Source organism: Procambarus clarkii, chromosome 3 (genome assembly GCF_040958095.1).
Source record: "Procambarus clarkii isolate CNS0578487 chromosome 3, FALCON_Pclarkii_2.0, whole genome shotgun sequence".
NCBI classification, from domain to species: domain Eukaryota; kingdom Metazoa; phylum Arthropoda; class Malacostraca; order Decapoda; family Cambaridae; genus Procambarus; species Procambarus clarkii.
This window is the reverse complement of record NC_091152.1, coordinates 61,281,481-61,425,659: the sequence shown is the minus strand read 5'-3', so window position 1 is coordinate 61,425,659 and position 144,179 is coordinate 61,281,481.

The window sequence follows — 144,179 nt, the reverse complement described above, 5'->3', positions numbered from 1 at the left end:
CAGTGGTGTTGGAGGGATGAAGATGCTGGACCAGTGGTGTGGGAGGATGAAGATGCTGGACCAGTGGTGTGGGAGGGATGAAGATGCTGGACCAGTGGTGTGGGAGGATGAAGATGCTGGACCAGTGGTGTGGGAGGATGAAGATGCTGGACCAGTGGTGTCGGGAGGATGATGATGCTGGACCAGTGGTGTGGGAGGATGAAGATGCTGGACCAGTGGTGTGGGAGGATGAGATGCTGGACCAGTGGTGTTGGGAGGATGTTGCTGGACCAGTGGTGTTGGAGGGATGAAGATGCTGGACCAGTGGTGTGGAGGATGAAGATGCTGGACCAGTGGTGTTGGAGGATGAAGATGTTGGACCAGTGGTGTTGGAGGATGAAGATGCTGGACCAGTGGTGTTGGAGGGATGAAGATGCTGGAACCAGTGGTGTGGGAGGATGAGATGCTGGACCAGTGGTGTGGGAGGATGTAAGATGCTGGACCAGTGGTGTTGGAGGGATGAAGATGCTGGACCAGTGGTGTGGAGGATGAAGATGCTTGGACCAGTGGTGTTGGAGGATGAAGATGCTGGACCAGTGGTGTGGGAGGATGAAGATGCTGGACCAGTGGTGTGGGAGGATGAAGATGCTGGACCAGTGGTGTTGGAGGATGAAGATGCTGGACCAGTGGTGTTGGAGGGATGAAGATGCTGGACCAGTGGTGTGGGAGGATGAAGATGCTGGACCAGTGGTGTTGGAGGGATGAAGATGCTGGACCAGTGGTGTGGGAGGGATGAAGATGCTGGACCAGTGGTGTTGGAGGATGAAGATGCTGGACCAGTGGTGTGGGAGGATGAAGATGCTGGACCAGTGGTGTGGGAGGATGAAGATGCTGGACCAGTGGTGTGGGAGGGATGATGATGCTGGACCAGTGGTGTGGGAGGATGAAGATGCTGGACCAGTGGTGTGGAGGGATGAGGATGCTGGACCAGTGGTGTGGGAGGAATGAAGATGCTGGACCAGTGGTGTGGAGGGATGAAGATGCTGGACCAGTGGTGTGGGAGGATGAAGATGCTGGACCAGTGGTGTGGGAGGATGAAGATGCTGGACCAGTGGTGTTGGAGGGATGAAGATGCTGGACCAGTGGTGTTGGAGGGATGAAGATGCTGGACCAGTGGTGTGGGAGGATGAAGATGGTGGACCAGTGGTGTAGGAGGATGAAGATGCTGGACCAGTGGTGTGGGAGGGATGAAGATGCTGGACCAGTGGTGTGGGAGGGATGAAGATGCTGGACCAGTGGTGTGGGAGGAATGAAGATGCTGGACCAGTGGTGTGGGAGGATGAAGATGCTGGACCAGTGGTGCTGGAGGATGATAGATGCTGGACCAGTGGTGTGGGAAGGAATGAAGATGCTGGACCAGTGGTGTTGGAGGGATGAAGATGCTGGACCAGTGGTGTGGGAGGGATGAAGATGCTGGACCAGTGGTGTTGGAGGATGAAGATGTTGGACCAGTGATGTTGGAAGATGAAGATGCTGAACCAGTGGTGTGGGAGGATGAAGATGCTGGACCAGTGGTGTTGGAGGGATGAAGATGCTGGACCAGTGGTGTGGGAGGATGAAGATGCTGGACCAGTGGTGTTGGAGGGATGAACATGCTGGACCAGTGGTGTGGGAGGATGAAGATGCTGGACCAGTGGTGTGGGAGGGATGAAGATGCTGGACCAGTGGTGTGGGAGGAATGAAGATGCTGGACCAGTGGTGTGGGAGGATGAAGATGCTGGACCAGTGGTGCGGGAGGATGATGATGCTGGACCAGTGGTGTGGGAGGATGAAGATGCTGGACCAGTGGTGTGGGAGGATGTTGCTGGACCAGTGGTGTTGGAGATGTTGCTGGACCAGTGGTGTTGGAGGGATGAAGATACTGGACCAGTGGTGTGGGAGGATGAAGATGCTGGACCAGTGGTGTTGGAGGATGAAGATGTTGGACCAGTGGTGTTGGAGGATGAAGATGCTGGACCCGTGGTGTTGGAGGGATGAAGATGCTGGACCAGTGGTGTGGGAGATGTTGCTGGACCAGTGGTGTGGGAGATGTTGCTGGACCAGTGGTGTTGGAGATATGCAGATGCTGGACCAGTGGTGTGGGAGGATGAAGATGTTGGACCAGTGGTGTTGGAGGATGAAGATGCTGGACCAGTGGTGGGGAGGTTGAAGATGCTGGACCAGTGGTGTTGGAGGATGAAGATGTTGGACCAGTGGTGTTGGAGGATGAAGATTGTTGGACCAGTGGTGTTGGAGGGATGAAGATGCTGGACCAGTGGTGTGGGAGGATGAAGATGCTGGACCAGTGGTGTTGGAAGGATGAAGACGCTGGACCAGTGGTGTAGGAGGATGAAGATGCTGGACCAGTGGTGTAGGAGGATGAAGATGCTGGACCAGTGGTGTGGGAGGATGAAGATGCTGGACCAGTGGTGTGGGAGGATGAAGATGCTGGACCAGTGGTGTGGGAGGATGAAGATGCTGGACCAGTGGTGTGGGAGGATGAAGATGCTGGACCAGTGGTGCGGGAGGATGATGATGCTGGACCAGTGGTGTGGGAGGAATAGAAGATGCTGGACCAGTGGTGTTGGAGGGATGAAGATGCTGGACCAGTGGTGTGGGAGGGATGAAGATGCTGGACCAGTGGTGTTGGAGGATGAAGATGTTGGACCAGTGATGTTGGAAGGATGAAGATGCTGGAACCAGTGGTGTGGGAGGATGAAGATGCTGGACCAGTGGTGTTGGAGGGATGAAGATGCTGGACCAGTGGTGTGGGAGGATGAAGATGCTGGACCAGTGGTGTTGGAGGGATGAAGATGCTGGACCAGTGGTGTGGGAGGATGAAGATGCTGGACCAGTGGTGTGGGAGGATGAAGATGCTGGACCAGTGGTGTGGGAGGAATGAAGATGCTGGGCCAGTGGTGTGTGAGGATGAAGATGCTGGACCAGTGGTGCGGGAGGATGATGATGCTGGACCAGTGGTGTGGGAGGATGAAGATGCTGGACCAGTGGGTGTGGGAGGATGTTGCTGGACCAGTGGTGTTGGGAGATGTTGCTGGACCAGTGGTGTTGGAGGGATGAAGATGCTGGACCAGTGGTGTGGAGGATGAAGATGCTGGACCAGTGGTGTTGGAGGATGAAGATGTTGGACCAGTGGTGTTGGAGGATGAAGATGCTGGACCAGTGGTGTTGGAGGGATGAAGATGCTGGACCAGTGGTGTGGGAGATGTTGCTGGACCAGTGGTGTGGGAGATGTTGCTGGACCAGTGGTGTTGGAGGGATGCAGATGCTGGACCAGTGGTGTGGGAGGATGAAGATGTTGGACCAGTGGTGTTGGAGGATGAAGATGCTGGACCAGTGGTGTGGGAGGAATGAGGATGCTGGACCAGTGGTGTGGGAGGAGTGAAGATGCTGGACCAGTGGTGTTGGAGGAATGAAGATGCTGGACCAGTGGTGTTGGAGGGATGAGGATGCTGGACCAGTGGCTGTGGGAGGGAATGAAGATGCTTGGACCAGTGGTGTTGGAGGATGAAGATGCTGGACCAGTGGTGTGGGAGGGATGAAGATGCTGGACCAGTGGTGTTGGAAGGATGAGGATGCTGGACCAGTGGTGTGGGAGGAGTGAAGATGCTGGACCAGTGGTGTTGGAGGAATGAAGATGCTGGACCAGTGGTGTTGGAGGGATGAGGATGCTGGACCAGTGGTGTGGGAGGAATGAAGATGCTGGACCAGAGGTGTTGGAGGGATGAGGATGCTGGACCAGTGGTGTGGGAGGAATGAAGATGCTGGACCAGTGGTGTTGGAGGGATGAAGATGCTGGACCAGTGGTGTGGGAGATGAAGATGCTGGACCAGTGGGGTGGGAGGATGAAGATGCTGGACCAGTGGTGTTGGAGGGATGAAGATGCTGGACCAGTGGTGTGGGAGGATGAAGATGCTGGACCAGTGGTGTGGGAGGATGAAGATGGTGGACCAGTGGTGTAGGAGGATGAAGATGCTGGACCAGTGGTGTGGGTGGATGAAGATGCTGGACCAGTGGTGTGGGAGGGATGAAGATGCTGGACCAGTGGTGTGGGAGGAATGAAGATGCTGGACCAGTGGTGTGGGAGGATGAAGATGCTGGACCAGTGGTGGGGAGGATGATGATGCTGGACCAGTGGTGTGGGAGGAATGAAGATGCTGGACCAGTGGTGTTGGAGGGATGAAGATGCTGGACCAGTGGTGTGGGAGGGATGAGATGCTGGACCAGTGTGTTGGAGGATGAAGATGTTGGAACCAGTGATGTTGGAAGATGAAGATGCTGAACCAGTGGTGTGGGAGGATGAAGATGCTGGACCAGTGGTGTTGGAGGGATGAAGATGCTGGACCAGTGGTGTGGGAGGATGAAGATGCTGGACCAGTGGTGTTGGAGGGATGAAGATGCTGGACCAGTGGTGTGGGAGGATGAAGATGCTGGACCAGTGGGTGTGGGAGGATGAAGATGCTGGACCAGTGGTGCGGGAGGATGATGATGCTGGACCAGTGGTGTGGGAGGATGAAGATGCTGGACCAGTGGTGTGGGAGGATGTTGCTGGACCAGTGGTGTTTGAGATGTTGCTGGACCAGTGGTGTGGAGGGATGAAGATGCTAGACCAGTGGTGTGGGAGGATGAAGATGCTGGACCAGTGGTGTTGGAGGATGAAGATGTTGGACCAGTGGTGTTAGGAGGATGAAGATGCTGGACCCGTGGTGTTGGAGGGATGAAGATGCTGGACCAGTGGTGTGGGAGATGTTGCTGGACCAGTGGTGTGGGAGATGTTGCTGGACCAGTGGTGTTGGAGGGATGCAGATGCTGGACCAGTGGTGTGGGAGGATGAAGATGCTGGACCAGTGGTGTTGGAGGATGAAGATGTTGGCCCAGTAGTGTTGGAGGGATGAAGATGCTGGACCAGTGGTGTGGGAGGATGAAGATGCTGGACCAGTGGTGTTGGAAGGATGAAGATGCTGGACCAGTGGTGTAGGAGGATGAAGATGCTGGACCAGTGGTGTAGGAGGATGAAGATGCTGGACCAGTGGTGTAGGAGGATGAAGATGCTGGACCAGTGGTGTGTGGGGAGGATGAAGATGCTGGACCAGTGGTGTGGGAGATGTTGCTGGACCAGTAGTGTGGGAGATGTTGCTGGACCAGTGGTGTTGGAGGGATGCAGATGCTGGACCAGTGGTGTGGGAGGATGAAGATGTTGGACCAGTGGTGTTGGAGGATGAAGATGCGGGACCAGTGGTGTGGGAGGATGAAGATGCTGGACCAGTGGTGTTGGAGGATGAAGATGTTGGACCAGTGGTGTTGGAGAATGAAGATGTTGGACCAGTGGTGTTGGAGGGATGAAGATGCTGGACCAGTGGTGTGGGAGGATGAAGATGTTGGACCAGTGGTGTTGGAGGATGAAGATGCGGGACCAGTGGTGTGGGAGGATGAAGATGCTTGACCAGTGGTGTTGGAGGATGACGATGTTGGACCAGTGGTGTTGGAGGATGAAGATGTTGGACCAGTGGTGTTGGAGGGATGAAGATGCTGGACCAGTGGTGTGGGAGGATGAAGATGCTGGACCAGTGGTGTTGGAGGGATGAAGATGCTGGACCAGTGGTGTAGTAGGATGAAGATGCTGGACCAGTGGTGTAGAAGGATGAAGATGCTGGACCAGTGGTGTGGGAGGATGAAGATGCTGGACCAGTGGTGTGGGAGATGTTGCTGGACCAGTGGTGTGGGAGATGTTGCTGGACCAGTGGTGTTGGAGGGATGCAGATGCTGGACCAGTGGTGTGGGAGGATGAAGATGTTGGACCAGTGGTGTTGGAGAAAGAAGATGCTGGACCAGTGGTGTGGGAGGATGAAGATGCTGGACCAGTGGTGTTGGAGGATGAGATGTTGGACCAGTGGGTTGGAGGATGAAGATGCTGGACCAGTGGTGTTGGAGGGATGAAGATGCTGGACCAGTGGTGTGGGAGGATGAAGATGCTGGACCAGTGGTGTTGGAGGGATGAAGATGCTGGACCAGTGGTGTAGGAGGATGAAGATGCTGGACCAGTGGTGTAGGAGGATGAAGATGCTGGACCAGTGGTGTGGGAGGATGAAGATGCTGGACCAGTGGTGTGGGAGGGATGAAGATGCTGGACCAGTGGTGTGGGAGGAATGAAGATGCTGGACCAGTGGTGCGGGAGGATGAAATTGCTGGACCAGTGGTGCGGGAGGATGATGATGCTGGACCAGTGGTGTGGGAGGAATGAAGATGCTGGACCAGTGGTTGTTGGAGGGATGAAGATGCTGGACCAGTGGGTGGGAGGGATGAAGATGCTGGACCAGTGGTGTTGGAGGATGAAGATGTTAGACCAGTGATGTTGGAAGATGAAGATGCTGAACCAGTGGTGTGGGAGGATGAAGATTGCTGGACCAGTGGTGTTGGAGGGATGAAGATGCTGGACCAGTGGTGTGGGAGGATGAAGATGCTGGACCAGTGGTGTTGGAGGGATGAAGATGCTGGACCAGTGGTGTGGAGGATGAAGATGCTGGGCCAGTGGTGTTGGAGGGATGAAGATGCTGGACCAGTGGTGTGGGAGGATGAAGATGCTGGACCAGTGGTGTGGGAGGGATGAAGATGCTGGACCAGTGGTGTGGGAGGAATGAAGATGGTGGCCAGTGGTGTGGGAGATGAAGATGCTGGACAGTGTTGCGGGAGGATGATGATGCTGGACCAGTGGTGTGGGAGGATGAAGATGCTGGACCAGTGGTGTGGGAGGATGTTGCTGACCAGTGGTGTTGGAGATGTTGCTGGACCAGTGGTGTTGGAGGGATGAAGATGCTGGACCAGTGGTGTGGGAGGATGAAGATGCTGGACCAGTGGTGTTGGAGGATGAAGATGTTGGACAGTGGTGTTGGAGGATGAAGATGCTGGACAGTGGTGTTGGAGGGATGAAAATGCTGGACCAGTGGTGTGGGAGATGTTGCTGGACAGTGGTGTGGAGAGATGTTGGCTGGACCAGTGGTGTTGGAGGGATGTGCAGATGCTGGACAGTGGTGTAGGGAAGGATGAAGATGTTGGGACCAGTGGTGTTGAGAGATGAAGATGCTGGCACGCAGTGGTGTGGGAGGAATGAGGATGCTTGGACCCAGTGGTGTGGGAGGAGTGAAGATGCTGGACCAGTGGTGTTGGAGGATATGAAGAGCTGGACCAGTGGTGGTGTTGGAGGGATGAGGATGCTGGACCATTGGTGTGGGAGGATTGAAGATGCTGGACCAGTGGTGTTGGAGGGATAAGATGCTGGACCTAGTGTGTGGGAGGGATGAAGATGCTGGACCAGTGGTGTTGGAAGGAATAGGATGCTGGACCAGTGGTGTGGGAGGAGTGAAGATGCTGGACCAGTGTGTTGGAGGAATGAAGATGCTGCAACCAGTGGTGTTGGAGGGGATGAAGGATGCTGGACCAGTGGGTGTGGAGGAATGAAGATGCTGGACCAGAGGTGTTGGAGGGATGAGGATGCTGGGACCAGTGGTGTGGGAGGAATGAAGATGCTGGACCAGTGGTGTTGGAGGGATGAAGATGCTGGACCAGTGGTGTGGGAAGGATGAAGATGCTGGACCAGTGGGTGTGTGGGAGGATGAAGATGCTGGACTCATGGTGTTGGAGGGATGAAGATGCTGGACCAGTGGTGTGGGAGGATGAAGATGCTGGACCAGTGGTGTGGGAGGATGAAGATGGTGGACCAGTGGTGTAGGAGGATGAAGATGCTGGACCAGTGGTGTGGGTGGATGAAAGATGCTGGACCAGTGGTGTGGGAGGGATGAAGGATGACTGGACCAGTGGTGTGGGAGGAATGAAGATGCTGGAGCCAGTGTGGTGGGAGGATGAAGATGCTGGACCAGTGGTGCGGGGAGGATGATGATGCTGGACCAGTGGTGTGGGAGGAATGAAGAATGCTGGACCAGTGGTGTGGGAGGATGAAGATAGCGGGAACCAGTGGTGTGGGAGGATGAAGATGCTGGACCAGTGGTGTTGGAGGATGAAGATGTTGGACCATGTGGTGTTGGAGATGAAGATGCTGGACCAGTGGTGTGGGAGGATGAAGATGCTGGACCAGTGGTGTGGGAGGATGAAGAATGCTGGACCGTGGTGTGGGAGGATGAAGATGCTGGACCAGTGGTGTGAAGGATGAAGATGCTGGACCATGGTGTAGGGAGGATGAAGATGCTGGACAGTGGTGTGGGAGGGATGAAGATGCTGGACCAGTGGTGTGGGAGGGATGAAGATGCTGGACCAGTGGTGTTGGAGGAATGAAGATGCTGGGACCAGTGGTGTGGGAGGATGAAGATGCGTGGATCCAGTGGTGTAGGGAGGATGATGATGCTGACCAGTGGTGTGGGAGGAATGAAGATGCTGGACGCAGTGGTGTTGGAGGGATGAAGATGCTGGACCAGTGGTGTGGGAGGGATGAAGAATGCTGGACCAGTGGGTGTATGGAGGATGAAGATGTTGGACCAGTGATGTTGGAAGATGAAGATGCTGGAACCAGTGGTGTGGGAGGATGAAGATGCTGGACCAGTGGTGTTGGAGGGGATGAAGATGCTGGACCAGTGGTGTGGGAGGATGAAGATGCTGGACCAGTGGTGTTGGAGGGATGAAGATGCTGGACCAGTGGTGTGGGAGGATGAAGATGCTGGACCAGTGGTGTGGGAGGGATTGAAGATGCTGGACCAGTGGTGTGGGAGGGAATGAAGATGCTGGACCAGTGGTGACGGGAGGGGATGATGATGATGCTGGACCAGTGGTGTGGGAGGATGAAGATGCTGGACCAGTGGGTGTGGGAGGATGTTGCTGGACCAGTGGTGTTGGAGATGTTGCTGGACCAGTGGGTGTTGGAGGGATGAAGATGCTGGACCAGTGGTGTGGAGGATGAAGATGCTGAACCAGTGGTGTTGGAGGATGAAGATGTTGGACCAGTGGTGTTGGAGGATGAAGAATGCTGGACCCGTGGTGTTGGAGGGATGAAGATGCTGGACCAGTGGTGTGGGAAGATGTTGCTGGACCAGTGGTGTGGGAGATGTTGCTGGACCAGTGGTGTTGGAGGGATGCAGATGCTGGACCAGTGGTGTGGGAGGATGAAGATGTTGGACCAGTGGTGTTGGAGGATGAAGATGCTGGACTAGTGGTGTGGGAGGATGAAGATGCTGGACCAGTGGTGTTGGAGGATGAAGATGTTGGACCGTGGTGTTGGAGGATGAAGATTTGGACCAGTGTGTTGGAGGGATGAAGATGCTGGACCAGTGGTGTGGGAGGATGAAGATGCTGGACCAGTGTGTTGGAGGGATGAAGATGCTGGACCAGTGGTGTAGGAGGATGAAGATGCTGGACCAGTGGTGTAGGAGGATGAAGATGCTGGACCAGTGGTGTGGGAGGATGAAGATGCTGGACCAGTGGTGTGGAGGGATGAAGATGCTGGACCATGGTGTGGGAGGAATGAAGATGCTGGACCAGTGGTGCGGGTAAGATGAAGATGCTGTTACCAGTGGTGCGGGAGGATGATGATGCTGGACCAGTGGTGTGGGATGGAATGAAGATGCTGGACCAGTGGTGTTGGAGGATGAAGATGCTGGACCAGGTGGTGTGGGAGGGATGAAGATGCTGGACCAGTGGTGTTGGAGGATGAGATGTTGGACCAGTGATGTTGGAAGATGAAGATGCTGAACCAGTGGTGTGGGAGGATGAAGATGCTGGACCAGTGGTGTTGGAGGGATGAAGATGCTTGGACCAGTGGTGTGGGAGGATGAAGATGCTGGACCAGTGGTGTTGGAGGGATGAAGATGCTGGACCCAGTGGTGTGGGAGGATGAAGGATGCTGACCAGTGGTGTGGGAGGGATGAAGATGCGGACCAGTGGTGTGGGAGGAATGAAGATACTGGACCAGTGGTGTGGAGGATGAGATGCTGGACCAGTGGTGCGAAGAGGATGATGATGCTGGACCAGTGGTGTGGGAGGATGAAGATGCTGGACCAGTGGTGGTGGGAGGATGTTGCTGGACCAGTGGTGTTGGAGATGTTGCTGGACCAGTGGTGTTGGAGGGATGAAGATGCTGGACCAGTGGTGTGGAGGATGAAGATGCTGGACCAGTGGTGTTGGAGGATGAAATGTTGGACCAGTGGTGTTGGAGGATGAAGATGCTGGACCCGTGGTGTTGGAGGGATGAAGATGCTGGACCAGTGGTGTGGGAGATGTTGCTGGACCAGTGGTGTGGGAGATGTTGCTGGACCAGTGGTGTTGGAGGATGCAGATGCTGGACCAGTGGTGTGGAGGATGAAGATGTTGGGACCAATGTGTTGGAGGATGAAGATGCTGGACCAGTGGTGTGGGAGGATGAAGATGCTGGACCAGTGGTGTTGGAGGATGAAGATGTTGGACCAGTGGTGTTGGAGGATGAAGATGTTGGACCAGTGGTGTTGGAGGGATGAAGATGCTGGACCAGTGGTGGGGGAGGATGAAGATGCTGGACCAGTGGTGTTGGAGGGATGAAGATGCTGGACCAGTGGTGTAGGATGATGAAGATGCTGGACCAGTGGTGTAGGAGGATGAAGATGCTGGACCAGTGGTGTGGGAGGATGAAGATGCTGGACCAGTGGTGTGGGAGGGATGAACATGCTGGACCAGTGGTGTGGGAGGAATGAAGATGCTGGACCAGTGGTGCGGGAAGATGAAGATGCTGGACCAGTGGTGCGGGAGGATGATGATGCTGGACCAGTGGTGTGGGAGGAATGAGATGCTGGACAGTGGTGTTGGAGGGATGAGATGCTGGACCAGTGGTGTGGGAGGGATGAAGATGCTGGACCAGTGGTGTTGGAGGATGAAGATGTTGGACCAGTGATGTTGGAAGATGAAGATGCTGAACCAGTGGTGTGGGAGGATGAAGATGCTGGACCAGTGGTGTTGGAGGGATGAAGATGCTGGACCAGTGGTGTGGGAGGATGAAGATGCTGGACCAGTGGTGTTGGAGGGATGAAGATGCTGGACCAGTGGTGTGGGGAGGATGAAGATGCTGGACCAGTGGTGGTGGGAGGGCTGAAGATGCTGGACCAGTGGTGTGGGAGGAATGAAGAATGCCTGACCAGTGGTGTGGGAGGATGAAGATGCTGGACCAGTGGTGCGGGAGGGATGATGATGCTGACCAGTGGTGTGGGAGGATGAAGATGCTCTGGACCAGTGGTGTGGGAGGATGTTGCTGGACCAGTGGTTGTTGGAGATGTTGCTGGACCAGTGGTGTTGGAGGGATGAAGATGCTGGACCAGTGGTGTGGGAGGATGAAGATGCTGGACCAGTGGTGTTGGAGGATGAAGATGTTGGACCAGTGGTGTTGGAGGATGAAGATGCTGGACCAGAGGTGTTGGAGGGATGAAGATGCTGGACCAGTGGTGTGGGAGATGTTACTGGACCGTAGTGTGGGAGATGTTGCTGGACCAGTGGGTTTGGAGGGATGCAGATGCTGGACCAGTGGTGTGGGAGGATGAAGATGTTGGACAGTGGTGTTGGAGGATGAAGATGCTGGACCAGTGTGTGGGGAGATGAAGATGCTGGACCAGTGGTGTTGGAGGATGAAGATGTTGGACCAGTGGTGTTGGAGGATAAAGATGCTGGACCAGTGGTGTTGGAGGGATGAAGATGCTGGACGAGTGGTGTGGGAGGATGAAGATGCTGGACCAGTGGTGTGGGAGGAATGAAGATGCTGGACCAGTGGTGTGGGAGGATGAAGATGCTGGACCAGTGTGTGGGAGGAATGAAGATGCTGGACCAGTGGTGTTGGAGGGATGAAGATGCTGGACCAGTGGTGTGGAAGGAATGAGGATGCTGGACCAGTGGTGTTGGAGGGATGAAGATGTTGGACCAGTGTGTGGGAGGAATGAAGATGCTGGACCAGTGGTGTTGGAGGGATGAAGATGCTGGACCAGTGGTGTGGGAGGGATGAAGATGCTGGACCAGTGGTGTTGGAGGATGAAGATGCTTGGACCAGTGTGTGGGGAGGATGATAGATGCTGGACCAGTGGTGTGGGAGGATGAAGATGCTGGACCGAGTGGGTTGGAGGGATGAAGATGCTGGACCAGTGGTGTGGGAGGGATGAAGATGCTGGACCAGTGGTGATTGGAGGGAATGAAGATGTGGACCAGTGGTGTGGGAGGATGAAGATGCTGGAACCAGTGGTGTGGGAGGATGAAGATGCTGGACCAGTGGTGTGGGAGGAATGAAGATGCTGGACCAGTGGTGTTGGGAGGATGAAGATGCTGGACCAGTGGTGTGGAGGATGAGATGCTGGACCAGTGGTGTGGGAGGATGAAGATGCTGGACCAGTGGTGTGGGAGGATAGATTGCTGGACCAGTGGTGTGGGAGGATGAGATTGCTGGACCAGTGGTGTGGGAGGGATGAAGATGCTGGACCAGTGGTGTGGGAGGGATTGAAGATGCTGGACCAGTGGTGTTGGAGGATGAAGATGCTGGACGCAGTGGTGTTGGAGGATGAAGATGCTGGACCAGTGGTGTTGGAGGGATGAAGATGCTGGACCAGTGGTGTGGAGGGATGAAGATGCTGGACCAGTGGTGTTGGAGATGTGGCTGGACCAGTGGTGTTGGAGGATGACGATGCTGGACCAGTGGTGTGGGAGGATGGAGATGGATTGGACCAGTGGTGTTGGAGGATGAAGAATGCTGGACCAGTGGTGTGGGAGGATGAAGGGATGCTGGGACCAGTGGTGTGGGGGAGATGAAGATGCTGGACCAGTGGTGTGGGAGGATGATATGCTGGACACAGTGGTGTTGGAGGGTGATGATGCTGGACCAGTGGTGGTGGGAGGATGAAGATGCTGGACCAGTGGTGTTGGAGGATGAAGATGCTGGACCAGTGGTGTGGAGGATGAAGATGCTGGACCAGTGTGTGGGAGGATGAAGAGTGCTGGACCAGTGGTGTTGGAGGATGAAGATGCTGGACCAGTGGTGTGGGAGGATGAAGATGCTGGACCAGTGGTGTGGAGGGATGAAGATGCTGGACCAGTGGTGTAGGGAGGATGAAGATGCTGGACCAGTGGTGTGGGATGGAATGAAGATGCTGGACCAGTGGTGTGGGAGGGATGAAGATGCTGGACCAGTGGTGGTGGGAGGAATGAAGATGCTGGACCAGTGGTGTGGGAGGATGAAGATGCTGGACCAGTGGTGTGGGAGGATGATGATGCTGGACCAGTGGTGTGGGAGGAATGAAGATGCTGGACCAGTGGTGTTGGGAGGGAATGAAGATGCTGGACCAGTGGTGTGGGAGGGATGAAGATGCTGGACCAGTGGTGTGGGAGGATGAAGATGCTGGACCAGTGAGTGTGGGAAGGATGAAGATGCTGGAACCAGTGGTGTGGGGAGGATGAAGATGCTGGACCAGTGGTGTGGGAGGATGAAGATGCTGGACCAGTGGTGTGGGAGGGATGAAGATGCTGGACCAGTGGTGTTGGAGGGATGAAGATGCTGGACCAGTGGTGTGGGAGGATGAAGATGCTGGACCAGTGGTGTGGGACTGATGAAGATGCTGGACCAGTGGTGTGGGAGGAATGAAGATAGCTGGACCAGTGGTGTGGGAGGATGAAGATGCTGGACCAGTGGTGCGGGAGGATGAAGATGCTGGACCATGGTGTGGGAGGATGAAGATGCTGGATCAGTGGTGTGGGAGGATGTATGCTGGACGCAGTGGTGTAGGAGGATGATTGCTGGACCAGTGTGTTGGGCAGGGATGAAGATGCTGGACCAGTGGTGTGGGAGGATGAAGATGCTGGACCAGTGGTGTTGGAGGATGAAGATGTTGGACCAGTGGTGTTGGAGGATGAAGATGCTGGACCCGTGGTGTGGAGGAGGATGACAGATGCTGGACCAGTGGTGTGGGAGATGATTGCTGGACCAGTGGTGTGGGAGATGTTGCTGGACCAGTGGTGTTGGAGGGATGCAGATGCTGGACCAGTGTGTGGGAGGATGAAGATGTTGGACCAGTGGTGTTGGAGGATGTTGCTGGACCAGTGGTGTTGGAGGGATGCAAGATGCTGGACCAGTGGTGTGGAGGATGAAGATGTTTGGACCAGTGGTGTTGGAGGATGAAGATGCTGGACCAGTGGTGTAGGGAGGATGAAGATGCTGGACCAGTGGTGTTGGAGGATGAAGATGTTGGACCAGTGGTGTTGGAGGATGAAGATGTTGGACCAGTGGTGTTGGAGGGATGAAGATGCTGGACCAGTGGTGTGGGAGGATGAAGATGCTGGACCAGTGGTGTTGGAGGGATGAAGATGCTTGACCAGTGGTGTAGGAGGATGAAGATGCTGGACCAGTGGTGTAGGAGGATGAATGATGCTGGCCCAGTGGTGTGGGAGGATGAAGATGCTGGACCAGTGGTGTGGGAGGGATGAAGATGCTGGACCAGTGGTGTGGGAGGAATGAAGATGCTGGACCAGTGGTGCGGGAAGATGAAGATGCTGGACCAGTGGTGCGGGAGGATGATGATGCTGGACCAGTGGTGTGGGAGGAATGAAGATGCTGGACCAGTGGTGTTGGAGGGATGAAGATGCTGGACCAGTGGTGTGGAGGGATGAAGATGCTGGACCAGTGGTAGTGGGAGGATGAAGATGTTGGACCAGTGATGTTGGAGAATGAAGATGCTGGAACCAGTGGTGTGGGAGGATGAGATGCTGGACCAGTGGTGTTGGAGGGATGAAGATGCTGGACCAGTGGTGTGGGAGGATGAAGATGCTGGACCAGTGGTGTTGGAGGGATGAAGATGCTGGACCAGTGGTGTGGGAGGATGAAGATGCTGGACCAGTGGTGTGGGAGGGATGAAGATGCTGGACCAGTGGTGTGGGAGGGAATGAAGATGCTGGACCAGTGGTGTGGGAGGATGAAGATGCTGGACCAGTGTGTGGGAGGATGAATGATGCTGGGACCAGTGGTGTGGGAGATGAAGATGCTGGACCAGTGGTGTGGGAGGATGAAGATGCTGGACCAGTGGTGTTGGAGGATGAAGATGCTGGACCAGTGGTGTTGGAGGGATGAAGATGCTTGGACCAGTGGTGTTGGAGATGTTGCTGGACCAGTGGTGTTGGGAGGGATGAAGATGCTGGACCAGTGGTGTGGGAGGATGAAGATGCTGGACCAGTGTGTTGGAGGATGAAGATGTTGGACCAGTGGTGTTGGAGGATGAAGATGCTGGACCAGTGGGTGTTGGAGGGATGAAGATGCTGGACCAGTGGTGTGGGAGATGTTGCTGGACCAGTGGTGTGGGAGATGTTGCTGGACCAGTGGTGTTGGAGGGATGCAGATGCTGGACCAGTGGTGTGGGAGGATGAAGATGTTGGACCAGTGGTGTTGGAGGATGAAGATGCTGGACCAGTGGTGTGGGAGGATGAAGATGCTGGACCAGTGGTGTTGGAGGATGAAGATGTTGGACCAGTGGTGTTGGAGGATGAAGATGCTGGACCAGTGGTGTTGGAGGGATGAAGATGCTGGACCGAGTGGTGTGGGAGGATGAAGGATGCTGGACCAGTGGTGTGGGAGGAATGAATGCTGGACCAGTGGTGTGGGAGGATGAAGATGCTGGACCAGTGGTGTGGGAGGAATGAAGATGCTGGACCAGTGGTGTTGGAGGGATGAAGATGCTGGACCAGTGGTGTGGAAGGAATGAGGATGCTGGACCAGTGGTGTTGGAGGGATGAAGATGTTGGACCAGTGGTGTGGGAGGAATGAAGATGCTGGACCAGTGGTGTTGGAGGGATGAAGATGCTGGACCAGTGGTGTGGGACGATGAAGATGCTGGACCAGTGGTGTGGGAGGATGAAGATGCTGGACCAGTTTTGTGGGAGGATGAAGATGCTGGACCAGTGGTGTGGGAGGAATGAAGATGCTGGACCAGTGGTGTTGGAGGGATGAAGATGCTGGACCAGTGGTGTGAGAGGATGAAGATGCTGGACCAGTGGTGTGGGAGGATGAAGATGCTGGACCAGTGGTGTGGGAGGAATGAAGATGCTAGACCAGTGGTGTTCGAGGGATGAAGATGCTGGACCAGTGGTGTGGGAGGATGAAGATGCTGGACCAGTGGTGTGGGAGGATGAAGATGCTGGACCAGTGGTGTGGGAGAGATGAAGATGCTGGACCAGTGGTGTGGGAGGATGAAGATGCTGGACCAGTGGTGTGGGAGGAAGAAGATGCTGGACCAGTGGTGTGGGAGGGATGAAGATGCTGGACCAGTGGTGTGGGAGGATGAAGATGCTGGACCAGTGGTGTGGGAGGATGAAGATGCTGGACCAGTGGTGTGGGAGGATGAAGATGCTGGACCAGTGGTGTGGGAGGATGAAAATGCTGGACCAGTGGTGTGGGAGGTTGAAGATGCTGGAACAGTGGTGTGGGAGGATGAAGATGCTGGACCAGTGGTGTGGGAGGATGAAGATGCTGGACCAGTGGTGTGGGAGGATGAAAATGCTGGACCAGTGGTGCGGGAGGATGATGATGCTGGACCAGTGGTGTGGGAGGATGAAGATGCTGGACCAGTGGTGTGGGAGGATGAAGATGCTGGACCAGTGGTGTTGGGAGGATGAAGATGCTGGACCAGTGGTGTGGGAGGATGAGATGCTGGACCAGTGGTGTTGGAGGATGAATTGCTGGACCAGTGGTGTTGGAGGGATGAAGATGCTGGACCAGTGGTGTGGGAGGATGAAGATGCTGGACCAGTGGTGTTGGAGGATGAAGATGTTGGACCAGTGGTGTTGGAGGATGAAGATGCTGGACCAGTGGTGTTGGAGGGATGAAGATGCTGGACCAGTGGTGTGGGAGATGTTGCTGGACCAGTGGTGTGGGAGGATGTTGCTGGACCAGTGGTGTTGGAGGGATGAAGATGCTGGACCAGTGGTGTGGGAGGATGAAGATGTTGGACCAGTGGTGTTGGAGGATGAAGATGCTGGACCAGTGGTGTGGGAGGATGAAGATGCTGGACCAGTGGTGTGGGAGGATGAAGATGTTGGACCAGTGGTGTTGGAGGATGAAGATGCTGGACCAGTGGTGTGGAGGGATGAAGATGCTGGACGAGTGGTGTGGGAGGATGAAGATGCTGGACCAGTGGTGTGGAGGAATGAAGATGCTGGACCAGTGGTGGGGAGGATGAAGATGCTGGACCAGTGGTGTGGGAGGAATGAAGATGCTGGACCAGTGGTGTTGGAGGGATGAAGATGCTGGACCAGTGGTGTGGAAGGAATGAGGATGCTGGACCAGTGGTGTTGGAGGGATGAAGATGTTGGACGTGGTGTGGGAGGAATGAAGATGCTGGACCAGTGGTGTTGGAGGGATGAAGATGCGGACCAGTGGTGTGGGACGATGAAGATGCTGGACCAGTGGTGTGGGAGGATGAAGATGCTGGACCAGTTTGTGGGAGGATGAAGATGCTGGACCAGTGTGTGGGAGGAATGAAGATGCTGGACCAGTGGTGTTGGAGGGATGAAGATGCTGGACCAGTGTGTGAGAGGATGAAGATGCTGGACCAGTGGTGTGGGAGGATGAAGATGCTGGACCAGTGGTGTTGGAGGGATGAAGATGCTGTGACCAGTGGTTGTTGGGAAGGGATGAAGATGGCTGGACCGATTGGTGTGGGAGGAATGACAGGATGCTGGACCAGTGGTGTGGGAGGAATGGAAGATGCGCTAGACCAGTGGTGTCGGAGGATGAAGATGCTGGACCAGTGGTGTGGGACGGAATGAAGATGCTGGACCAAGTGGTGTGGAGGATGATAGATGCTGGACCAGTGGTGTGGAAGGAGATGAAGATGATGCTGGACCAGTTGGTGTGTTGGAGGGATGAAGATGCTTGACCAATTGTGTGTGGAGGAATGAAGATGCTGGACCAGTGGCTGTTGGAGGGATGAAGATGCTGGAACCGTGGTGTGGGACGGCTGAAGATGCTGGACCAGTGTTGTGGGAGGGATGAAGATGCTTGGGACCAGTGTCTTGTGGTGAGGATGAAGATGCTGTGGACCAGTGGTGTCGGGAGGAATGGACATGAATTTTTGATGCTGGACCAGTGGTGTTGGAGGTATGAAGATGCTGGAACACCAGTGGTGTGAGAGGATGAAGATGCTGGACCAGTGGTTGTGGGAGGATGAAGATGCTGGACCAGTTGTGTGGGAGAGATGAAGATGCTGGACCAGTGGTTGTGGAGGATGAAGATGCTGGACCAGTGATGTTGGGAGGATGAAGATGCTGGACCAGTGGTGTGGGAGGATGAAGATGCTGGACCAGTGGTGTTGGGAGGGATGAAGATGCTGGACCAGTGGTGTGGGAGGATGAAGATGCTGGACCAGTGGTGTGGGAGGATTGAAGATGCTGGACCAGTGGTGTGGGAGGGATGAAGATGCTGGACCAGTGGTGTGGGAGGATGAAGATGCTGGACCAGTGGTGTGGGAGGATGAAAATGCTGGACCAGTGGTGCGGGAGGATGATGATGCTGGACCAGTGGTGTGGGAGGATGAAGATGCTGGACCAGTGGTGTTGGAGGATGAAGATGTTGGACCAGTGGTGTTGGAGGATGAAGATGCTGGACCAGTGGTGTTGGAGGGATGAAGATGCTGGACCAGTGGTGTTGGAGATGTTGCTGGACCAGTGGTGTTGGAGGGATGAAGATGCTGGACCAGTGGTGTGGGAGGATGAAGATGCTGGACCAGTGGTGTTGGAGGATGAAGATGTTGGACCAGTGGTGTTGGAGGATGAAGATGCTGGACCAGTGGTGTTGGAGGGATGAAGATGCTGGACCAGTGGTGTGGGAGATGTTGCTGGACCAGTGGTGTGGGAGATGTTGCTGGACCAGTGGTGTTGGAGGGATGCAGATGCTGGACCAGTGGTGTGGGAGGATGAAGATGTTGGACCAGTGGTGTTGGAGGATGAAGATGCTGGACCAGTGGTGTGGGAGGATGAAGATGCTGGACCAGTGGTGTTGGAGGATGAAGATGTTGGACCAGTGGTGTTGGAGGATGAAGATGCTGGACCAGTGGTGTTGGAGGGATGAAGATGCTGGACGAGTGGTGTGGGAGGATGAAGATGCTGGACCAGTGGTGTGGGAGGAATGAAGATGCTGGACCAGTGGTGTGGGAGGATGAAGATGCTGGACCAGTGGTGTGGGAGGAATGAAGATGCTGGACCAGTGGTGTTGGAGGGATGAAGATGCTGGACCAGTGGTGTGGAAGGAATGAGGATGCTGGACCAGTGGTGTTGGAGGGATGAAGATGTTGGACCAGTGGTGTGGGAGGAATGAAGATGCTGGACCAGTGGTGTTGGAGGGATGAAGATGCTGGACCAGTGGTGTGGGAGGATGAAGATGCTGGACCAGTGGTGTGGGAGGATGAAGATGCTGGACCAGTGGTGTGGGAGGATGAAGATGCTGGACCAGTGGTGTGGGAGGAATGAAGATGCTGGACCAGTGGTGTTGGAGGGATGAAGATGCTGGACCAGTGGTGTGAGAGGATGAAGATGCTGGACCAGTGGTGTGGGAGGATGAAGATGCTGGACCAGTGGTGTGGGAGGAATGAAGATGCTAGGACCAGTGGTGTTCGGAGGGATGAAGATGCTGGACCAGTGGTGTGGGAGGATGAAGATGCTGGACCAGTGGTGTGGGAGGATGAAGATGCTGGACCAGTGGTGTGGGAGAGATGAAGATGCTGGACCAGTGGTGTGGGAGGATGAAGATGCTGGACCAGTGGTGTGGGAGGAAGAAGATGCTGGACCAGTGGTGTGGGAGGATGAAGATGCTGGACCAGTGGTGTGGGAGGTATGAAGATGCTGGAACCAGTGGTGTGGGAGTATGAAGATGCCTGGACCAGTGGTGTGGGTGAGGATGAAGATGCTGGACCATTGGTGTGGGAGGAATGAAGATGCTGGACCAGTAGTGTGGGAGGATGAATGATGCTGGACCAGTGGTGCTGGGAGGATGAATGATGCTGGACCAGTGGTGCTGGAGGATGAATGATGTTGGACCAGTGGATGTTGGGAGGATGAAGATGCTGGACCAGTGGTGTGGAGGATGATTGCTGGACCAGTGGTGTTGGAGATGTTGCTGGACCAGTGGTGTAGGAGGGATGAAGATGCTGGACCAGTGGTGTGGGAGGATGAAGATGCTGGACCAGTGGTGTTGGAGGATGAAGATGTTGGACCAGTGGTGTTGGAGGATGAAGATTCTGGACCAGTGGTGTTGGAGGGATGAAGATGCTGGACCAGTGGTGTGGGAGATGTTGCTGGACCAGTGGTGTGGGAGATGTTGCTGGACCAGTGGTGTTGGAGGGATGCAGATGCTGGACCAGTGGTGTGGGAGGATGAAGATGTTGGACCAGTGGTGTTGGAGGATGAAGATGCTGGACCAGTGGTGTGGGAGGATGAAGATGCTGGACCAGTGGTGTTGGAGGATGAAGATGTTGGACCAGTGGTGTTGGAGGATGAAGATGCTGGACCAGTGGTGTTGGAGGGATGAAGATGCTGGACCAGTGGTGTGGGAGGATGAAGATGCTGGACCAGTGGTGTGGGAGGAATGAAGATGCTGGACCAGTGGTGTGGGAGGATGAAGATGCTGGACCAGTGGTGTGGGAGGAATGAAGATGCTGGACCAGTGGTGTTGGAGGGATGAAGATGCTGGACCATTGGTGTGGAAGGAATGAGGATGCTGGACCAGTGGTGTTGGAGGGATGAAGATGTTGGACCAGTGGTGTGGGAGGAATGAAGATGCTGGACCAGTGGTGTTGGAGGGATGAAGATGCTGGACCAGTGGTGTGGGAGGATGAAGATGCTGGACCAGTGGTGTGGGAGGATGAAGATGCTGGACCAGTGGTGTGGGAGGATGAAGATGCTGGACCAGTGGTGTGGGAGGAATGAAGATGCTGGACCAGTGGTGTTGGAGGGATGAAGATGCTGGACCAGTGATGTGGGAGGATGAAGATGCTGGACCAATGGTGTGGGAGGATGAAGATGCTGGACCAGTGGCGTGGGAGGAATGAAGATGCTGGACCAGTGGTGTTGGAGGGATGAAGATGCTGGACCAGTGGTGTGGGAGGATGAAGATGCTGGACCAGTGGTGTGGGAGGATGAAGATGCTGGACCAGTGGTGTGGGAGAGATGAAGATGCTGGACCAATGGTGTGGGAGGATGAAGATGCTGGACCAGTGGTGTGGGAGGAAGAAGATGCTGGACCAGTGGTGTGGGAGGGATGAAGATGCTGGACCAGTGGTGTGGGAGGATGAAGATACTGGACCAGTGGTGTGGGAGGATGAAGATGCTGGACCAGTGGTGTGGGAGGATGAAGATGCTGGACCAGTGGTGTAGGAGGATGAAGATGCTGGACCAGTGGTGTGGGAGGATGAAGATGCTGGACCAGTGGTTTGGGAGGATGAAGATGCTGGACCAGTGGTGTGGGAGGATGAAGATGCTGGAACAGTGGTGTGGGAGGATGAAGATGCTGGACCAGTGGTGTGGGAGGATGAAGATGCTGGACCAGTGGTGTGGGAGAGATGATGATGCTGGACCAGTGGTGTGGGAGGATGAAGATGCTGGACCAGTGGTGTGGGAGGATGAAGATGCTGGACCAGTGGTGTGGGAGGATGAAGATGCTGGACCAGTGGTGTGGGAGAGATGAAGATGCTGGACCAGAGGTGTGGGAGGATGAAGATGCTGGACCAGTGGTGTGGGAGAGATGAAGATGCTGGACCAGTGGTGTGGGAGGATGAAGATGCTGGACCAGTGGTGTTGGAGGATGAAGATGCTGGACCAGTGGTGTGGGAGGATGAAGATGCTGGACCAGTGGTGTGGGAGGATGAAGATGCTGGACCAGTGGTGTGGGAGGATGAAGATGCTGGACCAGTGGTGTTGGAGGATGAAGATGCTGGACCAGTGGTGTTGGAGGATGAAGATGCTGGACCAGTGGTGTGGGAGGATGAAGATGCTGGACCAGTGGTGTGGGAGGATGAAGATGCTGGACCAGTGGTGTGGGAGGATGAAGATGCTGGACCAGTGGTGTGGGAGAGATGAAGATGCTGGACCAGAGGTGTGGGAGGATGAAGATGCTGGACCAGTGGTGTGGGAGAGATGAAGATGCTGGACCAGTGGTGTGGGAGGATGAAGATGCTGGACCAGTGGTGTTGGAGGATGAAGATGCTGGACCAGTGGTGTGGGAGGATGAAGATGCTGGACCAGTGGTGTGGGAGGATGAAGATGCTGGACCAGTGGTGTGGGAGGATGAAGATGCTGGACCAGTGGTGTTGGAGGATGAAGATGCTAGACCAGTGGTGTTGGAGGATGAAGATGTTGGACCAGTGGTGTGGGAGGATGAAGATGCTCCTCTACATGTGTTTTTCCTATATGTGCTTCTCCGCCAAGATGTGTTTCAACGGAAGAGTCATACTCACTTGAGCGCGGGGTTCTGTTCGAAATAATTAAAAGGAATTCTGGTAAGTAATCCCTTCAGTGCCTGTCAAGGGACAGTACTAACTGACAATGTCGGGACCTGAAGTAATTTCGAACGAGAAATATTTAAACATATAAGAAGGCTTATCACTTGTTGAGGATGATCTCCGAGCTCTGCTGAATATGCTGATAATATTCTTGGAGCTCTGCTGAATATGCTGATAATATTCTTGGAGCTCTGCTGAATATGCTGATAATATTCTTGGTGCTCTGCTGAATATGCTGATAATATTCTTGGAGCTCTGCTGAATATGCTGATAATATTCTTGGAGCTCTGCTGAATATGCTGATAATATTCTTGGAGCTCTGCTGAATATGCTGATAATATTCTTGGAGCTCTGCTGAATATGCTGATAATATTCTTGGAGCTCTGCTGAATATGCTGATAATATTCTTGGAGCTCTGCTGAATATGTTGATAATATTCTTGGAGCTCTGCTGAATATGCTGATAATATTCTTGGAGCTCTGCTGAATATGCTGATAATATTCTTTGAGCTCTGCTGAATATGCTGATAATATTCTTTGAGCTCTGCTGAATATGCTGATAATATTCTTGGTGCTCTGCTGAATATGCTGATAATATTCTTGGAGCTCTGCTGAATATGCTGATAATATTCTTGGTGCTCTGCTGAATATGCTGATAATATTCTTGGTGCTCTGCTGAATATGCTAATAATATTCTTGGAGCTCTGCTGAATATGCTGATAATATTCTTGGAGCTCTGCTGAATATGCTGATAATATTCTTGGTGCTCTGCTGAATATGCTGATAATATTCTTGGAGCTCTGCTGAATATGCTGATAATATTCTTGGAGCTCTGCTGAATATGCTGATAATATTCTTGGTGCTCTGCTGAATATGCTGATAATATTCTTGGAGCTCTGCTGAATAAGCTGAGAATGTTCTCGGAGCTCTGCTCAATAAGCTGAGAATGTTTAGATCTCTGCTGAACGAGCTGAGGATGTTCTCAGATCTCTACTTAACAAGGAGATATATAATATAATCGTCAAATACATTTACATTTAAACCAGCAGGAATACCAACATAATACTCAAATATTTATGTATACCCCATGTATACTTTTGTATACTCCAGTAATACATGAGTATTCCCTCAGGGGCCATGAAGCCCAGGAGCCCTTGGACCATCTGTTCTGTGTCAAGATTCAAGAGATCTATTACACTATTGAAGGATTCCTTCCCTCTTGTCTCTTTCCTCAGTGGAAATATATTGGCATGTGTCGTATCTAAAAATTTAATCAATATTATGATTAATTTATCTTATTACTCCTAAACACAATCTTTGTGAAAGAAACATATGAAATTTATGTGCCTAGTGTCATAATATAGTTATTAAAAATAAATAAGTACGCTTAATTGTATAATTTAACATTTGTAAGAAATTACAAAAAATATATTTATATTTGTATCCTTCAACGCCTCTAACATAACCAGGATCTCCAGTACTATATTCAGATATTCGAGTCAAGAAATTATATATTTGAACTCGTAGAATAAATATTGGGTTGTAGGATTTGCTGGATGAGGAGGAAACAGAAATAGAGTCAATCCGTTACAACTCACAACAGTATTTGTAAAATAGGTCAAACAACCCGAGAAATCATTAGATATGATGGTATTTTGATCATCAATGGTACTCCAATCTTCCGTCGTCTGTACCTCCTGATGGTTCACTCATTGTCACTGATGTCACAATCGGTACCACCACCATCTCCAACAGCCAGTACCACCACCATCTCCCACAATCAGTACCACCACCATCTCCCACAATCAGTACCACCACCATCTCCCACAACCAGTACCACCACCATCTCCCACAACCAGTACCACCACCATCTCCCACAACCATTACCACCACCATCTCCCACAACCATTACCACCACCATCTCCCACAACCATTACCACCACCATCTCCCACAACTGGTTGCTGTCAACAAAATACTCACCACCACCAACCTCTATCATCAACCCAGCCATCAATCATGCCCGCCTCTCATCATGCATAGTTGCATGACCATAATGACTGATCATGCCAGCTCATGACACCAGCCGTGACACCAACAACCTTGCCGTAGCAGAGTCCACATGACACGCTGCTTCCCTCCTCGCCTCACACCTATATATCTAGTCATGACCCCAAATGGCATCGTAAACACCTCAGATATTATGTCTATTTGTCCTACAGCCGTAAAATATTCCGCTCCGGGAGACCAACTCGGGGAGCCGTGACATGAACAACGCGACTCACGCCTCTGGCAAGCAGTAATATCGTTGTGACGTCACTCATCACGTGGCAACGTCATGAGTGATGTGTGTCTATTCACGAAGGTCGCCGTGAGTAAACATTCCTTTATACAGGACTAGAAGGTCTAAGGTGCGTTTAATCCCATTCACAACGTCCAGATAATTACTCCCAAGGTCAAACAGGCTACGGACCTCATACCAAGGTATTGAAAGGACTCATTCAGGCAAAAAAAATGTTATTGAGGAATGACCCATTAATGGCTGCAAGATTCCTTCAAATGAAAGACCCCAAACATGCTAGGAAGACCCTATACAGATCTGGAAGACCCCATACTGGTCTCAAAGACCCCACAAAGGTGAATAAGACCCCCCATACAGGTCAGGAAGACCCCATGCATACGTGGAAGGTCCCCATCGAGGTGTACCGGACAGGGCCGGAGCTGTTTGTGATATAAGCCCAAACAGCCAAATGGGTCCTACCATATAGTCAGTGTGACTATTCAAAAGCTAAACATACATGTAAACTCCTATCATAAATATAAATGATTAATTTATGAAAAATATATCATGCATAGTTTTGCAGAATACATTAAAGCCATATATTCCAATACTCATATATGATATAATTGCCTTTCCCAGAAAATAACAGCGTATATAAAAACAGGCAAAAGCTTGTGATAGCTTTTAGTAAAATATTACTTCGTACAGGAATATATTGGCACAATATTTATCATAGTTATAATGGGCTTAATGTAGACTTTTCCTGAGCAATACCTGGAGGCCAGTGGTCATGGAAGTTGTTATTCCCTTAAACTTCTGTCCCTCCCATAAGGCACGGCCAGAGTTGATTACGCCAGATTGCCTGCTTGTTTAGCATTTATTATGCAAGAGTGTATGCTTTCTTAGCATTGATAACGCAATATTGCGTGCTGGCTTAGCACTGATTACGCAAGATTGCGTGCTGGCTTAGCACTGATTACGCAAGATTGCGTGCTGGCTTAGCACTGATTACGCAAGAATGCGTGCTGGCTTAGCACTGATTACGCAAGATTGCGTGCTGGCTTAGCACTGATTACGCAAGATTGCGTGCTGGCTTAGCATTGATTACGCAAGATTGCATGCTGGCTTAGCATTGATTACGCAAGAGTGCGTGCTGGCTTAGCATTGATTACGCAAGAGTGCGTGCAGGCTTAGCATTGACTACGCAGGAGTGCGTGCTGGCTTAGCATTGATTACACAAGAGTGTATGCTGGCTTAGCAATGATTACCTAGTGTTCGTTAGGATGAATGTAACTCCTGGGCCACCGCTGTTATAGCAGTCTATCGCAAGAGAAGACTATTATATATCATTTTCATTGTATTCATCAAATTGTGTAATAACCAGATTTTAGTTCAAGGGTCGAGCGCCAGCTCCCAAGATCTGACTTAAAATTCGGTTTAGTTTTTTGACCTTTTTAGCTAGTGGATGTTTTTTTCATTGGCACATTTTTGTCGATTACGATTCACCAGCGATGAGAGCAAAGTTTCTCTTATTAGTCAAGTAGCAGAGTTCTCCTTCTTGTCTGTTATAAGTCTGATTGACGGACGTCTCAATTCATATTGTTGCCCTATGAAAATCTCTTGATCGAACTTGAAGAGAAAATAAGCTAGAGAGAACTGAGGCTGCAATATACCAGTTGTATCACGATCCAAATCACTGATGTCTCATGATTATCGCCTTAAACAAGGTCTGGCTAACCCCATTCCCGCAGGATATTGGGTGTCCTTCACAGCTGTGATACGACTCGAAAGCTTTACTGATATCAGCAGTATAAGCGAAAATACCAGTGCGAAATCGTAACAGCACATCATGTAGCCTTTGAGTTAGGCTAGGTCCTGTTTGGAGACATTCATTTAAAGACACACTGCTTGGCTTCACTTTAGCACTACAGTTGAAGACAATACGGATAGGTGTTGTCAATGAATCTTTCACCACAGCGTGATGAGGTAAATAATGACCTAATTTCCGGTCATCGTTATCAACAACCTCGATAAATTTACTGTTGAGTTGTAGTTGGATTAGTTGATACATGTTCAGTTTGTCTGGCTGCTTTTGTAGTCGTGTTAATTGCGACTGCAATTGGGAGGCTGCCATAAAATAATTAACTGGAAGTTGTGGATGATTCAACTTCCATGGGAGTCTTACCCAGTATTGTTTATCTTTATAAGAGAACTGTATCCAGATATTGCTGGTAAGTCCACATATCATCAGGGCTTGGTTGTTCAGGGATAATACCTAAAGTGTCTAAATCCCACAGACGATGTACAGGTGGATCAGACTCAATGTCTTCAGATATTTCTCTGAAATTTAGGGGTGACTGTTCTAAGCCTAGTCACGCCACCATTATATTGTTAGACTGTTGGTTTGTTGACGCTGGATTTTGTCGGAAAAGCACCGGTCCAGTAAGCAACTTGCCTCCAGCAGATGACAACAAATTCATTCCGTGTTGTCTGGTGCATACAGTTATAAATTTATAATAATGATCCGCGCCGATAAGTATTCCAACATCAGTGAGGCAGTCAGAATTTATTTTGTAATCTGCTAGCCTCATGCGGTTTCGTTTAAGATATTTCGCAGTGCGAGCTAATCCTGTGACCTGCAGGTCTGTAGGAAGTTTATCTACTACTACTGCTTGTATTGGACTAATGGAAGATCCAAGTCTCACTAATACCTTAACCACTTGGTATTCACGAGGTCCACTATTAGTCAAGAAACTAGAAATATTTAACCTCACACTTTTGGCAGGTTTTAATTTTAACTGCTCTACTAACTGTTGTGTAATGAAGGTTTTCTGTGATCCTTGATCAAAAAGACCTCTAGTGTTAACTCTAGATCTCCTGTTTATTAGTCTAAGTTGAGCTGTATGCAGAGTGGTATTATTGTCTGACTCAGTAGCAAGTACATATATTTCTTGATGCACCTTGCAATATTGAACTGTGGTAGAATTCGTGGAATTCTCCCCAGTTGTCATGGACTGGGTAGAAGTTTTTCTACGTAAGGCGTAGTGATGAACACCTTGGTTGCATTTACTGCATGAACATAGTTGCACTACACATTTTTTGGGATCATGAGAGCCCATGCACTTGTGTATTTCTTGTAACCGTTTAATCCTAGTATTATAAGTAGGATAAACAGAGCATTGGTAGGTGGTATGTCCTTGATTACAAAACAGACACCTTCTTTCTTTAGTTGACTTGGTCTCTTTAGCAGACAAGTCATTGGTTATCTCAGAAGGAGAAACCGAATAAGTACCTACATTACCACTTAGCACTGATTACGCAAGATTGCGTGCTGGCTTAGCATTGATTACGCAAGATTGCATGCTGGCTTAGCATTGATTACGCAAGAGTGCGTGCTGGCTTAGCATTGATTACGCAAGAGTGCGTGCAGGCTTAGCATTGACTACGCAGGAGTGCGTGCTGGCTTAGCATTGATTACACAAGAGTGTATGCTGGCTTAGCAATGATTACCTAGTGTTCGTTAGGATGAATGTAACTCCTGGGCCACCGCTGTTATAGCAGTCTATCGCAAGAGAAGACTATTATATATCATTTTCATTGTATTCATCAAATTGTGTAATAACCAGATTTTAGTTCAAGGGTCGAGCGCCAGCTCCCAAGATCTGACTTAAAATTCGGTTTAGTTTTTTGACCTTTTTAGCTAGTGGATGTTTTTTTCATTGGCACATTTTTGTCGATTACGATTCACCAGCGATGAGAGCAAAGTTTCTCTTATTAGTCAAGTAGCAGAGTTCTCCTTCTTGTCTGTTATAAGTCTGATTGACGGACGTCTCAATTCATATTGTTGCCCTATGAAAATCTCTTGATCGAACTTGAAGAGAAAATAAGCTAGAGAGAACTGAGGCTGAAATATACCAGTTGTATCACGATCCAAATCACTGATGTCTCATGATTATCGCCTTAAACAAGGTCTGGCTAACCCCATTCCCGCAGGATATTGGGTGTCCTTCACAGCTGTGATACGACTCGTGGTGGCGGCGTCTCCCAATACTCCTTTCTCCTCCCCCACACAACACCCGCCTGATCGACTCCATCACAACACAACGGAATCGCGTGCCAGGAAATTTCACGCGAAATGAAAAGCTTTTCTGCCGGCGAAATTGATTAGATTATTAATCTCAATTTTTGTTTTTACTTAGGATGAATATTTGGAAATAATATAGAATGAAACAAAGGTGTTTTGTGGTGTTGTGATGTAAGGGCAAGAGAGAAATATATCCATCCCTAGAGCTATTAAACAAAAACACACAAGCGTATACACACACACACACACACACACACACACACACACACACACACACACACACACACACACACACACACACACACACACACACACACACACACACACACACACACACACACACACACACACACACACACACACACACACACACACACACACACACGCACGCACGCACGCACACACACAGACACATACACACACACACACACACACACACACACACACACACACACACACACACACACACACACACACACACACACACACACACACACACACACACACACACACACACACACACACACACACACACACACACACACACACACACACACACACACTGCACACAAGGGGACACAGGTGGAAACTGAGTGCCCAAATGAGCCACAGAGATATTAGAAAGAACTTTTTTAGTGTCAGAGTGGTTGACAAGTGGAATGCATTAGGGGGTGATGTGGTGGAGGCTGACTCCATACACAGTTTCAAGTGTAGATATGACAGAGCCCGATAGGCTCAGGAATCTGTACACCTGTTGATTGACGGTTGAGAGGCGGGACCAAAGAGCCAGAGCTCAACCCCCGCAAACACAACTAGGTGAGTACAACTAGGTGAGTACACACATTTACGTATCATTTACGTATGTGGGAGTGGAGTCCCACAGGGCTCTGTACTTGGACCTATCCTGTTTCTGATATACGTAAATGATCTCCCAGAGGGTATAGACTCATTCCTCTCAATGTTTGCTGACGACGGCAAAATTATGAGAAGGATTAAGACAGAGGAGGACAGCTTGAGGCTTCAAGAAGACCTGGACAAGCTGCAGGAATGGTCGAACAAATGGCTGTTAGAGTTTAATCCAAGCAAATGTAATGTAATGAAGATAGGGGTAGGAAGCAGGAGACCAGATACAAGGTATCACTTGGGAGATGAAATACTTCAAGAGTCCGAGAGAGAGAAAGACCTGGGGGTTGATATCACGCCAGATCTGTCCCCTGATGCTCATATGAAGAGGATAACAGCAGCAGCATATGCCAGGTTGGCTAACATAAGAACGGCCTTTAGAAACTTGTGTAAGGAATCTTTCAGAACATTATATACCACATATGTCAGACCAATCCTGGAGTATGCGGCACCAGCATGGAGTCCATATCTAGTCAAGCATAAGACTAAAATGGAAAAGGTTCAAAGGTTTGCCACCAGACTAGTACTCGAGCTGAGAGGTATGAGCTACGAGGAGAGACTACAGGAATTAAACCTCACTTCGTTGGAAGACAGAAGAGTTAGGGGGGACATGATCACCACATTCAAGATCCTCAATTGACAGGGTTGATAAAGACAGGCTGTTTAACACAAAGAGCACACGCACTAGGGGACACAGGTGGAAACTGAGTGCCCAAATGAGCCACAGAGATATTAGAAAGAACTTTTTTAGTGTCAGAGTGGTTGACAAATGGAATGCATTAGGAAGTGATGTGGTGGAGGCTGACTCCATACACAGTTTCAAGTGTAGATATGATAGAGCCCAATAGGCTCAGGAACCTGTACACCTGTTTATTGACAGTTGAGAGGCGGGACCAAAGAGCCAGAGCTCAACCCCCGCAAGCACAACTTGGTGAGTACAACTAGGTGAGTACACACACACGAAGAACTCAAGGTGTGTGAAGAACTCAACAAGAGATTCCAGGAAGTCTTCACAATAGAACAAGGAGAAGTCCCTGCACTAAATGAGGGGGAGGCAAACCAAGCAACTTTGGAGGAATTTGACCTCACCAGTGATAAGGTCAAAAGGTGTCTGCTGGAGCTGGATGTGACAAAGGCTGTTGGGCCTGATAGAATCTCACCATGGATACTAAAGGAAGGTGCAGAAGCACTAAGTGTGCCACTCTCTATGGTGTATAACAGGTCACTGGAAACAGGAGACTTACCAGAAAGTTGGAAGACAGCTAACGTGGTCCCAATATACAAAAAGGGTGACAGGCAGGAGGCACTGAATTACAGGCCAGTTTTCTTAACTTGTATACCATGCAAGGTGATGGAGAAGATCGTGAGGAAAAAGTTCGTAGAGCATCTGGAGGGAAATAACTTTGTAACACACCACCAACATGGGTTCAGAGATGGTACATCGTGCCTCACAGGTTTAATAGAATTTTATGACCAGGCAACGAAAATTAGGCAGGAAAGAGAAGGGTGAGCCGACTGCATTTTCCTGGATGGCCAAAAAGCCTTTGACACAGTACCCCATAAAAGGCTGTTAAAAAAGTTGGAGCAACAGGCAGGAGTAAAAGGGAAGGTGCTCCAGTGGATAAAGGAGTACTTAAGCAACAGGAAACAGCGAGTAACGGTGAGGGGGGAGACATCAGAGTGGCGAGATGTCACCAGTGGAGTCCTACAGGGTTCAGTACTTGGACCCATCCTGTTTCTAATATATGTGAACGATCTTCCAGAGGGTATTGTGGGACATTTGGGGCTTGACTCTATTTATTTAATTATTAAAGTAATGAAATCAATTACGAAGGACCACCCTCTTTTATAGTAAAGAGGGAAACTAATAAAATGAAATCATTTGAAATTCCTAGAGGAACCAGTAACTATGGATAAATACTAGAAAATATAATCACTTGAAAAATTAATGGGCTGTATATATAATTTAATTGAATCAAAGCCTCAAACACCTACATTGGGGGGTTATTGCTTGAACTTCATATATGTCTAGGAACTAGTGTGGTTCGTACACCAGTTCATTATGTAATAACCTAATCCTATGACCAATTAGAGAATCAATAGAGAATTTGTCACCAATAAGAACATAGATTATGAATATCAGAAATTAATGATTATAATAAACACGTGTTAAATCCAGTGCACAGCGATCAATAGTAATAATTCAATACAGATAATTTGAATAATGGAATACGGAAAAGGGTCTTAGCTTGAAGACGTTTTCCAAGATATCAGTCATGAATCATCCTCGGAATCTCCAGAATTCTTCATGGAACACTGGGAGATGAATAACACAGGAAAGTAACAGCTGGAGGAAATCTTCACACGCAAGCTGTAAATCAAGATATATTACATAGCACCATATTAGGCTGCTAAATATCTATATTCAAGAAATTGGAAATGGAGAGTGGAAAATTATACTAACATGTGTTTCATTTATGTCGCTCGGCGTGACGACAAGCTACCCTGCTGTAAACTATCTCTAATGATGCATCAAAAGGGAATAAGTATACTTAGCTAATAGGGCACTGTATAAGTTGAAGCTTGCCGAAGCTCGCGTCCTATGCTCTAGCGTCGCAATGGCGAACATGTGGCGTCTACACGCGCTCTCGGTAGCGTCTCCTCGATTAATGGCATCTCCCCTGCCCACGCTCCGCGTCCCGCATTTGCTACACAAATTATTTACTGCGAATAATATTATTTCTCGCAGTTGCGACTAAAATGCTTGGAAAATGACGGGTTTATAATTCAGGGGAGTTAAATATTATTATTTGCTCGTTTTCCGATGGTAAACTAGCAATGGAGATGAATTTAATTCTCTCCATGGCATTCACGCGTGACGTTAAATTTATTACCAGATAACAGTTGTAACTAGAAACGCTCAATTTGGCATTATTTGGGAGTCAGGTTATCGGTAAATAATTATCACACAGAACACTGTTGTTTTTAGAGAATCAAACTCAATTCTCTGACACACTGGATATAAATGTGTTTATTTTGGTAGAATCTGACGCAATACTGGTGTCTGGTTACGTAAGAATTCTAGCATTATTGTACAGATACAATTATTAGTTCATGTGAACTCTACGGTTGGTTAATTTTAGTTACTACAGACATTAGTAGATTTTAGTAATAATTAATAATAATACAACTGTATTGTATTAGTGTTGGAAATTTCCAACATAACTCCGGGGGGAGATTTATCGGGTCGCAGTGTAATGTTGAGTACTGACATACCCATCCCGAAGTTGGTATTAATATTAGTATGTTAGTATGTTAGTACACACATAACGGATGTCCCGTATTTGTCAAGGACATACAAGAAACTTAAGTCTTGCAGATTTCATGTTAAATGGAACATGTTATTATGAATTACCTAAAGCTAATAACTAAGAAAGCTTACAATAAACTCTCAGATACTCTAGACAAATAATGTTATTTACAGCCTATACAACAATTAAGAATTTAAATCCCACAATTCAAATAACAGAGAATCTACTGTGATGAGAATGTCCTGGGTCATAGTGACTTGTAATGATTTGTTACTTGACATCACACCACAGTATCATCATGGCTACTTAAATTGGATGTAAATGGATTTGCTCTTAGTCAGAGCTGTAATAGGCTTGCAGTTTCCGCTTGCATTGTTGAGCAGCAGCTCTAGTGGGGCGGTTGCTCGGTGGATCAGAACTACTGTCCTCAGAAACTACTGGGGAAGCTGGTTCTGGCAGACACTCTCGTTCTGCTAATTCGAGAGGTACCAACTTCTCTAAAGTTTTTAGGGTAGTGTTGCCTCGGCATAAAACTTTCACTACTCTCAGGATACCTTGATGATCTGGATGAATGGCAACAATTTTGCCTATGGGCCACTCTGTCCTTGGTCCATCACTGTCGACTAATACTAGGTCCCCTGGTTTAAGTTGTACTTTATTATAAGGACTCGAAGCTCCGTAGTGGTACTCTCGTAGAGCTGTGAGGTACTCTCGCGTCCACACCTCATTCCACCTGTCAATGACTCTTGAGAGATGCTGGTAACTTTCTACCAAGTCACTTCTTGTCACATGTGAAGGGTCTACGGGGTCCTCTTCGGCTAAAGGTATGAGAGGACTCAGCAGACCTCCATGTATCAAGTGTGAGGGACTCAGAGGTTCTCTCTGTGAGAACTCATCGGACAGGTATGTTAATGGGCGGTTATTGACTCGCGCCTCGATTTCCACAACAATTGTTTGGAGTTCGGGGTAACTTATTTTCTGTCTGTGTAAGGTTTTTCTTAAACACTTCTTGACAGTGCCTATCATTCGCTCGTAGAACCCACATTGCCAAGGGGCTCTTGGAGCTATAAATTTCCATTGACATTGTCGTCTCTGCAGGACTGACTGTACCTCTGGATGATTCCAGACTTCTCGCAGACAGGCTTCTCCTGCCACAAAATTGGAACCATTGTCCGATATCATGAGCTTGGGACAAGATCTGCGAGCTGCAAATCTGCGGAAGGCTTCGATGAAGGCTTCAGCACTCATATCTGAAGTCACTTCTAAATGTACGCCTCTGGTAATAGCACACGTAAAGAGGCAAATGTAAGCTTTCACTGGTATCTTATCTGGGTTGCCAGTGAGAAGCAAGGCTCCTGGTAATCAACACCAGTGGTTTCAAAAGGACGAAGATGAACCACTCTTTCTTCTGGAAGTGGTGGAGGTCCTGGGTAAGAACATACTCTAGCATCGTATCTTTTGCAGATTATACAGAATTTAATAATTGACTTGACTGTCTGACGACCTTGAGGAAGCCAGTATTTCTGTCTGAGGTCGGTGAGAGTATCTAACACTCCACCATGTAAAGTACCATATTGATGGTGATGTAAAACTAGAAGTTTGGTAATGATGTGGTGAAGTGGTAGAAGAATTGGATTCTTTGTGTCCAGATCAATTTTCGCATGAAGCAAACGTTCTCCACACTTTAGTATATTATGAGTGTTGGCATCATACCAGATACCTAGAGACTTAGTTAATTTATCTGGAAGATTTTCATATTCGCTTCCATATGTCTCTTGTTGTGCACGTTTGATCCAGTAGAGGATAGGATTGGGAAACTTATGTCGAATTCCTATCTTAGCAAGAAAGTCAAACACATGTGCGGTCACTCTTAATAACTTACTTAAGTTAGAATAATTGTGAGGATCAATGGCTAAGATTCGCTGAGGTTCTGGTTCTTTCATGGGAGTGGTGATATTGGTTACTATGACTTGTGGCTTTTGTTTGGGCCACTGACCACCAACAAGCCATGAAGGTCCATTGAACCACAGCGAAGACTTGATAAGTTGTTTTAGTGTTAATCCTCGATATAAATAGTCTGCAGGATTGTCCTTAGTAGGAACATGTCTGAATTTATACCCAGCAGATAACTCATGAATTTCCCTAACACGATTACTGACGTAGGGAGTCTTATTATTGTTGTTTCTTACCCATTGTAAGACTGCCTCATTGTCTGACCACACGACAATCTCACCAAAGTGGATATTATTGAGTGTCTTAGTCAAGCAATGAGCCAATCTTACTCCCACCAGCAATGCAGTCAACTCCATTTGAGGTAAAGATCTCTTCTTAATGGGAGCAACTCTTGCTTTAGATGTGAGCAAAATTGATTGTGCACTATTAACTAAGTAGGCTACAGCACCATACGCTTTGCCAGAGGCATCGCAGAAAATGTGCAGATTTGTGGGCAAGTTTGGTCCTGAAGCATTACGAGGAAATTTCAAAACACCTAACTGATTAAAATCCGTTGAGAATATCTGCCATTTAGCTTGTAACTCACTTGGTAACGGATCATCCCATCCCATATGTTTCTGCCAGCACTCCTGCATTAGGAGTTTGCCCCTTATTAATATAGGACTAAGTAAGCCTAAAGGGTCAAATGGTTGACTGACAAACGAGAGCAATGTTCTCATGGTAAGGGCTGAGTTATCGGTTTGTACTGACTTGACATTCATCTTGTCAGTACTTGTGTTCCATTCCACGCCTAGAACCTTTAATTGATTAGGTACCTGATAACCTGGAAATTCTTTCTCGATTACCTGGTTTAGTGATTCATTATTTGAGGCCCATGACTGTAGTGGCATATTGGCTCCTAATAGCTCACGGTTAGCCTCATGGTAGATTTCTACCAACTTGGTTTGATCATTAGTAGTTCCCTGGAAATTGTCAACATACAAGTTGTCACTAATGTCTGCCTTATAAGGGCTATTTGACTTCCTCAAATGTGTGTCTAATGTTGCTTGCAATAGAAATGGGGAAGACGTCGCTCCGAATAATACTGAGGCAAAACGATATGTGATGATATCACTGTTAGGATCCAGTGGGTCCTTAATCCAGAGAAACTTAGTGTAATTACGATCCTCCTACTGCAAACCTACTCGGAGGAAAGCTTTACTGATATCAGCAGTATAAGCGAAAATACCAGTGCGAAATCGTAACAGCACATCATGTAGCCTTTGAGTTAGGCTAGGTCCTGTTTGGAGACATTCATTTAAAGACACACTGCTTGGCTTCACTTTAGCACTACAGTTGAAGACAATACGGATAGGTGTTGTCAATGAATCTTTCACCACAGCGTGATGAGGTAAATAATGACCTAATTTCCGGTCATCGTTATCAACAACCTCGATAAATTTACTGTTGAGTTGTAGTTGGATTAGTTGATACATGTTCAGTTTGTCTGGCTGCTTTTGTAGTCATGTTAATTGCGACTGCAATTGGGAGGCTGCCATAAAATAATTAACTGGAAGTTGTGGATGATTCAACTTCCATGGGAGTCTTACCCAGTACTGTTTATCTTTATAAGAGAACTGTATCCAGATATTGCTGGTAAGTCCACATATCATCAGGGCTTGGTTGTTCAGGGATAATACCTAAAGTGTCTAAATCCCACAGACGATGTACAGGTGGATCAGACTCAATGTCTTCAGATATTTCTCTGAAATTTAGGGGTGACTGTTCTAAGCCTAGTCACGCCACCATTATATTGTTAGACTGTTGGTTTGTTGACGCTGGATTTTGTCGGAAAAGCACCGGTCCAGTAAGCAACTTGCCTCCAGCAGATGACAACAAATTCATTCCGTGTTGTCTGGTGCATACAGTTATAAATTTATAATAATGATCCGCGCCGATAAGTATTCCAACATCAGTGAGGCAGTCAGAATTTATTTTGTAATCTGCTAGCCTCATGCGGTTTCGTTTAAGATATTTCGCAGTGCGAGCTAATCCTGTGACCTGCAGGTCTGTAGGAAGTTTATCTACTACTACTGCTTGTATTGGACTAATGGAAGATCCAAGTCTCACTAATACCTTAACCACTTGGTATTCACGAGGTCCACTATTAGTCAAGAAACTAGAAATATTTAACCTCACACTTTTGGCAGGTTTTAATTTTAACTGCTCTACTAACTGTTGTGTAATGAAGGTTTTCTGTGATCCTTGATCAAAAAGACCTCTAGTGTTAACTCTAGATCTCCTGTTTATTAGTCTAAGTTGAGCTGTATGCAGAGTGGTATTATTGTCTGACTCAGTAGCAAGTACATATATTTCTTGATGCACCTTGCAATATTGAACTGTGGTAGAATTCGTGGAATTCTCCCCAGTTGTCATGGACTGGGTAGAAGTTTTTCTACGTAAGGCGTAGTGATGTACACCTTGGTTGCATTTACTGCATGAACATAGTTGCACTACACATTTTTTGGGATCATGAGAGCCCATGCACTTGTGTATTTCTTGTAACCGTTTAATCCTAGTATTATAAGTAGGATAAACAGAGCATTGGTAGGTGGTATGTCCTTGATTACAAAACAGACACCTTCTTTCTTTAGTTGACTTGGTCTCTTTAGCAGACAAGTCATTGGTTATCTCAGAAGGAGAAACCGAATAAGTACCTACATTACCACTTAGCACTGATTACGCAAGATTGCGTGCTGGCTTAGCATTGATTACGCAAGATTGCATGCTGGCTTAGCATTGATTACGCAAGAGTGCGTGCTGGCTTAGCATTGATTACGCAAGAGTGCGTGCAGGCTTAGCATTGACTACGCAGGAGTGCGTGCTGGCTTAGCATTGATTACACAAGAGTGTATGCTGGCTTAGCAATGATTACCTAGTGTTCGTTAGGATGAATGTAACTCCTGGGCCACCGCTGTTATAGCAGTCTATCGCAAGAGAAGACTATTATATATCATTTTCATTGTATTCATCAAATTGTGTAATAACCAGATTTTAGTTCAAGGGTCGAGCGCCAGCTCCCAAGATCTGACTTAAAATTCGGTTTAGTTTTTTGACCTTTTTAGCTAGTGGATGTTTTTTTCATTGGCACATTTTTGTCGATTACGATTCACCAGCGATGAGAGCAAAGTTTCTCTTATTAGTCAAGTAGCAGAGTTCTCCTTCTTGTCTGTTATAAGTCTGATTGACGGACGTCTCAATTCATATTGTTGCCCTATGAAAATCTCTTGATCGAACTTGAAGAGAAAATAAGCTAGAGAGAACTGAGGCTGCAATATACCAGTTGTATCGCGATCCAAATCACTGATGTCTCATGATTATCTCCTTAAACAAGGTCTGGCTAACCCCATTCCCGCAGGATATTGGGTGTCCTTCACAGCTGTGATACGACTCGTGGTGGCGGCGTCTCCCAATACTCCTTTCTCCTCCCCCACACAACACCCGCCTGATCGACTCCATCACAACACAACGGAATCGCGTGCCAGGAAATTTCACGCGAAATGAAAAGCTTTTCTGCCGGCGAAATTGATTAGATTATTAATCTCAATTTTTGTTTTTGCTTAGGATGAATATTTGGAAATAATATAGAATGAAACAAAGGTGTTTTGTGGTGTTGTGATGTAAGGGCAAGAGAGAAATATATCCATCCCTAGAGCTATTAAACAAGAACACACAAGCGTATACACACACACACACACACACACACACACACACACACACACACACACACACACACACACACACACACACACAAACACACACACACACACACACACACACACACACACACACACACACACACACACACACACGCACGCACGCACGCACACACACAGACACATACACACACACACACACACACACACACACACACACACACACACACACACACACACACACACACACACACACACACACACACTGCACACAAGGGGACACAGGTGGAAACTGAGTGCCCAAATGAGCCACAGAGATATTAGAAAGAACTTTTTTAGTGTCAGAGTGGTTGACAAGTGGAATGCATTAGGGGGTGATGTGGTGGAGGCTGACTCCATACACAGTTTCAAGTGTAGATATGACAGAGCCCGATAGGCTCAGGAATCTGTACACCTGTTGATTGACGGTTGAGAGGCGGGACCAAAGAGCCAGAGCTCAACCCCCGCAAACACAACTAGGTGAGTACAACTAGGTGAGTACACACATTTACGTATCATTTACGTATGTGGGAGTGGAGTCCCACAGGGCTCTGTACTTGGACCTATCCTGTTTCTGATATACGTAAATGATCTCCCAGAGGGTATAGACTCATTCCTCTCAATGTTTGCTGACGACGGCAAAATTATGAGAAGGATTAAGACAGAGGAGGACAGCTTGAGGCTTCAAGAAGACCTGGACAAGCTGCAGGAATGGTCGAACAAATGGCTGTTAGAGTTTAATCCAAGCAAATGTAATGTAATGAAGATAGGGGTAGGAAGCAGGAGACCAGATACAAGGTATCACTTGGGAGATGAAATACTTCAAGAGTCCGAGAGAGAGAAAGACCTGGGGGTTGATATCACGCCAGATCTGTCCCCTGATGCTCATATGAAGAGGATAACAGCAGCAGCATATGCCAGGTTGGCTAACATAAGAACGGCCTTTAGAAACTTGTGTAAGGAATCTTTCAGAACATTATATACCACATAAGTCAGACCAATCCTGGAGTATGCGGCACCAGCATGGAGTCCATATCTAGTCAAGCATAAGACTAAAATGGAAAAGGTTCAAAGGTTTGCCACCAGACTAGTACTCGAGCTGAGAGGTATGAGCTACGAGGAGAGACTACAGGAATTAAACCTCACTTCGTTGGAAGACAGAAGAGTTAGGGGGGACATGATCACCACATTCAAGATCCTCAATTGACAGGGTTGATAAAGACAGGCTGTTTAACACAAAGAGCACACGCACTAGGGGACACAGGTGGAAACTGAGTGCCCAAATGAGCCACAGAGATATTAGAAAGAACTTTTTTAGTGTCAGAGTGGTTGACAAATGGAATGCATTAGGAAGTGATGTGGTGGAGGCTGACTCCATACACAGTTTCAAGTGTAGATATGATAGAGCCCAATAGGCTCAGGAACCTGTACACCTGTTTATTGACAGTTGAGAGGCGGGACCAAAGAGCCAGAGCTCAACCCCCGCAAGCACAACTTGGTGAGTACAACTAGGTGAGTACACACACACGAAGAACTCAAGGTGTGTGAAGAACTCAACAAGAGATTCCAGGAAGTCTTCACAATAGAACAAGGAGAAGTCCCTGCACTAAATGAGGGGGAGGCAAACCAAGCAACTTTGGAGGAATTTGACCTCACCAGTGATAAGGTCAAAAGGTGTCTGCTGGAGCTGGATGTGACAAAGGCTGTTGGGCCTGATAGAATCTCACCATGGATACTAAAGGAAGGTGCAGAAGCACTAAGTGTGCCACTCTCTATGGTGTATAACAGGTCACTGGAAACAGGAGACTTACCAGAAAGTTGGAAGACAGCTAACGTGGTCCCAATATACAAAAAGGGTGACAGGCAGGAGGCACTGAATTACAGGCCAGTTTTCTTAACTTGTATACCATGCAAGGTGATGGAGAAGATCGTGAGGAAAAAGTTCGTAGAGCATCTGGAGGGAAATAACTTTGTAACACACCACCAACATGGGTTCAGAGATGGTACATCGTGCCTCACAGGTTTAATAGAATTTTATGACCAGGCAACGAAAATTAGGCAGGAAAGAGAAGGGTGAGCCGACTGCATTTTCCTGGATGGCCAAAAAGCCTTTGACACAGTACCCCATAAAAGGCTGTTAAAAAAGTTGGAGCAACAGGCAGGAGTAAAAGGGAAGGTGCTCCAGTGGATAAAGGAGTACTTAAGCAACAGGAAACAGCGAGTAACGGTGAGGGGGGAGACATCAGAGTGGCGAGATGTCACCAGTGGAGTCCTACAGGGCTCAGTACTTGGACCCATCCTGTTTCTAATATATGTGAACGATCTTCCAGAGGGTATTGTGGGACATTTGGGGCTTGACTCTATTTATTTAATTATTAAAGTAATGAAATCAATTACGAAGGACCACCCTCTTTTATAGTAAAGAGGGAAACTAATAAAATGAAATCATTTGAAATTCCTAGAGGAACCAGTAACTATGGATAAATACTAGAAAATATAATCACTTGAAAAATTAATGGGCTGTATATATAATTTAATTGAATCAAAGCCTCAAACACCTACATTGGGGGGTTATTGCTTGAACTTCATATATGTCTAGGAACTAGTGTGGTTCGTACACCAGTTCATTATGTAATAACCTAATCCTATGACCAATTAGAGAATCAATAGAGAATTTGTCACCAATAAGAACATAGATTATGAATATCAGAAATTAATGATTATAATAAACACGTGTTAAATCCAGTGCACAGCGATCAATAGTAATAATTCAATACAGATAATTTGAATAATGGAATACGGAAAAGGGTCTTAGCTTGAAGACGTTTTCCAAGATATCAGTCATGAATCATCCTCGGAATCTCCAGAATTCTTCATGGAACACTGGGAGATGAATAACACAGGAAAGTAACAGCTGGAGGAAATCTTCACACGCAAGCTGTAAATCAAGATATATTACATAGCACCATATTAGGCTGCTAAATATCTATATTCAAGAAATTGGAAATGGAGAGTGGAAAATTATACTAACATGTGTTTCATTTATGTCGCTCGGCGTGACGACAAGCTACCCTGCTGTAAACTATCTCTAATGATGCATCAAAAGGGAATAAGTATACTTAGCTAATAGGGCACTGTATAAGTTGAAGCTTGCCGAAGCTCGCGTCCTATGCTCTAGCGTCGCAATGGCGAACATGTGGCGTCTACACGCGCTCTCGGTAGCGTCTCCTCGATTAATGGCATCTCCCCTGCCCACGCTCCGCGTCCCGCATTTGCTACACAAATTATTTACTGCGAATAATATTATTTCTCGCAGTTGCGACTAAAATGCTTGGAAAATGACGGGTTTATAATTCAGGGGAGTTAAATATTATTATTTGCTCGTTTTCCGATGGTAAACTAGCAATGGAGATGAATTTAATTCTCTCCATGGCATTCACGCGTGACGTTAAATTTATTACCAGATAACAGTTGTAACTAGAAACGCTCAATTTGGCATTATTTGGGAGTCAGGTTATCGGTAAATAATTATCACACAGAACACTGTTGTTTTTAGAGAATCAAACTCAATTCTCTGACACACTGGATATAAATGTGTTTATTTTGGTAGAATCTGACGCAATACTGGTGTCTGGTTACGTAAGAATTCTAGCATTATTGTAGATACAATTATTAGTTCATGTGAACTCTACGGTTGGTTAATTTTAGTTACTACAGACATTAGTAGATTTTAGTAATAATTAATAATAATACAACTGTATTGTATTAGTGTTGGAAATTTCCAACATAACTCCGGGGGGAGATTTATCGGGTCGCAGTGTAATGTTGAGTACTGACATACCCATCCCGAAGTTGGTATTAATATTAGTATGTTAGTATGTTAGTACACACATAACGGATGTCCCGTATTTGTCAAGGACATACAAGAAACTTAAGTCTTGCAGATTTCATGTTAAATGGAACATGTTATTATGAATTACCTAAAGCTAATAACTAAGAAAGCTTACAATAAACTCTCAGATACTCTAGACAAATAATGTTATTTACAGCCTATACAACAATTAAGAATTTAAATCCCACAATTCAAATAACAGAGAATCTACTGTGATGAGAATGTCCTGGGTCATAGTGACTTGTAATGATTTGTTACTTGACATCACACCACAGTATCATCATGGCTACTTAAATTGGATGTAAATGGATTTGCTCTTAGTCAGAGCTGTAATAGGCTTGCAGTTTCCGCTTGCATTGTTGAGCAGCAGCTCTAGTGGGGCGGTTGCTCGGTGGATCAGAACTACTGTCCTCGGAAACTACTGGGGAAGCTGGTTCTGGCAGACACTCTCGTTCTGCTAATTCGAGAGGTACCAACTTCTCTAAAGTTTTTAGGGTAGTGTTGCCTCGGCATAAAACTTTCACTACTCTCAGGATACCTTGATGATCTGGATGAATGGCAACAATTTTGCCTATGGGCCACTCTGTCCTTGGTCCATCACTGTCGACTAATACTAGGTCCCCTGGTTTAAGTTGTACTTTATTATAAGGACTCGAAGCTCCGTAGTGGTACTCTCGTAGAGCTGTGAGGTACTCTCGCGTCCACACCTCATTCCACCTGTCAATGACTCTTGAGAGATGCTGGTAACTTTCTACCAAGTCACTTCTTGTCACATGTGAAGGGTCTACGGGGTCCTCTTCAGCTAAAGGTATGAGAGGACTCAGCAGACCTCCATGTATCAAGTGTGAGGGACTCAGAGGTTCTCTCTGTGAGAACTCATCGGACAGGTATGTTAATGGGCGGTTATTGACTCGCGCCTCGATTTCCACAACAATTGTTTGGAGTTCGGGGTAACTTATTTTCTGTCTGTGTAAGGTTTTTCTTAAACACTTCTTGACAGTGCCTATCATTCGCTCGTAGAACCCACATTGCCAAGGGGCTCTTGGAGCTATAAATTTCCATTGACATTGTCGTCTCTGCAGGACTGACTGTACCTCTGGATGATTCCAGACTTCTCGCAGACAGGCTTCTCCTGCCACAAAATTGGAACCATTGTCCGATATCATGAGCTTGGGACAAGATCTGCGAGCTGCAAATCTGCGGAAGGCTTCGATGAAGGCTTCAGCACTCATATCTGAAGTCACTTCTAAATGTACGCCTCTGGTAATAGCACACGTAAAGAGGCAAATGTAAGCTTTCACTGGTATCTTATCTGGGTTGCCAGTGAGAAGCAAGGCTCCTGTGTAATCAACACCAGTGGTTTCAAAAGGACGAAGATGAACCACTCTTTCTTCTGGAAGTGGTGGAGGTCCTGGGTAAGAACATACTCTAGCATCGTATCTTTTGCAGATTATACAGAATTTAATAATTGACTTGACTGTCTGACGACCTTGAGGAAGCCAGTATTTCTGTCTGAGGTCGGTGAGAGTATCTAACACTCCACCATGTAAAGTACCATATTGATGGTGATGTAAAACTAGAAGTTTGGTAATGATGTGGTGAAGTGGTAGAAGAATTGGATTCTTTGTGTCCAGATCAATTTTCGCATGAAGCAAACGTTCTCCACACTTTAGTATATTATGAGTGTTGGCATCATACCAGATACCTAGAGACTTAGTTAATTTATCTGGAAGATTTTCATATTCGCTTCCATATGTCTCTTGTTGTGCACGTTTGATCCAGTAGAGGATAGGATTGGGAAACTTATGTCGAATTCCTATCTTAGCAAGAAAGTCAAACACATGTGCGGTCACTCTTAATAACTTACTTAAGTTAGAATAATTGTGAGGATCAATGGCTAAGATTCGCTGAGGTTCTGGTTCTTTCATGGGAGTGGTGATATTGGTTACTATGACTTGTGGCTTTTGTTTGGGCCACTGACCACCAACAAGCCATGAAGGTCCATTGAACCACAGCGAAGACTTGATAAGTTGTTTTAGTGTTAATCCTCGATATAAATAGTCTGCAGGATTGTCCTTAGTAGGAACATGTCTGAATTTATACCCAGCAGATAACTCATGAATTTCCCTAACACGATTACTGACGTAGGGAGTCTTATTATTGTTGTTTCTTACCCATTGTAAGACTGCCTCATTGTCTGACCACACGACAATCTCACCAAAGTGGATATTATTGAGTGTCTTAGTCAAGCAATGAGCCAATCTTACTCCCACCAGCAATGCAGTCAACTCCATTTGAGGTAAAGATCTCTTCTTAATGGGAGCAACTCTTGCTTTAGATGTGAGCAAAATTGATTGTGCACTATTAACTAAGTAGGCTACAGCACCATACGTCGCAGAAAATGTGCAGATTTGTGGGCAAGTTTGGTCCTGAAGCATTACGAGGAAATTTCAAAACACCTAACTGATTAAAATCCGTTGAGAATATCTGCCATTTAGCTTGTAACTCACTTGGTAACGGATCATCCCATCCCATATGTTTCTGCCAGCACTCCTGCATTAGGAGTTTGCCCCTTATTAATATAGGACTAAGTAAGCCTAAAGGGTCAAATGGTTGACTGACAAACGAGAGCAATGTTCTCATGGTAAGGGCTGAGTTATCGGTTTGTACTGACTTGACATTCATCTTGTCAGTACTTGTGTTCCATTCCACGCCTAGAACCTTTAATTGATTAGGTACCTGATAACCTGGAAATTCTTTCTCGATTACCTGGTTTAGTGATTCATTATTTGAGGCCCATGACTGTAGTGGCATATTGGCTCCTAATAGCTCACGGTTAGCCTCATGGTAGATTTCTACCAACTTGGTTTGATCATTAGTAGTTCCCTGGAAATTGTCAACATACAAGTTGTCACTAATGTCTGCCTTATAAGGGCTATTTGACTTCCTCAAATGTGTGTCTAATGTTGCTTGCAATAGAAATGGGGAAGACGTCGCTCCGAATAATACTGAGGCAAAACGATATGTGATGATATCACTGTTAGGATCCAGTGGGTCCTTAATCCAGAGAAACTTAGTGTAATTACGATCCTCCTACTGCAAACCTACTCGGAGGAAAGCTTTACTGATATCAGCAGTATAAGCGAAAATACCAGTGCGAAATCGTAACAGCACATCATGTAGCCTTTGAGTTAGGCTAGGTCCTGTTTGGAGACATTCATTTAAAGACACACTGCTTGGCTTCACTTTAGCACTACAGTTGAAGACAATATGGATAGGTGTTGTCAATGAATCTTTCACCACAGCGTGATGAGGTAAATAATGACCTAATTTCCGGTCATCGTTATCAACAACCTCGATAAATTTACTGTTGAGTTGTAGTTGGATTAGTTGATACATGTTCAGTTTGTCTGGCTGCTTTTGTAGTCATGTTAATTGCGACTGCAATTGGGAGGCTGCCATAAAATAATTAACTGGAAGTTGTGGATGATTCAACTTCCATGGGAGTCTTACCCAGTATTGTTTATCTTTATAAGAGAACTGTATCCAGATATTGCTGGTAAGTCCACATATCATCAGGGCTTGGTTGTTCAGGGATAATACCTAAAGTGTCTAAATCCCACAGACGATGTACAGGTGGATCAGACTCAATGTCTTCAGATATTTCTCTGAAATTTAGGGGTGACTGTTCTAAGCCTAGTCACGCCACCATTATATTGTTAGACTGTTGGTTTGTTGACGCTGGATTTTGTCGGAAAAGCACCGGTCCAGTAAGCAACTTGCCTCCAGCAGATGACAACAAATTCATTCCGTGTTGTCTGGTGCATACAGTTATAAATTTATAATAATGATCCGCGCCGATAAGTATTCCAACATCAGTGAGGCAGTCAGAATTTATTTTGTAATCTGCTAGCCTCATGCGGTTTCGTTTAAGATATTTCGCAGTGCGAGCTAATCCTGTGACCTGCAGGTCTGTAGGAAGTTTATCTACTACTACTGCTTGTATTGGACTAATGGAAGATCCAAGTCTCACTAATACCTTAACCACTTGGTATTCACGAGGTCCACTATTAGTCAAGAAACTAGAAATATTTAACCTCACACTTTTGGCAGGTTTTAATTTTAACTGCTCTACTAACTGTTGTGTAATGAAGGTTTTCTGTGATCCTTGATCAAAAAGACCTCTAGTGTTAACTCTAGATCTCCTGCTTATTAGTCTAAGTTGAGCTGTATGCAGAGTGGTATTATTGTCTGACTCAGTAGCAAGTACATATATTTCTTGATGCACCTTGCAATATTGAACTGTGGTAGAATTCGTGGAATTCTCCCCAGTTGTCATGGACTGGGTAGAAGTTTTTCTACGTAAGGCGTAGTGATGTACACCTTGGTTGCATTTACTGCATGAACATAGTTGCACTACACATTTTTTGGGATCATGAGAGCCCATGCACTTGTGTATTTCTTGTAACCGTTTAATCCTAGTATTATAAGTAGGATAAACAGAGCATTGGTAGGTGGTATGTCCTTGATTACAAAACAGACACCTTCTTTCTTTAGTTGACTTGGTCTCTTTAGCAGACAAGTCATTGGTTATCTCAGAAGGAGAAACCGAATAAGTACCTACATTACCACTCCTTTTTCCAGTGGATGGAGCAGTCCTAGATTTAAATTTATTAGACTTATTTAAAGTCATTTTTGGTTTGACTGAAGTGTCAATATGAGCTGAGTTACGATGGGAGTTAGTAGAGAAATTTGAAACATTCTCCCCATCTTGGTTGGCTCTTTGTCTTTTGACTAAGGTATGTAGACCTTCTGTGGTTTCTTTCAAAGTCAAAAAGGTCTTATTGTACATCGTACACAATTTATCTAAGGTTTCTCTTGGCAATTTTCGCCTAACAACTACTTTGGTCGTCCATTCAGCTGACTGAATTTGGACTTTAAGGCTTAAGGCTTTGAGTAAAGACTAACTCTAGTCTGAAAGTTTGGAGAGAATCTGTGGAATTATTAGCAGAGGGTAAATCTAGCAATTTTTGAACTAAGACAGTAATTGTTCTCTCCGTGTTATCGTAGTTGGTTTTGAGCAATTGAACAGCTAGGGTGTAACCATCACTGGCCAGTGTTATATTAGAGATTACTTTCAAGGCTTCATTTCGTAACAAACCTTGTAAATAAGTGAATTTGGTTGTTTGAGGAATGTTAACTTTAGAGTCTACTGCATCTACGAATTTACTCCAGAAATCATCCCAACTTTCGTTCTCATTACCAGAGAATGTGGGTATATTGATTTGAGGTAATTTGACCTCAGGATCTGTACGTGCAGCAGAAGCTACTGTCAATTTGTTTTTAGCAATTTGCTTCTTAAAGGGTAGAAGCTTAACCTGTATATCTTCTTCATACTGGTCTAAGTCATTTATAGCATCCTCAAGTTCACTACTATCTACAGAAGTTGAGTGAAGTTCTGTCAAATGCAGAGTCATGTGTTGCTTAATATGGGCAAATTTGCTTTCAGCAACTTGTAGTAAATCTTCTAATTCAAAGTAGTCAACAGTTGACTGTTGTGACAGATTTTGGCATTTATTAATCTGTCGGGTCAAATGACCTTTCAGACCGATAAGGGTCCTTTTCATTTTGGTAGCCGTTTCCATTTTGTTGGGTAAAGGCTGGTTTGTCAGCAAATATTTGTTACTGAGATAACTGGGATATTGACTCATTCAGTGGAGTTCAATATCAATGAGAATAGCCTAATATACTTGAATAGACTATAATTTTACCTACCTAACAAGAAATAGCTATTTTGAGCAGTGCTCGAACTTCACCATTAACTTTCGTCCGGTTAGCTCTTCTATATCACCATTAGATGTAATGGTGACCATCCAGCAATACTCAAAATAGGCACACACAAATTAATGAGCACAAAAATGAAATAATATGGAGACACTCCAATCAGAGTTATCTCAAAGTTTAACCCCACCCTTGATAGGGTCAGCACAAATGGTATAATACATACACTACTGACTAGCTTAAGTCTAGTCGTGATAATTCCTACCTAAGAAACTACAAATTTATTTAGTCTGGGCCAGTACCAAATTCAGCACAATCACAGCCTAAATTCTACCTAATAAGATTGGTAAAGATTATTGTGGTGCAGTAAGGTGAATATAATTGTGCTGTATTTTTTGTTTTTTTGTTTTTATAGTTTATAAGTGTGCACTTGCACATACAAGTGAAAATAGTTATGTACAGTTAAGTTTGGCTTGTTAGCCACAGCCGTTTGTGATAATTGATTGTGTTGATCAATTTGTCAACCACATGCAACCTAGACTCACCTGACAGGTGTACACCATCTCTGGCCAGGTTTTGTCTATAAAGTCTTGCTGTAAATTGGATATAAGTGGCATCCAATCTCACTCGTTTTTTCAGCCTGAAATTTATGTACTTAGCAGCTCTCTGGTAGCATTCTGGTGTTACTCCCCAACGATTATCTTGACTTGGTTGGCGAGGTTCCACTAACGTGAATACTACCGAATTACTGATGAGCTTAAAAGAAGAAATTATGGCTTTAAGGTGCTTGATCACCTCAGCTGGATGACGAGTGGGATGGATGTCATTACCACCTAAGTATATAATAGTTAGATGGTGACGCCACTCTAACGCAGGTGTTAGTGTGGAATTGGTTTAAAAGTTATGAGCTGTTGCTCCTGGTGACCTAAAGATTCTTACTTCAGTATGAGGGATAGGTCTAAGTGTTGTGGGTAATTGACTGTGTCCCTCGAGTGCTACCTTATACATGAGGTGAAAGTAGCAATGAATTGGTGTGACTTAGACTAACTTATGTGTTACGCGGTTGGTAGACACAATTAATTAAATGGTTAGTCTACATTACATCACACAGGGATTAGTTATTACTAATTAGTATTTATAATTATAATTTTATGTTTATCCGGTTCGATAAGGACCATAATGTGGGACATTTGGGGCTTGACTCTATTTATTTAATTATTAAAGTAATGAAATCAATTACGAAGGACCACCCGCTTCTATAGTAAAGAGGGAAACTAATAAAATGTGATCATTTGAAATTCCTAGAGGAACCAGTAACTATGGATAAATACTAGAAAATATAATCACTTGAAAAATTAATGGGCTGTATACATAATTTAATTGAATCAAAGCCTCAAACACCTATATTGGGGGGTTATTGCTAGAACTACATATATGTCTAGGAACTAGTGTGGTTCGTACACCAGTTCATTATGTAATAACCTAATCCTATGACCAATTAGAGAATCAATAGAGAATTTGTCACCAATAAGAACAGATTATGAATATCAGAAATTAATGATTATAATAAACACGTGTTAAATCCAGTGCACAGCGATCAATAGTAATAATTGAATACAGATAATTTGAATAATGGAATACGGAAAAGGGTCTTCGCTTGAAGACGTTTTCCAAGATATCAGTCATGAATCATCCTCGGAATCTCCGGAATTCTTCAAGGAACACTGGGAGATGAATAACACAGGAAAGTAACAGCTGGAGGAAATCTTCACACGCAAGCTGTAAATCAAGATATATTACATAGCACCATATTAGGCTGCTAAATATCTATATTCAAGAAATTGGAAATGGAGAGTGGAAAATTATACTAACATGTGTTTTATTTATGTCGCTCGGTGTGACGACAAGCTACCCTGCTGTAAACTATCTCTAATGATGCATCAAAAGGGAATAAGCATACTTAGCTAATAGGGCACTGTATAAGTTGAAGCTTGCCGAAGCTCGCGTCCTAGGCTCTAGCGTCGCAATGGCGAACACGTGGCGTTTAGCTTGGCCTAGATGTCGACGCGCTTGTCTGGCCGGTCCCGATGGATTACACGGAACAATTGACAAGTTCCGGGCTGAATGTCAAGTTAATTCTTGTTGACGATTCACCACGATGTATCCTAGGACACTGACACCAAACGAGTTGCTCAATTCCGCATTTAGTCTTCATACCGCACTTTGGCGACTTTCCTCTCACACCGATGCCTCCACACGCGCTCTTGGTAGCGTCTCCTCGATTAATGGCGTCTCCCCTGCCCACGCTCCGCGTCCCGCATTTGCCACACAAATTATTTACTGCGAATAATATTATTTCTCGCAGTTGCGACTAAAATGCTTGGAAAATGACGGGTTTATAATTCAGGGGAGTTAAATATTATTATTTGCTCGTTTTACGATGGTAAACTAGCAATGGAGATGAATTTAATTCTCTCCATGGCATTCACGCGTGACGTTAAATTTATTACCAGATAACAGTTGTAACTAGAAACGCTCAATTTGGCATTATTTGGGAGTCAGGTTATCGATAAATAATTATCACACAGAACACTGTTGTTTTTAGAGAATCAAACTCAATTCTCTGACACACTGGATATAAATGTGTTTATTTTGGTAGAATCTGACGCAATACTGGTGTCTGGTTACGTAAGAATTCTAGCATTATTGTACAGATACAATTATTAGTTCATGTGAACTCTACGGTTGGTTAATTTTAGTTACTACAGTGATTAGTAGATTTTAGTAATAATTAATAACAATACAACTATATTGTATTAGTGTTGTAAATTTCCAACAGGTATAGACTCATTCCTCTCGATGTTTGCTGATGATGCAAAAATTATGAGAAGAATCAAGACGGATGAAGATAGACAGAGACTACTAGATGACCTGGATAAACTGGAGGAATGGTCTAGAAAATGGCTGCTAAAGTTCAACTCAGGAATGTGTAAGGTGATGAAATTAGGCGAAGGGAGCAGGAGGCTGAATACAAGGTATCTTCTGGGAGGGGAAATCCTGCAAGAGTCAAATAGAGAGAAGGATCTGGGGGTTGATATCACACCGAACCTGTCCCCAGAGGCCCACATCAAAAGAATATCATCAGTGGTATATGCTAGACTGGCCAACATAAGAACTGCCTTCAGAAACTTGTGTAAGGAATCTTTTAGAACCCTGTATACCACTTATGTAAGACCAATCCTGGAGTATGCAGCTCCAGCCTGGAGTCCATACCTAGTTAAATACAAGACAAAGTTAGAGAAGATTCAGCGGTATACCACCAGGCTCATCCCAGAACTGAGAGGTTTGAGCTACGAGGAAAGGCTAAAGGAGCTGAACCTCACATCCCTGGAAAACAGAAGAGTAGGGGGAGACATGATAACCACCTACAAAATTCCTAGGGGAATTGACAGGGCGGACAAAGACAAACTCTTCAGCACGGGTGGGACACGAACAAGGGGACAGAGGTGGAAACTTAGTACGGAGATGAGCCACAGAGACGTTAGAAAGAATTTTTTCAGTGTCAGAGTAGTTAATAAATGGAATGCATTAAGTAGTGATGTGGTGGAGGCTGACTCCATACACAGTTTCAAATGTAGATATGATAGAGCCCAGTAGGCTCTGGAATCTGTACACCAGTTGATTGACAGTTGAGAGGCGGGACCAAAGAGCCAAAGCTCAACCCCCGCAAGCACAATTAGCTGAGTACAATTAGGTGAGTACACAAAATAGATTGTATGTGATTTGCCTTGTAGATTTGGAAAACGGCTAACGTTTTCCCAATATTCAAGAAGGGGGATAGACATGAAGTACTGAACTACAGGCTAGTGTCCCTAACCTGCATACCATGCAAGCAGATGGAGAAGATTGTGCGAAAAAAGCTAATGGAACATCTGGAGCAGAAGAACTTTGTATCACAAAATCAACATGGGTTCAGGGATGGCAGATCATGCCTCAAAGGTTTGATTGAATTCTATGACTAGGCAACAAAAATCAGGCAAGAAAGAAAAGAGTGGGCAGACTTCAAAGAGCCAGAGCTCAACCCCCGCAAGCACAATTAGGTGAGCACAATTAGGTGAGTACACACACATACACACACACACACACACACACACACACACACACACACACACACACACAGCTACCAGCTGGTGCTTGGTAGCCTCGTGGATAACGCGCAAGACTCGAAATTCTGTGGCGTGGGTTCGATTCCCGCACCAGGCAGAAACAAATGGGCAAAGTTTCTTTCACCCTGAATGCCCCTGTTACCTAACAGTAAACAGGTACCTGGGAGCTAGTCAGCTGTTATGGGCTGCTTCTTGGGGTGTGTGTGTGTTTGTGTGGCGTGGAAAAAAAAAGTAGTTAGTAAACAGTCAGTTGAGAGGCGGGCCGAAAGAGCAAAGCTCAACCACCACAAACACAACTAGGTGAATACACACACACACACACACCTGAGGGGGAAGTGGGGAACCCCCAACCAGCACCCCAGCAACCCCAGAGGAGAGGACAACACCCCCATCTTCCTATAGAATCCCCCGCCTTACCCTGAGCTCTCCCTGTCCTCATTAAAATGCTCATTCAACCCTCCCTGTCCCCCCCCTCCCTCACCCCATACCCTCCCTGTCCCCACTTTCCTTGACCCTCCACCCCTCGCCCCAGAATCTGCTGAGACCCTGTTAACCATCTCACAATTCCCTCCCCAACCACTGATTTCCCTGCCCCCCCCCCACCCTTAGGCTCCCCTGCATTTCCCAACCCCTCCCTCCTCTCCACCACATACCTCCTACTCCCCCATCCCATTCCATAATTGACCCCAACATCAGATCCTCTCAGCCACACACCCCACACCATCCCAGCTCCCCCCCCCTGTACCAGATCCTCTCAACCCCCCCCTCACACCCCAGGTCCCCCAGGTCCTCCTACCTAGGTCCTCCCCAGACACCCCTTGTCCCCCAACTCCAGTGGGATCAACAGAAACTGAGGGTGGACAGAAAAGAGTCAGCTTCAATGTAATGTACTCAAACATAGTTACGATCACAAGCAAGCAAGTGAACTTAGGGAAGGAGCTCAAGAAATTGCTGCATCAGGAGAAAAACAATAGTGAACAAACAGGTAATGAACCTGAGGATTAGGACAGACAGATTCAGATTTAACGAAAAGGAAGTGTGTGAAGAACTCAATTAGAAATTCCTGGAGGTCTTCACAGAAGAGCAAGAAGTCCCAGAGATAAGAGAGGGAATATCTAACCAGACACCACTAGAGCAGTTTGTGATTACCAGTGGGGAGGTGAGGAAGCAACCGCTAGATGTGGATGTGACAAAGGCTCTAGGCCCAGATGGAATCTCACCATACATACTAAAGAAAAGAGCAGAAGCTCTGTGCTTGCCACTCTCCATGGTGTACAATAAATCACTGGTAACAGGTGAACTGCCAAGAATTAGGAAGACGGCCAATGTAGTCCCAATTTACAAGAAGGGTGATAGGCAGGAGGCACTGAACTACAGGCTAGTGTCCCTAACTTGCATACAATGAAAGGTGATGGAGAAGACTGTGCGAAAAAAAACTAGTATTCACGTAGTTGTATTCACCTAGCTGTGCTTGCCGCGGTTGACCTCTGGCTGCTTCGGTGCGCTTCTGAACTGTCAATCAATCAACTGGAATTTTTTCACATACACACACGTTCCCAGGAAGCAGCTTGTAACAGCTGTCTAACTCCCAGGTACCTATTTAATTCTTGGCGAACAGTGCATCAGAGTGAAAGAAACTCTGCCCATTATGTTACCGTCATCGCCAGGGATTGATCCGCGGTCCTTAGGATTACGAATACCGGGCTCTGTCCACTCAGCTACCAGGCCTCTATCTGGAGCGAAAGAACGTTGTACACAACAGCAGCATGGGTTCATGGATGGCAAGTCATGACTCACAGGATTAATTGAATTTCTATGACCAGGCAACACAAATCAGGCAAGACAGAGAGGGCTAGGCAGACTGCATATTTCTGGATTGCCAGAAAACCTTTGACATAGTACCACATAAGAGACTAGTGCATAAGCTGTAGATGCAGGCAAGAGTGAAAGGGAAGGTACTCCACTAAATAAGGGAGTACCTAATCAACAGAAGACAGCGAGTCACAGTGAGGGGTGAGGTCTCCGAGTGGCGAGGCGTCACCAGTTGAGTCCCTTAGGGATCAGTCCTTGGACCTATACTGTTTCAGATATATGTAAATGATCTCCCATAGGGAACAGACTCGTTCCTCTCTATATTTGATAATGATGCAAAAATTATGAGGAGGATTAAGACATAAGAAGATAGTATAAAGCTACAAGATGACCTAGACACACTGAAGGCATGATCCAACAAATGGCTACTGAAATTCAACCCAAGTAAATAAATGTAAGGTGATGAAACTAGGCGGAGGATATAGGAGGCCAGACACCGGAGACCAAATGGGAGATGAAGTCCTTCATGAAACGGACAGAGATAAAGATCTACGAGTGGATATCACACCAAACATGTCTCCTGAAACCCTACTTAAAAAAATAACATCAACGGCGTATGCAAGGCTGGCTAACATCAGAACATCCTTCTGGAACCAGTGTAAGGAATCCTTCAGAATCTTGTACACCACATATGTAAGACCAATCCTGGAGTATTCGGCCCCAGCATGGAGCCTGTACCTTGTCAAGCACAAGACGAATCTGGAAAAGTGCTACTTTATTAGATGTATGCCACTAGGCTAGTCCCGGAACTAAGAGGCATGAGTTATGAGGAAAGGCTGTGTGAACTGTACCTCACGTCGCTGGAAGACAGGAGAGCTCGGGGAAATGTGATCACCACATACCAAATTTTCAGGGGTATTGACCGGGGTAGACCAGGATGAATTATTTAACACGGGTGGTACACGCACAAGGAGAGACACAGGTGGAAGCTGAGTACCCAAATGAGCCACAGAGACATTAGAAATAACTTTCAGTGTCAGAGTAGTTAGTAAATGTAATGCACTAGAAAGTGATGTGGTGGAGACTGACTCCATACACTGTTTCAAGTGTAGATATGATATAGCCCAGTAGGCTCAGGAACATGTACACCAGTTGATTGACGGCGAGGCGAGACCAAAGAGCTGAAGCTCAACCCCCGCAAGCACAACTAGGTGAGTACACACACACACGCGCGCACACGTACATACACCACACACACACACACACACACACACACACACACACACACACACACACACACACACACACACACACACACACACACACACACACACACACACACACACACACAACTCTCTCTCTACAAGACAACTCTAGATGCAACTAAAGCAGTTGGACCAGACAAAGTATCACCGTGGATACTAAAAGAAGCAGCACAGGCCCTCAGCGTGCCTCTGGCAATGATCTTTAATGAGTCACTTATGTCAGGAGAATTGCCCAGTTGCTGGAAGAAGGCAAATGTCGTGCCGATCTTCAAGAAAGGAGATAGGGAGGAGGCACTTAACTACAGACCTGTATCACTGACAAGCATCCCCTGTAAAATACTGGAAAGAATAATTAGGCTACGACTGGTTGCACACCTGGAGAACATTAGGTTTGTGAACAAACATCAACATGGGTTCTGGACAGGGAAATCGTGCCTAACAAACCTTCTGGAATTCTATGATAAAATAACGAGGATAAGACAGGACAGAGATGGTTGGGCAGACTGCATATTTCTGGACTGCCAAAAAGCCTTTGATACAGTACCGCACATGAGACTGCTGTTCAAGCTCGAGAGGCAGGCGGGGGTGGGGGGAAAGGTCCTAGAATGGATAAGGAACTACCTAACAGGAAGGAGCCAAACAGTTACGGTAAGGGGCGAGAAGTCGGAATGGCGAACAGTAACAAGTGGAGTACCACAAGGATCGGTGCTGGGACCAATTCTATTTCTAGTATATGTTAACGACATGTTTACAGGCGTAGAGTCCTACATGTCGATGTTTGCGGATGATGCAAAGTTGATGAGAAGAGTTGTGACAGATGAGGATTGCAGGATCCTCCAAGAGGACCTGAACAGATTGCAGAGATGGTCAGAGAAATGGCTACTAGAATTCAACACGAGCAAATGTAAAGTTATGGAAATGGGACTAGGAGATAGGAGACCAAAGGGACAGTACACAATGAAGGGGAACAGCCTACCTGTAACGACGCGTGAAAGAGACCTGGGGGTGGACGTAACACCTAATCTATCTCCTGAGGCACATATTAATAGGATAACGACAGCAGCGTACTCTACACTGGCAAAAGTTAGAACATCATTCAGAAACCTAAGTAAGGAGGCATTTAGGGCGCTTTACACTGCCTACGTAAGGCCAGTCTTAGAGTATGCCGCCTCATCATGGAGTCCCCATCTGAAGAAGCATATAATGAAACTGGAAAAGGTTCAGAGGTTTGCAACGAGACTCGTCCCAGAGCTACGAGGGATGGGGTATGAAGAGCGCCTGAGGGAACTGTGCCTTACGACACTAGAAAGAAGAAGGGAGAGGGGGGACATGATAGAAACGTATAAGATACTCAGAGGAATTGACAGAGTGGACATAGACGAAATGTTCACACGGAATAGTAACAGAACGAGAGGACATGGATGGAAGCTTGAAACTCAGATGAGTCACAGAGATGTTAGGAAGTTTTCTTTTAGCGTGAGAGTAGTGGGGAAATGGAATGCACTTCAGGAACAGGTTGTGGAAGCAAATACTATTCATAATTTTAAAACCAGGTATGATAGGGAAATGGGACAGGAGTCATTGCTGTAAACAACCGATGCTCGAAAGGCGGGATCCAAGAGTCAATGCTCGATCCTGCAAGCACATATAGGTGAGTACATATAGGTGAGTACACACACACACACACACACACACACACACACACCAAGGACCCTGGTGGCTGAGTGAACAGCGCTCGGTACTTGTAATCTTAGGATCCGGAGATCGATCCCCGGCGATGGTGGAAAAAATAGGCAGATTTTTAGGTTTTCTAAAAAAAAAAGTTGAGTGATTGACAATTAAGAGAGGCCCTAAAGATCCAGAGGTCAATCCCCGCAAGTAGAACTAGGTGAATAGAGCTAGGTGAATACACACACACACACGTACGTGTGTGTGTACTCACCTAGTTGTACTCACCTGGTTGTGCTTGCGGGGGTTGAGCTCTGGCTCTTTGGTCCCGCCTCTCAACTGTCAATCAACAGGTGTACAGGTTCCTGAGCCTATTGGGCTCTATCATATCTACACTTGAAACTGTGTATGGAGTCAGCCTCCACCACATCACTTCCTAATGCATTCCATTTGTCAACCACTCTGACACTAAAAAAGTTCTTTCTAATATCTCAGTGGCTCATTTGGGCACTCAGTTTCCACATGTGTCCCCTAGTGCGTGTTCCCCTTGTGTTAAACAGCCTGTCTTTATCAACCCTGTCGATTCCCTTGAGGATCTTCAATGTGGTGATCATGTCCCCCCTAACTCTTCTGTTTTCCAACGAAGTGAGGTTTAATTCCCGTAGTCTCTCCTCGTAACTCATACCTCTCAGCTCGGGTACTAGTCTGGTGGCAAACCTTTGAACCTTTTCCATTTTAGTCTTATGCTTGACTAGATAGGGACTCCATGCTGGTGCCGCATACTCCAGGATTGGTCTGACATATGTGGTATATTATGTTCTGAAAGATTCCTTACACAAGTTTCTAAAGGCCGTTCTTATGTTAGCCAACCTGGCATATGCTGCTGCTGTTATCCTCTTGATATGAGCTTCAGGAGACAGGTCTGGCGTGATATCAACCCCCAGGTCTTTCTCTCTCTCTGACTCTTGAAGTATTTCATCTCCCAAGTGATACTTTGTATCTGGTCTCCTGCTTCCTACCCCTGTATTCATTACATTACATTTGCTTGGATTAAACTCTAACAGCCATTTGTTCGACCATTCCTGCAGCTTGTCCAGGTCTTCTTGAAGCCTCAAGCTGTCCTCCTATGTCTTAATCCTTCTCATAATTTTGGCGTCGTCAGCAAACGTTGAGAGGAATGAGTCAATACCCTCTGGGAGATCATTTACGTATATCAGAAACAGGATAGGTCCAAGTACAGAGCCCTGTGGGACTCCACTGGTGACTTCACGCCAGTCTGAGGTCTCACCCCTCACTGTAACTCTCTGCTTCCTATTGTTTAGGTACTCCCTTATCCACTGGAGCGCCCTACCAGTTACTCCTGCCTGTTTCTCCAGCTTATGCATCAACCTTTTATGGGGTACTGTGTCAAAGGCTTTCCGACAGTCCAAAAAAATGCAGTTCGCCAACCCTTCTCTTTCTTGTTTAATCTTTGTCACCTGATCGTAGAATTCTATCAAGCCTGTAAGGCAAGATTTACCCTCCCTGAACCCATGTTGATGGGTTGTCACGAAGTCTCTTCTCTCCAGATGTGTTACTAGGTTTTTCCTCACAATCTTCTCCATCACCTTGCATGGTATACAAGTTAAAGACACTGGCCTGTAGTTCAGTGCCTCTTGTCTGTCACCCTTTTATAAATATTGGTACTACATTAGCAGTCTTCCATATTTCTGGTAGGTCTCCCGTTTCCAGTGACCTACTATACACTATGGATGAGTGGTAGGCAAAGTGCCCCTACACACTCTTTCAATACCCATGGTGAGATTCCATCCGGCCCAACAGCTTTTCTCACATCCAGCTCCAATAGGTGCTTCTTGACCTCATCTCTTGAAATTTCGAACCTATCCAAGGTTACGTGTCCTATTACCTATCCAAGGTACGTGAGAACCTATCACACGTATGTGTACTCACCTAATTGTACTCACCTAATTGTGCTTGCGGGGGTTGAGCTCTGGCTCTTTGGTCCCGCCTCTCAACCGTCAATCAACTGGTGTACAGATTCCTGAGCCTATTGAGCTCTATCATATCTACATTTGAAACTGTGAATGGAGTCAGCCTCCACCACATCACTTCCTAATGCATTCCATTTGCTAACTACTCTGACACTGAAAAAGTTCTTTCTAACGTCTCTGTGGCTCATTTGGGTACTCAGCTTCCACCTGTGTCCCCTTGTTCGCGTCCCACCAGTGTTGAAAAGTTCGTCCTTGTTTACCCGGTCGATTCCCCTGAGGATTTTGTAGGTTGTGATCATGTCCCCCCTTACTCTTCTGTCTTCCAGTGTCGTGAGGTGCATTTCCCGCAGCCTTTCCTCATAACTCATGCCTCTTAGTTCTGGGACTAGTCTAGTAGCATACCTTTGGACTTTTTCCAGCTTCGTCTTGTGCTTGACAAGGTACGGGCTCCATGCTGGGGCCGCATACTCCAGGATTGGTCTTACATATGTGGTGTACAAGATTCTGAATGATTCCTTACACAGGTTCCTGAACGCCGTTCTGATGTTAGCCAGCCTCGCATATGCCGCAGACGTTATTCTCTTTATGTGGGCTTCAGGAGACAGGTTTGGTGTGATATCAACTCCTAGATCTTTCTCTCTGTCTGTTTCATTAAGTACTTCATCTCCTATTCTGTATCCTGTGCCTGGCCTCCTGTTTCCACTGCCTAGTTTCATTACTTTGCATTTACTCGGGTTGAACTTCAACAGCCATTTGTTGGACCATTCACTCAGTCTATCCAAGTCATCTTGTAGCCTCCTACTATCATCCTCTGTTTCAATCCTCCTCATAATTTTTGCATCGTCGGCAAACATTGAGAGGAACGAATCTATACCCTCTGGGAGATCATTTACATATACCAGAAACAGTATAGGTCCAAGGACTGACCCCTGCGGGACTCCACTTGTGACGTCTCGCCAATCTGAGACCTCACCCCTCACACAGACTCGTTGTCTCCTGTTGCTTAGGTATTCCTCTATCCACCGGAGTACCTTCCCTCTCACTCCAGCCTGCATCTCCAACTTTCGCACTAGCCTCTTGTGTGGCACTGTATCAAAGGCTTTCTGACAATCCAAAAATATGCAGTCTGCCCACCCTTCTCTTTCTTGCCTTATTTTTGTTGCCTGGTCGTAGAATTCAAGTAACCCTGTGAGGCAGGACCTGCCATCCCTGAACCCATGTTGATGCTGTGTTACAAAGTTCCTTCGCTCCAGATGCTCCACTAGTTTTTTTCGCACAATCTTCTCCATCAGCTTGCATGGTATGCAGGTTAGGGACACTGGCCTGTAGTTCAGTGCCTCCTGTCTATCCCCTTTCTTGTATATCGGGACTACGTTAGCTGCTTTCCAAGTATCTGGCAGTTCCCCTGTTGCCAGTGATTTGTTATACACTATGGAGAGTGGTAGGCTCAGTTCTCTTGCTCCTTCCTTTAGAACCCAAGGGGAGATTCCATCTGGGCCTATAGCCTTCGTCACGTCCAACTCTAGTAAACACTTCCTTACTTCCCCACTGGTAATCTCAAACTCTTCCAGTGGTTCCTGGTTAGCTATTCCCTCACTTACCTCTGGAATTTCTCCTTGTTCTAAGGTGAAGACCTCCTGGAATTTCTTATTCAATTCCTCACACACTTCCTTGTCATTTGTAGTGAATCCTTCCGCCCCTATCCTTAATCTCATAACCTGTTCCTTTACTGTTGTTTTTCTCCTAATGTGGCTATGCAACAATTTAGGCTGAGTCTTTGCCTTGCTTGCGATGTCATTTTCGTATTGTCTTTCTGCCTCTCTTCTCATCCTGACATATTCATTCCTGGCATTCTGGTATCTTTCTCTGCTCTCCAGTGTCCTGTTATTCCTATAGTTTCTCCATGCCCTTTTACTTTGCTGCTTAGCTAGCCTACATCTTTGATTAAACCATGGGTTTCTCATCTTCATTTCTCTGTTTTCCTTTTGGACTGGGACAAACTTGTTTGCTGCGTCCTTGCACTTCTGCGTGATGTAATCCATCATATCTTGGGCCGTCTTTCCCCTGAGCTCTGTTTCCCATGCTATATCTGTTAGGAATTTTCTTATCCCCTCATAGTTTCCCTTTCGGTATGCTAACCTTTTGGTTTCGGTATCCCTCCTCGAGTTCAATAACCCTTCTTCAATCAAGTACTCAAACACCAGTACACTGTGGTCGCTCATTCCTACTGGGTCCTCAAAACCGATTTCTCTTATGTCGGAGTCGTTCAGAGTGAAGACTAGGTCGAGTCTCGCTGGTTCGTCATTGCCTCTCATCCTTGTGGGTTCTCCGACATGCTGCGTTAAAAAGTTGCTTGTCACCACCTCCAATAGTTTGGCTCTCCACGTATCCTCGCCTCCATGCGGTTCCTTGTTCTCCCAGTCAATCTTTCCGTGATTGAAGTCGCCCATGATGAGCAGGTGGGATCTATTTCTACAGGCAGCAGAGGCTGCCCTCTCAATTATAGTGTTAACTGCCTTGTTGTTGTTTTCATACTCTTGACTGGGTCTCCTGTCATTTGGTGGAGGGTTGTATATTACTGCTACTACTATTCTTGGTCCTCCCATTGTTATGGTGCCTGCTATGTAGTCTCTGAACTCCTCACAGCCCGGGATGGCCATCTCCTTAAAACTCCATTCCCTTCTCATGAGTAGGGCCACTCCGCCTCCTCCTCTACCTTCCCTCTCTTTCCTTATTACTGTATACTCCTGGGGAAACACGGCATTCGTTATGATTCCAGAGAGTTTTGTTTCAGTGAGTCCGATTACATCTGGGTTAACTTCTTGTGCTCTTTCCCTTAGTTCACTTGTCTTGCTTGTGATCCCATCTATGTTCGAGTACATCACCCTGAAACTGACTCTCTTCTGCTTCTTTTCTGGGGGGGACCTTTGGTATCTGGGGTGAGTGGGAGCTGGGGGGACCTGGCACGGGGGGATTGGTGGTGGGGGAGAGGGGGAGGGTACAGGGGGTGGATAAGAGGGGGAGGGTACAGGGGGTGGATAAGAGGGGGAGGGTACAGGGGGTGGATAAGAGGGGGAGGGTACAGGGGGTGGGTAAGAGAGGGAGGGTTGGGGAAGCATGGGGGGAGGAGAGGCTGTGGGGGATAGGGGAGATGGGGGGGCTTGGGGGGAGAGAAAAGGGTGGAGGGCTTGGGGGGCGTGGGGGAAAAGGGAGGGCTGAGGTGGGTGAGGAAGAGGGGAGGGTTTAGGGGAGTGGGGGAGAGGGGAAGACTTTGGTGGGGTGGGGGAGAGTGGGGGGCTTAGGGGGGAGGGGGGGAAGGGAGGGCATGGGGGTGGGAGAGACGGGAAGGCATGTGGGAGAAGGGAGGGCATGGGGGATGGGGGAGAAGGGAGGTCCTGGGGAGAGGGGTGAGGGGGAGAAGGGGGGTGAGTGGGGGGAGGGGGGTGGGTGGGGGGAGGGTGCCCTAGGTGGGTACTTAGTGGGGGGCTGACAGGGGATGGGGCAGGTTGGGTGTCTGTTGGGTAGAATTTGGGGGTGGTGCCCCAATCCCTGTGGCTGTTGCACTGTTTGAGGAGGGTTCTCCACTTCCCTCTGGGATTGTAGGGTTCTGGGTTGTGGTACTCTGATTTCCTTCTCTCTCCCTGCGCTCCTTCCTCGCGTCTGCTGTCCGTATTCTCTCTTCCCTTGTCATATCCCTCTGCAGGAATATTTTCTTGAACTTCTCTACACCTTTTAGACAACACTTCCTTGCTAGCAGTTCCTCTTTCGCGATTTCGCTCATGAAAACCACCTTTATCATTCGGTCTCTGTCCTTGTTGTACTTTCCAAGCCTGAAAACCTTTTCAACATTTCGCTCAGCTCCCTCCATCCTTACCTCTTTAAGGATCTCTTTAATCATGTTTTTGTCCTTGTCTCTCCGCTCCTTTGGTCTGGTCCCTGTTTGTTCTTCAATGCCTGCTACTACTACTGCTCTATTTCTCTCTATCAGCCGGCTAGTACATCTAGCTGGTACATCTGGCTGGTGTGTGTGTGTGTGTGTGTGTGTGTGTGTGTGTGTGTGTGTGTGTGTGTGTGTGTGTGTGTGCGCACATTTAACCTTGCTACAGTGCTCATCAATCTGGGTAATGGGTCTCCCATATATTTTTATCAGCTGCAATAATTTGCCAATATGAAAATGAAATAAAAATGTATTTTTTTATGAACTGCTTTAACTTTCCGTTTGACAACAATTGGTATGTGATTGTTGTTATGTATTAAACAATTACCACTTTTATCAGCAGAGTTGACACAAAGTTGTATAATCCTGCCAGCAATGTTGTCCTGCAACAGTTGGCCAGGATATTTATTGTCCCATTGTCCCAGACACCAAACCTCTTAGGCTTATCCAGGTCTCTCTTAGGCCTACGACTGACCATCCTCAGGATGCAGACCACAACAGTCTCCTGACTCCCTGGCATCCATTTACCACAAAGTGAACATTGGCAGCAGATAAAAGAAAATGTTCTCAAGCGTCTCCGTTCGGCCAAGGAAATCGAGATCAGAACCAAGATTCACTGTGTGTTATCAATTCCTTAAGCAGCAGTGTTATGAAGACCAGTATGCAAGATGCAACAAGGAGTTGATTGGTCGTAGTTAGCAATATTGATCTAGTACACCTTCGTCTCGCTTGATATTACTAGTGTTCTTGCCTTGACCAATCAGAGAGAAGGTAATATTATTCATCATAATGTTTAGCTAATGATATTGACGGCACAGCCAGGGAACTGACCAATCGCGTCCGTTCGTCCAGAGAGTGACGATGTTATGGTGGCCCCAGAGTGTCTGAACACAGGCGATACATAACTGTATCATTGTTGGCACATAACTGTACCATTGTTGACACATAACTGTACCATTGTTGACACATAACTGTACCATTGTTGACACATAACTGTACCATTGTTGACACATAACTATACCATTGTTGACACATAACTGTACCATTGTTGACACATAACTGTACAATTGTTGACACATAACTATACCATTGTTGACACATAACTGTACCACTGTTGACACATAACTGTACCATTGTTGACACATAACTGTACCATTGTTGACACATAACTGTATCATTGTTGGCACATAACTGTACCATTGTTGACACATAACTGTACCATTGTTGACACATAACTGTACCATTGTTGACACATAACTGTACCATTGTTGACACATAACTGTACCATTGTTGACACATAACTATACCATTGTTGACACATAACTATACCATTGTTGGCACATAACTGTACCATTGTTGACACATAACTGTACAATTGTTGACACATAACTGTACCATTGTTGACACATAACTGTACCATTGTTGACACATAACTGTACCATTGTTGACACATAACTGTACCACTGTTGACACATAACTGTACCATTATTGACACATAACTGTACCATTGTTGACACATAACTGTACCACTGTTGACACATAACTGTACCATTGTTGACACATAACTGTACCACTGTTGACACATCACTGTACCATTGTTGACACATCACTGTACCATTGTTGACACATAACTGTACCATTGTTGACACATAACTGTACCATTGTTGACACATAACTGTACCATTGTTGACACATAACTATACCATTGTTGACACATAACTGTACCATTGTTGACACATAACTGTACCATTGTTGACACATAACTATACCATTGTTGACACATAACTGTACCATTGTTGGCACATAACTGTACCATTGTTGACACATAACTGTACCATTGTTGACACATAACTGTACCATTGTTGACACATAACTATACCATTGTTGACACATACCTATACCATTGTTGACACATAACTGTACCATTGTTGACACATAACTGTACCAATGTTGACACATAACTATACCATTGTTGACACATAATTGTACCATTGTTGACACATAACTGTACCATTGTTGACACATAACTATACCATTGTTGACACATAACTGTACCATTGTTGACACATAACTGTACCATTGTTGACACATAACTATACTACTGTTGACACATACGTTATATTCTTTGCAATATGGTCACAATAACGTCTATATATCTGCACTTCAGGTGCCATATTTGACGTTAAGTGTTATATATGAATTTATTTGTAATCACCGATGATCCTTACAAGGCTGCTTGATCTGATTGGTCCTCTCCTCACACCTAATTTGGTATTATTTTCTTATACGCTTCTTTATTCTTCAAGCTTCCTGCACCACTCTACATAACGTGAAGCTTCCTGCACCACTCTACATAACATGAAGCTTCCTGCACCACTTTACATAACGTAAAGCTTCCTGCACCACTCTACATAACATGAAGCTTCCTGCACCCCTCTACATAACGTGAAGCTTCCTGCACCACTCTACATAACATGAAGCTTCCTGCACCACTCTACATAACATGACGCTTCCTGCACCACTCTACATAACATGAAGCTTCCTGCACCACTCTACATAACATGAAGCTTCCTGCACCACTCTACATAACGTGAAGCTTCCTGCACCACTCTACATAACATGAAGCTTCCTGCACCACTCTACATAACATGAAGCTTCCTACACCACTCTACATAACGTGAAGCTTCCTGCACCACTCTACATAACATGAAGCTTCCTGCACCACTCTACATAACGTGAAGCTTCCTGCACCACTCTACATAACATGAAGCTTCCTGCACCACTCTACATAACGTGAAGCTTCCTGCACCACTCTACATAACATGAAGCTTCCTGCACCACTCTACATAACATGAAGCTTCCTGCACCACTCTACATAACATGAAGCTTCCTGCACCACTCTACATAACATGAAGCTTCCTGCACCACTCTACATAACGTGAAGCTTCCTGCACCACTCTACATAACGTGAAGCTTCCTGCACCACTCTACATAACATGAAGCTTCCTGCACCACTCTACATAACATGAAGCTTCCTTCACCACTCTACATAACATGAAGCTTCCTGCACCACTCTACATAACGTGAAGCTTCCTGCACCACTCTACATAACATGAAGCTTCCTGCACCACTCTACATAACATGAAGCTTCCTGCACCACTCTACATAACATGAAGCTTCCTGCACCACTCTACATAACGTGAAGCTTCCTGCACCACTCTACATAACGTGAAGCTTCCTGCACCACTCTACATAACGTGAAGGGTTGAGAACATTGTGGGGATCTCTGACAAGGAACGTAGACCACTAGTGTACATCTACAGTTTACTTGACAGTCATGTTAGAAAATTGGTTTGAATAAATTGTTGCAAAAGACATTCATTTACAATTTAAAATCCCTGAAGTAATGAAGGACTCGCAACACGGAGTTACGAAGACAAGGTGGAGTGTCTCAATTAACTCTCATTCTTATCCTTCTCGGAAGATTTCCTTGTGTCTCATTGTGTTCTCCCCGAGAGAAGTGTCATAACTAGTGACTCTGCTATCATGTGATGACCTCTTCCTGCACCATCCTGGGGGATTCGTCGTCTTATTATGGGTTTTCTCCTCAGATTTGTGTATGGGTCCGTGTGCGAGGTGGATCACTGCCACTGTGCCGCCCTCTCTCTGCCCTTATATATCAATGTTGTTATGATATCTGTGTGCTCCATGTTATTACCTAACCCTTCACATGTCCTTCCCATATCAGTACCATTCTCCTGACTATTTTTGTCATTTTCTTCTTGTAAGAAATCCCCCCCCCCCCATGGTGGTGGAAGAAACGCGGGGAACAAAATTAGTGGACGTTAAACAGGAATTTCCTAACACAACATGTGAAGGAAGACAAGGGAAAGAGAGGGATTACACCAAGCCAATTAAACCTTATTTTTGCCCAGAACGAGGAACACATTACGAATATGGAACATGAAATACCACTAGGAGCCAGTGACCATTGTGTCCTAGTGTTTGACCACATGATCGGGTTTAAAATTGTGACCACGGGGCAAGAGGTCTGTGAAAGGAGAGTAGACTATAAGAAAAGGGACTACAGGAGGATCAGAGAATATCTGGGAGACGTGCAGTGGGAGGAAGAACTAAGAAGAAAAATATTTCAAGATATGATGGACTTAGTCAAGTGGAAATGCAAGGAGGGCGAAGAGAATTTTATACCAACAGTAAAATAAAAAAGTTGGAGGGAATATAAAAACCCATCGTTTATTAAACAGTGCCAGGAAGCAAAAATGAGAAGCAGGAGAAAGTGGAGAATGTACAGAGGAAATATGACAGTGGACAAACGACAGGACAAAGGACAGGGGACAATAGGATCAGATGCAAAAGAGCTAGGAATGAATACATTAACTTAAGGAGAGTATCGGAAAGAAATTATGAAATCGATATTAAAATGAAAGCGAAAAAGCTACTTTAATTACTACAAAGTAAAATAAGAAGGAAAATGTCGGTGAACGACCAAGTGACAAGACTCTGGAAAACAGACAAGGCATATACTGAAAGAGACAAGGAAATCTGCGAGGCACTGAATGCCAGTTTCCATAGGGTGTTCACAATAGAGCCTTATTAGCTCCCATTGTTAGAAGGGAGATGACCCAAGATGAGAGACTAACGGATATAGAAGTGACAGCAGAGGAAGTACTGAAAAAGCTAACATTGGATGAAACTAGAGCAGTTGGACCAGACAAGGTATCACCGTGGATACTAAAAGAGGCAGCGCAGGCCCTCAGCGTGACTCTAGCAAGGATCTTTAAAGAGACACTTATGTCGGGAGAATTGTCCAGCTGGTGGATGAAGGCAAATGTGGCACCAATTTTCAAAAAAGGAGACAGAGAAGAGGTACTTAACTACAGACCAGCATCACTGACAAGCATTCCCCTATAAAGAACTTAAAAGAATAATTAGGTTAAGACTAGTCACACACCTAGAGAACAGAACATTAGGTATGTAAACAAACACCAACATGGGTTCAGAGAAAGGAAATCATGCCTAACAAACTTCGGGAATTCTATGATAAAGTAACAAGAATAAGGCAGGACAGGAAAGGATCGGCAGACTGTATATTCTTGGACTGTCAAAAAGCCTTTGACACAGTACCACACAGGACACTGCTATTCAAACTTGAGAGACAGGCGGGAGAAAGTGTAAAAGCCCTAGCATGGGTAAGGAACTACCTAACAGGAAGGAGCCAGAGAGTAACGGTAAGGGACGAGACGTCGAACTGGTGAACAGTAACGAGTAGAGTACCTCAAGGATCGGTGCTGGGACCAGTTCTATTTCTAATATACGTGAACGACACGTCAACAGGAGTCGAGCCCTATATGTCGATGTTCGTGGATGACGCAAAACTAATGAGAAGAGTTGTGACAGATGACGATTGTAGGATCCTGCAATAGGACTTGTAGAAGCTGCAGAGATGGTCAGAGAAATGGCTACTGAAGTTCAACACGAGCAAGTGTAAAGTTCTGGAAATGGGACTAAGTGACAAGAGACCAAAGGGTCAGTACACAATGAAGGGAAACCTACCTTCCTGTGACGTTTCGAGAAAGAGACCTGGGAGTGGACGCAACCAAAAATCTATCTCCTGAAGCACATATAGATAGGAAAATGACAGCAGCGTACTCTTTGCTAGCAAAGGTTAGAACGTCATTCAGAAACCTAAGTGATTAAACTTTTAGGGCGCTTTACGCTGCCTACGTGAGACCAGTCTTAGAGTATGCCGCCTCATCATGGAGTTCCCACCTAAAGAAACACATAAGGATCTGGAAAAGGTTAGTCCCGGAGTTGCATGGGATGGGATATGAAGAGCGATTGAAGGAATTGAACCTGATGACGTTAGAAAAAAAGGAGGGAGCGGGAAGATATGATAGCAACGTACAAAATAATGAGGGGATTGACAGGGTGGAAATAAACGAAATGTTCACACGGAATACTAGCAAATCAAGGGGACATGGGTGGAAGCTGGAAACTCAGATGAGTCACAGATGTTAGGAAGTTTTCTTTTAGCGTCAGAGTATTGGAATAATGAAATGAACCAAAAGAGCTCATTGTGGAAGCAAACTATTTATAGCTTTAAAACTAGTTATGATAGAGAAGTAGGACGGGAGTCATTGTTTTAAACAACCTGCGGAAAGAAAGGCGGGGTCAAAGAGCCAACGACTCGATCCTGCAGGCACAAATAGGTGAGTACACACACACACACAAATAATAAAGTGTGTCAACGACTCAATAAAAGTTCCCCATAAAGTTTAATGATAGAACCGCCGCTGTCCCGAGATCTGTCACTTCCACCACAACCTACTGAAGACTGATCAAAGAGCAGTAACACCAGAGGCAGTAACACAAGAGGCAGTAACACCAGAGGCAGTAACACCAGAGGCAGTAACACCAGAGACAGTAACACCAGAGGCAGTAACACCAGAGGCAGTAGCACCAGAGGCAGTAGCACCAGAGGCAGTAGCACCAGAGGCAGTAGCACCAGAGGCAGTAACACCAGAGGCAGTAACACCAGAGGCAGTAACACCAGAGGCAGTAACACTAGAGGCAGTAGCACCAGAGGCAGTAGCACCAGAGGCAGTAACACCAGAGGCAGTAGCACCAGAGGCAGTAACACCAGAGGCAGTAACACCAGAGGCAGTAACACAGAGGCAGTAACACCAGAGGCAGTAACACCAGAGGCAGTAACACCAGAGGCAGTAGCACCAGAGGCAGTAACACCAGAGGAAGTAACACCAGAGGCAGTAACACCAGAGGCAGTAACACAAAGACAGTAACACCAGAGGCAGTAGCACCAGAGGCAGTAACACCAGAGGAAGTAACACCAGAGGCAGTAACACCAGAGGCAGTAACACCAGAGGCGCTAGCACCAGAGGCAGTAGCACCAGAGGCAGTAACACCAGAGGCAGTAACACCAGAGGCAGTAACACAGAGGGAGTAGCACCAGAGGCAGTAACACCAGAGGCAGTAACACCAGAGGCACTAGCACCAGAGGCAGTAGCACCAGAGGCAGTAACACCAGAGGCAGTAACACCAGAGGCAGTAACACGAAAGGAAGTAACACCAGAGGCAGTAACACCAGAGGCAGTAACACCAGAGGCAGTAACACCAGAGGAAGTAACACCAGAGGCAGTAACACCAGAGGCAGTAACACCAAAGGAAGTAACACCAGAGGCAGTAACACCAGAGGCAGTAACACCAGAGGAAGTAACACCAGAGGCAGTAACACCAGAGGAAGTAACACCAGAGGAAGTAACACCAGAGGAAGTAACACGCGAGGCAGTAACACCAGAGGCAGTAACACCAGAGGCAGTAACACCAGAGGAAGTAACACCAGAGGCAGTAACACCAGAGACAGTAACACCAGAGGCAGTAACACCAGAGGCAGTAACACCAGAGGCAGTAACACCAGAGGCAGTAACACCAGAGGCAGTAACACAGAGGGAGTAGCACCAGAGGCAGTAACACCAGAGGCAGTAACACCAGAGGCACTAGCACCAGAGGCAGTAGCACCAGAGGCAGTAACACCAGAGGCAGTAACACCAGAGGCAGTAACACGAAAGGAAGTAACACCAGAGGCAGTAACACCAGAGGCAGTAACACCAGAGGCAGTAACACCAGAGGCAGTAACACGAAAGGAAGTAACACCAGAGGCAGTAACACCAGAGGCAGTAACACCAGAGGCAGTAACACCAGAGGAAGTAACACCAGAGGCAGTAACACCAGAGGCAGTAACACCAAAGGAAGTAACACCAGAGGCAGTAACACCAGAGGCAGTAACACCAGAGGAAGTAACACCAGAGGCAGTAACACCAGAGGAAGTAACACCAGAGGAAGTAACACCAGAGGAAGTAACACCCGAGGCAGTAACACCAGAGGCAGTAACACCAGAGGCAGTAACACCAGAGGAAGTAACACCAGAGGCAGTAACACCAGAGACAGTAACACCAGAGGCAGTAACACCAGAGGCAGTAACACCAGAGGAAGTAAAACCAGAGGCAGTAACACCAGAGACAGTAACACTAGAGGCAGTAACACGAGAGGCAGTAACACCAGAGGAAGGAACACCAGAGGCAGTAACACCAGAGGCAGTAACACCAGAGGCAGTAACACCAGAGGCAGTAACACCAGAGGAAGTAACACCCGAGGCAGTAACACCAGAGGAAGTAACACCAGAGGAAGTAACACCAGAGGCAGTAACACCAGAGGAAGTAACACCAGAGGCAGTAACACCAGAGGAAGTAACACCCGAGGCAGTAACACCAGGGGAAGTAACACCAGAGGCAGTAACACCAGAGGCAGTTACCCCAGAGGAAGTAGCACCAGAGGAAGTAACACCCGAGGCAGTAACACCAGAGGAAGTAACACCAGAGGCAGTAACACCCGAGGCAGTAACACCAGAGGAAGTAACACCAGAGGCAGAAACACCAGAGGCAGTAACCCCAGAGGAAGTAGCACCAGAGGCAGTAACACCAGAGGCAGTAACACCAGAGGCAGTAACACCAGAGGCAGTAACCCCAGAGGAAGTACCACCAGAGGCAGTAACACCAGAGGCAGTAACACCAGAGGCAGTAACACCAGAGGCAGTAACACCAGAGGCAGTAACCACAGAGGAAGTAGCACCAGAGGCAGTAACACCAGAGGCAGTAACACCAGAGGCAGTAACACCAGAGGCAGTAACCCCAGAGGAAGTAGCACCAGAGGCAGTAACACCAGAGGCAGTAACCCCAGAGGAAGTAGCACCAGAGGCAGTAACACCAGAGGCAGTAACACCAGAGGCAGTAACACCAGAGGCAGTAACACCAGAGGCAGTAACCCCAGAGGAAGTAGCACCAGAGGCAGTAACACCAGAGGCAGTAACACCAGAGGCAGTAACACCAGAGGCAGTAACCCCAGAGGAAGTAGCACCAGAGGCAGTAACACCAGAGGCAGTAACACCAGAGGCAGTAACCACAGAGGAAGTAGCACCAGAGGCAGTAACACCAGAGGCAGTAACACCAGAGGCAGTAACACCAGAGGCAGTAACCACAGAGGAAGTAGCACCAGAGGCAGTAACACCAGAGGCAGTAACACCAGAGGCAGTAACACCAGAGGCAGTAACCCCAGAGGAAGTAGCACCAGAGGCAGTAACACCAGAGGCAGTAACCCCAGAGGAAGTAGCACCAGAGGCAGTAACACCAGAGGCAGTAACACCAGAGGCAGTAACACCAGAGGCAGTAACACCAGAGGCAGTAACACCAGAGGCAGTAACCCCAGAGGAAGTAGCACCAGAGGCAGTAACACCAGAGGCAGTAACACCAGAGGCAGTAACACCAGAGGCAGTAACACCAGAGGCAGTAACCCCAGAGGAAGTAGCACCAGAGGCAGTAACACCAGAAGCAGTAACACCAGAGGCAGTAACCCCAGAGGAAGTAGCACCAGAGGCAGTAACACCAGAGGCAGTAACACCAGAGGCAGTAACACCAGAGGCAGTAACCCCAGAGGAAGTAGCACCAGAGGCAGTAACACCAGAGGCAGTAACACCAGAGGCAGTAACACCAGAGGCAGTAACACCAGAGGCAGTAACCCCAGAGGAAGTAGCACCAGAGGCAGTAACACCAGAGGCAGTAGCACCAGAGGCAGTAGCACCAGAGGCAGTAGCACCAGAGGCAGTAACACCAGAGGCAGTAACACCAGAGGCAGGAACACCAGAGGCAGTAGCACCAGAGGAAGTAGCACCAGAGGCAGTAACACCAGAGGCAGTAGCACCAGAGGCAGTAACACCAGAGGCAGTAACACCAGAGGCAGTAGCACCAGAGGCAGTAACACCAGAGGAAGTAACACCAGAGGCAGTAACACCAGAGGCAGTAGCACCAGAGGCAGTAACACCAGAGGCTGTAACAACAGAGGCAGTAACACCAGAGGCAGTAACACAGAGGTAGTAACACCAGAGGCAGTAGCACCAGAGGCAGTAACACCAGAGAAAGTAACACCAGAGGCAGTAACACCAGAGGCAGTAACACCAGAGGCAGTAACACCAGTGGCAGTAACACAGAGGCAGTAACACCAGAGGCAGTAGCACCAGAGGCAGTAACACCAGAGAAAGTAACACCAGAGGCAGTAACACCAGAGGCAGTAACACAGAGGCAGTAACACCAGAGGCAGTAGCACCAGAGGCAGTAACATAAGATGAAGTAACACCAGAGGCAGTAACACCAGAGGCAGTAACACCAGTGGCAGTAACACCAGAGGCAGTAACCCCAGAGGAAGTAGCACCCGAGGCAGTAACACCAGAGGCAGTAACCCCAGAGGAAGTAGCACCAGAGGCAGTAACACCAGAGGCAGTAACACCAGAGGCAGTAACACCAGAGGCAGTAACACCAGAGGCAGTAACACCAGAGGCAGTAACCCCAGAGGAAGTAGCACCAGAGGCAGTAACACCAGAGGCAGTAACACCAGAGGCAGTAACACCAGAGGCAGTAACCCCAGAGGAAGTAGCACCAGAGGCAGTAACACCAGAGGCAGTAACACCAGAGGCAGTAACCACAGAGGAAGTAGCACCAGAGGCAGTAACACCAGAGGCAGTAACACCAGAGGCAGTAACACCAGAGGCAGTAACACCAGAGGCAGTAACCACAGAGGAAGTAGCACCAGAGGCAGTAACACCAGAGGCAGTAACACCAGAGGCAGTAACACCAGAGGCAGTAACCCCAGAGGAAGTAGCACCAGAGGCAGTAACACCAGAGGCAGTAACCCCAGAGGAAGTAGCACCAGAGGCAGTAACACCAGAGGCAGTAACACCAGAGGCAGTAACACCAGAGGCAGTAACACCAGAGGCAGTAACACCAGAGGCAGTAACCCCAGAGGAAGTAGCACCAGAGGCAGTAACACCAGAGGCAGTAACACCAGAGGCAGTAACACCAGAGGCAGTAACACCAGAGGCAGTAACCCCAGAGGAAGTAGCACCAGAGGCAGTAACACCAGAGGCAGTAACACCAGAGGCAGTAACCCCAGAGGAAGTAGCACCAGAGGCAGTAACACCAGAGGCAGTAACACCAGAGGCAGTAACACCAGAGGCAGTAACCCCAGAGGAAGTAGCACCAGAGGCAGTAACACCAGAGGCAGTAACACCAGAGGCAGTAACACCAGAGGCAGTAACACCAGAGGCAGTAACCCCAGAGGAAGTAGCACCAGAGGCAGTAACACCAGAGGCAGTAGCACCAGAGGCAGTAGCACCAGAGGCAGTAGCACCAGAGGCAGTAACACCAGAGGCAGTAACACCAGAGGCAGGAACACCAGAGGCAGTAGCACCAGAGGAAGTAGCACCAGAGGCAGTAACACCAGAGGCAGTAGCACCAGAGGCAGTAACACCAGAGGCAGTAACACCAGAGGCAGTAGCACCAGAGGCAGTAACACCAGAGGAAGTAACACCAGAGGCAGTAACACCAGAGGCAGTAGCACCAGAGGCAGTAACACCAGAGGCTGTAACAACAGAGGCAGTAACACCAGAGGCAGTAACACAGAGGTAGTAACACCAGAGGCAGTAGCACCAGAGGCAGTAACACCAGAGAAAGTAACACCAGAGGCAGTAACACCAGAGGCAGTAACACCAGAGGCAGTAACACCAGAGGCAGTAACACAGAGGCAGTAACACCAGAGGCAGTGGCACCAGAGGCAGTAACACCAGAGGAAGTAACACCAGAGGCAGTAACACCAGAGGCAGTAACACAGAGGCAGTAACACCAGAGGCAGTAGCACCAGAGGCAGTAACACCAGAGGAAGTAACACCAGAGGCAGTAACACCAGAGGCAGTAACACCAGTGGCAGTAACACCAGAGGCACTAGCACCAGAGGCAGTAGCACCAGAGGCAATAACACCAGAGGAAGTAACACCAGAGGCAGTAACACCAGAGGCAGTAACACCAGTGGCAGTAACACCAGAGGCACTAGCACCAGAGGCACTAGCACCAGAGGCAGTAGCACCAGAGGCAGTAACACCAGAGGCAGTAACACAGAGGCAGTAGCACCAGAGGCAGTAACACCAGAGGCAGTAACACCAGAGGCAGTAACACCAGAGGCAGTAACACCAGAGGCAGTAACACCAGAGGAAGTAACACCAGAGGCAGTAACACCAAAGGAAGTAACACCAGAGGCAGTAACACCAGAGGAAGTAACACGAGAGGCAGTAACACCAGAGGCAGTAACACCAGAGGAAGTAACACCAGAGGCAGTAACACCACAGGAAGTAACACCAGAGGCAGTAACACCAGAGGAAGTAACACCAGAGGCAGTAACACCAGAGGAAGTAACACCAGAGGCAGTAACACCAGAGGCAGTAACACCAGAGGAAGTAACACCAGAGGCAGTAACACCAGAGGAAGTAACACCAGAGGAAGTAACACCCGAGGCAGTAACACCAGAGGCAGTAACACCAGAGGCAGTAACACCAGAGGAAGTAACACCAGAGGCAGTAACACCAGAGACAGTAACACCAGAGGCAGTAACACCAGAGGCAGTAACACCAAAAGGAAGTAACACCAGAGGCAGTAACACCAGAGACTGTAAAACTAGAGGCAGTAACACGAGAGGCAGTAACACCAGAGGCAGTAACACCAGAGGAAGTAACACCCAAGGCAGTAACACCAGAGGAAGTAACACCAGAGGAAGTAACACCAGAGGCAGTAGCACCAGAGGAAGTAACACCAGAGGCAGTAACACCAGAGGAAGTAACACCAGAGGAAGTAACACCAGAGGCAGTAACACCAGAGGCAGTAACACCAGAGGCAGTAACACCAGAGGCAGTAACACCAGAGGAAGTAACACCCGAGGCAGTAACACCAGAGGAAATAACACCAGAGGAAGTAACACCAGAGGCAGTAACACCAGAGGCAGTAACACCAGAGGCAGTAACACCAGAGGCAGTAACACCAGAGGAAGTAACACCCGAGGCAGTAACACCAGAGGAAGTAACACCAGAGGAAGTAACACCAGAGGCAGTAGCACCAGTTGAAGTAACACCAGAGGCAGTAACACCAGAGGAAGTAACACCAGAGGCAGTAACACCAGAGGCAGTAACACCAGAGGCAGTAACACCAGAGGCAGTAACACCAGAGAAAGTAACACCCGAGGCAGTAAAAACAGAGGCAGTAACACCAGAGGCAGTAACACCAGAGGCAGTAACACCAGAGGAAGTAACACCCGAGGCAGTAACAACAGAGGAAGTAACACCAGAGGAAGTAACACCAGAGGCAGTAGCACCAGAGGAAGTAACACCAGAGGCAGTAACACCAGAGGAAGTAACACCCGAGGCAGTAACACCAGAGGAAGTAACACCAGAGGCAGTAACACCAGAGGCAGTAACACCAGAGGCAGTAACACCAGTGGCAGTAACACCAGAGGCAGTAACACCAGAGGCAGTAACACCAGAGGCAGTAACCCCAGAGGAAGTAGCACCAGAGGAAGTAACACCCGAGGCAGTAACACCAGAGGAAGTAACACCAGAGGCAGTAACACCAGAGGAAGTAACACCCGAGGCAGTAACACCAGAGGAAGTAACACCAGAGGCAGTAACACCAGAGGCAGTAACCCCAGAGAAAGTAGCACCAGAGGCAGTAACACCAGAGGCAGTAACACCAGAGGCTGTAACACCAGAGGCAGTAACCCCAGAGGAAGTAGCACCAGAGGCAGTAACACCAGAGGCAGTAACACCAGAGGCAGTAACACCAGAGGCAGTAACACCAGAGGCAGTAACCCCAGAGGAAGTAGCACCAGAGGCAGTAACACCAGAGGCAGTAACACCAGAGGCAGTAACACCAGAGGCAGTAACCCCAGAGGAAGTAACACCAGAGGCAGTAACACCAGAGGCAGTAACACCAGAGGCAGTAACACCAGAGGCAGTAACACCAGAGGCAGTAACCCCAGAGGAAGTAGCACCAGAGGCAGTAACACCAGAGGCAGTAACACCAGAGGCAGTAACACCAGAGGCAGTAACCCCAGAGGAAGTAGCACCAGAGGCAGTAACACCATAGGCAGTAACACCAGAGGCAGTAACCCCAGAGGAAGTAGCACCAGAGGCAGTAACACCAGAGGCAGTAACACCAGAGGCAGTAACACCAGAGGCAGTAACACCAGAGGCAGTAACACCAGAGGCAGTAACCCCAGAGGAAGTAGCACCAGAGGCAGTAACACCAGAGGCAGTAAAACCAGAGGCAGTAACACCAGAGGCAGTATCCCCAGAGGAAGTAGCACCAGAGGCAGTAACACCAGAGGCAGTAACCCCAGAGGAAGTAGCACCAGAGGCAGTAACACCAGAGGCAGTAACACCAGAGGCAGTAACTCCAGAGGCAGTAACCCCAGAGGAAGTAGCACCAGAGGCAGTAACACCAGAGGCAGTAACCCCAGAGGAAGTAGCACCAGAGGCAGTAACACCAGAGGCAGTAACACCAGAGGCAGTAACAACAGAGGCAGTAACACCAGAGGCAGTAACCCCAGAGGAAGTAGCACCAGAGGCAGTAACACCAGAGGCAGTAACACCAGAGGCAGTAACACCAGAGGCAGTAACCCCAGAGGAAGTAGCACCAGAGGCAGTAACACCAGAGGCAGTAACACCAGAGGCAGTAACACCAGAGGTAGTAACCCCAGAGGAAGTAGCACCAGAGGCAGTAACACCAGAGGCAGTAACCCCAGAGGAAGTAGCACCAGAGGCAGTAACACCAGAGGCAGTAACACCAGAGGCAGTAACACCAGAGGAAGTAGCACCAGAGGAAGTAGCACCAGGGCGAGTATCATAAAACACAGTTTTTTTAGTGGTGATACAGCTCTCAAAATCAACAGTTTAACACAAACAGAATTTCTCGTCTGCAAGATAAACTACCTGTAAGTATAACATTAAGAATATGAGCACACATTAAATAATATATTTTATATGTGACAAAGGTACAATATGAGCAGACTTTCTAGTATAACGTCATATCTGCTGTTAGCATAAATGAAGAGTCGGCGTATGTCTGGTACACGAGGCTTATACATTATTCAAGTACGACACCTGAACCATGATGCTCAAGTTTATTACACAAGTTTGTGGCCCCCTTGAGGCATCATGTCCTCTTTAATGATCTCTTGGTGCATCATGTCCTCTTTAATGATCTCTTGGGGCATCATGTCCTCTTTAATGATCTCTTGGTGCATCATGTCCTCTTTAATGATCTCTTGGGGCATCATGTCCTCTTTAATGATCTCTTGGGGCATCATGTCCTCTTTAATGATCTCTTGGGGCATCATGTCCTCTTTAATGATCTCTTGGTGCATCATGTCCTCTTTAATGATCTCTTGGGGCATCATGTCCTCTTTAATGATCTCTTGGGGCATCATGTCCTCTTTAATGATCTCTTGGTGCATCATGTCCTCTTTAATGATCTCTTGGTGCATCATGTCCTCTTTAATGATCTCTTGGGGCATCATGTCCTCTTTAATGATCTCTTGGGGCATCATGTCCTCTTTAATGATCTCTTGGTGCATCATGTCCTCTTTAATGATCTCTTGGTGCATCATGTTCTCTTTAATGATCTCTTGGTGCATCATGTCCTCTTTAATGATCTCTTGGTGCATCATGTCCTCTTTAAAGATCTCTTGGGACATCATGTCCTCTTTAATGATCTCTTGGGGAATCATGTCCTCTTTAATGATCTCTTGGTGCATCATGTCCTCTTTAATGATCTCTTGGGGCATCATGTCCTCTTTAATGATCTCTTGGTGCATCATGTCCTCTTTAATGATCTCTTGGGGCATCATGTCGTCTTTAATGATCTCTTGTGGCATCATGTCCTCTTTAATGATCTCTTGGTGCATCATGTCCTCTTTAATGATATCTTGGGGCATCATGTCCTCTTTAATGATCTCTTGGGGCATCATGTACTCTTTAATGATCTCTTGGGGCATCATGTCCTCTTTAATGATCTCTTGGGGCATCATGTCCTCTTTAATGATCTCTTGGGGCATTCTCCATGACCTTCATCACTGTGGTGCTGAACGGTCCAGCTTCATCTCTGTGGTACTGACAGGACCAGCTTCATCTCTGTGGTACTGAACGGTCCAGCTTCATCTCTGTGGTACTGAACGGTCCAGCTTCATCTCTGTGGTACTGAACGGTCCAGCTTCATCTCTGTGGTACTGAACGGTCCAGCTTCATCTCTGTGGTACTGAACGGTCCAGCTTCATCTCTGTGGTACTGAACGGTCCAGCTTCATCTCTGTGGTACTGAACGGTCCAGCTTCATCTCTGTGGTACTGAACGGTCCAGCTTCATCTCGGTGGTACTGAACGGTCCAGCTTCATCTCTGTGGTACTGAACGGTCCAGCTTCATCTCTGTTGTGCTGAACGGTCCAGCTTCATCAATGTGGTACTGAACGGACCAGCTTCATCACTGTGGTCTGAACGGTCCAGCTTCATCTCTGTGGTACTGAACGGACCAGCTTCCTCTCTGTGGTACTGAACGGTCCAGCTTCATCACTGTTGTCTGAACGGTCCAGCTTCATCTCTGTGGTACTGAACGGACCAGCTTCATCACTGTGGTCTGAACGGTCCAGCTTCATCTCTGTGGTACTGAACGGTCCAGCTTCATCTCTGTGGTACTGAACGGTCCAGCTTCATCACTGTGGTCTGAACGGTCCAGCTTCATCTGTGTTGTACTGAACGGTCCAGCTTTATCTCTGTGGTACTGAACGGTCCAGCTTCATCCCTGTGGTACTGTACGGACCAGCTTCATCACTGTGGTCAGAACGGTCCAGCTTCATCACTGTGGTACTGAACGGTCCAGCTTCATCTCTGTGGTACTGAACGCCCCAGCTACATCTCTGTGGTGCTGAACGGTCCAGCTTCATCACTGTGGTGCTGATCGGACCAGCTTCATCTCTGTGGTACTGAACGGACCAGCTTCATCTCTGTGGTACTGAACGGACCAGCTTCATCTCTGTGGTACTGAACGGACCAGCTTCATCACTGTGGTGCTGAACGGTCCAGCTTCATCTCAGTGGTACTGAACGGACCAGCTTCATCACTGTGGTACTGAACGGACCAGCTTCATCACTGTGGTGCTGAACGGTCCAGCTTCATCTCTGTGGTACTGAACGGACCAGCTTCATCTCTGTTTTACTGAATGGTCCAGCTTCATCTCTGTGGTACTGAACGGTCCAGCTTCATCTCTGTAGTATTGCACGTACCAGCTTCATCTCTGTGGTACTGAACGGACCAGCGTCATCTCTGTGGTACTGAACGGACCAGCTTCATCTCTGTGGTGCTGCACGGACCAGCTTCATCTCTGTGGTGCTGCACGGTCCAGCTTCATCTCTGTGGTGCTGCACGGACCAGCTTCATCTCTGTGGTACTGAACGGACCAGCTTCATCTCTGTGGTACTGAACGCCCCAGCTACATCTCTGTGGTGCTGCACGGACCAGCTTCATCTCTGTGGTACTGAACGGTCCAGCTTCATCTCTGTGGTACTTAACGGACCCGCTACATCACTGTGGTACTGAACGGACTAGCTTCATCTCTGTGGTACTGAACGGACCAGCTTCATCACTGTGGTACTGAACGGACTAGCTTCGTCTCTGTGGTACTGAACGGACCAGCTTCATCACTGTGGTACTGAACGGACCAGCTTCATCACTCTGGTACTGAACGAACCAGCTTCCTCACTGTGGTCTGAACGGTCCAGCTTCATCACTGTGGTACTGAACGGTCCAGTTTCATCACTGTAGAACTGAACGGACCAGCTTCATCTCTGTGGTACTGAACGGACAAGCTTCATCTCTGTGGTACTAAACGGACCAGCTTCATCACTGTGGTACTGAACGGACCAGCTTCATCACTGTGGTACTGAACGGACCAGCTTCATCTCTGTGGTACTGAACAGACAAGCTTCATCTCTGTGGTACTAAACGGACCAGCTTCATCACTGTGGTACTGAACGGACCAGCTTCATCACTGTGGTACTAAACGGACCAGCTTCATCACTGTGGTACTGAACGGACCAGCTTCATCACTGTGGTACTGAACGGACCAGCTTCATCTCTGTGGTACTGAACAGACAAGCTTCATCTCTGTGGTACTAAACGGACCAGCTTCATCACTGTGGTACTGAACGGACCAGCTTCATCTCTGTGGTACTGAACAGACAAGCTTCATCTCTGTGGTACTAAACGGTCCAGCTGCATCACTGTTGTACTGAACGGTCCAGCTTCATCACTGTGGTACTGAACGGACCAGCTTCATCACTGTGGTAATGAACGGTCCAGCTTCATCACTGTGGTACTGAACGGTCCAGCTTCATCACTGTGGTACTGAACGGTCCAGCTTCATCACTGTGGTACTGAACGGACCAGCTTCATCACTGTCGTACTGAACGGTCCAGCTTCATCACTGTAGAACTGAACGGACCAGCTTCATCACTGTGGTACTGAACGGTCCAGCTTCATCGCTGTTGTACTGAACGGACCAGCTTCATCACTGTGGTACTGAACGGACCAGCGTCATCACTGTATTACTGAACGGACCAGCTTCATCACTGTGGTACTGAACGGTCCAGCTTCATCATTGTGGTACTGAACGGACCAGCTTCATCACTGTGGTACTGAACGGTCCAGCTTCATCGCTGTGGTACTGAACGGACGGGCTTCATCACTGTGGTACTGAACGGTCCAGCTTCATGACTGTGGTACTGAACGGTCCAGCTTCATCACTGTATTACTGAACGGACCAGCTTCATCACTGTGGTACTGAACGGTCCAGCTTCATCACTGTGGTACTGAACGGACCAGCTTCATCACTGTATTACTGAACGGACCAGCTTCATCTCTGTGGTACTGAACGGTCCAGCTTCATCACTGTATTACTGAACGGACCAGCTTCACCACTGTGGTACTGAACGGTCCAGCTTCATCACTGTGGTACTGAACGGACCAGCTTCATCACTGTATTACTGAACGGACCAGCTTCATCTCTGTGGTACTGAACGGACAAGCTTCATCTCTGTGGTACTGAACGGACAAGCTTCATCTCTGTGGTACTGAACGGACCAGCTTCATCTCTATGGTACTGAACGGACCAGCTTCATCACTGTATTACTGAACGGTCCAGCTTCATCTCTGTGGTATTGAACGGACCAGCTTCTTCACTGTGGTACTGAACGGACCAACTTCATCTCTGTGGTACTGAACGGACCAGCTTCATCTCTGTGGTACTGAACGGTCCAGCTTCATCACTGTATTACTGAACGGTCCAGCTTCATCTCTGTGGTGCTGAACGGACCAGCTTCATCACTGTGGTACTGAACGGACCAACTTCATCTCTGTGGTACTGAATGGACCAGCTTCATCTCTGTGGTACTGAACGGACCAGCTTTATCTCTGTGGTACTGAACGGACCAGCTTCATCACTGTGGTACTGAATGGACCAGCTTCATCTCTGTGGTACTGAACGGACCAGCATCATCTCTATGGTACTGAACGGACCAGCTTCATCACTGTATTACTGAACGGTCCAGCTTCATCTCTGTGGTATTGAACGGACCAGCTTCATCACTGTGGCACTGAACGGACCAACTTCATCTCTGTGGTACTGAACGGACCAGCTTCATCTCTGTGGTACTGAACGGTCCAGCTTCATCACTGTGGTACTGAACGGACCAGCTTCATCTCTGGTAATGAACGGACCAGCTTCATCTGTGGTACTGAACGGACCAGCTTCATCTCTGCGGTACTGAACGGACCAGCTTCATCTCTGTGGTACTGAACGGTCCAGCTTCATCTCTGTGGTGCTGAACGGACCAGCTTCATCTCTGTGGTACTGAACGGTCCAGCTTCATCTCTGTGGTACTGAACGGACCAGCTTCATCTCTGTGGTGCTGAACGGACCAGCTTCATCTCTGTGGTACTGAACGGACCAGCTTCATCTCTGTGGTACTGAACGGTCCAGCTTCATCTCTGTGGTACTGAACGGTCCAGCTTCATCTCTGTGGTGCTGAACGGACCAGCTTCATCTCTGTGGTACTGAACGGACCAGCTTCGTCTCTGTGGTAATGAACGGATCAGCTTCATCACTGTGGTACTGAACGAACCAGCTTCATCTCTGGTAATGAACGGACCAGCTTCATCTGTGGTACTGAACGGACCAGCCTCATCTCTGCGGTACTGAACGGACCAGCTTCATATCTACGGTTTTGAACGGACCAGCTTCATCACTGTGGTACTGAGCGGACCAGCTTCATCACTGTGGTAATGAATGGACCAGCTTCATCTCTGTGGTACTTACCGGACCAGCTTCATCACTGTGGTACTGAACGGACCAGCTTCATCACTGTGGTAATGAATGGACCAGCTTCATCTCTGTGGTACTGAACGGTCCAGCTTCATCTCTGTGGTGCTGAACGGACCAGCTTCATCACTGTGGTACTGAACGGACCAGCTTCATCACTGTGGTACTGAACGGACCAGCTTCATCACTGTGGTACTGAACGGACCAGCTTCATCTCTGTGGTACTGACCGGACCAGCTTCATCTCTGTGGTACTGAACGGTCCAGCTTCATCTCTGTGGTACTGAACGGACCAGCTTCATCTCTGTGGTACTGACCGGACCAGCTTCATCTCTGTGGTACTGACCGGACCAGCTTCATCACTGTGGTACTGAACAGTCCAGCTTCATCACTGTGGTACTGAACGGTCCAGCTTCGTCTCTGTGGTACTGAACGGACCAGCTTCATCACTGTGGTACTGAACGGACCAGTTTCATCACTGTGGTACTGAACGGTCCAGCTTCATCTCTGTGGTACTGAACGGTCCAACTTCATCTCTGTGGTACTGAACGGTCCAGCTTCATCTCTGTGGTACTGACCGGACCAGCTTCATCTCTGTGGTACTGACCGGACCAGCTTCATCACTGTGGTACTGAACAGTCCAGCTTCATCACTGTGGTACTGAACGGTCCAGCTTCGTCTCTGTGGTACTGAACGGACCAGCTTCATCACTGTGGTACTGAACGGACCAGTTTCATCACTGTGGTACTGAACGGTCCAGCTTCATCTCTGTGGTGCTGAACGGTCCAACTTCATCTCTGTGGTACTGAACGGTCCAGCTTCATCTCTGTGGTACTGAACGGTCCAGCTTCATCACTGTGGTACTGAACGGTCCAGCTTCATCACTGTGGTACTGAACGGTCCAGCTTCATCACTGTGGTACTGAACGGTCCAGCTTCATCTCTGTGGTACTGAACGGATCAGCTTCATCACTGCGGTAATGAACGGACCAGCTTCATCTCTGTGGTACTGAACGGATCAGCTTCATCTCTGTGGTACTGAACGGTCCAGCTTCATCTCTGTGGTACTGAACGGTCCAGCTTCATCTCTGTGGTACTGAACGGTCCAGCTTCATCACTGTGGTGCTGAACGGACCAGCTTCATCTCTGTGGTACTGAACGGTCCAGCTTCATCTCTGGTAATGAACGGACCAGCTTCATCTCTGGTAATGAACGGACCAGCTTCATCACTGTGGTAATGAACGGATCAGCTTCATCACTGTGGTAATGAACAGACCAGCTTCATCTCTGTGGTAATGAACGGATCAGGTTCATCACTGTGGTACTGAACGGATCAGCTTCATCACTGTGGTGCTGAACGGACCAGCTTCATCTCTGTGGTACTGAACGGTCCAGCTTCATCACTGTGGTGCTGAACGGACCAGCTTCATCTCTGTGGTACTGAACGGTCCAGCTTCATCTCTGGTAATGAACGGACCAGCTTCATCTCTGGTAATGAACGGACCAGCTTCATCACTGTGGTAATGAACGGATCAGCTTCATCACTGTGGTAATGAACAGACCAGCTTCATCTCTGTGGTAATGAACGGATCAGGTTCATCACTGTGGTACTGAACGGACCAGCTTCATCACTGTGGTACTGAACGGACCAGCTTCATCTCTGTGGTAATGAACGAACCAGCTTCATCACTGTGGTAATGAACGGACCAGCTTCATCTCTGGTAATGAACGGACCAGCTTCATCTCTGGTAATGAACGGACCAGCTTCATCTCTGGTAATGAACTGTCCAGCTTCATCTCTGGTAATGAACGGTCCAGCTTCATCTCTGGTAATGATTGGACCAGCTTCATCTCTGGTAATGAACGGTCCAGCTTCATCACTGTGGTAATGAATGGACCAGCTTCATCACTGTGGTAATGAACGGACCAGCTTCATCTCTGGTAATGAACGGTCCAGCTTCATCACTGTGGTAATGAACGGACCAGCTTCATCACTGTGGTAATGAACGGACCAGCTTCATCTCTATTAATGAACGGACCAGCTTCATCTCTGGTAATGAACGGTCCAGCTTCATCTCTGTGGTACTGAACGGACCAGCTTCATCTCTGTGGTACTGACCGGACCAGCTTCATCTCTGTGGTACTGACCGGACCAGCTTCATCACTGTGGTACTGAACAGTCCAGCTTCATCACTGTGGTACTGAACGGTCCAGCTTCGTCTCTGTGGTACTGAACGGACCAGCTTCATCACTGTGGTACTGAACGGACCAGTTTCATCACTGTGGTACTGAACGGTCCAGCTTCATCTCTGTGGTACTGAACGGTCCAACTTCATCTCTGTGGTACTGAACGGTCCAGCTTCATCTCTGTGGTACTGAACGGTCCAGCTTCATCACTGTGGTACTGAACGGTCCAGCTTCATCACTGTGGTACTGAACGGTCCAGCTTCATCACTGTGGTACTGAACGGTCCAGCTTCATCTCTGTGGTACTGAACGGATCAGCTTCATCACTGCGGTAATGAACGGACCAGCTTCATCTCTGTGGTACTGAACGGATCAGCTTCATCTCTGTGGTACTGAACGGTCCAGCTTCATCTCTGTGGTACTGAACGGTCCAGCTTCATCTCTGTGGTACTGAACGGATCAGCTTCATCACTGTGGTGCTGAACGGACCAGCTTCATCTCTGTGGTACTGAACGGTCCAGCTTCATCACTGTGGTGCTGAACGGACCAGCTTCATCTCTGTGGTACTGAACGGTCCAGCTTCATCTCTGGTAATGAACGGACCAGCTTCATCTCTGGTAATGAACGGACCAGCTTCATCACTGTGGTAATGAACGGATCAGCTTCATCACTGTGGTAATGAACAGACCAGCTTCATCTCTGTGGTAATGAACGGATCAGCTTCATCACTGTGGTACTGAACGGACCAGCTTCATCACTGTGGTACTGAACGGACCAGCTTCATCTCTGTGGTAATGAACGAACCAGCTTCATCACTGTGGTAATGAACGGACCAGCTTCATCTCTGGTAATGAACGGACCAGCTTCATCTCTGGTAATGAACGGACCAGCTTCATCTCTGGTAATGAACTGTCCAGCTTCATCTCTGGTAATGAACGGTCCAGCTTCATCTCTGGTAATGATTGGACCAGCTTCATCTCTGGTAATGAACGGTCCAGCTTCATCACTGTGGTAATGAATGGACCAGCTTCATCACTGTGGTAATGAACGGACCAGCTTCATCTCTGGTAATGAACGGTCCAGCTTCATCACTGTGGTAATGAACGGACCAGCTTCATCACTGTGGTAATGAACGGACCAGCTTCATCTCTATTAATGAACGGACCAGCTTCATCTCTGGTAATGAACGGTCCAGCTTCATCTCTGTGGTACTGAACGGACCAGCTTCATCTCTGTGGTACTGACCGGACCAGCTTCATCTCTGTGGTACTGACCGGACCAGCTTCATCACTGTGGTACTGAACAGTCCAGCTTCATCACTGTGGTACTGAACGGTCCAGCTTCGTCTCTGTGGTACTGAACGGACCAGCTTCATCACTGTGGTACTGAACGGACCAGTTTCATCACTGTGGTACTGAACGGTCCAGCTTCATCTCTGTGGTACTGAACGGTCCAACTTCATCTCTGTGGTACTGAACGGTCCAGCTTCATCTCTGTGGTACTGAACGGTCCAGCTTCATCACTGTGGTACTGAACGGTCCAGCTTCATCACTGTGGTACTGAACGGTCCAGCTTCATCACTGTGGTACTGAACGGACCAGCTTCATCACTGTGGTACTGAACGGACCAGCTTCATCTCTGTGGTACTGAACAGACAAGCTTCATCTCTGTGGTACTAAACGGACCAGCTTCATCACTGTGGTACTGAACGGACCAGCTTCATCTCTGTGGTACTGAACAGACAAGCTTCATCTCTGTGGTACTAAACGGTCCAGCTGCATCACTGTTGTACTGAACGGTCCAGCTTCATCACTGTGGTACTGAACGGACCAGCTTCATCACTGTGGTAATGAACGGTCCAGCTTCATCACTGTGGTACTGAACGGTCCAGCTTCATCACTGTGGTACTGAACGGTCCAGCTTCATCACTGTGGTACTGAACGGACCAGCTTCATCACTGTCGTACTGAACGGTCCAGCTTCATCACTGTAGAACTGAACGGACCAGCTTCATCACTGTGGTACTGAACGGTCCAGCTTCATCGCTGTTGTACTGAACGGACCAGCTTCATCACTGTGGTACTGAACGGACCAGCGTCATCACTGTATTACTGAACGGACCAGCTTCATCACTGTGGTACTGAACGGTCCAGCTTCATCATTGTGGTACTGAACGGACCAGCTTCATCACTGTGGTACTGAACGGTCCAGCTTCATCGCTGTGGTACTGAACGGACGGGCTTCATCACTGTGGTACTGAACGGTCCAGCTTCATGACAGTGGTACTGAACGGTCCAGCTTCATCACTGTATTACTGAACGGACCAGCTTCATCACTGTGGTACTGAACGGTCCAGCTTCATCACTGTGGTACTGAACGGACCAGCTTCATCACTGTATTACTGAACGGACCAGCTTCATCTCTGTGGTACTGAACGGTCCAGCTTCATCACTGTATTACTGAACGGACCAGCTTCATCACTGTGGTACTGAACGGTCCAGCTTCATCACTGTGGTACTGAACGGACCAGCTTCATCACTGTATTACTGAACGGACCAGCTTCATCTCTGTGGTACTGAACGGACAAGCTTCATCTCTGTGGTACTGAACGGACAAGCTTCATCTCTGTGGTACTGAACGGACCAGCTTCATCTCTATGGTACTGAACGGACCAGCTTCATCACTGTATTATTGAACGGTCCAGCTTCATCTCTGTGGTATTGAACGGACCAGCTTTATCACTGTGGTACTGAACGGACCAACTTCATCTCTGTGGTACTGAACGGACCAGCTTCATCTCTGTGGTACTGAACGGTCCAGCTTCATCACTGTATTACTGAACGGTCCAGCTTCATCTCTGTGGTGCTGAACGGACCAGCTTCATCACTGTGGTACTGAACGGACCAACTTCATCTCTGTGGTACTGAATGGACCAGCTTCATCTCTGTGGTACTGAACGGACCAGCTTTATCTCTGTGGTACTGAACGGACCAGCTTCATCACTGTGATACTGAATGGACCAGCTTCATCTCTGTGGTACTGAACGGACCAGCTTCATCTCTATGGTACTGAACGGACCAGCTTCATCACTGTATTACTGAACGGTCCAGCTTCATCTCTGTGGTATTGAACGGACCAGCTTCATCACTGTGGTACTGAACGGACCAACTTCATCTCTGTGGTACTGAACGGACCAGCTTCATCTCTGTGGTACTGAACGGTCCAGCTTCATCACTGTGGTACTGAACGGACCAGCTTCATCTCTGGTAATGAACGGACCAGCTTCATCTGTGGTACTGAACGGACCAGCTTCATCTCTGCGGTACTGAACGGACCAGCTTCATCTCTGTGGTACTGAACGGTCCAGCTTCATCTCTGTGGTGCTGAACGGACCAGCTTCATCTCTGTGGTACTGAACGGTCAAGCTTCATCTCTGTGGTGCTGAACGGACCAACTTCATCTCTGTGGTACTGAACGGTCCAGCTTCATCTCTGTGGTACTGAACGGACCAGCTTCATCTCTGTGGTGCTGAACGGACCAGCTTCATCTCTGTGGTACTGAACGGACCAGCTTCATCTCTGTGGTACTGAACGGTCCAGCTTCATCTCTGTGGTACTGAACGGTCCAGCTTCATCACTGTGGTGCTGAACGGACCAGCTTCATCTCTGTGGTACTGAACGGACCAGCTTCGTCTCTGTGGTAATGAACGGATCAGCTTCATCACTGTGGTACTGAACGAACCAGCTTCATCTCTGGTAATGAACGGACCAGCTTCATCTGTGGTACTGAACGGACCAGCCTCATCTCTGCGGTACTGAACGGACCAGCTTCATATCTACGGTTTTGAACGGACCAGCTTCATCACTGTGGTACTGAGCGGACCAGCTTCATCACTGTGGTAATGAATGGACCAGCTTCATCTCTGTGGTACTTACCGGACCAGCTTCATCACTGTGGTACTGAACGGACCAGCTTCATCACTGTGGTAATGAATGGACCAGCTTCATCTCTGTGGTACTGAACGGTCCAGCTTCATCTCTGTGGTGCTGAACGGACCAGCTTCATCACTGTGGTACTGAACGGACCAGCTTCATCACTGTGGTACTGAACGGACCAGCTTCATCACTGTGGTACTGAACGGACCAGCTTCATCTCTGTGGTACTGACCGGACCAGCTTCATCTCTGTGGTACTGAACGGTCCAGCTTCATCTCTGTGGTACTGAACGGACCAGCTTCATCTCTGTGGTACTGACCGGACCAGCTTCATCTCTGTGGTACTGACCGGACCAGCTTCATCACTGTGGTACTGAACAGTCCAGCTTCATCACTGTGGTACTGAACGGTCCAGCTTCGTCTCTGTGGTACTGAACGGACCAGCTTCATCACTGTGGTACTGAACGGACCAGTTTCATCACTGTGGTACTGAACGGTCCAGCTTCATCTCTGTGGTACTGAACGGTCCAACTTCATCTCTGTGGTACTGAACGGTCCAGCTTCATCTCTGTGGTACTGAACGGTCCAGCTTCATCACTGTGGTACTGAACGGTCCAGCTTCATCACTGTGGTACTGAACGGTCCAGCTTCATCACTGTGGTACTGAACGGTCCAGCTTCATCTCTGTGGTACTGAACGGATCAGCTTCATCACTGCGGTAATGAACGGACCAGCTTCATCTCTGTGGTACTGAACGGATCAGCTTCATCTCTGTGGTACTGAACGGTCCAGCTTCATCTCTGTGGTACTGAACGGTCCAGCTTCATCTCTGTGGTACTGAACGGATCAGCTTCATCACTGTGGTGCTGAACGGACCAGCTTCATCTCTGTGGTACTGAACGGTCCAGCTTCATCACTGTGGTGCTGAACGGACCAGCTTCATCTCTGTGGTACTGAACGGTCCAGCTTCATCTCTGGTAATGAACGGACCAGCTTCATCTCTGGTAATGAACGGACCAGCTTCATCACTGTGGTAATGAACGGATCAGCTTCATCACTGTGGTAATGAACAGACCAGCTTCATCTCTGTGGTAATGAACGGATCAGCTTCATCACTGTGGTACTGAACGGACCAGCTTCATCACTGTGGTACTGAACGGACCAGCTTCATCTCTGTGGTAATGAACGAACCAGCTTCATCACTGTGGTAATGAACGGACCAGCTTCATCTCTGGTAATGAACGGACCAGCTTCATCTCTGGTAATGAACGGACCAGCTTCATCTCTGGTAATGAACTGTCCAGCTTCATCTCTGGTAATGAACGGTCCAGCTTCATCTCTGGTAATGAACGGACCAGCTTCATCTCTGGTAATGAACGGTCCAGCTTCATCACTGTGGTAATGAACGGACCAGCTTCATCACTGTGGTAATGAACGGACCAGCTTCATCTCTGGTAATGAACGGTCCAGCTTCATCACTGTGGTAATGAACGGACCAGCTTCATCACTGTGGTAATGAACGGACCAGCTTCATCTCTGGTAATGAACGGACCAGCTTCATCTCTGGTAATGAACGGTCCAGCTTCATCTCTGTGGTACTGAACGGACCAGCTTCATCTCTGTGGTACTGACCGGACCAGCTTCATCTCTGTGGTACTGACCGGACCAGCTTCATCACTGTGGTACTGAACAGTCCAGCTTCATCACTGTGGTACTGAACGGTCCAGCTTCGTCTCTGTGGTACTGAACGGACCAGCTTCATCACTGTGGTACTGAACGGACCAGTTTCATCACTGTGGTACTGAACGGTCCAGCTTCATCTCTGTGGTACTGAACGGTCCAACTTCATCTCTGTGGTACTGAACGGTCCAGCTTCATCTCTGTGGTACTGAACGGTCCAGCTTCATCACTGTGGTACTGAACGGTCCAGCTTCATCACTGTGGTACTGAACGGTCCAGCTTCATCACTGTGGTACTGAACGGTCCAGCTTCATCTCTGTGGTACTGAACGGATCAGCTTCATCACTGCGGTAATGAACGGACCAGCTTCATCTCTGTGGTACTGAACGGATCAGCTTCATCTCTGTGGTACTGAACGGTCCAGCTTCATCTCTGTGGTACTGAACGGTCCAGCTTCACTCTGTGGTACTGAACGGATCAGCTTCATCACTGTGGTGCTGAACGGACCAGCTTCATCTCTGTGGTACTGAACGGTCCAGCTTCATCACTGTGGTGCTGAACGGACCAGCTTCATCTCTGTGGTACTGAACGGTCCAGCTTCATATCTGGTAATGAACGGACCAGCTTCATCTCTGGTAATGAACGGACCAGCTTCATCACTGTGGTAATGAACGGATCAGCTTCATCACTGTGGTAATGAACAGACCAGCTTCATCTCTGTGGTAATGAACGGATCAGCTTCATCACTGTGGTACTGAACGGACCAGCTTCATCACTGTGGTACTGAACGGACCAGCTTCATCTCTGTGGTAATGAACGAACCAGCTTCATCACTGTGGTAATGAACGGACCAGCTTCATCTCTGGTAATGAACGGACCAGCTTCATCTCTGGTAATGAACGGACCAGCTTCATCTCTGGTAATGAACTGTCCAGCTTCATCTCTGGTAATGAACGGTCCAGCTTCATCTCTGGTAATGAACGGACCAGCTTCATCTCTGGTAATGAACGGTCCAGCTTCATCACTGTGGTAATGAACGGACCAGCTTCATCACTGTGGTAATGAACGGACCAGCTTCATCTCTGGTAATGAACGGTCCAGCTTCATCACTGTGGTAATGAACGGACCAGCTTCATCACTGTGGTAATGAACGGACCAGCTTCATCTCTGGTAATGAACGGACCAGCTTCATCTCTGGTAATGAACGGTCCAGCTTCATCTCTGTGGTACTGAACGGACCAGCTTCATCTCTGTGGTACTGACCGGACCAGCTTCATCTCTGTGGTACTGACCGGACCAGCTTCATCACTGTGGTACTGAACAGTCCAGCTTCATCACTGTGGTACTGAACGGTCCAGCTTCGTCTCTGTGGTACTGAACGGACCAGCTTCATCACTGTGGTACTGAACGGACCAGTTTCATCACTGTGGTACTGAACGGTCCAGCTTCATCTCTGTGGTACTGAACGGTCCAACTTCATCTCTGTGGTACTGAACGGTCCAGCTTCATCTCTGTGGTACTGAACGGTCCAGCTTCATCACTGTGGTACTGAACGGTCCAGCTTCATCACTGTGGTACTGAACGGTCCAGCTTCATCACTGTGGTACTGAACGGTCCAGCTTCATCTCTGTGGTACTGAACGGATCAGCTTCATCACTGCGGTAATGAACGGACCAGCTTCATCTCTGTGGTACTGAACGGATCAGCTTCATCTCTGTGGTACTGAACGGTCCAGCTTCATCTCTGTGGTACTGAACGGTCCAGCTTCACTCTGTGGTACTGAACGGATCAGCTTCATCACTGTGGTGCTGAACGGACCAGCTTCATCTCTGTGGTACTGAACGGTCCAGCTTCATCACTGTGGTGCTGAACGGACCAGCTTCATCTCTGTGGTACTGAACGGTCCAGCTTCATATCTGGTAATGAACGGACCAGCTTCATCTCTGGTAATGAACGGACCAGCTTCATCACTGTGGTAATGAACGGATCAGCTTCATCACTGTGGTAATGAACAGACCAGCTTCATCTCTGTGGTAATGAACGGATCAGCTTCATCACTGTGGTACTGAACGGACCAGCTTCATCACTGTGGTACTGAACGGACCAGCTTCATCTCTGTGGTAATGAACGAACCAGCTTCATCACTGTGGTAATGAACGGACCAGCTTCATCTCTGGTAATGAACGGACCAGCTTCATCTCTGGTAATGAACGGACCAGCTTCATCTCTGGTAATGAACTGTCCAGCTTCATCTCTGGTAATGAACGGTCCAGCTTCATCTCTGGTAATGAACGGACCAGCTTCATCTCTGGTAATGAACGGTCCAGCTTCATCACTGTGGTAATGAACGGACCAGCTTCATCACTGTGGTAATGAACGGACCAGCTTCATCTCTGGTAATGAACGGTCCAGCTTCATCACTGTGGTAATGAACGGACCAGCTTCATCACTGTGGTAATGAACGGACCAGCTTCATCTCTGGTAATGAACGGACCAGCTTCATCTCTGGTAATGAGCGGACCAGGTTCATCACTGTGGTAATGAACGGACCAGCTTCATCACTGTGGTAATGAACGGACGGTTTTCAATGGTTTTGTTTGTGTCCTTGTTTATGTGTCTTTGTTTGTTTGTGTGTGTGTCCTTGATTGTTTGTGAGTGTGTCCTTGTTTGTTTGTTTGTGTGTCTGTTATGGACCCGAGCCCAACGTCCGGGCACGGAGCAGTGACGACCACGCCATCTGTGGGTCAGCTCCGGAAACCCCCTTCAAATGGACGGCGCCATCAAGTGAGGACAGGAAATACCAGCCACAAGGGCTAGTTTCCCGTCCTAATTAGCTCATAACACAGCCGCTGCTGACCTCTGGTGAGGTGGAGCTTAGACAGCAACGCCATCTATGGAGTGGATAGATGGGCGTTTGGGTCTGAGCCGGTAAGTGACATGGCCTAGAGTGTCCCTAGTACTGATGACATGTCTGATTACAGAGTCGACCTGGGACTGCTGTAATGAACGTTGAGTCAGTCTACCCAAGGCAGCCGTCTTGTCCCCAAGTGTTTGCTGCAGCAGCTGTGAGTCGCCCCCCGGAAGAACACTGTGGTGTTACCCTGCCTGTGACATGGCAGTCGAGGGATTGTAGTACCCGGGACTGACTGCTGGAGACGCTTAACCACTGGGGTGTTGTGGCGATTAGAGTGGTCTGTGGGATCACACGAGGCTCCTGACTAGGGTTCGCGACCTTAGTATCGGTCGTGGAGTGGCCTAACCAGCGCTGCTGTTTGGAACCTGTCAGCTACCGGCTGGACTTGTGGTTGATGGCCTCCACGACGGTGCCCCCAGTGGAACTGTGATTTGGCTGGCCCGTGGCCAGGGTAGACTCAAGAGGATCGAAGGATTCATAGTGAGGCCACAAGAGCACCAAGAGCTTAGCATCGTGAGCACTGTGAACGTCCAGAGTCTTCAGTAGAAGACAACGTTGTACATTATAGTGTTCATTCCTCCCCCTTGTGATAATCTTTATATTATTAATGGTGACGGTGTTAATTATATTATTAAGTTTTTGCCTTTATTTCCCTTCCCCTTTAATTTACTTGCGTTACGGATCACATCCCTTGAAAGCCACTACTAGCTTGGGGCCGGATACTCTACCTCTAACAACATCAGAGAAAGAACCCGGTTGCGACCCGAGAGGGCCGTAACATAATTGGCATCCCCAGCGGGATCCGACCCCTTGTCAAGTATGTTTGACAGGGGTGGTGAAGTGACGTAATCCCTGTAAATAATTCCACCTGTGTGTGACTATTAGGACGTTATAAGTCCTGTGCGGTGCTCGGAGTGACTAAGTGCAGTATTGTGCAGTGCGGTGCTCGCTGTGAGTAAGTGCAATATTGTGTAGTGCGGTGCTCGGTGTGATTCAGTGCAATATTGTAGAGCGATGTGCTCGCTGTGATTAAGTGCAATATTGTGTAGTGCGGTGCCCGGTGATTACGTGCAATATTGGCAAGTGCAGTGTTTGTTGCGATAAAGTGCAATATTGATGTAGAACAGTACTCGGTGCGTTAAGTGCTAAAGTGAAGCGGTGTGTTAAGTGCTAGTGTTCCATCTCGGTGACGATGGCAGAAAAATCGACCATCGACGATCTGGACGATGTTCAGGCTTTTCTGAACAGGGAGGACTGTCTTGCCAGATTAAAATATCTGGGCAAGCAGGAACTCGTACTGGTGAGTGCCTACCTGGAGATCAAAATACGTGCCAGTGATTCACGTGTGGAGATCTTGTCCAAGGTTCACCGGCATTTGAAGGCCGAAGAAAAACAGGAAGATGAGGCACAAGGTACAAAAGAAGGTGAGGAAATAGCTTCCACTGAAAAGGAAGATAAAGGCAGTGACATTGACAGTAATGCAGGTGAGCTAAATATAAGTTTACTTACAGTCAAAATGCGTGCCTTGGAAATAAATCGTGAGATAGAAAGGAAGAAGTTAGAAATAGAACGAGAATTAAAAGATAAAGAAATGGAGATGAAAGATAAAGAATTGGTGATGAGGCGTTTAGAATTAGAAAGAGAAGAAAGAAGAGAAGAGCGAGAAAGAGAAGAGAAACGAGAGAGAGAAGAGCGAGAAAGGGAAGAGAAACAGCGAGAGAGAGAAGAAAAAGAAAGACAGAGACAACATGAACTAGAAGTATTGCGGTTAGGTGGTGGGAGGCAAAGAATGGAAACAAGTGTTTTCGATCCGGTAAGGAACATCAAAATGGTCCCAAAATTCAATGAGAAGGAAGTGTCGAAGTTCTTCGCGGCCTTCGAGAAAGTCGCTGCCTCTTTGGAGTGGCCAAGGGAGAATTGGGCCATCATGATACAGTCAGTCTTGACTGGGAAGGCCCAAATCGCCTACTCCACGTTGTCCCTTGACGACTCCGGCGATTATGACAAGGTGAAGAAGGTAGTGCTCATGGCGTACCAATTGGTACCTGAGGCTTACAGGCAGAAGTTCAGGAACCTGAAAAAGACCTCAGAGCACACTTTCACCGAATTCGCCACTATCAAGGAGCGACTTTTCCAGGAATGGTGTGCCTCTCGGAAGGTGGAGACCAAAGAAGATCTCGAGCAGCTCATACTGTTAGAGGACTTCAAGGATTGTTTGTCTGGAGATCTAAAGACGTACCTAGAAGAGCAGCAAGTAGAGACCTTACGTGCGGCAGCCACCATGGCTGAAGAGTACATCTTAACGCATAGGCCTTCTGCTAAGTACGTCCCTAGGAATTACCCACGCCGGTTTGACAAACCTCATCAGGAAGAGGAGAGACCCGTCCCACGAAGCGCTGAGAAGACGCCCCCAAGTAGCCCTCGAAGGACCAGTCCTAGTAGTCCGAAACACCGGAGTCCGAGGAGGAATATGGTGTGCTGGACTTGTGGGCAGAAAGGGCATGTAGCTGCTATGTGCCGAGGCAGAAGAGGTAGCGGCCCACGTAGGGAGGTGATGTTGATGAGCTGCGTAACACCACCAGAGGGAACCCCCGTCCCTGATGACTAGTCAGGAAAAACCAGGATTGTTTGCCCCTCACACTTCAAGCGGGTATGTAACGAGTGATCATACTGGTAGATCAGTAGTAGTGCTCAGAGATAGTGGAGCAGCCCAGTCCCTGATCGTGAGTAGCTCGTTACCCGAGAGAGTGAGGGTAGATGGGAGACAAAAGGTTGTCCTGGTTGGGTTTCCTAGGACGCAGTACATCGCCCCCTTAGTGCCGGTACATCTCGACTCGCCTTACTTTAGCGGCACATGTGCGTTGGCAGTAGTCGATACCCTACCTATAGCAGGGATTGACGTGATACTAGCCAACGACTTGGTGACAGATTGGAGCACCAATCATCCCAAGATTGTGGACGAGTCGGCCGGAACAGCAAGGTCTGAGGTAACAGCAGGCAGTGGTAATATCCAGGTACAGTCAGACCCGGAACTAAATAGTATGTTTAATCCTTCCTTTCGCCTACAGATTGACAACATCCTAGCAGAGCCTCCTGATTCTTCTCCCGACGAGGAACAAGGTAGCAGAAGCGACTGAGCAAGAAGAGAGGTCTCGTGTGCAAGCACCCACGGATACCCCAGAGTCTGGAGCAAAGGCGGATGTGTACTTGCGGTATGGCAAAGTACAGCAGTCATTGAACCAGCCAGACATTCCCCAGACGTCGGAGGTATGTGAAGTATGTACAAAGGTTCTAGTGCCCTCTTCGGTCCAAACCAGGCTAATGGTTATAGCCGGCTATGGACATTTCAAGCTCAGGAAACTTGTCCCTAAATTAACCAAATGTTTCTTAGCGGTATTTTTTGTTCTTGTATGTGTTCTCAGTAAGGACCAGTGGACGACCCGACGGATGGTGGCTCCCATAAACACCATGAAGAGATCCCAGGGATTGGAGACGTGCACTGTGAGTGTTGCAGTCGAAGAAGGGACCTGGAAGGTGATGGTAGATACAGGAGGTACGAGATATGATATTATGAGTGACTGTTTCTGACAGGTTGACACCCCCCGCGTGATTGCTGAGCCTAGATGCAGCGTTATACGGAACGTTGGTCGACCTGACGGTGGCAGAGCAGACATCATCTATGGTGTACAAGCAGCTCTGTTGGAACTAGGTGTGGGCCTAGTAGGCGAGTGTGTAGTAAGTACTGACTTGCCTACTGTCGCTGTCACTCTATATGATCAGACCCTTGTATTCCAGGTTCCCGTCTCCCTGAAGGACTGCTGGAACGGTACCAGAAATGCCGTTTGTAACCAGCCATCATCGGTGTCACGACACAGGGAAGTGTCGATTCACCCCAGATCGTGTCTACACCAATCCTTACTCGAGAGAGGTGAGATTATGCTCCGGATTAACATCTCGGTGGAGGTGTGGAAAAGTACATCAGGCAGGTCATTGCCTTACATCTGCAAGTTTCCTTTGTGCGAGAGTTCCCCAGTAGTACAGTTCTGTGGACAAGGCAGCCTCGCCACTCCAGTTCTTAGTGTACATGAGTCCATTTGGAGTTGTGTCCCCGTACTAATTTGGTTTGTGTTTCTCTTTATAGAACCCCAAACCAAATTCTTTTTGGTGGGGAGGTGTTACGGACCCGAGCCCAACGTCCGAGCACGGAGCAGTGACGACCACGCCATCTGTGGGTCAGCTCCCGAAACCCCCTCCAAATGGACGGCGCCATCAAGTGAGGACAGGAAATACCAGCCACAAGGGCTAGTTTCCCGTCCTAATCAGCTCATAACACAGCCGCTGCTGACCTCTGGTGAGGTGGAGCTTAGACAGCAATGCCATCTATGGAGTGGATAGATGGGCGTTTGGGTCTGAGCCGGTAAGTGACGTGCCCTAGAGTGTCCCAATTACTGATGACGTGTCTGATTACAGAGTCGACCTGGGACTGCTGTAATGAACGTTGAGTCAGTCTACCCAAGGCAGCCGTCTTGTCCCCAAGTGTTTGATGCAGCAGCTGTAAGTCGCCCCCCGGATGAACACTGTGGTGTTACCCTGCCTGTGACGTGGCAGTCGAGGGATTGTAGTACCCGGGACTGACTGGTGGAGACGCTTAACCACTGGGGTGTTGTGGCGAGGAGAGTGGTCTGTGGGATCACACGAGGCTCCTGACTAGGGTTCGCGACCTTAGTATCGGTCGTGGAGTGGCCTAACCAGCGCTGCTGTTTGGAACCTGCCAGCTACCGGCTGGACTTGTGGTTGATGGCCTCCACGACGGTGCCCCCAGTGGAACTGTGATTTGGCTGGCCCGTGGCCAGGGTAGACTCAAGAGGATCAAAGGATTCATAGTGAGGCCACAAGAGCACCAAGAGCTTAGCATCGTTAGCACCGTGAACGTCCAGAGTCTTCAGTAGAAGACAACGTTGTACATTATAGTGTTTATTCCTCCCCCCCTTGTGATAATCTTTATATTATTAATGGTGACGGTGTTAATTATATTATTAAGTTTTTGCCTTTATTTCCCTTCCCCTTTAATTTACTTGCGTTACGGATCACATCCCTTGAAAGCCACTACTAGCTTGGGGCCGGATAACCTTACTCTACTAACATCAGAGAAAGAACCCGGTTGCGACCCGAGAGGGCCATAACAGTGTCCTTGTTTGTTTGTGTGTGTGTCCTTGTTTGTGTGTGTGTCCTTGTTTGTGTGTGTGTGTGTGTTCTTGTTTGTGTACTCACCTAGTTGTACTCACCTAGTTGTGTCTGCAGGATCGAGCATTGACTCTTGGATCCCGCCTTTCGAGCATCGGTTGTTTACAGCAATGACTCCTGTCAAATTTCCCTATCATACCTAGTTTTAAAATTATGAATAGTATTTGCTTCCACAACCTGTTCCTGAAGTGCATTCCATTTTCCCACTTGTCTCACGCTAAAAGAAAACTTCCTAACATCTCTTTGACTCATCTGAGTTTCAAGCTTCCATCCATGTCCCCTCGTTCTTTTACTATTCCGTGTGAACATTTCGTCTATGTCCACTCTTTCAATCCCTCTGAGTATTTTATACGTTCCTATCATGTCCCCCCCTCTCCCTTCTTATTTCTAGTGTCGTAAGGCACAGTTCCCTTAGGCGCTCCTCATACCCCATCCCTCGTAGCTCTGGGACGAGTCTCATTGCAAACCTTTGAACCTTTTCCAGTTTCATTATATGCCTCTTCAGATGGGGACTCCATGATGAGGCGGCATACTCTAAGACTGGCCTCACGTAGGCAGTGTAAAGCGCCCTAAATGCCTCCTTACTTAGGTTTCTGAATGATGTTCTAATTTTTGCCAGTGTAGAGTACGCTGCTGTCGTTATCCTATTTACATGTGCTTCATGAGATAGATTAGCTGTTACGTCCACCCCCAGGTCTCTTTCGCGCGTCGTCACAAGTAGGCTGTTCCCCCTTCATTGTGTACTGTCCCTTTGGTCTCCTATCTCCTAGTCCCATTTCCATAACTTTACATTTGCTCGTGTTGAATTCCAGTAGCCATTTCTCTGACCATCTCTGCAACCTGTTCAGGTCCTCTTGGAGGATTCTGCAATCCTCATCTGTCACAACTCTTCTCATCAACTTTGCGTCATCCGCAAACATCGAGATGTAGGACTCTACTCCTGTAAACATGTCGTTAACTTATACAAGAAATAGAATTGGTCCCAGCACCGATTCTTGAGGTACTCCACTTGTTACTGTTCGCCAGTCCGACTTCTCGCCCCTTACCATAACTCTTTGGCTCCTTCCTGTTAGGTAGTTCCTTATCCATGCTAGGACCTTTTCCCCCACCCCCGCCTGCCTCTCGAGCTTGAACAGCAGTCTCATGTGCGGTACTGTATCAAAGGTTTTTTGGCAGTCCCGAAATATGCAGTCTGCCCAACCATCTCTGTCCTGTCTTATCCTCGTTATTTTATCATAGAATTCCAGAAGGTTTGTTAGGCACGATTTCCCTGTCCAGAACCCATGTTGATGTTTGTTCACAAACCTAATGTTCTCCAGGTGTGCAACCAGTCGTAGCCTAATTATTCTTTCCAGTATTTTACAGGGGATGCTTGTCAGTGATACAGGTCTATAGTTAAGTGCCTCCTCCCTATCGCCTTTCTTGAAGATCGGCACGACATTTGCCTTCTTCCAGCAACTGGGCAATTCTCCCGACATAAGTGACTCATTAAAGATCGTTGCCAGAGGCAAGCTGAGGGCCTGCGCTGCTTCTTTTAGTATCCACGGTGATACTTTGTCTGGTCCAACTGCTTTAGTTGCATCTAGAGTTGTCGACTGTTTCATTACCTCCTCTGCTGTCACCTCTATATCTGATAGTCTTTCATCTAGGGGTAACCCCTTCCAACAATGGGAGCTGCTCATGCTCGGTAGTGAACACTCCGTGGAAACTGGCATTCAGTGCCTCACAGATTTCCTTGTCACTTTCAGTATATGCCCCCTCTGTCTTCCTTAGTCTTGTCACCTGGTCGTTCACCGACATTTTTCTCCTTATATGACTGTGTAGTAACTTAGGTTGTTTTTTCGCTTTGATTGCAATATCGTTCTCATAGTCCCTTTCCGGTGTTCGTCTTATGTTAATGTAATCGTTCCTAGCTCTGTTGCATCTGATCATGTTGTCCTCTGTCCTTTGTCTTCTGTACTTCCTCCACTCCTGCCTGCTGGCCATTTTTGCTTCCTGACACTGTCTATTAAACCATAGGTTATCATATTCCTTCTTATTTTTTCCCTTTACTGTTGGTATAAATCTCTCTTCGGCCTCCTGGCATTTCTGTATGACTAGGTCCATCATATCTTGGACTGTTTTTCCTCTAATTTCTTCCTCCCACTGCACTTCACCCAGATGGTCCCTTATCCTCTTATAGTCCCCTTTCCTGTAGTCAACTCTCCTTTCCCAGATTTCTTGTTCCATGGTCATAAGTTTGAATTCCATCATGTAGTCAAAGACTAGGACACAATGGTCACTGGCCCCTAGAGGTACTTCATGCTCTAAATTCTCGATATCTTCTACGTTCTGTGTGAAAATCAGGTCTAATAGGCTCGGTGCATCTCCTCCTCTTTCCCTTGTGTCTTTCTTCACATGTTGTGTTAGGAAATTCCTGTCTATAACATCTACTAATTTTGCTCCCCATGTTTCGTCCCCTCCATGGGGATTCCTTGATTCCCAATTTATCTCTCCATGATTTAGGTCCCCCATGATCAGCAGCTTCGCTCTCTTTCTGTGGGCTAGTGTTGCAGCCTTCTGCAGTTCATCTATACATGCCTTGTTGTTGTCATCATACTCCTGCCTGGGTCTTATACTGTTTGGTGGGGGATTGTAGATTACCAAGATCACAATCTTCCTCCCATCTACTGTCAGAGTTCCATGTATGAAGCTTGTGCACTCATTGGTAACCCGATTTCCCAGGTCTTCAAACTTCCATTTCCGCTTTATTAGGAGTGCCACTCCCCCTCCCTGTCTCTGTGTCCTCTCTTTTCTTATCACCTGGTACCCTTCAGGAAAGATTGCATCTGAGATCATGTCATTAATTTTAGTTTCCACAATTGCAACTATGTCAGGAGCTGCTTCACTCACTCTTTCTTTTATCTCTTCTGCTGTATTAGATACCCCATCAGCATTGGTGTACTAAACCTTGAGATTCTTCATGGAAACTCTTGTACCAGAGTTCTTCCTTTCTCTGGGGGTCTGGGGGGATCTGGGGGGTGTCTGGGGGGTGACTGGGGGCAGGGGGGATCTGGGGGGTGTCTGGGGGATGACTGGAGGCGGGAAGAATCCGGGGGATGTCCGGGGGGATCCGGGGGGTGTCTGAGGGGGTCCGGGGGGTGTATGGGGGTGAAAGAGGTCAGGAGGGGTGCTTGGGGGGCTAATGGGGGCTGGGCTTCTAGGAAGGTAGGTAGGAGGGTCTGGGATAGGGCCTGGGTAGGTAGGTCTGGAGTAGGAAGGGCATACTGGGTCTGAAGATTAGGGAGGGTCTGATAGGCATAGAGGGGTTGGGAGATAGCGTAAGGTTATTTTTTTTGGGGGGGGGGGGAGTAAAGAGGAAGGAGAGGCATAGGTGAAGGGAAGTATAGAAGTGGGAAATACAGTGAGAGGTATGAAAGCAGGCGGGCTGTCCGCCTTGCTGACACGATGTGTGGGTGTTGGCAGCTAAGCTAAGCTGGCTCCCTCTTGTCAGGGAGCTGTGAGTGTGTGAGAGGTTCTTCACATGTGTTTCACCATATATGGATGTCCATAGATGAATACTGTGTAGCATTCATATATACACACTACGATGCTTCCACACATGTTATTCTGTTTAAGGCACTTTATTTTATTATTATTATTTATTGAGTTGTCATACATACATATTATTTGTCGAGTTGTTCATACATACACATATATGAACTGTTCATATATATACATATATAACTCATCAGGGTATTATATACTGTGGGGCGGGGTTTTCGTCCAGAGAATCGAGGCTCTTGGGCCACCAGCTGTGGGAGCGGGGCGTCTCATCTTGGAGTAATCTTTCAAACATTGGGTCCTCTAACATTTCGATGGTGTTCCATACCCTGATGGCTTGGTGCTGCAGTCTGATGTTTAGTGGCTGTGTGTTCAGGAGTTCGTGGAGCTACTGGATTGTCTGATCATATGGTGGACGGTGTTTTGCTGCTCTCCTTAGCGCCTTATTTTGTACTGCTTGCAGTTTCTGCATGTTAGTTTTCTTTATGGTGTGTAGTGGTACTGGGGGATATTCTAGATGCGGCCGAACTAGAGCCTTATATAGGTGGATCTGAATGTTAGTACTGAGGCTTCGGAATCTTCTCAGTTTTCGTAATGCTGCTTTGGCTTTGTTTAGTCGGTCCCTTACATGAATTTGTATCCCTGTTCTATTTATCATACGTCCCAGTATTCTGCCTACCTCCGCATATTGGATCGGCTGGTTATCAAGGATGATGGGGTCCGGGTTTCTTTTCGCAATGTGTATTATTTGGAACTTTTGTTTGTTGGTGCTAATTTTCCATTGCTTCTCAAAGTTGTTTATGAGTTCAATTGCCGCCTTGGTCTTGTCGGCTAGTAGCGGCTTTCATGGGCCCGGTTAGCATATTATTTGGGTAACACCATCAGCGTATGTGATGTATTCTCCATGTTGGGGTTGGGGTAGGTCAGCTGTATATATGTTGAATAGAGCGGGGGAGAGGCAGCTTCCTTGTGGTACTCCACTTTTCAGTTCTATTACGTCACCCAAGTAGCTGCCGATATTAGGCCTAGCAGTTCTATTGTCTATAAAGCTGCAGAGTAAGGTTGGGAGTCAGATAGAGGTTGAGAAGTTGGGAGGGGGAAGGATAGAGTGGGTGGGGGGAACCTCCCACCCCCTCGCAAGGGTGGGGGGTCACATGGAAGGAGAGGGGATGAGGAGGGGTGAGGGCTAGATAGGTTTTGGGGGTTGAGGGGATGAGGGCTGGGTGGGTTCTTGGGGTTGAGGGGATGAGGGCTCGGTGGGTTTTGGGGGTTGAGGGAATGAGGGCTGGACGGGTTTTGGGGGTTGAGGTGATGAGGGGGTCCTTGGAATGTGGGATGAATTTGACTGCAGTGGGGTCAGAGGGGTCAAGGGAGGTGTTGGGGAGATAAGCAGGGGCAGGCAGGGCTGATTTGGGGAGGGAGTGACCTGAGAAGGTGTGAGCTGGTTAGCATGGGGTGGATTAGCACTGGGGTGTGTAGCTACGCTCAAATGGGAAGAGTTGTATTGTTGTTTGCTTGCTCTGTGGGCTATCTGCCCCTCCTTCGTCGTGAATTTGTCAATATATACGTTGTAGTAATTTTCGCTACCTCTGAGTAAGTGTTTGTGATGCAGTATGTAATTATTATAGACTGTGGGTTGGTTGGTGTTGTCGTCGTTGATCCTTCTCTACGGACAACCCAACCCACAACTCGGTAGAGTGCTTATACTAGGAGATCACCCTTGGCGCTTCTGGCTCTTGGAGAGGGGCTCAACGTCACACGTTTAGGGGATGCGGCTCCAACACTTAGCCTCGTTGTCACGTGCACACACCCACTCGAGCCGCCGTGACTCCCCACTCTCTCCTTAGGTGATATGATCTCCTCAATCCCCTTTTTGACTTATTAGTATTACCTTTTACCCTGTCCACGGCAGTGGTTCTTGGTTCTTTCTCTCTCTCTCTCCTTCTTTACTACCTCCTGGGAAGCCTCACTAGGACAAGGGCAAACACCAGCAAATTGTGACACATTTACTGGACAAAGCACATACACGATACATACATACATATAATAATAATGAATCCTATACTCTATAATATCACAATCAGGTTGCACTCCAACACCATCAGAACTCTATTATCAGCTTATCAAGTGGTATCCTATCTCCTGGTTCACCACCTGATACTATTAACCTCCTCAAGTTGGTCAAGCCTACATACACTGTTGCACTATCAGCAAGATAATGTACATATAGAAAACCAGCATTTGAATGCAATAACATATATCAGTACAAATGTTCATTGATACACAACAATGATTAATCGATCAATATCAGTCCCAGAACGCATACATCTGTAGGTAATCCAGCCTACGACTGTAACTCTAAACTTCAGTATAAAAACTCCTTGACATAAGAATGCCAACAGTCACTCACCTCTCACTGCGTCTTGCACGCTAATGACAACCAAACACTATCAACTCCCTATAAGTAATCCACCAGAACTTCCCCTTCCACCTCTGGAAGTTCACAACCCTAATATCCTTAGGTTCTTCCGGGCTTCACTACCAGGATCCTCTGCAGCTCCTCCAGGCTGCTATCATGAAGTTTCCTTGAGCAACTACGGTGCTTCACCCTTCTGCTAGGGTCTTCCACAGCTCTCTTGGCTGCTACACCATGAAGTTTCCTCGAGCAACTATGGTGCTTCTCCACCTCTACAGAAGCACGTGACACTCCTCTTCACTGCTTCTTCTCCTCACAGCTCGAGGTCCTCTGCTCCACTACCTTGGAGTCTCATCAGCTACTTCATCTGCTGGCTTCGAAGTTTTCAGCAACTTCTTCCCCAAAAGACAAACCTGCAACCCATCGACACTCCAATAAAATGTTCCCCTTTAACACATAAACAAAAATAACCACACAATATGCTTGCCTCAAACCTCTATCTGTTCTCTACATACAGTGAGAGTGGACTCCCCCGTTTTGGGCGGGTCCATACTCCACCTCGCCTGGCAGCGGTCCTCACTCGCTGGGAGGGTCTTCCTCCGTCAAGAGCCAGGCTCCCTCAGTCGTCCGCCAGCGCTCAGAGGGGGCGGACGTCGCTCCGTGCTCCTCCCTCTTCACTCTCCTATTTCAGGCTTTCTGCCTTATTAAAACATGTCTAACTTATAAACAAACATTGCTACCGTCGCTGGGCACACGACCAACTACAAGTGATCACTATGAACTGGCGTATATCGTGCTTACCACAGATTAACTGATCGAGGGCGCTTTTCCTCTGACGGCGTCTGGTCAGGGCGCTCCACACAGCCCACGAAAATGCCTCTGAGTAGCTTATTAAACTCTCCTCGCCGTCCAAGACTTGACACCACAACGTTCTCAGCTCAATTCCACAGCTGGCACGTCTGCACACTTCTCTTCTCTTAGAGATATATCACCAGGAGTTCCCTTCTGGCGGGAGCTCAAATGGAGCGCGGCTTCCCCCTGCGATGTCTGGCACTCAAGTGAGGTCAAGGTCCTCCGGAAGCGAGCCTCACGCCTCCAGCAAAATGTCCACATCTCCTAGCCAGTCATTTATCTATTTTCTTCTGCATTGCCCATAATCTCAAACTGTTATACATATCCAACCAGCCATTTTACATATGGGTTATCACCTCAATATTCGCTAGACCTTCTAATCAGGTCAGGCTTGACGAATAACTCTCAAGGAGGGAGACTCGTTTCTCCTGTAGGCTGAGATCATAACAGTAATCCACTGTCTGTGGATTGTGTCCTTGTTTGTGTGTGTGTCCTTGTTTGTGTGTGTGTCCTTGTTTGTGTGTGTGTCCTTGTTTGTGTGTGTGTCCTTGTTTGTGTGTGTGTCCTTGTTTGTGTGTGTGTGTCCTTGTTTGTGTGTGTGTGTCCTTGTTTGTGTGTGTGTCCTTGTTTATGTGTGGTTGTTGTGTGGTGTGACAGCGTGCCCGTGTCGTGGCAGCCTGTGAGTGAGCAAGCACCTGTCTCGTTTATCACCTGTCCCATTAACTCTCCACTAAATTAATTACCTGCGGTGATAGAGAGCCTACCTGGCAGGAGGTAACGCTAATTATCTGCGGTGATAGAGCCTACCTGGCAGGAGGTAACGCTAATTATCTGCGGTGATAGAGCCTACCTGGCAGGAGGTAACGCTAATTATCTGCGGTGATAGAGCCTACCTGGCAGGAGGTAACGCTAATTATCTGCGGTGATAGAGCCTACCTGGCAGGAGGTAACGCTAATTATCTGCGGTGATAGAGCCTACCTGGCAGGAGGTAACGCTAATTATCTGCGGTGATAGAGCCTACCTGCAGGAGGTAACGCTAATTATCTGCGGTGATAGAGCCTACCTGGCAGGAGGTAACGCTAATTATCTGCGGTGATAGAGAGCCTACCTGGCAGGAGGTAACGCTAATTATCTTCGGTGATAGAGCCTACCTGGCAGGTGGTAACGCTAATTATCTGCGGTGATAGAGAGCCTACCTGGCAGGAGGTAACGCTAATTATCTGCGGTGATAGAGAGCCTGCCTGGCCGGAGGTAACGCTAATTATCTGCGGTGATAGAGAGCCAACCTGGCAGGAGGTAACGCTAATTATCTGCGGTGATAGAGAGCCTACCTGGCAGGAGGTAACGCAAATTAATTATCTTTTCTTTATTAATTCGCGTAATGGTGATCTGTGTTGTCCTTGAACCTTCGCCTCTTTCTTGGCAGTCTTTCTCCTGTGAGTAGTTGTTGGTGCTATTGGTTCCTTCTCTGTGAGTGGTGGGTTACCACATCGTTATTTCAACGATAGCAGAGTCACCATAAATAGCCAGATTACTCACCATTACTCACCATGGTACTCATTTTGCTGTACCAAAGCAAACAGAAATGAAGTTATAATTGTTTAATTAATATATGAACGAATAGAGGAAAGGTGAGTGGACTTTAGAAGCTCCAATACCTGTTTATCCACTAATGTGTTCTTACCTTGAACGTCCTCCAGCACAACCTCTCTCTAACATGTGCCTACATTAGCACTAACAACACTACACCAGTACAGTACCAACACTAATCTCTGTAAGCACTATTACGCTACACAAAACCCTCTCTGTAACCCCTGCTGTATTACTCAAATTACTCACCATTCGGTTCAAACACCGGTTTAGGACATGATAATCTCATGAATATTTTATAAGTGGATAAATTCATAACTATTTCAGGAATATTCTGTATTGGATTCTGAAATAGACTCCTCACAGACTCTGTCGTGTGCCGTCTGTCGTGTCAGGTAACGACACACAGAATTCACAGCATCATTCTGATCAAATTAATCTTGGGACATTCAGACCAGGACTTTATGCAGCTTCAGGACGACTTGGACAGATTGTTAAAACGGACTGTACATTAGCGGATGGACAGTTATGAGGACAAATGTTGGAGCTGACAGCTGAACAACGGGGAAATACGACATTTCTGAGACGATGATGGATTTAAAATTCAATGTTTTCATTTTCAAAATGTTGCTAATTGGATTCTAGTGATTATTTATAGACGCTCTAGTAACTGGTTATCTAAAGGTTGTCATCAGCTGTACCTGTTATGTCAGGCCACGATCATACAGTTCAGAATTAGAATCACCTGCCTTAAGGTTTTCAGAAGTAGAATCACCTGCCTTAAGGTTTTCAGAATTAGAATCAACCTGTTGGAAATTTCCAACACTAATACAATACTATTGTATTATAATAAATCATTATTATTATATACTAACTACAGTATTTACTAAATTTACTAACAGTAGTGTCAACATAAACTAACCATTATATCTGCGTATTAATGCTAGAATTCTTACGAAATAAAGCACCAACATTGCGTCAGATAATGTCTAGTTAAACACATTTATTACCAATGTGCCAGAGAATTGAATGTGGTTCTCTAAAATCATCAGTATTCCGTGTGATAATTATTTACGGATAACATAACTCCCAAATAATTCTAAATCGAGAGTTTTTAGTTACAATTGTTATCAAGTAATAGTTTTTCTGTCACGCGTGAATGCCATGGAGAAAACTAAAATCTTCTCCATTTCTCGTTTAACACCATAAGACGAGAAAGCGATAATATTTCACAACCTAGAATCACAACCCAGTCCTTATTAAAGTATTTCAACCACAATTGCGTGAAATAGTTGTATTCGTGAATTAATAATTTCTGTGGTGAATGCGAGACGCGGGTTGGAGGAGGAGGAGACGCCATTGTGGAACCAGCGGGTGCAGCGTGCATGCTTGGAGAACGGAAAGTCGTGGCGTCAGAGTCTGAGACACGTGGCGTTGGGGAGTTATCAGCAAGAATTACACTGATACCCAACTAATAACGAATAATTATTCTTCCACGTGCTCCATAGTGCTCGGCCAATCAATAACGCGTCGAGAATCAAGCCAAACTCTCAATCACGTGCACAACACCGTGGAAGTCTGGGACTGATAGACGCGACATCGGCAGACTTCAGCAGTTACTGCGCTCATGCTAAGTATATTTTCTTTCTTGATGCATCATTAGAGACTGTATATTTCGTGGGTAGTCTGTCGTTATATAGTAGGACGACACCAAATTCAACGTTAGTACCGCATTAATATTTTTTTTCTGTTTTCATAAATATTGAGATCTAAGTAGCCTAGTTCAATGCTACGTAATATCCTTTAAATTACAGCTCGTATGTGAGGAGTCAACGAGTCGTTAACCGCATTCGTGTTATTCACCTCTAATGGCTTCTATGTGGAGATCCTGAGATCACGAGGACGAAGCACGAACGATGTCATAGAAATCGTCTTAAAGCTAAGACTTTTTGTACACATTTAATTATTCCATTTTATTATACAAATTCACAAGATTATCATATCGAATATTTTACCATATGATTATTGGAAATTGATGTGTTTACTTAGAGGATTGCTCTTTAATTTTAATAATCATTAATATTCTCTATTTGAATTTACCTATTGATTCTATAATATTTTAGGTCATAATATTATTTACTTAACAATGAACTGGTGACGAACCACACTAGTTCCTAGACGTATATGAAGTTCTAGTAATACCCTGCCAATGTAGGTGTTTGAGGCTCTGACTTTAGTTAATTAATCATACAGTCCATTATTTATTTAAGTGATTATTATTTCTAATACCTATCCATAGACACTGGTTTTTCCTTGTGTTTTCCAATGATCACTTTTTATTAGTTTCCCTCTTTACTCAAAAGTGGGTGGTCCTTCGTTATTAAATTAAATAATTAAATAATTGAGTCAAGCCCCAGATATCCCACATTTTGGTCGACTTCGAACCGGATACATACTAATTAGTAATAACTAATCACCGTGTGAAGTAGTCTAGACTAACCACATTTTATTAATTGTGTCTACCGGCAGTGTACCACATAGGTTAGCCTAATTCACACCAATTCATTTGCTACTTATACCTCATGTATAAGGTAGCACTCGTGGACACAGTCAATTACCCACAACACTTAGACCTATACCTCATACTGAAGTAAGAATCTTCAGGTCACCCGGAGCAACAGCTCATAACTTCTATATTAATTCCTCACTAACACCAATTATGTGTTAACCATTATTGTGCTATACAAATATTTCAATTTACGGCTGTCAGCAGACTGTCCATTATAGCCTAAATTCAATCCATAATTACTGATTCACTCAAGTCAGTGGATTCATTAACATTTTAGGATCCAGTATACTAATACAAATTGCTGATCCCATACTAAATAATCATTACTAACCCTGATAACATTTTATTCCACAATTAGGAAGTACATCCAGGAGTTAAATATTATTTACGGCAGTAGAATACTTGCCAAACAATTAATTCTCTTGTGTTCATTTAATTTCTTATACATAATTTCTACCAGTGTATATATTATATAAAATTACAAAATCCAAAAACATAGCAGTATTTGCACATTGTTGCACCATATTTATTGTAGTTATTATGCCAACCCAACAGAGGTAGGATATTTCAGACTGACACGGTACTAAGATATGTACAAATCCAGTCTACACCATTAGCTACATTAATAGGTAGGATTATTACCTAACTAGTACTGTTAGACAGTGCTGGTGCATTATTATTTTATGTAGTGCTGACCCGAATGGGTGGGATTAACCATTTATTGTGTAATTATATTTTATTGCATATTTCCTGCAAGCAGCTGCAGCCGAAGCTGTAATTAAAGCTGAGGCTAAGCACGAAGCCTCGAGCCAATACAAGTAATGGTCATAATTACTCACACCAGCCTTCTAGAGTAAGTGCTAACAATGAGAAGACTGTTATAAACCTTGTACACCAATTACTAGATTTATCTCCACCAGAACAATCAGTTGACTCTTTACAAGCCTTTAGTTTTCAGCTTGAGTCACTGTTAAATTCCTTCAGTAAAGAGGTGGATCACCCAACTGCTGAGTGGATGACTAAAATTATCATCCAAAGAAAATTGTCTGGTGACACACTCAATAAGTTATATGTATACCAGAATGGTAATGCCCTGTCAATGCAGGATATATTTACAGGTTTGAGCAATATAAGCAATAATACAGCAAACCAGGCACTTAATGCCTTCTGAATGCACCGAAACTGTACCCACATCAGTTTCCTTACCTGGAACTCCTAAAGTGACACTGTCACCAGGTAATAAGGGTACTAATAATCGATGTAATAACAATAAGTCAAACACTGATTCATCAGTAAGGCCCTAGAGCCCCATAGGTGCTCCTAAGAGACCTAATAGTCCAAAGAGCACTCGCAAGAACCCAGTAATTGATCCCCAGAGTACATCAAGTACTCATAAGAGAATAAATAACAAGCCAATGCAAGCAACAAAACCATCACAACCTGCAAGTTCTGATTTACCTAAACCGGTAACCCCTAAACAAGCTGTAGGATGGGGAATATGCTTGCTTTGCAATCAAAAACATTCTCTGTACAAATGTACTAATTACCCTAATAGAGACACAAGAGTCAGACGACTCAAACAGTTACACAAATGTACTAGGTGTCTCAAATCACATAATGTTAATAGCTGTGACACCCCACTGAACACCTGCAATAGGTGTAGAAGGGGCAAACATCATGCTGCACTGTGCAAATTAATTAGGACAAATTATGTCAATCCTAGAATAGGAGGTAGAGAATCTACACCAGTACAGTGCTGCAAGGTGCGAGATGTGTACAGCGTAATTTCACAAGCATCTCAAGTGGATGCTGCTTTGCCTACTGCCCAACTTCAAGTAAAGAACAAAGGAGCCAAGATCACCACTCGTGGACTATTTGATCAAGGTTCCCAGAGAACTTTCATAACTCAGAAAGCGGCAGAGGCACTCAATTTACAACCAATCAGACAGGTAAAATTAAACTTGTCAGGGTTCATGATAAATCGAGGAACCCATGAATACTCAGTAGTTCAACCGCTTGTACGACTAGGTAGTCATGTCAAGGCTGTCCAAGCCATTGTTGTAGATCAAATACCTTTTGACCTAAATATTAAGGGTCTGGGGTACACAGCCCACTTCCTGCAGGAACGTGAAATTAATTTGGCTGACAACAAGTTAACGTCTGACCGCCTTAACAATGTAGATGTACTAGTAGGAGCAGACTACTATTACCAGTTCATAACTGGACATGTTAAACGATTGGGCATGAATATGCTCCAATCTGCAGGTGGCTACTTACTTACTGGTAAAGTTCTGAATGTGAACAAGGCTAGGCCTGCCAACAATAATAAATTAGTTAGCAGTAAATCAATTCTCCAGCAGCCAGCTAAAATGAGAAACACAGCTGAGTAATAAACCCAGATTGAATATAGTACAATTAGTATTCGCCAAGATGTTTCATAGCTCTCAGTAGAAAACCAGTGGTCCGTACCTAAACAAGTACAATTCACAGTGACCAAGCCATTGAATCCACTGCAGACCTAGAATTATTCTCGACAAGTAATAATTGACCACACTCAGTCTCCCTAGGTAATTGATAATATTAGGCTAGAGAATCTAGCACTCCCTAGGTAATTAATAATATTAGGCTAGAGAATCTAGCACTCAATGCTTCTAGCATTTCCTGAATTTAGCAATACTATGAAGTCATCAAGCAACTTCTATAATTATAAATTCACTGGGACTAAGGTCCAAAATACTTGCGCTTAAGGTTTGCCAAGAAAACCTTATTAATACAATGTTTTCTGCACTAAGAGTTAGTGAAAAAACTTGCATCAATTTTTGTTTGAGTTGTTTTCTTTCGTTTCTGCTTAATTATTGTAGGAGCGCAGCACGAACAAACTTGCAAACTTACCAATACGTAAGTGAGTCTACAGAGAACTAATAACCCGTGAAACGTTTAGGTTGGTTAAATGTTATAAATTATCTTTGAATAGGATTAATCGTAGCAGTAATTAAATTTCCAGCAATCTTAGGTTTCCCTTTGTTTAATGCATTATCATTAAACATCAGTATTGTTAATTAACATGCTTAATGAGCTCAATATAGCCCACCTGTGAATTAACGTAATAATTGAGTGCTTTATTGTTCCCCATGCGAATACGAGCTCAATATTGCTCGCCATGTTAACGAGCTCAATATAGCTCACCCTGTTAACTCTGTTAACGAGTTCAATATAGCTCACCTTGTTAACATGCTTAATGAACTCAATATAGCTCCACATGTTAACGAGCTCAATATAGCTCACCATGTTAACGAGCTCAATTTAGCTCACCCTGTTAACTCTGTTAACGAATTCAATATAACTCGCCCTGTTAACATGCTTAATGAGCTCAATATAGTTCCCCATGTTAACGAGCTCAATATAGCTCACCCTGTAAACTCTGTTAACGAGTTCAATATAGCTCACCTTGTTAACATGCTTAATGAACTCAATATAGCTCCACATGTTAACGAGCTCAATATAGCTCACCATGTTAACGAGCTCAATTTAGCTCGCCCTGTTAACTGTTAATGAGCTCAATATAGCTCACTCTGTTAACTGGTAATGAGCTCAATATAGCTCAACCTGTTCACGAGCTCAATACAGCTCCCAATGTTAATTTGAGTACATTATTGCTCACAATTTAGCTAGAGTAACTCCACTAAGAATTAGTGAGTTATCACAATTAGCTTAGTCCTCTACTTAGGTAGGTTAGAAATTTAAACCATTTATTTAGGTAGGTTTAGGGACTTTAGTTAGTGTCAACTGAGTACTAGCCTAGTCTGTACTCACAATTAATTACAGTTGACTATACTTATAGAGACTGACTTAATAAACTCAATTTTCATCTAAACGTTAAGGATGTATTAATGAGTTTACCGTGTCAAGCATATGAGCCGCAATTCAATTAGCTCATAAGTCAGAATGACTAGGCTACTAATCTCACTGTCGACTCAGAATCTTCCTTGATTTTAATGAATAAACCTTTTCAGTTCTCTAATTTTACACTATTTTAGCTAGTTAGCAACTTAGTAATACTATCAGTCAGAATGACTACTGCACGGCAGTACATATTACATTAAATTTCATCATTTGATTTTGGGGTGATCATGATGCTGTGTGATGTTATTGTCTAGTAACTCAATAGTTACAAGTCACAGCGACCCTAGACAGTGACCTTATTGTAGTATCAGAGTCTCCTTAATTTTAAATGACCCAATAATACTTTACTCTATAATAATGTAGAATACAACTTATACAATAATGTTATCAGTTCTTAGGAACTTTTTCTGAGTTTGCCTACAATTCAGCAACTACGTAATACACCATTACATGTCACTGCGACCCTAGTTGTTGAGTTTATTGTAAGGTTTAGAGAGTTTTTGATTACAGATAACTTAATCATTTAATATTTCAATGTTTAATCCTTAATTTATTAGTATAGGCTATTAACAATAACATTATTTCATCTAGAGTATCTAAGAGTTTGCAAAACTTTAAGACTTAGTAACATAAACATTACATGTCATTGCGACACCAGTCACAGAGTATATTGTAGGCTTTATTAGTCATTAACTTTAGATAATTCACAATACCATGTTTCATTCAACATGATTTCCTTTACAAGACTTAAATTTCTTGTATGTCCTTGACAATTACGGGACATCCGTTATGTGTGTACTAACATACTAACATATTAACATTAATACTAACTTCGGGATAGGTATGTCAGTATTCAACATTGGACTGCAACCCGAGAAATCTCCCCCCAGAGTTATGTTGGAAATTTCCAACACTAATCACTACTATTGTATTATAATAAATCATTATTATTATATACTAACTACAGTATATACTAAATTTACTAACAGTAGTGTCAACATAAACTAACCATTATATCTGCGTATTAATGCTAGAATTCTTACGAAATAAAGCACCAACATTGCGTCAGATAATGTCTAGTTAAACACATTTATTACCAATGTGCTAGAGAATTGAATGTGGTTCTCTAAAATCATCAGTATTCCGTGTGATAATTATTTACGGATAACATAACTCCCAAATAATTCTATATCGAGAGTTTTTAGTTACAATTGTTATCAAGTAATAGTTTTTCTGTCACGCGTGAATGCCATGGAGAAAACTAAAATCTTCTCCATTTCCCGTTTACCACCATAAGACGAGAAAGCGATAATATTTAAATCCCTAGAATCACGAGAAAGCGATAATATTTAAATCCCTAGAATCACAACCCAGTCCTTATTAAAGAATTTCAACCACAATTGCGTGAAATAGTAGTATTCGTGAATTAATAATTTCTGTGGTGAATGCGAGACGCGGGTTGGAGGAGGAGGCGCCATTGTGGAACCAGCTGGTGCAGCGTGCGTGCTTGGACAGAGGAAAGTCGTGGCGTCAGAGTCTGAGACACGTGGCGTTGGGGAGTTATCAGCAAGAATTACACTGATACCCAACTAATAACGAATAATTATTCTTCCACGTGCTACATAGTGCTCGGCCAATCAATAACGCGTCAAGAATCAAGCCAAACTCTCAATCACGTGTACAACACTGTGGAAGTCTGGGACTGATAGACGCAGTATCGGCAGACTTCAGCAGTTACTGCGCTCATGCTAAGTATATTTTCTTTCTTGATGCATCATTAGAGATTGTATATTTCGTGGGTAGTCTGTCGTTATATAGTGGGACGACACCAAATCCAACGTTAGTACCGCATTAATATTTATTTTCTGTTTCATAAATATTGAGATCTAAGTAGCCTAGTTCAACCCAGCAAACACAAATCATCTACACAACGTTCGCCTATCTCTTCCCATAGGTGTGGGAATGATTTGCATTGGGAATGGTGCAGGAGAGCCTTTGAGAAACTTTTACTCAAAAAATCCAAACACAAAGGTTTAATTATAAATTGTTTTTCTACAATTATTTTCTTCCAAATGTAAAACAAATAGTTTTTACATGTTTAAATATAAAATTTATGGTGTTTTTTTGTATAATTCATTAATAAATTGTGAATGATATATATTGGCTGAGTGAAACCTTTAAAATCCATTTAGTTATAATATGAACAGAAAAAAGTAGTTTTCCAAATTTTCTAAAAATCGCTCTTTTTAACACAATTTGACTCCTTATGCATTCCACTAAACACTAATATCATGTTTAAATATATAATTTATGTATTATTCCCTAAGATAATTTATATAAATTATAAAAGTTGCTGGAAAGTGGTGAGAGAGAATCTGAAAACGTTTTGTTGTCTTATATTGGCGTGTTCTTATTAACTAGAGTGAGTAAGAGTGAGCGAGAGTGGGTAAGAGTGAGTAAGAGTGACTGAAGGTGAGTGAGAGTGCCAGAGAGTGTATAAGTGTGAGTAAGAGTGAGTATAAGTAAGAGTGACTGAGAGTGAGTAAGAGTGAGAGTAAGGGTGACAGAATGAGTAAGAGTGAGAGTAAAGTGATTGAGAGTAAGGGTGAGTATGAGAGTAAGAGTGATTGAGAGTTAGAGTGAGAGTAAGAGTGATTGAGAGTTAGTGAGAGTAAGAGTGATTGAGAGTAAGAGTGATTGAGAGTAAGAGTGATTGAGAGTAAGAGTGATTGGGAGTAAGAGTGATTGAGAGTAAGAGTGATTGGGAGTAAGAGTGATTGGGAGTAGGAGTTAGAGTGAGAGTAGGAGTAAGAATGAGAATAAGAGTGATTGAGAGTAAGAGTGAGTAAGAGTAAGAATGAGAGTAAGAGTGATTGAGAGTAAGAGTGATTGAGAGTAAGAGTGATTGAGAGTAAGAGTGATTGGGAGTAAGAGTGAGTGGGAGTAAGAGTAAGAGTAAGAATGAGAATAAGAGTGATTGAGAGTAAGAGTGATTGGGAGTAAGAGTAAGAATGAGAGTAGGAGTGATTGAGAGTAGGAGTGATTGGGAGTAGGAGTGATTGGGAGTAAGAGTGATTGAGAGTAAGAGTAATTGAGAGTAAGAGTATGAGAGTAAGAGTGAGAGAGTGAGTATGAATGGGTAAGGGTGACTGAGAGTGAGTAAGAGTGACAGAGTAAGAATGACAGAGTAAGAGTGATAGAGAGTAAGAGTGACAGAGAGTAAGAGTGACAGAGAGTAAGAGTGACAGAGTAAGAGTGACAGAGAGTAAGAGTGACAGAGAGTAAGAGTGACAGAGAGTAAGAGTGACAGAGTAAGAGTGACAGAGAGTAAGAGTGACAGAGAGTAAGAGTGTCAGAGTAAGAGTGACAGAGAGTAAGAGTGACAGAGAGTAAGAGTGACAGAGAGTAAGAGTGACAGAGAGTAAGAATGACAGAGTAAGAGTGATAGAGAGTAAGAGTGACAGAGAGTAAGAGTGACAGAGAGTAAGAGTGACAGAGAGTAAGAGTGACAGAGAGTAAGAGTGACAGAGAGTAAGAGTGACAGAGAGTAAGAGTGACAGAGAGTAAGAATGACAGAGTAAGAGTGATAGAGAGTAAGAGTGACAGAGAGTAAGAGTGACAGAGTAAGAGTGACAGAGAGTAAGAGTGACAGAGAGTAAGAGTGACAGAGAGTAAGAGTGACAGAGAGTAAGAATGACAGAGTAAGAGTGATAGAGAGTAAGAGTGACAGAGAGTAAGAGTGACAGAGTAAGAGTGACAGAGAGTAAGAGTGACAGAGAGTAAGAGTGACAGAGAGTAAGAGTGACAGAGAGTAAGAGTGACAGAGAGTAAGAGTGACAGAGAGTAAGAGTGACAGAGTAAGAGAGTGAAAGTGATTATGAGAGAGTTAAGAGTGTGAGGTGTGAGAGGGTAGCAGGCCAGGGAGGCAGGATCCCAGCAAACACAAATCATCTACACAACGTTCGCCTATCTCTTCCCATAGGTGTGGGAATGATCTGCATTGAGAATGGTGCAGGAGATCCTTTGAGAAACTTTTACTCAAAAAATCCAAACACAAAGGTTTGATTATAAATTGTTTTTCTACAATTATTTTCTTCCAAATGTAAAACAAATAGTTTTTACATGTTTAAATATAAAATTTATGGTGTTTTTTTGTAAAATTCATTAAGAAATTGTGAATGATATATATTGGCTGAGTGAAACCTTTAAAATCCATTTAGTTATAATATGAACAGAAAAAAGTAGTTTTCCAAATTTTCTAAAAATCGCTCTTTTTAACACAATTTGACTCCTTATGCATTCCACTAAACACTAATATCATGTTTAAATATATAATTTATGTATTATTCCCTAAGATAATTTATATAAATTATAAAAGTTGCTGGAAAGTGGTGAGAAAGAATCTGAAAACGTTTTGTTGTCTTATATTGGAGTGTTCTTATTAACTAGAGTGAGTAAGAGAGAGCGAGAGTGGGTAAGAGTGAGTAAGAGTGACTGAAGGTGAGTGAGAGTGCCAGAGAGTGTGTAAGTGTGAGTAAGAGTGAGTATAAGTAAGAGTGACTGAGAGTAAGAGTGACAGAGTGAGTAAGGGTGACAGAATGAGTAAGAGTGAGAGTAAAGTGATTGAGAGTAAGGGTGAGTATGAGAGTAAGAGTGATTGAGAGTTAGAGTGAGAGTAAGAGTGATTGAGAGTTAGTGAGAGTAAGAGTGATTGAGAGTAAGAGTGATTGAGAGTAAGAGTGATTGAGAGTAAGAGTGATTGAGAGTAAGAGTGATTGGGAGTAAGAGTGATTGAGAGTAAGAGTGATTGGGAGTAAGAGTGATTGGGAGTAGGAGTTAGAGTGAGAGTAGGAGTAAGAATGAGAATAAGAGTGATTGAGAGTAAGAGTGAGTAAGAGTAAGAATGAGAGTAAGAGTGATTGAGAGTAAGAGTGATTGAGAGTAAGAGTGATTGAGAGTAAGAGTGATTGGGAGTAAGAGTGAGAGTAAGAGTAAGAATGAGAATAAGAGTGATTGAGAGTAAGAGTGATTGGGAGTAAGAGTAAGAGTAAGAATGAGAGTAGGATTGATTGAGAGTAGGAGTGATTGGGAGTAGGAGTGATTGGGAGTAAGAGTGATTGAGAGTAAGAGTAATTGAGAGTAAGAGTATTTGAGTAAGAGTGAGAGAGTGAGTATGAATGGGTAAGGGTGACTGAGAGTGAGTAAGAGTGACAGAGTATGAATGACAGAGTAAGAGTGATAGAGAGTAAGAGTGACAGAGAGTAAGAGTGACAGAGAGTAAGAGTGACAGAGTAAGAGTGACAGAGAGTAAGAGTGACAGAGAGTAAGAGTGACAGAGAGTAAGAGTGACAGAGAGTAAGAGTGACAGAGAGTAAGAGTGACAGAGTAAGAGTGAGTAAGGATGACTGAGAGAAAGAGTGAGTAATAGTGCGTAAGAGTGATTGAGAGTTAGAGTGAGAGTAAGAGTGATTGAGAGTTAGTGAGAGTAAGAGTGATTGAGAGTATGAGTGATTGAGAGTAAAAGTGATTGAGAGTAAGAGTGATTGAGAGTAAGAGTGATTGGGAGTAAGAGTGATTGAGAGTAAGAGTGATTGGGAGTAAGAGTGATTGGGAGTAGGAGTAAGAATGAGAATAAGAGTGATTGAGAGTAAGAGTGAGTAAGAGTAAGAATGAGAGTAAGAGTGATTGAGAGTAAGAGTGATTGAGAGTAAGAGTGATTGAGAGTAAGAGTGATTGGGAGTAAGAGTGATTGAGAGTAAGAGTGATTGGGAGTAAGAGTGATTGGGAGTAGGAGTAAGAATGAGAATAAGAGTGATTGAGAGTAAGAGTGAGTAAGAGTAAGAATGAGAGTAAGAGTGATTGAGAGTAAGAGTGAGAGTAAGAGTGATTGAGAGTAAGAGTGAGAGTAAGAGTGATTGAGAGTAAGAGTGATTGGGAGTAAGAGTGATTGGGAGTAAGAGTAAGAGTGAGAGTAAGAATGAGAATAAGAGTGATTGAGAGTAAGAGTGATTGGGAGTAAGAGTAAGAGTAAGAATGAGAGTAGGAGTGATTGAGAGTAGGAGTGATTGGGAGTAGGAGTGATTGGGAGTAAGAGTGATTGAGAGTAAGAGTAATTGAGAGTAAGAGTATGAGAGTAAGAGTGAGAGAGTGAGTATGAATGGGTAAGGGTGACTGAGAGTGAGTAAGAATGACAGAGTAAGAGTGACAGAGAGTAAGAGTGACAGAGAGTAAGAGTGACAGAGTAAGAGTGACAGAGAGTAAGAGTGACAGAGAGTAAGAGTGACAGAGAGTAAGAGTGACAGAGAGTAAGAGTGACAGAGTGTAAGAGTGACAGAGTAAGAGTGACAGAGAGTAAGAGTGACAGAGAGTAAGAGTGACAGAGAGTAAGAGTGACAGAGAGTAAGAATGACAGAGTAAGAGTGACAGAGAGTAAGAATGACAGAGAGTAAGAGTGACAGAGAGTAAGAGTGACAGAGAGTAAGAGTGACAGAGAGTAAGAGTGACAGAGAGTAAGAGTGACAGAGTAAGAGTGACAGAGTAAGAGTGACAGAGAGTAAGAGTGACAGAGTAAGAGTGACAGAGAGTAAGAGTGACAGAGAGTAAGAGTGACAGAGAGTAAGAGTGACAGAGTAAGAGTGACAGAGAGTAAGAGTGACAGAGAGTAAGAGTGACAGAGTGTAAGAGTGACAGAGTAAGAGTGACAGTAAGAGTGACAGAGAGTAAGAGTGACAGAGAGTAAGAGTGACAGAGTAAGAGAGTGAGAGTGATTATGAGAGAGTTAAGAGTGTGAGGTGTGAGAGGGTATAGCAGGCCAGGGAGGCAGGATGTGTGGTCACAGGCGAGGCCTAGGCCTCGTGATCTCTAATGTTGGTTTTTATATATATGTGGGATTTTTTGTCCTGTTTCAAATTATAATTATTTAGCAGGAATGTAATAAGATATTGCACAGTATTAATGTGACAATAATATATGCATTATTTCCTTGATAATCAAACTTGTTGTTCAAAGATAATATACAATCTTTGAAGGAAACATTTTGAGAGCGCGAGCTGGCAACACTGGGCTGGTGGGTGAGAGAGACATATGGTTAGTTTTGCTCAGACCTTCAGTGGTGAAGGGTGTGTCCCAGCTGGCCGCCACCAGCCGCCACCCGCCGCCACCCGCCGCCCACCACCAGCCGCCACCCGCCACCACCCACCACCCGCCACCACCCACCACCAGCCGCCACCCACCACCAGCCGCCACCCGCCACCACCCACCACCAGCCGCCACCCGCCGCCACCCGCCACCCACCACCAGCCGCCACCCGCCGCCACCCACCACCAGCCGCCACCCACCACCAGCCGCCACCCGCCACCACCCACCGTCAGCCGCCACCCGCCACCACCCACCACCAGCCGCCACCCGCCACCACCCACCACCAGCCGCCACCCGCCACCACCCACCACCAGCCGCCACCCGCCACCACCCACCACCAGCCGCCACCCGCCACCACCCACTACCAGCCGCCAGCCGCCACCCACCACCAGCCGCCACCCACCACCACCCACCACCAGCCGCCACCCGCCACCACCCACCACCAGCCGCCACCCGCCACCACCCACCACCAGCCGCCACCCGCCACCCGCCAGCACCCACCACCAGCCGCCACCCGCCACTACCCACCACCAGCCGCCACCCGCCACCACACACCACCCGCCACCACCCACCACCAGCTGCCACCCACCACCAGCCGCCACCCGCCACCACCCACCACCAGCCGCCACCTGCCACCACCCACCACCAGCCGCCACCCGTCGCCACCCGCCACCCACCACCAGCCGCCACCCGCCGCCACCCACCACCAGCCGCCACCCACCACCAGCCGCCACCCACCACCAGCCGCGACCCGCCACCACCCACTGTCAGCCGCCACCCGCCACCACCCACCACCAGCCGCCACCCGCCACCACCCACCACCAGCCGCCACCCGCCACCACCCACCACCAGCCGCCACCCGCCACCACCCACCACCAGCCGCCACCTGCCACCAGCCACCGCCACCCACCACCGCCACTCACCACCCGCCGCCACCACCCACCACCAGCCGCCACCCGCCACCACCCACCACCAGCCGCCAGCCGCCACCCACCACCAGCCGCCACCCACCACCCACCACCAGCCGCCACCCGCCACCACCCACCACCAGCCGCCACCCGCCACCACCCACCACCAGCCGCCACCCGCCACCAGCCGCCACCCGCCACCCGCCACCACCCACCACCAGCCGCCACCCGCCACTACCCACCACCAGCCGCCACCCGCCACCACCCACCACCAGCCGCCACCCGCCACCAGCCACCGCCACCCACCACCCGCCGCCACCACCCACCACCCGCCGCCACCCGCCACCCACCACCAGCCGCCACCCGCCACCACCCACCACCAGCCGCCACCCGCCACCACCCGCCACCCGCCACCACCCGCCACCAGCCACCGCCACCCACCACCGCCACTCACCACCCGCCGCCACCACCCACCACCAGCCGCCACCCGCCACCAGCCACCGCCACCCACCACCGCCACCCGCCGCCACCACCCACCACCACCACCCATCACCACCACCCGCCGCCGCCACCACCACCCACCACCACCGCCGCCACCACCCATCACCGCCGCCGCCACCACCACCCACCACCACCGCCGCCGCCACCACCCATCACCGCCGCCGCCGCCACCACCCACCACAGCCGCCGCCGACGCCACCGCCACCACCAACCACAGCCGCCACCACCACCCACCACCACCACCACCACCCACCACCGCCGCCACCACCAGCCGCCACAAGCCGCCACCGCCCGCCACCGCCCGCCACCAGCCGCCATCACCACCACCACCACCACCAGCCGCCATCACCGCCACCAGCCGCCACCAGCTGCCACCACCACCAGCCGCCACCACCACCACCACCAGCCGCCATCACCGCCACCAGCTGCCACCAGCCGCCACCCGCCACCACCCACCACCAGCCGCCACCCGCCACCCACCACCAGCCGCCACCCACCACCACCCACCACCAGCCGCCACCCGCCACCACCCACCACCAGCCGCCACCCGCCACCACCCACCACCAGCCGCCACCCGCCACCCGCCAGCACCCACCACCAGCCGCCACCCGCCACTACCCACCACCAGCCGCCACCCGCCACCACACACCACCCGCCACCACCCACCACCAGCCGCCACCCACCACCAGCCGCCACCCGCCACCACCCACCACCAGCCGCCACCTGCCACCACCCACCACCAGCCGCCACCCGCCGCCACCCGCCACCCACCACCAGCCGCCACCCGCCGCCACCCACCACCAGCCGCCACCCACCACCAGCCGCCACCCACCACCAGCCGCGACCCGCCACCACCCACTGTCAGCCGCCACCCGCCACCACCCACCACCAGCCGCCACCCGCCACCACCCACCACCAGCCGCCACCCGCCACCACCCACCACCAGCCGCCACCCGCCACCACCCACCACCAGCCGCCACCTGCCACCAGCCACCGCCACCCACCACCGCCACTCACCACCCGCCGCCACCACCCACTACCAGCCGCCACCCGCCACCACCCACCACCAGCCGCCAGCCGCCACCCACCACCAGCCGCCACCCACCACCAGCCGCCACCCGCCACCACCCACCACCAGCCGCCACCCGCCACCAGCCGCCACCCGCCACCCGCCACCACCCACCACCAGCCGCCACCCGCCACTACCCACCACCAGCCGCCACCCGCCACCACCCACCACCAGCCGCCACCCGCCACCAGCCACCGCCACCCACCACCCGCCGCCACCACCCACCACCCGCCGCCACCCGCCACCCACCACCAGCCGCCACCCGCCACCACCCACCACCAGCCGCCACCCGCCACCACCCGCCACCCGCCACCACCCGCCACCAGCCACCGCCACCCACCACCGCCACTCACCACCCGCCGCCACCACCCACCACCAGCCGCCACCCGCCACCAGCCACCGCCACCCACCACCGCCACCCGCCGCCACCACCCACCACCACCACCCATCACCACCACCCGCCGCCGCCACCACCACCCACCACCACCGCCGCCACCACCCATCACCGCCGCCGCCACCACCACCCACCACCACCGCCGCCGCCACCACCCATCACCGCCGCCGCCGCCACCACCCACCACAGCCGCCGCCGACGCCACCGCCACCACCAACCACAGCCGCCACCACCACCCACCACCACCACCACCACCCACCACCGCCGCCACCACCAGCCGCCACAAGCCGCCACCGCCCGCCACCGCCCGCCACCAGCCGCCATCACCACCACCACCACCACCAGCCGCCATCACCGCCACCAGCCGCCACCAGCTGCCACCACCACCAGCCGCCACCACCTCCACCACCAGCCGCCATCACCGCCACCAGCTGCCACCACCACCAGCCGCCATCACCGCCACCAGCTGCCACCACCACCTGCCACCAGCCGCCACCACCGCCCGCTATCAGCCGTCACCGCCCGTTGCCACAGTCGCCACCGCAAGCCGCCACCGCCAGCCGCCACCAGCCCCCCCCACCGCCGATCGTCACCACCCACCACAGCCGCCGCCGCCCGCCACCGCCCGCCACCGCCCGCCACCACCCACCACAGCCGCCACCACCCACCACCCGCCGCCACCACCCACCACCACCCGCCGCCACCACCCACCACCACCAGCCGCCGCCGCCACCCACCACCCGCCGCCGCCGCCACCACCACCCACCACCACCGCCGCCACCACCCACCACCACCAGCCGCCGCCGCCACCACCACCCACCACCACCCACCACCACCGCCGCCACCACCCACCACCACCAGCCGCCGCCGCCACCACCACCCACCACCACCGCCGCCACCACCACCCACCACCGCCAACCGCCACCACTCATCACAGACGCCGCCACCCGTTACCGCCCGCCACCACCGCCAGACACAGCCGCCAGTGTCCGCCACCGCCGCCACTGTCCGCCACTGCCGCCACTGTCCGCCACCGCCGCCACTGTCCGCCACCGCCACCACTGTCTGCCACCGCCACCACTGTCCGCCCGCCGCCACCACTGTCCGCCCGCCGCCACCACTGTCCGCCCGCCGCCTCAACTGTCCGCCCGCCGCCTCCACTGTCCGCCCGCCGCCGCCACTGTCCGCCCGCCGCCGCCACTGTCCACCACCGCCGCCAAAGCCGCCACGGTCCGCCCGCCGCCACTATCCGCGACTGTCCGCCTGCCGCCACTGTCCGCCCGCCGCCACTGTCCGCCCACCGCCACTATCCGCCACCGCCGCCACTGTCCTCCCGCCGCCACTGTCCGCCCGCTGCCACTGTCCGCCCGCCGCCGCCCTGTCCGCCCGCCGCCACTATCCGCCACCGCCGCCACTGTCCGCCCGCCGCCACTGTCCGCCCGCCGCCACCGCCGCCACTGTCCGCCCGACGCCACTGTCCGCCCGCCGCCACTGTCCGCCCGCCGCCACTGTCCGCCCGCCGCCACTGTCCGCCCGCCGCCACTATCCGCCACCGCCGCCACTGTCCGCCCGCTGCCGCTATCCGCCACCGCCGCTACTGTCCGCCCGCCGCCACTGTCCGCCCGCCGCCGCCACTGTCCGCCCGCCGCCACTATCCGCCACCGCCGCCACTGTCCGCCACAGCCGCCACTCTCCGCCGTACAGCCTCCCCTCTCTCCGTTAGTAAATAATTATAATTGTTAGTAAATAATAAAAGAAATATAAATTATTAGATTTTTTTTACCCTTAAATTGGTTTTAATATTTAAATTGAAAATAATAATATAATATAAAATATAATAAAAATAATATAATATAAAATATAATTTAATTTCAAGAAATTTAACTTTAAACACAAAGATGTGAAAAGGGTTTAGATTATTGGCTCAAACCTTTCATAAGAGATTCATATTGGTATATGAATGGATTATGAATGACTCATGTTAGGAGTGTAAAGTTGCCACAACATCTCAAATTAGTGTTAGATACATATGTCTTGGTTATAAGTTTTGGAAACCTATTTAAGTCCACACACAATATCGTATCTGATAGGATAAAACAAACGTTTCCAATACTTTCAAATACTTTCCAGATATGTTGTGGCAACCTAAAATTGTTTGCTGGGATGTGTGGTCACAGGCGAGGCCTAGGCCTCGTGATCTCTAATGTTGGTTTTTATATATATGTTGGATTTTTTGTCCTGTTTCAAATTATAATTATTTAGCAGGAATGTAATAAGATATTGCACAGTATTAATGTGACAATAATATATGCATTATTTCCTTGATAATCAAACTTGTTGTTCAAAGATAATATACAATCTTTGAAGGAAACATTTTGAGAGTGCGAGCTGGCAACACTGTTCTGGTGGTGAGAGAGACATGGTTAGTTGTGCTCAGACCTTCAGTGGTGAAGGGTGTGTCCCCGCTGGCCGCCACCCGCCGCCACCCGCCACCCACCACCAGCCGCCACCCGCCACCACCCGCCACCCGCCACCACCCACCACCAGCCGCCACTCACCACCCGCCGCCACCACCCACCACCAGCCGCCACCAGCCACCGCCACCCACCACCGCCACCACCCACCACCACCACCCACCACCACCAGCCGCTGCCGCCACCACCACCCACCATCACCGCCGCCACCACCATCACCGCCGCCGCCACCACCACCCACCACCACCGCCGCCGCCACCACCCATCACCGCCGCCGCCGCCACCACCCACCACAGCCGCCGCCGACACCACCACCACCACCCATTACAGCCGCCACCACCACCCACCACCACCCACGACCGCCGCCACCACCAGCCGCCACAAGCCGCCACCGCCCGCCACCGCCCGCCACCAGCCGCCATCACCACCACCACCAGCCGCCATCACCGCCACCAGCCGCCACCAGCTGCCACCACCACGACCACCAGCCGCCACCACCACCACCACCAGCCGCCATCACCGCCACCAGCTGCCACCACCACCAGCCGCCATCACCGCCACCAGCTGCCACCACCACCAGCCGCCACCACCAGCCGCCACCACCGCCACCACCACCTGCCACCAGCCGCCACCACCGCCCGCTATCAGCCGTCACCGCCCGTTGCCACAGTCGCCACCGCAAGCCGCCACCGCCAGCCGCCACCAGCCCCCCCCACCGCCGATCGTCACCACCCATCACAGCCGCCGCCGCCCGCCACCGCCCGCCACCACCCACCACAGCCGCCACCACCTACCACCCGCCGCCACCACCCACCACCACCAGCCGCCGCCGCCACCACCACCCACCACCACCGCCGCCACCACCCACCACCACCAGCCGCCGCCGCCACCACCACCCACCACCACCGCCGCCATCACCACCCACCACCACCGCCGCCACCACTCACCACCGCCAGCCGCCACCACTCATCACAGACGCCGCCACCCGCCACCGCCCGCCACCACCGCCAGACACAGCCGCCAGTGTCCGCCACCGCCGCCACTGTCCGCCACCGCCGCCACTGTCCGCCACCGCCGCCACTGTCCGCCACCGCCGCCACTGTCCGCCACCGCCACCATTGTCTGCCACCGCCACCACTGTCCGCCCGCCGCCACCACTGTCCGCCCGCCGCCACCACTGTCCGCCCGCCGCCGCCACTGTTCACCCGCCGCCGCCACTGTCCGCCCGCCGCCGCCACTGTCCGCCCGCCGCCGTCACTGTCCGCCCGCCGCCGCCACTATCCGCCACCGCCGCCACTATCCGCCACCGCCGCCACTGTCCGCCCACCGCCACTGTCCGCCCGCCGCCACTATCCGCCACCGCCGCCACTGTCCGCCCGCCGCCACTATCCGCCACCGCCGCCACTATCCGCCACCGCCGCCACTGTCCGCCCGCCGCCGCCACTGTCCGCCCGCCGCCACTGTCCGCCCGCCGCCACTATCCGCCACAGCCGCCACTCTCCGCCGTACAGCCTCCCCTCTCTCCGTTAGTAAATAATTATAATTGTTAGTAAATAATAAAAGAAATATAAATTATTAGATTTTTTTTTACCCTTAAATTGGTTTTAATATTTAAATTGAAAATAATAATATAATATAAAATATAATAAAAATAGTATAATATAAAATATAATAAAAATAGTATAATATAAAATATAATTTAATTTCAAGAAATTTAACTTTAAACACAAAGATGTGAAAAGGGTTCAGATTATTGGCTCAAACCTTTCATAAGAGATTCATATTGGTATATGAATGGATTATGAATGACTCATGTTAGGAGTGTAAAGTTGCCACAACATCTCAAATTAGTGTTAGATACATATGTCTTGGTTATAAGTTTTGGAAACCTATTTAAGTCCACACACAATATCGTATCTGATACGATAAAACAAACGTTTCCAATACTTTCAAATACTTTCCAGATATGTTGTGGCAACCTAAAATTGTTTGCTGGGAATGCTACGTAATATCCTTTAAATTACAGCTCGTATGTGAGGAGTCAACGAGTCGTTAACCGCATTCGTGTTATTCACCTCTAATGGCTTCTATGTGGAGATCCTGAGATCACGAGGACGAAGCACGAACGATGTCATAGAAATCGTCTTAAAGCTAAGACTTTTTATACACATTTAATTATTCCATTTTATTATACAAATTCACAAGATTATCATATCGAATATTTTACCATATGATTATTGGAAATTGATGTGTTTACTTAGAGGATTGCTCTTTAATTTTAATAATCATTAATATTCTCTATATGAATTTACCTATTGATTCTATAATATTTTAGGTCATAATATTATTTACTTAACAATGAACTGGTGACGAACCACACTAGTTCCTAGACGTATATGAAGTTCTAGCAATACCCTGCCAATGTAGGTGTTTGAGGATCTGACTTTAGTTAATAAATCATACAGTCCATTATTTATTTAAGTGATTATTCTTTCTAATACCTATCGATAGACACTGGTTTTTCCTTGTGTTTTCCAATGATCACTTTTTATTAGTTTCCCCTCTTTACTCAAAGTGGGTGGTCCTTCGTTATTAAATTAAATAACTAAATAATTGAGTCAAGCCCCAGATATCCCACATCACCTGCCTTAAGGTTTTCAGAATTAGAATCACCTGCCTTAAGGTGCTCAGAATTAGTATCACCTACCTTAAGGTGTTCAGAATTAGTATCACCTACCTTAAGGTGCTCAGAATTAGAATCACCTGTTTTAAGGTGCTCAGAAAAGGTGATTTTAATTACGAGAATTTCGACAGCTTTATGTAGGAACATTTTTAAAACTTAATTTGCATTCTCAATAAAGACAAAAATTATTTGAAAATATGTTTGTAGAAAAATTTACAAATGCAATAATTTGAGGATATAAATAGAGACTTGAAATTACGAATTTAACAAGCTTACATAAAAGAACTGAATATAAAATGAATAAGTTTAGATTTAGAAAGAACTGAGGAAAAGTTGGTTTCTTTTCAGACCGCCAGGGAACATAATGTATGATCGCCAGGTTGGTCCAGGTGTATGAATGGCCATAGTTGAATGTGTATAACGAACTACCTCTCATGTGCTCTGGGACTACTGCAATTGTCTCTATGCATATGTCCTTACTACTCCCTCTCCGGTGATACACTATTAATAGTACTCTCTAACATGTGGTATACGACAAAACAACGTTATCTAACAAGTGATATATGCTATCAACACGCAGGTAGACTGATAGATTTATAACCAAATAGATTGGTTAGAAAGTCGGGGCCCAAGATCTAATAGTTCAATCCTACAGACACAAAAAGTAAAAGACAGAATAATCACACTAATGTGAAGTATCAATGAGAAAATCCGTAGGAGCCGTCATGAGGATTCGAACCCATGCGGTGAATATTCCCAAGCACACACGCCCCCTAGACACTGTCGTGGCCTTATTGTCTGAGGCGTGTACCTGGGTAAGGATTCAAAACCCCTTAGTGCACAGGTTTGAATCCTCACCACTGCTCCTCCACATTTCCTCACTATAACCAGCGAAACACTTCTAACGACACTCACTAACCAGAGCAGCACAACTAACAACCCTACTCATGCCACACTTCTATCCTCTAACGCTTCATAACTCATTCTAACGTTGTTGTTATTTAAGATTCGCTACCCGTAACAAAAAGTTACACGCAGCACGGGCTACGGTGAGCCCGTAGTTCTCATTCTAACTCATACTCAAAATTTAACATCAAAATAGATTAGTATTGATTTGGAAGTTAAATTAATTCGCAAGCGTTATTGTATAACATTTTACCCGCGCTGCTAATATTTGTATTGGAAATAACACGAGTTGGAGAAATACATTTTTTATGTTAACTTATACAAACTTGGTCAAAATATATTCTGACCAAAGTATAAATTACCATCGCGGTAATATCTGAACATTTTGGCCAACCTCAGAGAGGGATGTGAACGTTCATGTTTAAGATATCCTCAAATAAGGATCTGAACATTAACGATATCCTTAGAGCAAGATCTATTGTTTTCCGCTATCCTTCGACCAAGATGTAGTCTTTACTGCTGTCCATAGAGCAATAATTATTCTTTCCCGCTATCCATAGAGCAAGATCTACTCTTTTCCGCAATCCTTAGAGCAACATCTAATCTATACCGCTATCCTTAGAGCAACATATAGTGTTTTTCTGCTATCCTCAGAGCAAGATCTGAAAGTTCACGCTATCCTGAGAGCAGTAGCTGGGCAAACGTTCACTCTATTCTCCGAGTGTGTTATCTTCCAAACGTTTGCAAAGTAAGATATTTATATTCTTTCTTGGCCCGAGTCTAAAATCATTTATCGAATCTCACTGAAGACTGTCATACGAGTCTTGAGATAATTCAATTACTACTTTATTTATATTCTAGTCAGAATGTGTATTTCATTTATTTGCTTATACTGTATTAATATCAAACTAATTTGGGACTATTTGTACTTCTTATCGTTTATAAAACCTTGTTTTTACTTGGACTATTTCTAACTGTCGTATTAAGCAGTTTCTCTATTTACTTTAAACAAGTCAGTTAAGCTTAAAATAAATGCATTATTACCTTGATTGGCCGCCAGTGTTTATTTACCTGATGACTTCGTGAAAACTTTGTGAGACCAGATTCAGTAAATACTTTACACTGACTTAGGCGAGAGAGACTGTTGTTTCAGTAACATCTTTGTAAAGTATTGTGGCTTTACCTAGAGCATTGATGCTGATCAATGGTGTTTCAGCATTAACCATTATATCCACATTGATTCACTGACAACATACACACTGAACACTGTCAATTCACTGACAACATACACATTCAAGTGTACACATTAAACTGACAACTTCGCTGACAACATTCGCATCAGTCAACTGATCTGCTCCGCCATCAACAGCTATTGAAGCTGCTCCAACTCTCGGATAACTCGCTGATTTATCGGTAACGCGTGAGTTACACGACATTGCACTCCCTCATAAACCAACTGAAAACTCCAGGTCTTATAAAAAGCTTTAAAGGAGAAACATTTCTTGGGTCCAATATCCTATATTGGAAATTAGATGAAAGTCAAACAGCAGCTCGCAGTCTCCAACCACCAGAGTTGGGATCGATAAGAAGCTAGCATAGGCCAGTAGAGCTTGGATCAATGTTTTGAGCCAACACAGACCGATGTATTTCTCATGCTGAATTGTTAAAATTAATACACGTCAATATTTGCCTTATAAGTCACTAGCCCATGTTTGAAGCTGTCAGTGGAAACGTGATTTGGTCACCTTCAGTCTGTTGTGTAAACACTCATCAACGTGACAGCAACGTAACTAAATAGCCTAACATGAGCTATCCTAACCTGATCTAACCTAACCTAACCTAGCCTAACCTGACCTGACCTGATCTAACCTGCCCCTACCTAACCTAACCTAACCTGACAAAACCTGACCTAACCTTGTCTAACCATCCTAACCTGACCTAGCCTAACCTAACAATCAATCCTAGCCTAACCTAACCTGACCTGACCTAACCTAACCTGACCTGACCTAGCCTAACCTGAAATGACCTAATCTGACCTAGCCTAACCTAACCTGATCTAACCTAGTCTAACCATCCTAACCTGACCTAACATAACAATGCCTAACTTAACCTAACCTGACCTGATCTAACCTAACCTGACCTAACCTTGTCTAACCATCCTAACCTGACCTAACCTAACAATCAATCCTAGCCTAACCTAACCTGACCTGACCTAACCTGACCTAGCCTAACCTGAACTGATCTAGCCTAACCTAACCTGACATTGTCGGAAAATCCGACACCATTTAATAATCATACAGATAATAGCTGTATAAACAAGTTACCCATAGAAAACGTAACTTGTAGTGGAATTACCGTCTATAGAAAACGGGATATCATCACCACATACTATTATAATTCACCAGCTATTTTGCTGGGAATTATTCTTAAATACATTAGTCTTTGGACTTTACCATCATAAAAACATCTTATATAAATTAACTTAATTATCAATATTAAAGTAGAGTAAATGTGACCCTTCTATCACTTTCTGAAATCTGGACAAAGTAGGCCAGGCGTCAGGGAGGAAGGAGGCAGCCATTGTTGTGTCACCTCCGAGACGTGTGGAGTAAATTTGGCTCCTATCATATCTGGACAATGTCGGCCAGACGTCAATAGAATGGAGTGTTAGATGCAGCCATTGTTTTATATTGAGACCAGAGGCTCACACGGGAGCAAATTCGGCTCCTGTTAATTTTACTTGGACGTAGTGTTATGGAAACCAGAAGTGTACCATTGTCAACACGCTGTCTACAAATTCAAGTTAAGTGTCTATCCGAAACCCGTTTATCATTCATTTATGGCCATTAATGTCAGGATATAGGGTGACCCGGTTAGATCACATGGAAGCCTCAAACTAAAGGTAATTAAGCCAGGTCTTCATGTTCCATGTACTGTTTTCTCTGATATAGCTTGTCATATATAGGATTCTGGCTTCACAGCTAGCGCACTTTTGACAGGTCAAGTCGAGGATGCAAGATTTGTGCACCAGTTACTGGGTGATATGGAAGCTACCTCAAAGAGGATAATTAGGTGTCTACACCCTAGTTATACCTGGTGGACTAACCTGCTGTACTATAAGATAAGGAACCTCTTCAATGTATGTAGTTAATTTTGTAGTTTGATTGGCTGCATATATATATAAACTATTAAACCCCCCCTAATGTGTAGAGGATCGATTTGTGAGATTATGAGATTATTGCAGAAATACAGTCCACTTATCATTATACAAATTGCTATCGAAGTATATAAATTAACGTAAATATAAATTCATATAAATTAAATAAATATAAATCTCACAGGTCGGTTCCCACATTATTTGGTCATCTTTGAACCGGATGACGGATTATTTGATCCTTTGAACCCACATTTGGTCATCTTAGTACCGGATGAACCAGTTAACCAGTGGATTCATTAAATATACTAGTGCAGTGTTATTTAAACAAGGCCAGCAGTCAAGACGGCAGCGTAGCCTCGAGGGAGCTCAGGAGCCTCCCTCAGCCCAGTTCAGCTTCGTCAGCGGTTTCATGCACACCCACAGATATTTGGTGGCGTGTTATTTCGTGAAATGACAGCGCTAATATAGAATCCAGCCAAATTAGTGACTGTGTCTTCGCGAGATTGTTCACGGATTTCGTGGTGTTACATTTCGCGAGAGATTATCTACGAATTTTGTGGACTTTATTTCGCGAGGTCACTAATAATATTTAATACTTCTAGATAATATTAGAAGTTTCATAGAGGCTAATTAAGAGGCTATTAACAATAATTGTGTATATTATTTCTCCAAAATAGAGAATTATTTAATATATATTGCACTAGTGATCACAGTATAATATTTACTAATTGCCAACCCACAACAGGGTAGGATATTACCATTGACTAGTTGAACTATTATTGTTCATCCTAGTCCCATTATTACTATAGTCAGTTGTACTATATTGAACAACCTAACACCATTAATGCATGGTCCAGACCCTATTTTGGGTGTAATTTTTAACAACTCGAGTTGAGTTGTATATATAATAAATTACTTATGATCATTACACCTTTGAGTGATTAATTAGTGTCTCTACCATCCTAGGGTGATATAGAAGAGCTAACCTAAAGGTACTTCCAGTGACACTGGTTTATCACTCAAATCATTAGTGTGGATGATTGTATATATATATAATGTGTATTAATTTTAAGTGCTAACCTCTAGTAGAGGTAGGATTATTGCCTAGTGAGTTCAGAATTTACCCTAGGCTACCATCAGAGCTTGTTCAGTATTATGAGCAGCCCAAGTACAAGCCCCACAAGGCTTCACCAACGAGCCAGTATGGATAATGCAGGGAGAATGAAAAGAACCCTTGCAGGTCTTAAAGGCCACTTAACAAGACAGATCAAGAAATGTGAAGATTTGTCACAACAATCAACAGTTGATTATGCTGACCTGGAAAGCTATTATCAAGCAGCTGCAGGTAAATTTGAGCAAATCAAATGTCAAATAGCAACATATGTGGCTGAACTTGCCAACACTAATTTATCAGAAACAGAAATAGACGACATTATGGTTGATCTTGCGAATTATGAAGATCACACTCAGGCCACGTTACAGCCTTATGTCAAATTAATTGCCCAGAACAAGGCAACAGCAACAACAACAACAGTTGCATCTAATACGAGTCAAGCGGAAGCTCGACTCCCTCCAATTAATTTACCCACTTTCTCAGGGAAAGATGAGGAAGATTGGGACGAATTTTGGAACAAATTCGTTGACCTTGTAGACTCAAAACAATCTTTACCAAAGAGTAGTAAATTCTCTTATTTGCAAGGCCAATTATCAGGTGAGGCTAAAACAGTAGTATCCCATCTGAGATTAACTAATGACGGCTATGATCTGGCAGTAAAACTCCTCAAGGATAATTATGCTGATCCAGAAGTAAGAACATCACATTTAGTTCATGAGCTGTTGCATTTACCCCCACCGGAGGCTTCAGCTGATTCACTCCAAGTCTTCAAGCTGGAGGTAGAATCATTGATCAATGCCCTCAGCCTGACAGCAGATACAAACGGGGCTGAGTGGGTCTTGAAAATAATTGTCCAGGAGAAAATACCTAGGGACATATTGAGACAAATGAGTGCTCATTACAATAAAAGCATCTTATCTATGAATGAAATATCTGAAGGTTTAAAGTCAGTAGTTCATCAATTACGAACACATGACAAATTAAAACCACCAAGTAAACCCTCAGAAACCAATAATAGTAAACCACAGAGTACCAAGGGTACTCCAAATCAATCTAGACAATATAATTCAACACCAAAGTGGAACAGTGGCAGTGTGGGCGTATATGCAGTGGGACCCTCCAAGCCTATAGTTACTGTGTCACCCAAGAACATGACACCAAAGGGTACAGGAAGCTATGGAACATGTTTGTTCTGTAATGAGAAACATTCAATGTACCACTGCTCTAATTTTCCTGATAGTGACGCCCGTGTTGAGCGACTCAAAGATTTGCAACATTGCACGAGGTGCCTCAGGAAACATAACATCAAGGATTGTGATACCCAATTACACCCTTGTAATAGGTGTAACAAAGGTCAGCACCATGCAGCATTGTGCAGAGACACCAAAACAACGTCTCCAAACCCCAAGGTGGAAGATAGCATTCCCACCACAGTACAGTACTGCAAGGTGCAACAAACAAAGAGTGTCCAATCAGCAAAGTCTAAAGGTAATACGACTTTGCCTACTGCCCAAATTACCATCCTGAATAAGAGGGCCAAGGTCCATACCCGTGGGTTGTTTGACCAAGGATCCCAGAGAACATATATCACTAAAAAGCTGGCAGATGAATTACAATTAAGGCCTGTAGCCCAGACGTCATTCAACATCTCAGGGTTTGTAACAGATGCAGGACCTCAAGTCTACCAGGTGGTACAACCATCAGTACGTTTAGGCAGGTACGTCTGTCGAGTACAAGCCATTGTGGTGGACAAGATACCAGTAGACCTACAAGTTCAAGGTCTGAGAGCAACAGCCAAATTCCTGAGAAATAGAGGAATAAAATTGGCAGATAATATTAAGTCTGATCACCTCAACGACTTCGGTCTCCTTGTAGGGACAGACTATTGCCATCAATTCATTGGTAGCCCTACTAAATATCAGGGCATAACCATGTTAAACTCTGCAGGAGGTAAATTACTCTCAGGCCCAGTATCAAGCCTGAGGAGACCTATGCCTGCAGATAAACAATACCAGTAGAAACCTAAATTTGTCAGCTGATTATATTTCTCCAGTAGCATTATACTAAGGAGATTACAGCTGACTATACCAACAGAGCTTGATGTTAGTATCATCATTTGAAGCTGAAGATGAGTTCATGAGGCCTCAGTGGCAAATCAGTGAACAGTAGCCTAAAACAGCTACAAGTCACTGCGACCAATGTCACTGAACCCACTGCAGTCTCAGAACTATACTTTACTTTAATGATGAGCTATTCAATCTTCTGAATCAATTAACTAAATTAAAACCCCAATAAATCTGATGACTGATTTGATACATTTATTATTTAATCAAGATGTATTCCATGGGCCTCAGTGTTTATATATCAGTGACCAGTTACCTGAAGAAACTTCAAGTTATATCTATGTCACTGATCTCACTGCAGTCCCTGAATCATACTTGACTGTAGTACTTGATCACATCCAGTCTTCTGGGTTAAATAATATGTAATAAGGCTTGAATATTAGCCTTTCAAGAGTTGACAGGGAAATGAAATCGCATTAGACTTCTAACCCCTGCAACTCTAGTACGGGACATCCGTCCTGTACGAACAGACACACAAATGTGTGATTGCTAACTACTAACATCAAATTAATGTAATAATTCGATGGAGGAGTATCGGTGTTCGTCTGTTCTAATTAGGACTTCGACCCATGAGCAGCCCCTGGGGAATTATGTCGGAAAATCCGACACCATTTAATAATCATACAGATAATAGCTGTATAAACAAGTTACCCATAGAAAACGTAACTTGTAGTGGAATTACCGTCTATAGAAAACGGGATATCATCACCACATACTATTATAATTCACCAGCTATTTTGCTGGGAATTATTCTTAAATACATTAGTCTTTGGACTTTACCATCATAAAAACATCTTATATAAATTAACTTAATTATCAATATTAAAGTAGAGTAAATGTGACCCTTCTATCACTTTCTGAAATCTGGACAAAGTAGGCCAGGCGTCAGGGAGGAAGGAGGCAGCCATTGTTGTGTCACCTCCGAGACGTGTGGAGTAAATTTGGCTCCTATCATATCTGGACAATGTCGGCCAGACGTCAATAGAATGGAGTGTTAGATGCAGCCATTGTTTTATATTGAGACCAGAGGCTCACACGGGAGCAAATTCGGCTCCTGTTAATTTTACTTGGACGTAGTGTTATGGAAACCAGAAGTGTACCATTGTCAACACGCTGTCTACAAATTCAAGTTAAGTGTCTATCCGAAACCCGTTTATCATTCATTTATGGCCATTAATGTCAGGATATAGGGTGATCCAGTTAGATCACATGGAAGCCTCAAACTAAAGGTAATTAAGCCAGGTCTTCATGTTCCATGTACTGTTTTCTCTGATATAGCTTGTCATATATAGGATTCTGGCTTCACAGCTAGCGCACTTTTGACAGGTCAAGTCGAGGATGCAAGATTTGTGCACCAGTTACTGGGTGATATGGAAGCTACCTCAAAGAGGATAATTAGGTGTCTACACCCTAGTTATACCTGGTGGACTAACCTGCTGTACTATAAGATAAGGAACCTCTTCAATGTATGTAGTTAATTTTGTAGTTTGATTGGCTGCATATATATATAAACTATTAAACCCCCCCTAATGTGTAGAGGATCGATTTGTGAGATTATGAGATTATTGCAGAAATACAGTCCACTTATCATTATACAAATTGCTATCGAAGTATATAAATTAACGTAAATATAAATTCATATAAATTAAATAAATATAAATCTCACAGGTCGGTTCCCACAGACATAACCTGACCTAACCATCCTAACCTGACCTAAAATAACAAAGCCTAACTTAACCTAACCTAAACTGAACTAACCTAACCTACCCTAACCTAACATAACCTAACCTAATCAAATATCTAACCTAACCTAACTATGCTAAACCAACATAATACACAAATATTAATTTTTATATGAGAGAAAACCCGTTTGTTTTTATACATTGTGAAAGTTTCATGCTATCAGCTGAATAAATCATGTTTTGATGAATTAAAATGAATGGTTTTCCAAGCTTTCTGTGATTTTGAGTAAAAATCCGGTTGTATGACTTTTACCATTATTATAGTACTGTGGGTTGGTTGGTGGTGTTGTCGTGTTGATCCTTCTCTATGGATAACCCAACCCACAACTCGGTAGAGTGTTTATACCTCACTAGGAGATCACACTAGGCGCTTCTGGCTCTTGGAGAGGGGCTCAACGTCACACGATTAGGGGATGCGGCTCCAACACTTAGCCTCGTTGTCACGTGCACACACCCACTCGAGCCGCTGTGACTCCCCACTCTCTCCTTATGTGATATGATCTCCTCAATCCTCTTTGACTTACTAATTTTCCATCCTACCCTGTCCACAGCGGTGGTTCTTGGTTCTCTCTCTCTCTCTACCTTTACTATTTCCTGGGAAGCCTCACTAGGACAAGGGCAAACACCAGCAAATTGGAATACATTTACTGGACAAAGCACATACACGATACATACACACATATAATAATAATGAATCCTATACTCTATACTATTACAATAAGGTTGCACTCCAACACCATCAGAACTCTATCATCAGCTTATCAAGTGGTATCCTATCTCCTGGTTCACCACCTGATACTATCAACCTCTTCAAGTTGATCAAGTCTACATACACTGTTGCACCATCAGCAGGAGAATATATCTATAAACATATACAAGGAAATCAAGCATGGAATGCAATAACATATATCAGTATAAATGTTCCTTGATACACAACAATGATCAATCGATCACTATCAGTCCTAGAACACATACATCTGTAGACAATCCAGCCTACGATTTTTACTCTAAACTTCAGTATAAAACACTCCTTGACATAAGAATGCAAACAATCACTCACCTCTCACTGCGTCTTGCACGCTAATGACAAACAAACACTATCACTTCCCTACAAGTAATCCACCAGAACTTCCCTTCCACCTCTAGAAGTTCACTACCCTGACATCTTCAGGTTCTTCCGAGCTTAACTACCAGGATCCTCTGCAGCTCCTCCAGGCTGCTACCATGAAGTTTCCTTGAGCAACTACGGTGCTTCACCCTTCTGCTAGGGTCCTCCACAGATCTCTTGGCTGCTACACCATGGAGTTCCCTCGAGCAACTATGGTGCTTCACCACCTCTACAGAAGCACGTGACACTCCTCTTCACTGCTTCTCCTCACAGCTCGAGGTCCTCACCTCCACTGCCTTGGAGTCTCATCAACTACTCCCTCTGTGCTGGCTTCGAAGTTCTCAGCAACTTCTTCCCCAAAGACAAACCTGCAACCCATTGACACTCCAATAAAAATGTTTCCCCTTTAACACGTAAACAAAAATAATCACACAATATGTTTGCCTCCAACCTCTATCTGTCCTCTACATACTGTGAGAGTGGATTCCCCCGTTGGGCAGGTCCATACTCCACCTCGCCCGGCGGCGGCCCTCACACTGGGAAGGTCCTCCACCGTCAGGAGCTGGGCCCCCCCAGTTGCCTGCCAGCGCTCAGAGGAGACGGATGTCGCTCCGTGTTCCTCCCTCTCCACTCTCTTATTTCAGGCCTTCTGCCTTATTAAAACATGTCTAACTAATCAATAAACATTGCTACTGTCGCTGGGCACACGACCAACTACAAGCAATCACTATGAACTGGCGTATATCGTGCTTACCACAGATTATCTGGTCGAGGGCGCTATCCCTCTGACGGCGTCTGGTCAGGGCGCTCCACACAGCCCACGAAAATGCCTCTGAGCAGCTTATTAAACTCTCCTTGCCGTCCAAGACTTGAGACCACAACGTTCTCAGCTCAATTCCACGGCTGGCACGTCTGCACACTTCTCTTCTCTTGGAGATATATCATTAGGGGTTCCTTTCTGACGGGAGCTCAAACGGAGCGAGGCTTTCCCCCTGCGATGTCTGGCCTCAAGTGAGGTCAAAGCCCTCCAGAAGCGAGCCTCACGCCTCCAGCAAAATGTCCACATCTCCTTGCCCGTCATTTATCTGTTTTCTTCTTCACTGCCCATAATCTTAAATTGTTCATCATATCCAACCAGCTATTTTACATATGTGTTATCACCTCTATATTTCTTAGACCTTCTGGTTAGGTCAGGCTTGCTGAATAACTCTCAAGGGGGAGATTCGTTTCTCCTACAGGCTGAGATCATAACACCATGTCAGTGTTGGTACAGTGGTAGAGTATGCGGCTTGACAATGCCTTGGTCGCTGGTTAGCGCCCATCTCACAGCCCGAGTGGATTTTCTCATTGGTATATGTCACGTTAGTATGATGTCTCTGTGTGTATGTATATTATGTTGTCTGTGCTGTCTCCTAAGCTTACTCGTGTCGGGTTTCCGGTTCGTGTTATCTGTTTAACAGTGAGTTTCTGTTGATATTTTTTGCTGAATATTTTTAATAGTGTGTACTGTTTTGTTGCCTCTGAGCACTGAGACGTCCCAAAGTACTGTGATGTCAAGCACTATGTTACAGCGATCACTGCCGCCAAACGGTTTCTCATGTGAATTTAGCTCTAGACACACTCTAGGTTTAGCTGTCCAACCACTTGGGCTGGACGGTAGAGCGACGGCCTCGCTTCATGCAGGTCGGCGTTCAATCCCCGACCGTGCAAGTGGTTGGAAACCATTCCTCCTCCCCCACCCCCCCCCCCAATCACAACTCTGGTTGGAAGCAGGTCGACGAAGAACTCTTTATTGTAAGGCAGGTCCTAGTTAACAATGGCTTCTTTAACGGTTATGTTGAAGACGTCATGAAAAGAAAGGTGAAATGCCATGGAACCTCTGAAGAGTCAACTAACACACCTGTACCTCCTATTACACTGTTTTACAGGAACTTCTTTTCAACGGCTCACAAAACGGAGGAAAGTTTCTTGAAAAATATTATCAATAGGAACGTTATCCCCACAGACACAATTAACAATTTACTTCAAAAACAAGAAAACGGCCAACCAACTCATTTAGAATTCTCCAGACACCAAACAGAATGCCTTGAAAAAAAGCAACGTCGTCTATGCCTTCACATTCCCACTTGGGGACTGTCAGCCCCCAAGAACTCAGTATATAGGCACGACAACAACGTCTTTTTCTAGGCGATTAACAATGCAGAAACAACAGAGCTCCACCAAGGAGCATATAATCTCCTCACACAAGCAGACCATTCCGAAAGAAATCTTAACAAGTAACACAGAAACTATGACACATACATCGATAACAGGAGGCTCAACATCAGCGTGGCCCTATACATCAAAAAGTCATAACAAGCAATCAACAGCCAATTAACACATAATTACATTCTACAAACTTCAAGACCGCAAACCAGCACAGAAGCAAGCAGATAAAATGTATACCACATTTATAACCATTGTTTCGTGTTGTCTTTTCCCATTGATTTGTTTCCCGTCACCTCACCCAAAACATTTGTTTATCACCTCACCCCATAACAAATATAAGCATGAAACGGAGTGCATAAAAATCTGTCTCTAAAAGTGTGAGAAGTCTTGCAAAACGCTTCTAGGCGTCAGATCATAAATAAAAATGTAATTAACTCTCCAAAATGGACTTTGTAGAGTTAATTTTTCAATTACCCTCGACAGTGAAGGAAAACGTATGAAATATTGAGAAGATTCGGGTTAGAATTATTAATCTTACCCTTTCGGTCATATTCATCACCATATTATATATATATATATATATATATATATATATATATATATATATATATATATATATATATATATATATATATTTATATATATATATATATATATAAATATATATATATATATATATATATATATATATATATATATAAATATATATATATATATAAATATATATATATCTATATATCTATATATCTATACCTATATATATATATATATATATATATATATATATATATATATATATATATATATATATATATATATATATCTATATATATATATATATATATATATATATCTATATATATATATATATCTATATATATATATATATATATATATATATATATATATATATATATATATATATATATATATATATATATATATATATATATATATCTATATATATATATATCTATATATATATCTATATATAAGGCACAACTCTCCTAAACACGAGAGTGAAGTATAGAACTTTAGAACACTTTCCCACCAGGAGACTCGAACCCTAGCCAGCACAGAAGCCTTCCAGCAACTGGCATAACAGGTACGCCTTAACCCGCTCCACCACCCGCTCAGACCCTTAAAAGAGATGGTAATTTCGGAGTATTTAAATACACCAAAGATCACCACCTCCCAAGAGCACTAGAGCAAGTGAGGGGTCATTTAGACGTTAATTTCATCAAGTCCCTGTTAATATGGGAAGACACAGTGTCTATGCTTAAGGCACAACTCTCCTAAACACGAGAGTGAAGTATAGAACTTTAGAACACTTTCCCACCAGGAGACTCGAACCCTAGCCAGCACAGAAGCCTTCCAGCAACTGGCATAACAGGTACGCCTTAACCCGCTCCACCACCCGCTCAGACCCTTAAAAGAGATGGTAATTTCGGAGTATTTAAATACACCAAAGATCACCACCTCCCAAGAGCACTAGAGCAAGTGAGGGGTCATTTAGACGTTAATTTCATCAAGTCCCTGTTAATATGGGAAGACACAGTGTCTATGCTTAAGGCACAACTCTCCTAAACACGAGAGTGAAGTATCGAACTTTAGAACACTTTCCCACCAGGAGACTCGAACCCTAGCCAGCACAGAAGCCTTCCAGCAACTGGCATAACAGGTACGCCTTAACCCGCTCCACCACCCGCTCAGACCCTTAAAAGAGATGGTAATTTCGGAGTATTTAAATACACCAAAGATCACCACCTCCCAAGAGCACTAGAGCAAGAGAGGGGTCATTTAGACGTTAATTTCATCAAGTCCCTGTTAATATGGGAAGACACAGTGTCTATGCTTAAGGCACAACTCTCCTAAACACGAGAGTGAAGTATAGAACTTTAGAACACTTTCCCACCAGGAGACTCGAACCCTAGCCAGCACAGAAGCCTTCCAGCAACTGGCATAACAGGTACGCCTTAACCCGCTCCACCACCCGCTCAGACCCTTAAAAGAGATGGTAATTTCGGAGTATTTAAATACACCAAAGATCACCACCTCCCAAGAGCACTAGAGCAAGTGAGGGGTCATTTAGACGTTAATTTCATCAAGTCCCTGTTAATATGGGAAGACACAGTGTCTATGCTTAAGGCACAACTCTCCTAAACACGAGAGTGAAGTATAGAACTTTAGAACACTTTCCCACCAGGA